This window comes from Lithobates pipiens, unplaced genomic scaffold (genome assembly GCF_037356315.1).
Source record: "Lithobates pipiens isolate NorthernLeopardFrog02 unplaced genomic scaffold, aLitPip1_a1.2 Scaffold_18, whole genome shotgun sequence".
Classification (NCBI taxonomy): Eukaryota; Metazoa; Chordata; class Amphibia; order Anura; family Ranidae; genus Lithobates; species Lithobates pipiens.
In genome coordinates, this window is record NW_027507758.1 from 15,671,423 (window position 1) to 15,815,601 (window position 144,179).

The window sequence follows — 144,179 nt, forward strand, 5'->3', positions numbered from 1 at the left end:
GGCAAACGTCCAAGGAAATGACCAGGTGTCACGATGGTCAGGGGTGTCACGATGGTCAGGGGTGTCACGATGGCCAGGGGTGTACAGATACTGAAAGTTGGGAAACAGCAACAGTAAACTTCAATGAAGGGGGCCAATTTTATTTATTCAAAGTAGCAGACTCCTAAACATCACACCCCAAGTGTAATAGTGCAAAAAAACAACCGGGTAAAGACACATGCAAATACATAATAAAAAGAAAAATATATATACAAAGTTCCAGAAGTGGCTAAAGGTGAAAGTATAAAGTCTAGACAATATGAGCGGAATGGGGCACTTTCCCAGAAGGGGCGTCAGGGGGGGATTGTGCATGTAGACCCTACCCCTTTGCTCATTAGTACCCTGCGGGTGCTGCAGCTGATTGGTAATTAGGAGACCACTCCTATTAGACTCCCTTTCCTACATGGACACAGACAAACACACAGGGATTTCTTTCGAATAACAAAAGGAATCCGCAGCACAGTTTGTTTAAATCCTTGCAATGTACATAGATCACCCAGAGGGGAATGTTGTTTTTCTCAACAAAAATGGAGTTACGCTTTAAATTTCACAACTGGAAAGATAGAAATACAAATCCTTTGGCAGATAAAACAGCTCCCATAAGTGCTTTTCATCTGTATATTTAGCAGTTTGCCTGGAGAACAGCTTTAATATGACATGACTCTACAATAAAAAAAAAACATAAATGCACATCACTTAAGAAGACTTATTGCTGAGCTTCCTTTGCAATCATATGCTGAGGATATCCATGCAGGGGGTATTGTGAAGACGGACTCAGCAGGGTACATAGTGCACTGGGGTTTTGTGCATTCTATAAGTCGGTGATATTGCTGGTTCATTGACAAGTCCTGTTGGTTGGGACAAGTGTACCTGCCCAGGTTGGGTTCATGGAAGGACAGGATAAGTGGCTGTATATGATGGGGCACAAGTGGCTGCATATGATGGACACAAGTGGCTGCATTTGATTGGCACAAGTGGCTGCATATGATGGGCATAAGTGGCTGCATATGTTGGGCATAAGTGGCTGCATATGATGGGCACAGGTGGCTGCGTATGATGGGCACAAGTGGCTGTGTCTGATGGGCACAGTGGCTACATTTGATGGGCACAGTGAGGCTGCAATTGATGGGGGGGTCCGTATTTTTCAGTTTGTTGACGTCCCCCCAAAAATTTTGAGCACCGGCCGCCACCGCTCCCCATAGTGATCAAGCCTGAGCAGCACATTAAACAAACCATGGGACCCAGGGCCGGGACAAGGGGTGGGCAGAAAGGGGCGGCTGCCCTGGGCACTGTGGTATGTGAGGTGGCGGTGGGGGGGTCACAACGAGGACATGGGAGGTGGATTTGTGTTGGGAGGGGGAAGTTGGAAGGTGGCAGAGGATAAAAATTGTTTTAGGAGGGGAAAATAAGAGGGCTGCCAGGAATGGTGGTTGGGGGATTGTGTTGGGAGGGGGAATGGGGGAGGAAAATGTGTGCTAGGAGAAGGGATTTTAGGGGAAGGGGGGTTTGTGCCAGAAGAGGTGATAGAGGAGAAGGGTGGGAGTGGCCGGCTCAGGCTCTCAGCAGGTCGATGAGAGGCTGAGCTGGGTGCCGGTCCAGGCATTTGGGCAGATCCCGACCATATGGTTGCGATCTTTCCCGAGCCTGGGCCGGCTCTATGACCTCAGCCGACAGTGGGCTTCAGAACGAGCTTCATTCCTGTGATCTGCAGGAGAAGTACAGCCAAACGAGCTTTCCCTGTACTTCCTCTTTAACTCATCACTAGTCTTGACCATGTTTGGTCATTGACATCAGCTGAGATCCTTTCTACATTACCGCAGTGCCGGAAGTTTTGGCGGGCTATTGGCCACAATAGTTTGAGCACACCTCCCAACATTATAAGATGGGTATGAGGGACACCTACAAGCAAACGTATGTAGGCATAGGACACGCCCCCCTGTCACACCCCCTTAAAGGGGAAATAACAAAAAAAAGGTTAATTAAATCCACAAGTGCTTTTTTAGCACTACTATTCCTTTATATTGGCTTTTAACATTGAAAAATACAGCAATTTAGAATTTGAATGAAAGGTTTAGCGCTGGGAAAAACTTTTTGAAAGACAAAAAGTGCATTTTATATACAACTACCGTATTTATCGGCGTATAACACGCACTTTTTTCCCCTTAAAATCGGGGGAAAATCATGGGTGCGTGTTATACACCGATCCCCCCGCCGATCTGCGCTGTCTGTGGAGCACCGCCGACATTTACCGAGCTGAGCCGAGTGTACTGTGTACTCGGCTCCGCTGTCAGTCACGTCCAGTCCTGCCTCCTAGCCTTTACGTCCCGCCATTGACCCGGTGTTGTGTCCATCACAGGAGCCAGGACAAGGGGCGAGATGGGGGCGTTACTGCGAGCAGAAGCCGAGTAGCCGAGTACCCTCGACTCGGCTCGGTCTATGTCGGCGGCGGGAGGAGCCGAAGATCTCGATGGTGGTGGTGGCGGGAGGAGCCGAAGATGGCGGCGGGAGGAGCCGAAGATGGCGGCGGTAAATTTAAAACTAACCATACTGCAATTTTGTGGAAGGCTGCAGGGGGGCAGTGTAGGGCTGCAGGGGGACAGTGTAGGGCTGCAGGGGGACAGTGTAGGGCTGCAGGGGGACGGTGGAAGGCTGCAGGGGGACAGTGTAGGGCTGCAGGGGGACGGTGGAAGGCTGCAGGAGAACAGTGTAGGGCTGCAGGGGGACAGTATAGGGCTGCAGGGGGACAGTGTAGGGCTGCAGGGGGACAGTGGAAGGCTGCAGGGGGACAGTGTAGGGCTGCAGGGGGACAGTGTAGGGCTGCAGGGGGACAGTGGAAGGCTGCAGGGGGACAGTGGAAGGCTGCAGGGGGACAGTGTAGGGCTGCAGGGGGACAGTGTAGGGCTGCAGGGGGACAGTGGAAGGCTGCAGGGGGACAGTGTAGGGCTGCAGGGGGACAGTGTAGGGCTGCAGGGGGACAGTGGAAGGCTGCAGGGGGACAGTGGAAGGCTGCAGGGGGACAGTGGAAGGCTGCAGGGGGACAGTGTAGGGCTGCAGGAGAACAGTGTAGGGCTGCAGGGGGACAGTGGAAGGCTGCAGGGGGACAGTGTAGGGCGGCAGGGGGACAGTGGAAGGCTGCAGGGGGACAGTGTAGGGCTGCAGGGGGACAGTGGAAGGCTGCAGGGGGACAGTGGAAGGCTGCAGGGGGACAGTGGAAGGCTGCAGGGGGACAGTGTAGGGCGGCAGGGGGACAGTGGAAGGCTGCAGGGGGACAGTGTAGGGCTGCAGGGGGACAGTGGAAGGCTGCAGGGGGACAGTGGAAGGCTGCAGGGGGACAGTGTAGGGCTGCAGGGGGACAGTGGAAGGCTGCAGGGGGACAGTGGAAGGCTGCAGGGGGACAGTGTAGGGCTGCACGAGAACAGTGTAGGGCTGCAGGGGGACAGTGGAAGGCTACATTGATGGGCATTTAAAATGTAAGGTTTTTTTCCTTAAACTTGCCTCCTAAAAGTTTTTTTCCTTACACTTCCCTCCTAAACTTGGAGTGCGTGTTATACGCCGATAAATACGGTATATGGATCAGACCAAAATGAGGGACAAATGAGGAGGAATGAGGGACAGAGGGACATTGCTCCAAATCAGGGACAGTCCCTGGAAATCAGGGACAGTCCCTGGAAATCAGGGACAGTTGGGAGGTATGGACAATACCTATAAGTGTTATTGAAAAAAGTGCATTTTATATACAACTATATAGATCTGACCAAAATGAGGGTCAAATGAGGAGGAATGAGGGACAGCGGGACATTGCCCAAATTCAGGGACAGTCCCTCAAAATCAGGGACAGTTGGGAGGTATGGTTTGAGAGGCCTGCGAACAGCGAATGGGCTCCAAACCGAACCTGAATCTCATGTGGTGGTGTCATCTCCAGCAGTATAATGTCCCAGATCGCGGTGAGAAGTTTTCCCGGCAGACTCTTGCCTACTTCCCGGCATTCCCCAGGAAAGAATTACAATCTTCAGACGTTTCTGTCTTTATTTAGCCCATTTGTTATGTTTGTGTTTCCTCTGACAGTCTCCATCACTCAGTGGGTTCTTTGCGCTCCTCCGTTGAAGGTTTTGCTTATTGTCAAGGCCGCAGCGTATCAATCATATCTTTGAGGCCGTTTTTGGTGGGGCGGGCAGAGCAAGAGCCTCATGCGGGGAGAAGTGCCCATGGCACCGGCAAGATGAAGATGTCAGATGGAGACCGGGAGAGAGAAGCGGGGCCACCAGAAGATATTATTAGACTAATATTTCCTCGTCCATGGCACATCGCAGTGTTCCGATACCACGCCTGGGGGTGGCTGACTGCAGTTTTCAGCTGGCGATAAAAGGTGGACGCCGGTGATGTGGTTTGTTTAACGTAGAAGCCTCTGTAAATCTGTATCTCATTTCATCAGCTTAACCACTTAAGGACCGAGATCCTTTTTGAGATTTGTTGTTTAAGTTAAAAACTGTTTTTTTTTTTGCTAGAAAATTACTAACACTCTGGAGAATAAAATGGTGGTCGTCACACCGTATTTGCGCAGCAGTCTTACAAGCGCACTGTTTTTGAAAAAAAAACAAAAACACTTTTTTGAATTAAAAAATAAGACAACAGTAAAGTTAGCCCAATTTTTTTTTTAAATTGTGAAAGATAATGTTACGTCGAGTAAATCGATACCCAACATGTCACGCTTCAAAATTGCGCCCGCTCTTGGAATGGCGACAAACTTTTACCCTTAAAAATCTCCATAGGCGACGTTTAAAAAAATTCTACAGTTTGTTTTGAGGTACAGAGGAGGTCTAGGGCTAGAATTATTGCTCTCGCTCTACCGATTGCGGCGATACCTCACATGTGTGGTTTGACCGCCGTTTTCATATGCGGGAGCGCTACTCATGTGTGCGTTCGCTTCTGCATGCGAGCTCGCCAGGACGGGGCGCTTTTAAAACTTTTTTTTTTTTTGCTTATTTATTTTGCCTTTTATTTATTTTTTTTACAGTGTTCTTTAAAAAAAATAAATAAAATTGTGTCACTTTTATTACAAGGATACCTTGTAATAGAAAAAAAAGCATGACAGGACCTCATAAATATGAGATCTGGGGGGTCAAAAAGACGTCACATCTCATATTTACACTAAAATCCAATAAAAAAACAAATAATAATTTGTCATTTAAATATTTTTTTTTTTAAATGGCCCTTTAAGAGCTATGGGCGGAAGTGACGTTGCTTCCGCCATGCAATGTTATGGAGATGGGTGGGGGGGGGCCATCTTCTCCTCACTTGTCTCCATACCCAGCAAGGAGCAACATCCGTTCGCCTCCGCAGCTGCAGAGGGCTCTGGTAAGCGGCGGAAGGGCACCGGAGCGCGGCGGGAGGGGAGCCCTCTTCCGCTACTAATAAAAGTGATCTCGCAGCGAATCAGCCACAGAGACCACTCTTATCAGAAAGCGGACTGCCGGCCGATGAAGAGGATACTGGGGTTATGGCAGCTAGCTGCTGCCATAACAACGATATTCCTCTTCAAATTAGGACGTATATCGGCGTGCGGCGGTCCCTAAGTGGTTAAAGGGAAACTCAATCCCCTTCTAGTCAGCTGTATGCTAGGATTATGAATATCCTTTAAACCGCACATCGAAGCAAGCCCACTCTTGATGGTATATGGCTCCCACCAGGCCACACTGCCAATGCACTTCACTCCGCCCCTCGGAGCTTAAAGTAGAACTATAGGCAAAACTTTTTTTATTTTTTCATTTTGGAAAGAGTAAGGGGGGTTATAACCCCTGTCAGATTATTATTATTTTTTGTGCCATCTGTGTCCAATTGCAGAGATTTTCCTTCACTTCCTGTCCTATAGCCCAACAGGAAGTGAGAGGAAAACCCTGCAAATTAAGGTAATCCCTCGGAGACCACCCCAGGTCACCAGAACTAGTGTCCCCATTGGATGATTTCCCTTGTATTACTTTTCTGGGGACTTTCAGCTAAGAACAGGAAACTGAGGCTACAGTTGGCACAGGATCACCAAAATTGGACAATAGAAGATCGGAAAAACGTTGCCTGGTCTGATGAGTCTGGATTTCAGCTACGGCATTCAGATGGTAGGGTAAAGCCCCATACACACTATCAGATTTTCTGCTGATTTTTTCCTTCAGATTTACCAAAACCATATAATATGAGGTCAAACCTTAGGACCTTTCAATTTGTATGCAATCAGGCAGGCCCTTCCACTACATGGTTTTGGTAAATCTGAAGACAAAAATCAGCAGAAAATCTGATAATGTGTATGGGGCTTAACTATCCCTTTAATTACATTTCTATTCTGTTTTGCTCTATTATATTATATTCTTTTATTTTCTATTCTATTCTATTATCTTTGGAAATTCAAATTGGTGTAAACAATATGAAAGCATGGATCCATCCTTCCTTGTATCACCGGTTCAGGCTGGTGGTGGGGGGTGTAATGGTGTGGAGGGGATGGGCACACTTTGGGCCTCTTAGTACCAATTGAGCATGGTTTAATCACCACGGCCTACCTGAGTATTGTTGCTGACCATGTCCATCCCTATATGACTACAGTGTCCCCATCTTCTGATGGCTCCTTCCAGCAGGATAATGCACCATGTCACAAAGCTTCAATCATCGCACCACTGGACAATGAGGTCCCTGTCCTCCAATGGTCTCCATACTCACCAGATCTCACCACTGGACAATGAGGTCCCTGTCCTCCAATGGTCTACACCAGGCATGTCCAAAGTCCGGCCCGCGGGCCAATTGCGGCCCGCGGTCCGGTTTTGAACGGCCCGCCTGGTTGTTTAAACATATATATCTTTTGTGGCCCCCGGCGATCTCCCAGCGCCGGGGCCACAAAAGATGTATAGTCCAGCTGCCTCAGAGGGAGGAGGCGGGACGAGTGCCGTGCACACAGGAGGAGAACTTCCTGTTTACACGGCAGCTGTAATAGGAAGTCCCGTCTCTGCCATTGGACGACTGTGCTGTCCATCAAAGGAGGCGGGACTTTCTCTTAAAGAGGCCGTTGTGTAAACAGGAGATTCTCCTGTAAGATGTCTTTGGCGCTCGTCCTGCCCTCCATGGCTGCACTGATGGTAATGGTGGCTGCATTCCTGGCCATTGCAATAGTGGAGCTGCATTCCTGGCAATGGTGAGTGAATTACTAGCAATGGTGGCTGCATTCCTGGCAATGGTGGGTGAAATTCCTGGCAATGGTGGGTGAAATTCCTGGCAATGGTGGCTGCATTCCTGGCAATGGTGGGTGAAATTCCTGGCAATGGTGGGTGAAATTCCTGGCAATGGTGGCTGCATTCCTAGCAATGGTGGCTGCATTTCTGGCATTGGTGGATGCATTCCTGGCAATGGTGGCAGCATTCCCGGCAATGGTGGCAGCATTCCCGGCAATGGTGGCAGCATTCCCGGCAATGGTGAGTGAATTCCTGGCATTGGCGGGTGAATCCCTGGCAATGGTGGGTGCATTCCTGGCAATGGTGGGTGCATTCCTATCAATGGTGGGTGCATTCCTGGCAATAGTGCCTGCATTCCTGGCAATGGTGGCTGCATTCCCGGCAATGGTGAGTGAATCCCTGGCAATGGCGGGTGAATCCCTGGCAATGGCGGGTGCATTCCTGGCAATGGTGGGTGCATTCCTGGCAATGGTGGGTGCATTCCTGGCAATGGTGGCTGCATTCCCGGCAATGGTGGCTGCATTCCCGGCAATGGTGGCTGCATTCCCGGCAATGGTGGCTGCATTCCCGGCAATGGTGGCTGCATTCCCGGCAATGGTGAGTGAATCCCTGGCAATAGCGGGTGAATCCCTGGCAATGGTGGCTGCATTCCCGGCAATGGTGGCTGCATTCCCGGCAATAGTGAGTGAATTCTCTGGCAATGGTGGCTGCATTCCTGGCAATGGTGGCTGCATTCCCGGCATTGGTGGCTGCATTCCCGGCAATGGTGAGTGAATCCCTGGCAATGGCGGGTGAATCCCTGGCAATGGTGGCTGCATTCCTGGCAATGGTGGCAGCATTCCCTGCAATGGTGAGTGAATTCCCGGCAATGGTGAGTGAATTCCCGGCAATGGTGAGTGAATTCCCGGCAATGGTGGGTGAATTCCCTGGCAATGGTGGGTGCATCCCTGGCAATGGTGGCCGCTGCATTCCTAGCAATGGTGAGCGCTGCATTCCTAGCAATTGTGGGTCTGCAGATAGACACTGATCCTTGTTTTGCTTCACAGTTCTTTATTTAAAATGTTAAGTTTTTTTTCCTGAAGTTTTCTTAAAGTGAAGGTGCGTGTTAAACGTCAATAAATATGGTGTATCCAAATAATACACTTGAGCTCATCTATTCACCACACTCAGCCACAAATCAAGAGAATTCTTGTGGGGAAGTGTATTAGTGCTCGGATGGACACACTTAGACCGAATTTTAATGGTTCAAAGAATGTCAGGCAAAATGGTCGGCCCTCGCGCATGTTCAGTTCATCAAATCTGGCCCTCTTTGAAAAAAGTTTGGACATCCCTGGTCTACACACTCACCAGATCTCACCGCTGGACAATGAGGTCACTGTACTCCAATGGCCTCCACACTCACCAGATCTCATCCAATAGAGGACCTTTGGGATGTGGTGGAACAGGATATTGGCATCATGGATGTGCAGCCGACAAATCTGCAGCAAATGTGTGATGTTATCAGGTCACTATGGAGCAAAATCTCTGAGAAACTTTTCCAACACCTTGTTGGATCTATGCCACCAAGAATAAAGGCCAAAGGGGGTCCAACCAGGGACTAGCAAGGTGGCCCTAATAAAGTGGCAAGTGAGTGTATATACATATACACACACACATATTCTTGAGCTTTTGGGGTGCACACCCTATTGCAATGGGCTGCGCACACCTATCTGCTTTAGATTGCTGGATAGATGTGAACCTTATAAAGGGGTCCTTTGGACCTCTTACCAGTCTGGTCCCTTTCCATAACCCCCAGTTTATCTCACTTTCTCTGACTTCACAAAGTGCCAGAGGCAAGCTTATTTTATGCCAACAATGCCCATTCCTACATCATTGCCCAGGTCTTCCTTTGAGCGAAATTAAGAGGAAGCCATTTCAGTCCAGGACAGGAGCCGGTACATCTGTGCAAGACTGAAGGCCAGCTTCAATGGAAAGCTTTATCTGTCTTTGATATTCCGTCATTGCATTTAATTTAATGTTTTTAAGTGTAAAAAGAAATCATCAGTATTAGGCACCCAGAGAGGTTCTCATCGAATTCTTCTGTCCGCAGAACAATGGAAATGGTGACAATGCACTCCGGGAATTTGGCAGACATAAAACAAATGGAGTCATCTGGCAGGTTCAGTTCCCTCCCCGAATATATTCTCCTTATTCACAGTGCGTTGTTCCCGTCCTCTTCTGATTGTCACGGAGACCTTGTGTTTTCCAATAGCGCCGCGTCCTAATACGGTTTATAATCTTCCCATCTTCCATTCACAATACAATTCTGACACCTCGGCTTTGTTCAGAGGGGATGAAAGAGAAACACCATTAAAACCCGAACATTTCGCTCTTTGCAGAAATCTCTGTTCTGCTTCAGCTACATCTCTGACATATGTGCAGCAAAATAAGCGCTCGGCGCCCTTCCCGGCACACAGCGGCAGCTGCTCGGAGCATTCCGGCACATGGAATACTGTCCCAGAGTGTATCCGGAATGGAAGAAAAATGCTAAATTCATTCCACCCTGTTCTGTGTAATGATATTATTCTAAGACATAAATCAGAGGCTGAAAAGGGTTAACAGGCGGACATATGTTATAATAGGGAGAGATTCACTGTCTTGGCTGCAGAATTCATAATAGAGAGAGTCAGAAAGAGAGACCGAGAGAGAAAGAGAGAGACCGAAAGAGAGAGAAAGAAAGAGAGAGAGAGAGAGAGAGAGAGAGAGAGACTGAGAGACCAAAAGAGAGAGAGAGAGAGATAAAAGAAGAAAGAGAAAGAAAGAAAGAAAAAAAGAGAGATGGGGAGAGGGAGAGAGAGAAAGAGAACAAGAGAGAGAGAGGGGGAGAGAGAAAGAAAGAGAGAGAAAGAGAGAGAAGGAAAGAGAGGGGGGGGAGAGAGAGAGAGAGAGAAAGGAAGAAAGAAAGAAAGAAAGAAAGAAAGAAAGAAAGAAAGAAAGAAAGAAAGAAAGAAAGAAAGAAAGAAAGAAAGAAAGAAAGAAAAAGAGAGAGATGGGGAGAGAAAGAGAGTGAGAGAGAGAAAGAGAGAGAGGGAGGGAGGGAGGGAGGGAGGGAGAGAGAAAGAGAGGGGGGGAGGGAGAGAGAGAGAGAGAAAGAAAGAAAGAAAGAAAGAAAGAAAGAAAGAAAGAAAGAAAGAAAGAAAGAAAGAAAGAAAGAGACAGAGACCAAAAGAGAGAGAGGGAGAAAGAGAGCGAGAGAGACTGAAAGAAAGAAGGGAATAGAGAAATAAAGAAGAGAGAGGGGGGGTAGAGAGTAATACACAGAGAGAGAGAGAGAAAGAGTGAAAGAAAGAGAGAGAAAAAAGGAGAGACAGAGAGAAGGAGAGATAGAGAGAAAGAAAGAGAGAGAGAGACTGAAAGAGAGAGAGAGAGATAAAGAAAGAGAGAGCGAGAAGGAAAGAGAGAGAGATAAAGAAAGAGAGAGAGAGATAAAGAAAGAGAGAGAGAAGGAAAGAGAGAGAGAGGATGGAAGAAAGAGAGAGCGAGAGAGAGGGGGAGAGGTGGGAGAGAGAGAGGGGGGAGAGAAAGAGAGAAGGGGAAAGAGAGAGAGAGGGGGGAGAGAGAAAGAGAGAGAATAAGAAAGAGAGAAACCAGCCTAAATATTGAGCAGGGCCTAGCCAATCCCTGGGAAGATGTGCCCAGATGGTGACTGGGGAGTTTTTTAAATAGTTTGGAGACCTGAGGAGATCCTTCTCCCTTCTGTGGGAATGGATCAGTCAGCTGGAAGGAGGAGGGGGCTGCTTGCCCCTGGCAACCCTGGGACTGGAGGCTGAACTATTTAAAAGAGGTTGCACCTATAGACTGATCCTTTTCCAGAATTCTGTAAGTAAAGCCTCCTATCTGTTCTACAAGCTACTTAATGATCCCCAGCCATGAACCTATAGACTGTTCTAGTCTAGCCTATACCTTCTACAAGCTCCTTCATGGTCCCCAGCCATGAACCTATAGACCATTCCAGTCTAGCCTATATGTTCTGCAACTTACATCATGGTCCCCAGCCGTGAACCTATAGACTGTTCAAGTCTAGCCTATATGTTCTGCAAGTTACTTCATGGTCCCCAGCTGTGAACCTATAGACTGTTCCAGTCTAGCCTATATGTTCTACAAGCTCCTTCATGGTCCCCAGCCATGAACCTATATAGACTGCCTCTGTCTAGTCCAGCCTTTCTCAACCTTTTCAATACAGAGGAACCATTGAAATAGTTCTCTGGTCTCAGGGGAAGGAACCTCTTCTAAAAATTAGAAATCTACAACTCATGATACATTAGGGTGATGGTCAGTGGGATGAATGGTCCTTACACTTGTGGTCATTGGGAAGAAGTACCTCCTTACAGGTAGCTAAAAAGATCAATGGTGTGAGTTGGAACTTATCTGAGAGGAAGGAACCCCTACAACCTCTGGAGGAACCCTGGTTGAGAATCACTGGTCTAGCCTATATGTTCTACAAGTTACTTCATGGTCTTTAGCCATGAATCTAAAGACTGCTACAAAATATCACACAGTCCCCATCTGTGAGTGAAAAGAAACGGTGCTGTTGCTGTTTAGAGAATTGTCCTCTGAAGATTTATGTCCAAGCACTTCAGTGTATTCCACACCACCCCAAATCTCCTCCCCAGTTCCTTTAAGCAATAAAATACAGAAAAAGACCCCTAGACCGATCAATGAGCCGGAATGAATGGACTGTTGTTCGGTGCCTGGTTGCCTTTGCACTGTAGTGGGAAAGAACCCGTCACATCTAAGTGGCCTTTGCAGGGGTAGTGCTACATGTAGAGATAAATCTCCGAAGTGTGGCTGTTCTAACACAAATTTGGCACGTGTGACGCGGTTGGTGTGAAGAAACAAAACTTTTTTGGTCTAAGATTGCTAGATGCACAAGTATAATTCACATCCCTAAGGGCCCTAGAACTTTCTGGTTCTTGTTGCATAAGAATTGTACTGATGGTTCTTCTTAATTATTTATTAATAGACCAACTTTAACCACTTGCCGACCGCCGCACGACGATATACGTCGGCAGAATGGCACGGGCAGGCATATGGGCGTATATATAAGTCCCTGCCTGCCCGCGGGTGGGGGGCCCGATCGGGCCCCCCCCCCGGTGCCTGCGGCGGTCGGCATTCCTTCGAGAGCGATCCGGGATGAGGGGGCGGCCATTCATTCATGGCCACCCCCTCGCGATCGCTCTCGACGAATGGAAATCCTCCGTGACATCACTTCCTCTCCTGTAATGTAAACACAGGAGAGGAAGTGATGTAATCTCTCCTCCGTGTCGGTATTTTTCGTTCCGGCACCGAGGAGAGAGGTTCGGTGAGTTGCACCAACACACCACACATACAGTAGAACATGCCAGGCACACTCACACCCCCCCTTTACCCCCCGATCACCCCCCCAATTACCCCTGCCCCCCCAGTCACAGTGACACCAATTGCTTTTTCTTTTTTTTTTTTTGCATTGGTGTCATTTGTGACTGTAATAACTGTTAGGGCAGTTAGGGTTAGCCCCCTTTAGTTCTAATGTACCCCCCTAACCCCCCCAATAAAGGTTTAACCCCGTGATCACCCCCGTCGCCAGTGTCACTAAGGCTGGGTTCACATTGCAGCGGTTTGAGAACGGATGTGATTCGCACCGCACTGCAGTGCAAATCACATCCGATCTCTGTGCGAATCGAGTTCAGCCATACAGATAGTATGGCTGAATTCGTGTCGCACCCACCGCACCCGCCGCAAACTCGCACGGGACCCTTTTTTTGGTCCGCAGCAGAATCGGATCGCATGGGTGTTCACACCATGCGATCCGAGTTTGCAGATCGCACTGCGATATGGGAACTGATCTGGGGGTGTCATTATTTCACTGACACTCCCAGCAGTTCGCATAGGGCAGTGTGAACTGCCGCCGGGAGGCATGCGATGCGGGAACCCGCCGCGGATTCGTGGCGTTCCCGCATCGCTCCAGTGTGAACCCAGCCTAATAAGCGATCATTTTTCTGATCGCTGTATTAGTGTCACAGGTGACGCTAGTTAGGCAGGTAGGTATTTAGGTTCGCCGCAACTTTTTATAGCGCCAGGGACCCCCATATACTACCGCATAAAGCCCCCTGATTGCCCCCTAGTTAACCCTTTCACCAGTGATCACCATATAACTGTTACAGGTGACGCTGGTTGGTTAGTTATTTTTTTATAGTTTCAGGGCACCCGCCATTTATTACCTAATAAAGGTTTAACCCCCTGATCACCCGGCGGGTGTCATTTGTGACTGTAATAACTGTTAGGGCAGTTAGGGTTAGCCTCCTTTAGTTCTAAGGTACCCCTCTAACCCCCCTAATAAAGGTTTAACCCCGTGATCACCCCCCGTCGCCAGTGTCACTAAGGCTGGGTTCACATTGCAGCGGTTTATGAGAACGGATGTGATTCGCACCGCACTGCAGTGCAAATCACATCCGATCTCTGTGCCATTCGAGTTCAGCCATACAGATAGTATGGCTGAATTCGTGTCGCACCCGCCGCACCCGCCGCAAACTCGCACGGGACCCTTTTTTTGGTCCGCAGCAGAATCGGATCGCATGGGTGTTCACACCATGCGATCCGAGTTTGCAGATCGCACTGCGATATGCGAACTGATCTGGGGGTGTCATTAACATTTCACTGACACTCCCAGCAGTTCGCATAGGGCAGTGTGAACTGCCGCCGGGAGGCATGTGATGCGGGAACCCGCCGCGCATTCGTGGCGTTCCCACATCGCTCCAGTGTGAACCCAGCCTAATAAGCGATCGTTTTTCTGATCGCTGTATTAGTGTCACAGGTGACGCTAGTTAGGCAGGTAGGTATTTAGGTTCGCCGCAGCTTTTTATAGCGCCAGGGACCCCCATATACTACCGCATAAAGCCCCCTGATTGCCCCCTAGTTAACCCTTTCACCAGTGATCACCATATAACTGTTACAGGTGACGCTGGTTGGTTAGTTATTTTTTTTATAGTTTCAGGGCACCCGCCATTTATTACCTAGTCTCACTAGTGTACCCCTAAATTTAGGGGTGTCTACTTTCCAAAATGGGGTCATTTGGGGGGGGGGTTTGTGCCATCTTGGCATTTTATGGCCTTCAAAACTGTAACGCCCTTAGAAAGCCTGAAGGCGGTGCTTGGCTTTCGGGGCCCCGTACGCGGCTAGGCTCCCAAAAAGTCCCACATATGTGGTATCCCCGTACTCAGGAGAAGCAGCAGAATTTATTTTGGGGTGTCATTTCACATATGCCCATGGCATGCGTGAGCAATATATCATTTAGTGACAACTTTGTGAAAAAAAAAAAAAAAAAAAAAAAGTTTGTAATTTTCCCGCAACTTGTGGCAAAATATAAAATATTCCATGGACTCAACATGCCTCTCAGCAAATAGCTTGGGGTGTCTACTTTCTAAAATGGGGTCATTTGTGGGGGTTTTGTGCCATCTTGGCATTTTATGGCCTTCAAAACTGTAATAGGTAGTGAGGAGTGAAGTCAAATATTTACGCCCTTAGAAAACCTGAAGGCGGTGCTTGGTTTTCGGGGCCCCGTACGCGGCTAGGCTCCCAAAAAGTCCCACATATGTGGTATCCCCGTACTCAGGAGAAGCAGCAGAATTTATTTTGGGGTGTCATTTCACATATGCCCATAGCATGTGTGAGCAATATATCATTTAGTGACAACTTTGTGTAAAAAAAAAATAAAAAATATTTTTTTATCATTATTCAATCGCTTTAGCAAAAAAATAAAATATTCGATGGGCTCAACATGCCACTTATCAATTTCCTTAGGGGGTCTACTTTCCAAAATGGGGTCATTTGGGGGGGTTTTGTACTGCCCTGCCATTTTAGCACCTCAAGAAATGAGATAGGCAGTCGTAAACTAAAAGCTGCGTAAATTCCAGAAAACGTACCTTAGTTTGTAGATGTGACAACTTTTGCGCAAACCAATAAATATACAATTATTGACTTTTTTTTTACCAAAGACATGTGGCTGAATACATTTTGGCCTAAATGTATGACTAAAATTGAATTTATTGGATTTTTCTAATAACAAAAAGTAGAAAATATCATTTTTTTTCTAAATTTGCGGTCTTTTTCCATTTATATCGCAAAAAATAAAAATCGCAGAGGCAATCAAATACCATCAAAAGAAAGCTCTATTTGTGGGAAGAAAAAGACGCAAATTTTGTTTGGGTACAACATTGCATGACCGCGCAATTACCAGTTAAAGCAGCGCAGTGCCAAATTGTAAAAAGACCTCTGGTCATTTACCAGCAAAATGGTCCGGTCTGAAAGTGGTTAATAAATTATACATTAATTATACTTTCTTCCTTCTACACAGGAAGGTCAAACATTGTTTAACCCCTTCCCGCCGAGCGTATGCAGATGTGCGTACTCGGCTTCCAGGGGTTATATCGGGATGATGCCCGCACCTGTAGGCATCATCCCAGTACCCTTTTTTACAGCGGGCGATTGGCTATCCAGCCATAACAACCGAAGCGGCTAAAAGCCGCTCGGCTGTTATGCCAGAGGAGCGGGAGGGGACACCCCCCCCTCCCGCCGCTGTTACCGGTGCTCCCGCTCAATCGGGAGCACCGATTCACGATCCAATGCCTCTGGCTGCTGGGGAGGAACTGGAATGAAGCTGTAATCGGCTTCATTCCAGCCTCCTAATAGTAAACACGGAAGTGACGTCATGACGTCACTTCCCATTTACTCGGCTGCCAATGGCGCCGGTTTAAAAAAAAATATACAGTATTCAGAATCACCGTTTTCGGCGATCTGAATACTTTGAAGTGTAAAGGAGGGATCGGGGGGGTCTTTTAGACCCCCCGATCCCTCCATAAAGAGTACCTGTCACCACCTATTACTGTCACAAGGGATGTTTACATTCCTTGTGCCAGCAATAAAAGTGATCAAATTTTTTTTTTTTTTAAAACAATTTATTCATTTTAAAATAAATGAAAAAAAATGTTTAAAGCGCCCGCCGTCCCCACGAGCTCGCGAAGTGAAGAAGATGCATACGGAAGTCACGCCCGCATATGTAAACGGTGATCAAATCACACATGTGAGGTATCGATCGTCAGAGCGAGAGCAATAATTCTAACACTAGACCTCCTCTGTAACGTTAACCTGGTACCCGTAAAAATTTTTTAAAGCGTCGCCTATTGAGATTTTTAGGTACCGTACTTTGTCGTCATTCCACGAGTGCGTGCAATTATAAAGTGTGACATGTTTGGTATCTATTTACTCGGCGAAACATCATCTTTCACATTATGCAAAAAAATTGGGCTAATTTTACTGTTTTTTTTTTTTTTAATTCATGAAAGTGTCCCTTTTCCCAAAAAGTTGCGTTTAAAACACCGCTGCGCAAATACCGTGTGACATAAAATATTGCAACAATCGCTGTTTTATTCTCGAGTCTCTGCTAAAATATATATATATATATATATATATATATATATATATAAAATGTTTGGGGGTTCCAAGTAATTTTCTAGCAAAAAATATGGATTTTAACTTGTTAACACCAAATGCCAAAAATAGGCTTAGTCATGAAAGGGTTTTAATAGAACTTTTTCAATATTGAACATATTTATCTAAGTCAGGGTAATGCCGCGTACACACGATCGAATTGTATGACGTACTTAGTCTGTTGAAACGCATTTCAACGGACAATCCGCTCGTGTGTGGGCTTCAGCGGACCTTTTCAGCGTGAAGTCCGGAGTACTAAGAAGGTCGGTTTGCACACCAATCTTCCCGTCGTACTTTGGTTTCAGCGGACAATACGGTCGTCAGTATGCTAGTCCGACCGACTAAGGCCGCGTACACACGCGGGGACTGTTCGCCCAACTTTGTCCGCTGAACAGTGTTTCGGCAAACAGTCCGCTCGTGTGTGGGCTTTCAGCGGACAGTTTCAGCGAACAGTCCGCTGAACAAGGTTTTTCGGAAATTCCGAAAAACTGTCCGCTGAAACCTTGTTTCAGCGAACAGTCCCCTCGTGTGTAGGCTTGTTCGTCAAACTAAGATCCGCGCATGCTCAGAAAGGATTTACACGCCGAAAGTTATAATGCAGTGTATAGGACGTCGTATTTTTCGTCCCGTCGTACGTGCCGTTCACGTCATCGTGCACGGTTTCAGCAAACTGTTCGTTCGTCGTGTGTGGGCAAGTCCGTCCATGCTAATTTTGAGCGGACTGTTTGCTGAAACTGTTTGACGGACAAAGTTGGGCGAACAGTCCGCGCATGTGTACGCGGCCTAAGAATGGCGCATGCCCAGAAAGGATTTACAGGGCGGAAGCGCTCTGTCTTGTAAAACTAGTGTTCGTATTGAAGCTAGCATATTCGTCATGCTGCTAATTTTGTGATCTTTTAATATAGCACATTCTTTTCTTCTTCATAATGCGAGAAAAGTGAAGTTGCTTTGCTGCTTATATTCACACAGAGTTATCACAAATGTCTTTATTCATCCTCATCCTATGAATAATATTCCAATTCGAGAATAAAAAAATAAAAAAAATAACGGACGAATTAAGCTGAAGTCTGAAAAGCGCGAATCGTCTCTAACCAAACTTCCACTAACGCAAAGTCAGCAGAAGGAGCCCAAAGGTTGCATTGCTGTGTATTGGACTTCCTATTTCTAGTCCCGTCGTACGTGCTGTACACGTCATCGCGCAAGCTTTCATCGGAATTCTTTGTGTATCCGTGTGTGGTCAAGTCCGTTCGGTAGAAAGTCCGCCGGATTGTCCGCCGGATTGTATGACGGACTAAGTACGTCATACAATTCGATCGTGTGTACGCGGCATTAGGCAACCTCGGCCCTCCAGCTGTGGTGAAACTACAAGTCCCATGAGACATTGCAAGATCCTGACAATCACAGACATGACTCCTAGAGGCAGAGGCATGATGGGATTTGTAGTTTCACCACAGCTGGAGGGCCGAAGATGCCTACCCTGGATCTAAGTAATAATTATAATTATACAGGATTTACCGTATTTATCGGCGTATAACACACACATTCATTTTAAGAGGGAAGTTTCAGGAAAAAAAACTTAAATTTTAAATAAGGAACTTTCGAAGCAAAAGAAGGGTCAGTGCCCACCTGCAGCCTCACCATTGCCATCATTGCAGCCTTATCCATCCACATCAATGCAGCAGCCTCACCATTGCCATCAATGCAGCAGCCTGACAATTGCCATCAATGCAGCAGCCTGACAATTGCCATCAATGCAGCACCCTGACCATTGTCATCAATGCAGCAGCCTCACCATTGCCATCATTGCAGCCTCATCAGTCCACATCAATGTAGCAGCCTCACCATTGCCATCAATGCAGCAGCCTGACAATTGCCATCAATGCAGCAGCCTGACAATTGCCATCAATGCAGCAGCCTGACAATTGCCATCAATGCAGCAGCCTCACCATTGCCATCATTGCAGCCTCATCAGTCCACATCAATGTAGCAGCGTCACCATTGCCATCAATGCAGCAGCCTGACAATTGCCATCAATGCAGCAGCCTGACAATTGCCATCAATGCAGCAGCCTGACAATTGCCATCAATGCAGCAGCCTGACAATTGCCATCAATGCAGCAGCCTGACAATTGCCATCAATGCAGCAGCCTGACAATTGCCATCAATGCAGCAGCCTCACCATTGCCATCATTGCAGCCTCATCAGTCCACATCAATGTAGCAGCGTCACCATTGCCATCAATGCAGCAGCCTGACAATTGCCATCAATGCAGCAGCCTGACAATTGCCATCAATGCAGCAGCCTCACCTTTGCCATCAATGCTGCCTGATCAATTCCCATCTGCAACCTAGAGGGGACAGGGAGGGGGCGGGACGAGCACCGACAGATTACATACAGTGAGAATCTCCTATGATAGACAGAACAGTGGCCAATGGTGGCCCAGGATACGGGACTTACTATTACAGAGACCACCAAGTAAACAGGTGATTCTCACTGTATGTAATCTGATGGCGTTCGTCCCTCCCTGTCCCGTCCGAGGCAGCTAAAATTGAAGTATTGGCGTATAACACACACATGCTATTTGCACCCAATTTTCATGGTTAAAAACTAAGTAATATATGCCAATAAATACAGTATATAGTGCCAACAGTTTGCACAAAGCTTCAAAATATAGGGGTTAGACAGTAAAAGTTAAAATACAGGTCACAACAAGAGGGTTTGGAGAGCCCTGTTAATGAGAGCTTACAATTTAGATGTGGTGGAAGCGATATATAAAGGTAATAATAAAGGAGGTAAATGCTCATTTTTAGGTGGAGGAGGGATAAGCTTCTAGGTAGGTGCAGTCTATTTTCTCCATTGTAGGTGGCACTCAACCGCAGCAGCATTGCAAATGGAGGGGAAGTCATGGTTCCTCTATGGTTTCCCGGGTCACTGGGAAAGCTATCCGATTGGATGGTGCCACCCCATGTGACTCTGGCAGCCATCTTGGGTCAGGTAGAGCCTATTTAAGGCACTGGCTCCCAGGCTTGGCACGCATTTCGCCTGTGGGTAGTGTAGGGACAAGTCAGCCATCTGACAGGGACAGTGATTAGTGGCAGGGAGAGGTTGCAGATGAGTAAGGAAAGTATAGGGACACGTCATCCTTCCTGGTGACCTCCCCATTTGGGTACGGACCGGCCATGCCACATTCCAACCCTCAAGACAAATGCTGTTGTCACATCCAAAACCAGCTCTACTACACATTGCTGTTGTATTCTGTGGGTCTTCCTGATTGGGGTGCATTCCCATCTGGCTAGTTGTGAACTAACAAATTTTAACCCTTTCACTACCAGAGCTGGTTTTTTTTTGTTTTTTGTTTTTTTTTGTACACATGATTAAAAAATCATTTTAGGCCTGAAGATTACACAAAACCCCTGAACATTATATATTTTCTGAAAGCAGACACCCTAGAGAGTAAATTAGTTGTAGTTCCAATTTTTTATGCCACATGATATTACCGCAAAGGTCTAGGAAACGCAAAATTTCTGTAAAAAAACACACTTCAGTGAGTTTTAGGGCACTCAAACGCAATAAACTGCCCACATTTTTTAGTGAAATATAATAGACAAGTTTGCACCAAGTAAATAGATACCCAACATGTCAAACCTTAGATGTGTGTGCGCCTGTGAAATGGCGACAAAATTCATTACAATATATTTTCTATAGGCAACGCTTCAAAAGCCCCCTATAGGTCATCAATTTAGTGTTACGGAGGAGGCATACGCCACAACATGTAACATGTGTATCGCTATGGACTTTTTCACGCGTAGGCGCCCCGGACGTACTCATTTACGCTTGTATGCGTGTATATATGTAGGGGTGCGGGTCTCAAAATAATTTGCAGGGGGATTTTGGAGGTAAATAGAAGCAAGCAGATAGATCCTGAGATGTTCAGAATGGTGAGGTCCTATTAGTATGAGTATAGGGTAGTGTAGTATGTAGTATGGGGCCATTGGCCATTGGTTTTAGCAGTTAGTAAGTGGTCAGTGAGCTTTAGAAGGGCAGTTTTAGTTGAGTGTTGTGGGCGGAAGCAGATTGTATTTGGTTGAGAAGGTTGTTATCAGTGAGGTAGCAGCTCAGTTGGCTGTAGACTATGCATACTAAAAGCTTGGAGGTAAATGGGAGCAAAGAGATGGAATTTGGGTTGTTCAGAATGGTGAGGTCCATCTATTAGTATGAGTATAGGGTAGTGACCATTGGTTTTAGCAGTTAGAAAGTTTTCAGTGTGTTTTAGAAGTGCAGTCTCAGTGGAGTGTTGTGGGCGCAAGCAGATTTTTAATTGATTGAGAAAGTTGTTATCAGTGAGGTAGCAGCAGTGGTGTTGCTAGGGGGTGTGTGGGGGGCCGCCAGAGGGGTGACACTGGAGCCGCCGCTAAACTTGCCCAATACCACCCCAGACTGCCCTGTGCCACTCCAACTTGCCCTATGCCACACTAACTTGCCCAATACCACCCCAACCTGCCCTGTGCCATGCTAACTTTCCCTGTGCCACCCTAACCTGCCCTACACCACCTCAACCTGCCTTGTGCCACCCCAGCCTGCTCTGTACCACCCCAACCTGCCCTATACCACCCCAACCTTCCCTGTGCCACCCCTACCTGTCCTATGGCACCCTAACTTGCTCTATACCACCCCAACCTGCCACTATACCACCCTATACTAACCCGCCACTATACCACCATTTACAGGGGACGGTTTGGGGTGCACCCCATGATTGTACAATGCCTGCAGGGTGCTGGGCAGCCTAGACAGGAGAGGGGTGACACCATGTTTTACCACACCAGGTGACATCACTGGGTAGCAGCTCAGTTGGCTGTAGGCTAGGCATTCTAGGAGTTTGGAGGTAAGCAGGAGCAAGGAGATGGATCTTTGGTTGTTCATAATACTGAGGTCCATTGTGGGTTTTTTTTTAAGTGTGGGGATTATAAGAGCATGGTTTAGAAGAAGTGGAGATACCAGTAGAGAGGGAGATATTAAAGATATGGCTTATACAGCATAGAACAGAGCAAGGAGATGGGTCTTAGGTTGTTCAGAATGGTGAGGTCACATAGTTACATAGTTAGTAAGGTTGAATAAAGACATCAGTCCATCCAGTTCAACCTGAGTGAGTGTCTACAATTGTCCCTATCCCTGTACATTGTACACTCACATTGGTCCCTACCCTCAAGGAGCCCACAATCCAAGGTCCCCATTCATATACTAGGAAACCGGAGTACCCAGAGGAAACCCACGCAGGCACAGGGAGAACATGCAAACTCCATGCAGGTAGTGGCATGGTTGGGATTCGAACCACTACACCACTGTGCCGTCCATCTATTATCATGAGTTTAGGGTAGTGGCCATTGGTTTAAGCATTTAGAAAGTTGGTAGTGAGTTTCAGAAAGGCAGTTTTAGTGGAGTGTTGTGGGCGGCAGCAGATTGTAAGGGATCTAGAAGATGGCTACCAGTAAGGTAGCAGCTCAGTTGGTTGTAGGATGGCTGCACTAGAATTTTGCAGGGAGTGTTGTGAGAATTAGTTGTTATTATCAATGAGGTAGCATCTCAGTTGGTTGTAGGCTAGATGTTCTAGAAGTTTGAAGGTAAGCAGGAACAAGGAAATGGATCGTAGGTTGTTCAGAATGGTGAGGTTCAACTAGTAGTATGAGTGTCTGGTAGTGGCCATTGGTTTTGTTAGTTAGAAAGTTGTTAGTGAATTTTAGAAGGGGAGTTCTATAAGATGGATCTTAGGTTCTTCAGAATGGTGACATCCATCTATTAGTATGAGTATTGAGTAGTGGCCATTGGTTTTAGCATTTAAAAAGTTTCAGTGACCCTGACCCCGCCCCTCTGACGCTGGAGAGGGAAGCCAGGGGTTCCCCAGTGACGTGTGGGTGACCCCGCCCCCTCTGATGTAACGCAGGTTTCCGTTACATCAGAGGTCACTGGGGAACCCCTGGCTCCCTTCACCAGCGTCAGAGGGGCGGGGTCAGGTGACGGGTGGCCCCGCCCTCCTAATATAAGAAACGTCAGCGCTGGGCTCTCTGCAGTGTCTCCGGAGTGGAGACAGAAGAAGGATGTATGGACAGCGCTGGACTGAGAGATCCCCCGTCGCTGGATATGATCATCCATCGCTGGACCCCGGAGATCCGTCGCTGGATAGCAAGAGTGGATTACCACTGCTGGAATCTTTTTTTTATTTTTTTCATTTTTAATAAAGGAATTTTTCAAAAGTGTGTTTGTCTTATTTAACCATTTTGACACTTTCTTTGTGAAATGGTAGGGGTACTTTTGTACCCCCTTACCATTTCAAACAGGGGGGGGGGCAGGATCTGGGGGTCCCCTTGTTAAAGGGGGCTTCCAGATTCTGATAAGCCCCCCGCCCGCAGACCCTCACAACCAACGGCCAGGGTTGTGAGGATGAGGCCCTTGTCCTTATCAACATGGGGACAAGGTGCTTTGAGGGGTCACAGACCCCCAAAGCATCCTCCCAATGTTGAGGGTATGTGGCCTGGTACGGTTCAGGAGGGAGGGGGGGGGCGCTCTCTCGTCCCCCCCCTCTTTTCCTGCGGCCTGCCAGGTTGCGTGCTCGGATAAAGGGTCTGATATGGATTTTTAGGGGGACCCCCACGTCAATTTTTTTTTTAAATTTGATGCGGGGTTCCCTTAATATCCATATCAGACCTGAAGGGTCTGGTATGGATATTTAGGGGGACCCCCACGTCATTTTTTTTAAAATTTAACACGGGGTTCCCCTTAATATCCATGTCAGACCTGAAGGGCCTGGTAATTGAATTTAGGGGAACCCCCACGCTTTTTTTTTTTTTTTTTTATCAATGAATGAATGAATTGTCGGCTAATACAGAGAACACTCATTGAGTGTTCTCTGTATTACGGGGAGCCGACAATTTAGCCGCAAGTGATTTTAAAAGACTTTTTTTCCTGCACAAATGACACTTTGTGCAGGGACAGTTCTAAGCCCCAGAAACATGCGCCCCTTTACAGGCATACTATAGATACCCCCCAGCTACGAAATTTAAAGGAATATTACACTTTTATTGTTTCACTTTAATCATTATTAAAATCACTGCTCCTGAAAAAACTGCAGTTTTTAAAACTTCTTTTTGCATTGATCCATGTCCCCTGGGGCAGGACCCGGGTCCCCAAACACTTTTTAGGATAGTAACCTGCATATTACCCTTTAAAATTAGCACTTTAGATTGTGAACGTTCGAGTCCCATAGACTTTAATAGGGTTCTAAAGTTCACACGAAGTTTAGGTCTGTTTGCAGGTTCTGGTGCGAACCGAACAGGGGGGTGTTCGGCTCATCCCTAGTTGTAATCTAGGCGTGCTAGAAGTTTGCAGGAAAGCGGGAGCAAAGAGATGGATCTTAGGTTCTTCAGAATAGTAGGTTCCTTTGTGGGTCTTTTAAGTGTGGGGTTGCAAGAGGGTGGTTTATAGAGGAAGTAAAAATGCCAGTAGAGAGGGAGACATTAAAGATATGATATAGACTAGAGCAAGAAGGTAGTTGCAGGAGAACGAGGTCCAGGAAGCAGGTGGTAACATAGATGTTAGTGTAGCCATGCCCCCGTAGGGGTTGCTGATTAATGTGGTTTACCTGACACCCTGCCCAGCCAGACATCCATCTCTCAATCACTCAGAGACATAGAACAATCCACAAGCTTTGTTTTTTTGTTTTTTATTGAGGGGATTGAAGTTGGAGGGGTAAAGGATAGTTATGGGATGCCCGGAATGATTCAGCACAACTTGTTTGGGACTTCTATATACACTCCTGTCTTCTCTCCAGCACAAACACTTGCCTAAGTCCTCCTTTCCTTCACTCCTCCAGCACTTCCCTTGCTGCAGACCGTTACTCCTCCAGACTAGCTAGCACCGCATGATTAGCTCTGATACTAACTCAGCCAAGCCTTAGTAGATTGCCTTTTGCGGGCAGAGGCATCAAGCCTCTATGGTGTAGAAATAGTTCAGGTGCTAACTGTCCTCTATTCAGGTACCACTCCCAGAGAGTTCTCTTTTGGCCCTGCCAGCCAGCCTGGGTGCAATGACCTCTCTCCACTGCCCTTTCCACAGTCCTCTCTTCTGGTTTTGTACCCATCTCACAAACTGCAAACTCACAGTTCTCTCAGGCATGCCTCCCCAGTCCTCCTGACCGTGCCTCACTAACCACTGTAACCAGCACTTCACTTGCTACGACCAGTTGTCCTCCCTGGGGTCTCTGAGCAGTGTTCTCTCCCGCTGTCCTCTCCTTGCTCTTTCACGTTACTCTCCTTCCCAGACCTCTTCTCTCCTCCTGGATGCTCCTGAGCCCCAGCCCAAGGTCAACCTCCACCCCAAACTGGGGAGCTCCCTGTGAGGCCCGACAGCCTCTGCACACTTTTACTTCAACTCTTCCATACGACAACGCCTCCCTAGCTGGGCTGACCCCGGGTATTTGAGGCTTGCCCCCTGCCAATCCAGATTGGGGATTGGTCAAGGCTCCCCAAGATACCCCAGACAGCTCCACCTCTCCTCTTCTCCTCTCTTTCCATATCTTTCTAGCAGACTCTAGAAAGAAGAGGGAGATCCCAGTGATGCTTCCAGTGAGTCACCAGCTGTTACCCTGAGCCACTCTCAGCCCACCAGCTAGGCCTGCCTAAATTTCCCTACTCTTCCTCCAGAAAATCCTCACTCTAGCACCTACCTAACTAGAAGGTGCTACACTAGATGAAAGTTTATCAACCTCCTCTATAGTAGCAGGGTTTTGGGGTTTTCTACCTGGTCTTCCCATTTACTTGTTCATACTTCATATTGTTCTGGCTTTATTTGGAATCTTAAGCCGCGTACACACGGGCGGACTGTATGGCCTACTTAGTCCGTCATACAATCCGACGGACAGTTCGTCATACTTTCGAATGAACGGACTTGACCACACACGGCACTTTTTGAGCGGACTAATACGGCGTACTAAGTCCGCCATACTATCCGCCCTACTTTTGAAATGAACGGACTCGCCCACACACGCGGAGGAAAGTCCGCTCATTTCGAGCGCGTCTCCAGGTAGGCGGGGCCCGCGAAGGAGACGTTACTGACCCCGCCGCCTGGTATGGACTTAAAGGGGAACCCCAACGCCGAAAAAAAATCGGCGTGGGGGTCCCCCCCAAGTCCACAACAGACCCTTGTCCGAGCACGCTACCCGGCCGGCCAGGAAAGGGGGGCGAGCGAGCGCTCCCCCTCCTAAACCGTACCAGGCCGCGTGCCCTCAACATGGGGGGGTGCCTTGGGGAAGGGGGGGCCGCGCGGCCCCCCCACCCCAAAGCACCTTGTCCCCATGTTGATGAGGACAAGGGCCTCTTCCCGACAACCCTGGCCGTTGGTTGTCGGGGTCTGCGGGCGGGGGGCTTATCGGAATCCGGGAGCCCCCTTTAATAAGGGGGCCCCCGGATACCGGCCCCCCACCCTATGTGAATGAGTATGGGTATGAGTATGAGTACGTCGAGGCAACATCTGCTGGAGAAGAAGAAGAAGAAGAAGAAGAACGGAAGGCGGCGGCGGCGGCGGCGACAGAAGACCGGGCCACCGCCTGTAAAAGAGCTATAAGAAGGCGCGGGGGCCCGGCAGAAGAACCGAAGAGGGGGACAAGACCCCCGAAGTCAGGAGAAGAGGCGAGGAAGAAAGCCGGACTCCTCCGCTAGCAAAAGAGCAACAAGAAGATAGCGGAGGAGTCCGGCGAGAAGACCCCCGAAGACGGAAGACCCCCGGAGCTGTGCAATAAAGTATTTTATCTCGTGTGTTGTGTTTTTTTTTGTACTTTTATTTTACAGGTGAATGGGTAGGGGTACATTGTACCTCATACTCATTCACATAGGGTGGGGGGCCGGTATCCGGGGGCCCCCTTATTAAAGGGGGCTCCCGGATTCCGATAAGCCCCCCGCCCGCAGACCCCGACAACCAACGGCCAGGGTTGTCGAGAAGAGGCCCTTGTCCTCATCAACATGGGGACAAGGTGCTTTGGGGTAGGGAGGCCGCATGGCCCCCCCTTACCCAAGGCACCCCCCCATGTTGAGGGCACGCGGCCTGGTACGGCTCAGGAGGGGGGGCGCTCGCTCGCCCCCCTTTCCTGGCCGGCCGGGTAGCGTGCTCGGACAAGGGTCTGTTGTGGACTTGGGGGGGACCCCCACGCCGATTTTTTTCGGGCGTTGGGGTTCCCCTTTAAGTCCATACCAGGCGGCGGGGCCAGCGACGTCTCCTTCGCGGGCCCCGCCTACCTGAATACCCGCTTGAAATGAGCAGACTTTTCTCCGGGCGGGAAAAGTCCGCTCATTTCAAAAGTACGGCGGACTGGCATACACACGGGCGGATTGTCCGCCGAAATGCGAGTACGACGGACAGTATTTCGAAAAATCCGAAATACTTAGTACGCCGGACTGCACACTGAAAAAGTCCGCTGAAGCCCACACACAAGCGGACTGTCCGCTGAAATGTGTTTCGGCAGACTAAGTAGGCCATACAGTCCGCCCGTGTGTACGCGGCATTACAATGCTTCTCATTATAGGATGTTTCTTTCTTAGCCCGTGCGTGGGCAGAATTGGTGCTCATTTTGTCCTGTTTGGAAAACCCAATAAAAATGATTTAACCAAAGAAGAGGAAAGACTTGAATGTGGTGCTTGGTGGAGGCAATGGGGGGATGAAGTTGAAAGTTAACAGTTACATAGTTACATAGTAGGTGAGGTTGAAAAAAGACACAAGTCCATCAAGTCAAACCTATGTGTCTGATTATATGGCAGTATTACATTGTATTACATTGTATATCCCTGTATGTTGCGGTCATTCAGGTGCTTATCTAATCGTATTTTTGAAAGTACTGTGGAAGGAAATTCCACATCCTTGCCGATCTTACAGTAAAGAACATTCTACGTAGTTTAAGGATAAACCTCTTTGCTTCTAATTTTAATGAGTGGCCACGAGTCTTGTTAAACTCCCTTCCGCAAAAAAGTTTTCTCCCTATTGTGGGGTCACCAATACAGTATTTATAAATTTAAATCATATCCCCTCTCAAGCGTCTCTTCTCCAGAGAGAATAAGTTCAGAGCTCACAACCTTTCCTCATCACTAATATCCTCCGGACCCTTTATTAGCTTTGTTGCCCTTCTTTGTAGTCACTCCATTTCCAATACATCCTTCCTGAGGACTGGTGCCCAGAACTGGACAGTATACTCCAGTTGCGGCCGGACCAGAGTCTTGTAAAGCAGGAGAATTATCATTTCATCTCTGGAGTTGATCTCCTTTTTAATGCCAATATTCTGTTTGCTTTGTTAGCATCAGCTTGGCATTGCATGAGCCTATCATCTACTAGGACCCCCAGGTCCTTTTCCATCCTAGATTCCCCCAGAGGTTCTCCCCCCAGTCTATAGATTGCATTCAGATTTTTGCCACCCAAATGCATTATTTTACATGTTTCTACATTGAACCTCATTTGCCATGTAGTTGCCCACCCCATTCATTTGTTCAGATCTTCTTGCAAGGTTTCCACATCCTGCAGAGGAGTTATTGTCCTGCTTAGCTTAGTATTGCCCGCAAATACAGAGATTGAACCTTTTGACCCATCCTCCAGGTCGTTTATGAACAAATTAAATTAACAGTGGAAAATAGTTAACAGGGACTGGGTGAGGGTGTTAATGAGAGTTATGTAATAGGTTTGGAAGAAACGGAGGCAGGAGGTATATTTTAGGAGGGCAGATTTGTATAGGGAGAAGTCTTGCCGGGATTTCGTTTTACGCCTCACATGATGCAGTTGCTTGTAAGACATCAGCTTTCAATCACACAGCAGGGAGATGGTTTCCGAAGCTTTAAAAGCAGATCACCTGTGAAGCTGAGAGGAGCTGATGATGGTGATGATGAGAGGATGAATGCATTATCTAACTGCCATGTTAAACTGCCATAATACTCGTCCCCTGGCCTGTAATGAGTCCTTTACTGACAATGTCCTCTTTATGGATCGCTGGAAACCCTTCCCGAGTTCTAGGCTTGTGATACATTACCAGAAAACATTGAAATTGAAGCACCCTTTTCCTAATATTAGTTTATCCTTAGATTATATTTTGTTGGCTGACATTAATTTATATTCTGCAGTTGTTGTTTTTTTTTCTTTCTTATTATTTATTACAATTGACATACAAAGTGATTAGATTTTTCTTATATGCAGTGAAATATTGTACCTTTTGTTTCTATTTTGTACTGTTCTTTCATACCTTGCTTGCAGGGTTCCTATTTTTCCGTATTTTGTCTGCTTTATTGTATTCTTTTAATTTAATTTCTGTATTTTTCATTTCTAAAACCCAACAAAAAATGTTTTATATGGAAGAGCAAGTTGCTAAACCACAAGACTCCAATATATTCATGTAAACGTGAGAAAGAAATTACATTAGTGAAGTGACTCTGTTACTAAAATACATATGCAAAACAAACTGTTCCCTGCAAAAGAGCAATTGAATAGTCCAGGGGTAAGTAGGCAACCTTAACCACTTCAGCCCCAGAAGATTTCCCCCCTTAAAGCAGAGGTCTGCCCACCGCTGAAAAAATGAAAAGCCAGCAGCTACACATACTGCAGCTGCTGGCTGTCAGGTCACCTTGAGGCGAGGTGACAGATGCACACCGTAGGGATCAGGAGTGCACCGCAAGGTTGTGGACCCTACGGCTGACTGCTGCGGACGGGGGATCCCTCCGGGGTTAGAGCGTAAGATTCCCTGGGGCGCGGAGTCTAAGAGCCAGCAGGTGTTCACCAGAGCCTCTAGAGGTGAGGATGGACTGGGCTGCAACTGGCTCCAGGACGCGACCCCCAGGGTCCCCCAGCATGCACCCACAGTAGGCAACAGGAGGATAGGGATAGTGAGGGATAAAGCCAAGGTCGGGACCACAAGCAGACAAGAATAGTCAGGGACATGCCAATAGGTCAGGATCACAGGCAAACAGGGATAGTCAAGGACACGCCAAAGTCGGTAACGGAACAACAGAAGAGCACATGGCAGGTAACAGGAAGCTAACACACAAAGGTTGATCAGCAGGGTTGGCCTGCAGTGCACAGGTTAATATAGAGCTCTCTGATAGGAGCTAGGGTGGAGACATGCCAGAGGATGGATTACAAAAGCAGTCAGGTGAGGGTCGGCTGGTCTCTAGAGGTGAACACATGGAAATAGGTAAGCAAACTATTGCAAAACCATGACACTGGCTTTTAATAATAGGACACTTACCGTATATACTCGAATAACAATTGCGGCGTCGTACTGTTTAGCCGCTCCGTCGAATCTTCTTAGAACATTTGACAGACACCATAAGCCTTCAATGACGGATTCGACCTTACTAATTTCGGATTTTCGGACGAATGCATTTTTTAACGGAACAAAATAAGTAAAAACGAATTTCGGGAGTAACTAAATAAATGTATTTTTTGGACAAAAACAAAATTCCGAAGTGAAATATCTCAGTGTGCGCATGTCTACTAATTCTACCACAAAAAAATGGAAAACGTATTGACCCGAGTATAAGCCTAGGGTGGGAAATACAGCATACAAATTCAGCTTGGTCCAAAGTAAGGAAGACCCAGATATCTATAGTAAATTACCCGGAGAGTTAGTATAAAACTAAGATAATTTTTACTTGACTTACATGGACAAACCTCATATTTTTGCCACTGGGCCATCTAGAGATACCTTGTAAATACGGTCCCTTGCCATCTAGAGATACCTTGTCCGTTGCCATCTAGAGATACTTTGTAAATACGGTCCCTTGCAATCTAGAGATACCTTGTCCCTTGCCATCTAGAGGTACTTTGTAAATACGGTCCCTTGCCATCTAGAGATACCTTGTCCCTTGCCATCTAGAGATACCTTGTAAATACGGTCCCTTGCCATCTAGAGATACCTGGTCCGTTGCCATCTAGAGATACCTTGTAAATACGGTCCCTTGCCATCTAGAGATACTTTGTAAATACAGTCCCTTGCCATCTAGAGATACCTTGTCCCTTGCCATCTAGAGATACTTTGTAAATACATTCCCTTGCCATCTAGAGATACCTTGTCCCTTGCCATCTAGAGATACTTTGTAAATATGGTCCCTTGCCATCTAGAGATACCTTGTCCGTTGCCATCTAGAGATACCTTGTAGATACGGTCCCTTGCCATCTAGAGATACTTTGTAAATACGGTCCCTTGCCATCTAGAGATACCTTGTCCGTTGCCATCTAGAGATACTTTGTAAATACGGTCCCTTGCAATCTAGAGATACCTTGTCCCTTGCCATCTAGAGGTACTTTGTAAATACGGTCCCTTGCCATCTAGAGATACCTTGTCCCTTGCCATCTAGAGATACCTTGTAAATACGGTCCCTTGCCATCTAGAGATACCTTGTCCGTTGCCATCTAGAGATACCTTGTAAATACGGTCCCTTGCCATCTAGAGATACTTTGTAAATACAGTCCCTTGCCATCTAGAGATACCTTGTCCCTTGCCATCTAGAGATACTTTGTAAATACATTCCCTTGCCATCTAGAGATACCTTGTCCCTTGCCATCTAGAGATACTTTGTAAATATGGTCCCTTGCCATCTAGAGATACCTTGTCCGTTGCCATCTAGAGATACCTTGTAGATACGGTCCCTTGCCATCTAGAGATACTTTGTAAATACGGTCCCTTGCAATCTAGAGATACCTTGTCCCTTGCCATCTAGAGGTACTTTGTAAATACGGTCCCTTGCCATCTAGAGATACCTTGTCCGTTGCCATCTAGAGATACCTTGTAAATACGGTCCCTTGCCATTTGGAGATCCCTTGTCCTTTGCCATCTAGAGATACCTTGTCCCTTGCCATCTAGAGATACTTTGTAAATACGGTCCCTTGCCATCTAGAGATACCTTGTAAAGATTTATTCTTTTTTCTTACCAGGAAGTGGAACTGTGTGTCGATTAATGTCCCGCTGTGTCAGATCCCCGTGCAGCCGCGGTAGCGATGTTACGCCTCCTATGACACACGGCACGGGGATTCCTAGCATTGGATCACTGTGCCATCTGTTACAAGAGAAGGCGGGACATCGTTATGCGGCTGGCTGCACAGAGATCTGACACAGAATGGGAGAGAGTGGAAACTCACAGGGGTGCCGGGCCGATTCACGAGTGTCACCCAGCGGCACAGCCCCGCCACTTTTTCTCCTCCATTTCGGTCACTCGAGTATGAGCCGAGGCGGGTTTTTTCAGCCAAAAAAACGGGCTGAAAAACTCGGCTTATACTGGTATATATGGTACCTGTCCTGGGGGGGAGACAAATCAGCAGAAGTTCCACTTTTGGGTGGAACTCCAATTTAATTACCAGGCCATTTTATTGCGATACGGCGCTGTGTTACTTTAACTAAAAATTGCGCGGTCGTGCAATGTTTTACCCATGCAAAATTGATGCCCTTTTTTCCCCCACAAATAGAGCTTTCTTTTGGTGGTTTTTGATCACCTCTGCGGCTTTTATTTTTTGCGCTATAAACAAATAAATGAGCGACAATTTTGAAAAGAAAACAATATTTTTTACTTTTTTCTATAATAAACATGCCAAAAAAAAATGTAAAAAAAACGAATTTCTTCATCAATTTAGGCCAATATGTATTCTTCTACATATTTTTTGGTACAAAAATTGCAATAAGTGTATATTGATTGGTTTGCGCAAGTTATAGCATCTACAAAATAGGGGATAGATTTATGGCATTTTTATTATTATTATTTTTTTTACTAGTAATGGCAGTGATCTGGGATTTTTAGCGGGACTGTGACATTGCGGCAGACAGATCGGACACTTTTGACACCAGTGACATTTATACAGTGATCAGTGCTATAAAATGCACTGATTACTGTATAAATGACACTGGCAGGGAAGGGGTTAACACTAGGGGGCGATCAAGGGGTTAAATGTGTTCCCTCATGAGTGTTTCTAACTGTGGGGGGGAGGGGACTGACTGGAGGAGGAGAGAGATTGCTGTTCCTGATCACTAGGAACATCAGATCTCTACTCGCCTGTAACGGGGATCTGTGTGTTTACTCTGTGGAGCGATCGTGGGTAGCCAGCATGCATTGCGGCCTCTGGCCACGCTCATCAGCTCCCATGGCGTACAGTGGCCGCGCCTGCTGCAGCTCTTAAAGCCGATATACCGGTACGGCGATTCGCCTCAGTATAATGACTGCGGCTGGTCAGCAAGCGATTAAACAGGTGGAGATCTACCTGAACGACATGGGAGAGGTCAGAGATCACCGGGCACAGTGTCACCTTCTTACACCTGATTTAAAGAGGTTGTAAACCTCCCTATAGGTAAGCCTAGAATAATGTGATTGGTCACAGCGATCACATGGTACTGGCAGCAGGCCGGTACGGTATCAGTCATCAGCTGTGTCTGGTGGACACAGCCGGTGATGGATTGTGCCTCTGCATGGCCCCGTGGCCACGCAAGAGCTGTGTTCTTGGACATCATCATATGTCGTCCTGCCAGAACAACAGTGCTCTCGCCCGGCCATCACTGAACTATAGGCCAGATGAAGGTGTTAAACTGGTCTATCATTATGAGCAGTTACTGAATGGCCTTCAGCTTGCTCCTGTGTTCCCGACACCTGATCCACTGTACTTACATATCTGTATATGACCTGGCTTTCCTTTGGACTGCACTTCTGCTACTGTCTCAGCTCTGTTCACCTGATTATTCTGACCCTGTTTACTGGACTTGTCTTCACCTGCTGATTCGGTACTGCTTTGCCCGGCTGTTACTGACCTTGACCTGCCTCTTGGACTTGCTCTGCCTGACGATTTGGTCCCTCGCTGGCTGGTTGTTGCTGCCCATGCCAGTCTTCTGTTCCTATATCCATCTTTTGCTCTGGTACCAAGCTGCTCTTGCATCCTGTTCCGAGGACTATGACTACCAGCTCTACCCACTTACAGAGTGGACCTCACCAGCCAGCTACTCCGGCACTTGTGCCACTCCTTGACTTTACATTCTCTGTCTCCACCTTCAGGAGAGTTGGGCAGGAAGTGCAAGAGAGGCCTCCACAACATTCCAGTCATCACCGGGTATGGGATTGTTTTGATTCTGCAGAATTGCCAGCCAGAATTTTCTCTTTACTTTTTCAAGGATCCTCAGCATGGAAAGTGAGAAAGGCCACTAGTCAGTTTCTCCTTTGCATTGAACAGTTTAATTAAATATTTATTTTAGCAACAGAGTTGCTCTTTAAAGTCCTTGAAAGGAACCAAGACCCCAAAACTTCCATGAAGAGCCTTTACTGAGTTTGAGAAGTGAACAATGCCCTGGTTTTCCGCAGTGCTGGGTTGTGTACTCATTGATCATTTTGCTTTGTCAATGCAGAACTGAAGCATATAAAGGCTTGAATTCCACCTGAGCAGCAAATTAGCCAGTGAGAAGAACCCGTAATGTATCCAGAACGTAATAGGTTCTCCGCAAGATTTCTCTAGACCATGTCTAGGAAAAAGCTTGTTGAGATCTTAAAAAGACTGGTATCCTTAGTGGGGAAGTGCTGGAATCCTTTGGTGAGATGAGCCGTGTCTTGATCTGGATCAGAAGTCTCCAAACTTTTTAAACCAGAGGCCAGTTTGCTGTCCTTCAGACTTTAAGGGTGCTGGACTGTGGTCTGTACCGATCACTCACTGTGTTCATTCATAACTGAAGCATTTGCTGTATGGGGCCCCGTGTCAGGTTTTCTGTATGGGACCTGTGACAGACCATCTAGCGCCCAGCTTGGGTGCCGCCGTCAAGATATACAGCTTCCTCCAGCCTGGAACCATGTATTATAGCTGAATATTGCACCCAAGAACTAGACAACACTAACTTAGGTGCAAGCTGGAAATCACTTTATTGTAAACTCACACAGAATATATATACCACACAAAATCAGATAAGAGCTTAATCACATTATGGAAACAGTAAGTTAATTAACATAGCTAAGGAACAGCCAACATAAACAGTATCTAATTAAACAGTAAGCTAACAAGTCACCTAGACAAGCCTAGGTGACTCAGTGCCCACCCAGACTTTTCCGCCCCCGGTCCCCAGTAAGAAGACCTAGGGATGTCCAAAATTCTAAAGGATTAGCAGACAGAAACAATAGGTGACTCAATTCACACCTAGGACACAATGTACAGGCACAATGGGGAAATGATATCATGGGAGAAAGGCACCTTAATAAACAGATTATGGCAGGAGACCCCAGAATCAAGTTGTTTTGAGCTGATTATATTAACATCTGCTCTGAGTCTCACAGTCTACAGCAGTGATTGCTGGTTTTGGCAAAAAGGCTCAAAATCTGTATCCAGGTCCTAGGTTCCCAGAGTCTGTGTGTTTCGGGGAGATATGGACCCGAATCGGAAGCAGGACCTCTCCAGAAGTCCCCAAGGCATGCACTTCCCAAGAATAAAGCCCCCTCAACAGCCAGTAGGCAAGAGCAATTGCTGGTTTGGGCAAAAAGGCCCAAAATCTGTATCCAGGTCCTAGGTTCCCAGAGTCTATGTGTTTCGGGGAGACATGGACCCGAATTGGAAACAGGACCTCTTCAGGAGTCACCCAGGCATGCACTTCCCAAGAATAAAGCCCCCTCAAAATCCAGTAGGCAAGCAGCTACCCTGCGGTCTCCTCCAAAAGCCCCTGTCCTGGTTGGGTCTGTCACGGGACCCAGTGGTTTCTAACAGGAGCCCTGAATGCAGATCTTTCTCCTGAAAGGTCCACTGTTTGCTCTTTCGGCCCACCTTCTTTTTTGTTAGCTGGAAATACCTGTCCAAATGAGCTGTGAAAACTACATTTTGCTCATGGCTAAGGCTGCTGCTTCATATGCGAGCTGAGATGTGAAACCCAGTGCTCAGCGGGAAATATTGAAGTAATTTTCAGTAGTTCTTTGCTAGAACACGTTTTATGGTCTTTAACCACTTCCCACCCGGACAATGTACATATACGGCCGGGTGGGAGCTCTCTACTTCTGAGAGGACGTTCAGGAACGTCCTTCAGAAGGAGGGGGATCGCCCGCGCAGCGGCGCGATCCCGATGTGCTCGTGTCATCCGGACACGGCCCATCTCGGATCGGCAGGAGGGCTCTGTGATTGGCCCTCCTGATCACATGACGGCCGTGTCCAATCACGGCCGTCATGTGATGTAAACAAACAGCCGGTTGCTAGGCAATCGGCTCCTCCTCTCCTCACACAGAAGTCATCGCTGAGGAGAGGAGAGCAGATCGCTGCAGCCGGCTGGTGATCAGTAAGTAGGAGCTGTTTTTACAGCTTTTTACTCACCGATCACCAGTCTAGTGTAAACCCACATCACCACACAGTGTAAACACACATGTCACCACAATACACATGTCCCCAAATAATAAAAAGACATGTCCCCAAATAAAAAAACACATGTCCCCCACATATGTCCCACTAAAATCACATGTCCCAATGATTATCTGCACACATATGTACGTGATCACCTGCACACATATGTACATGATCATTTGCGTACATATGTCCGTGATCACACAAACCAATTATTATACACTTAACGGAATTTTTTTTACCAAAAACATGTAGCAGAATACATTTTGGCTTAAATTTATGACAAAATTAGATTTTATTGGATTTCTTTTAAAATAGAAAAAAGAAAATATTGTTTTTTTTTTCCAAATTTCCGGTTTTTTTTGCGCTTATATCGCAAAAAAAATAAAACGGAGTCGTGAATAAATACCAACAAAATAAAGCTCTATTTGTGCGAACAAAATGATAAAAATTTCATTTGGGTACAGTGTAGCATGACCGCGCAATTGTCACTGAAAGCGCGAGAACGATGAAAGCTGAAAATTGGGCTGGGAAGGAAGGGGGCGAAAGTGCCCGGTATTGTAGTGGTTAAAGAGTGCAAAAAACCGCCAGAGTAGCTTGACCCTCCCAGGGAATCGGTCTGCAGGCTGACGCCATGCAAGAAAGTATAAACCAGGGTTTTACCTTTTTAACCAGATGACCATAGAAACCTTTTGCAGCCAGGCGATGCACAGGCCCGGCTGAGATCAATGCAAAGTCAACCACCTAAATACAGAACCTCCAACTGACTCCTGTGTTGAGTAGTGCCATGGAATAGCTTGAAACAAGGAACCTCGCTGATTAGAGCCAGCGGTTATATTCCTATTATTTCATTTTTAGTGTATGATAAGATGCAGGATGCAAGCCTTTCAGACAACGCTGAGCCGTTGCCGGAATCGGGAAAACACTTGAGAGACGATGGGCTTTGGTTTTAGAGGGACCGGATTACATTATGATCAGAGAAACACACTAAAAGCCTCTTCTTCTCCTCAAGTACATTACACTGCAAAGGCAGTTTTTGGTGCTTTTGAGTTTGTCTCCGCTTGTAAAACAATATAAAAGGGATAACAAAAACCCGAGACGGACAAAGAGAGCATTGTAAGCGGAGATGTGGGATAATGAGGGCTGCAAAGTTAAAGGATGGAAGAGTCTGCCTGGAACCTTTTTAGGATGAGTAGACTCCAGATCAGATCACATGTAGATTTCTGTTTACATGTTTTAATCACTGATCATCCATAGCATTATGACCGACCCACCAGGACCGGGGCGAGGGGTGGGCAAAAGGGGGCAGCTCCCCCAGGCACAGAGATGCAAGGGGGTAAAAAATAGACACAGGGTGGTACACCCATTAACCATAGCTCCCAACTGTCCCTGATTTGGAGCAATGTCCCTCTTTCCTCCTCATTTGTCGCTCATTTCGGTCTGATCTATATAGTTGTATATAAAATGCACTTTTTTTTTATCAAAAAAGTGTTTTCCACCTTTCATCTGATTTAGAAAATTGCTGTATTTGTAAATTCCAAAAGCCAATATAAAGGAATAGTAGGGATTAAAAATAAGCATTTGTGCATTTAACAAATCTTGTTTTTTTGTACAATTCTCCTTTAAGGGGGCGTGGCAAGGGGGGTGTGTTCTATGCCTGCATACTTTTTCTGATAGGTGTCCCTCATTCTCATCTCAAAAATTTGGGAGGTAAGCAATAACAGTGTGTGTGTGTGTGTGTGGGGGGGGGGGTACAGATTTGGATCCTTGCCCTTGGCGCTGGATGGCCCTGTCCCAGTACTGCCACCCACCATAACATAATGACCACTCACCTAATATTGAGTAGGTCCCCGTTTTGCCACCAAAACAGCCCTAACCTGTCGAGGCATGGACTCCGCTAGACCTCTGAAGATATGCTGTGGTATCTGCCTCCACCAGCTTTCTTTCTACCCATATTACATCTTGGTGCCATCTCTTCCCCAGGTAAGTGACACACACACACACGCACCCAGCCATCCACATGGTCTAAAAGAAAATGTGATTCATCCAACCAGGCCACCCCTATTGCTACGTGGTCTGGTACGGATGCTCATGAGCCCATTGCAGGCACTTTCGTCTGTGGACAGGGGTCAGCATGGGCACCCTGACCAGTCTGCGGCTATACACAACAAACCGCGATTCTCTGTGTAATTTTGCACCTTTCTATCAGAACCGGCATTATCTTGCTTTGCTTGCTTTGGGGTGCAGCCCATCCATTAGGGGTGCAGGGACGCCGACCCCCTACTCCATGCGCCCCCAGCCCCTAATCTCCATGAAGGGCGTCGGATGCATGGATTTCAATTATTTTATTTTTTTAAGTACGTAATTAGACCTGGAGGCTCTAGCTGGCTTCAAAAGCGTGGATTCGGAGCGCACATACTTGTGTAACATCGGCAAAAGAATAATCACTAATGTCTTCATGCTTCTTCTCCTGGACAATCAGGAAGCGGTTCCTGAGACACCAGTGTCTTCTAGCAGCCCCGGATTCAGCAGAGCATCCCCACTTCGCCTTCCTGCCCGCACCTCCTCCGCAGTAAGTGAGAGAGGATCCCGGTCTATCGAGCGGCGAGGGGAGTCAGTGAGAGAGGATCACTTTGATCTATCAAGAGCCACCAGCCGCCACTGCCCCTCACCCCAAAGCACCCTGGGTGATGGTTATGGGGGTCTGCGGGCAGGGGGGCTTATCGGAATTTGGAAGCCCCCTTTAACAAGGGGGGCCCCAGATTCTGCCCCCCCATGTGAATGAGTATGATGATCAGTGCCCTAATTATCAGTGTAAACAATGTACTGAGAGCCTTTATGGTTATCGGCTCTCCTTTCCTCACACAAAGACAGCGCGTGAGGAAAGGAATGCAGATAACCGGCAAGTCTGTGTACACGTGACCAGTTGTGATTGGACACAGCTGATCACATGGTAAACCCTGATCTGGGATCAGCTGTGTCTGAAGGACACAGCAATCACCAGTGGCGTCGCTAGGGGGTGGCTTTTGGGGCTATAGCCCAGAATCTGGGGCCCATAGCCCCCGAGACTCTGCAGGGGTTCCCAAGGGGAGGGGAGACTCTCTGGAGACCCTGATGTAAGTGGGGGGCTCTCTGGGGACCCTGATGTAAGTGGGGGGCTCTCTGGGGACCCTGATATAAGGGGAGGCTCTCTGGGGACTCTAATGTAAGGGGGGCTCTCTGGGAACCTAATGTAAGTGGGGGGCTGTCTGGGGACCCTGATGCAAGGGGGACTCTCTGGGAACTCTAATGTAAGGAGGAGGCTCTCTGGGTACCCTTATATAAGGGAGGGCTCTCTGGGGACCCTGATGTAAGAGGGGTCCCTGGGGAGCCTGATATAAGGGGGGGCTCTCTGGGGACCCTGATGTAAGGGGGGTCCCTGGGGACCCTGATGTAAGCGAGGGCTCTCTAGGGACCCTGATGTAAGTGGGGGGCTCTCTGGGTACCCTGATATAAGGGGTGTCCCAGGGGACCCTGATGTAAGGGGGGCTCTCTAGGGACCCTTATGTAAGTGGGGGGCTCTCTGGGGATATATACACACACACACACACACGTATATTACTGTATATACATGTGTATGCCCACCCAAGCATATGACTTTCTTTACTACGCTGCTATGGGCTCTAGCCCCAGATCTTTTGTAGACCTAGCAACGCCCCTGGCAATCACAGAGCGCACCCAATGCGTGGCCCAGAACTATAGTCTTGTGCTGTAGCCATCTTTTGGCTATAATGCGGCACTAAAGTGGTTAAAGCCCAAATTAACTGCAAATCAGGTAAATACATTCCAAGTACATCAAAAACATTTCATTCAATGTCTTATAGTTTGTTTTCTTTAGCCGCTTGCCGACCAGCCACCGTCATTTTATGGCAGCAGGTTGGCACGATCCCGTGAGCCGTCATAGCTATACATCGGCTCCTTTAAGCAGGATAGCAGGTGCGCACGGGGGTCCAGAGGATCGTGGTCAACAGTCGTGATGACCGCTGTCCACGAGCGATTGTGGGCACGAGAGGCAGAACAGGGAACACACAAATCCCTGTTCTGTGAGGAGAGAGAGATTGTGAGCTCCTAGGAATCACGATCTGTCCTTTCCTCTAGGTCAGTCCCCTCCCCCCACAGTTAAAAACACACACAGGGAACACAATTAACCCCTTGATTGCCCCCTGGTGTTAACCCCTTCCCTGCCAGTGACCTACACAGTAATCAGTAACCACTGATCGCTGTATAAATGACAATGGTCCCACAAATGTGCCAAAAGTGTCCGATGTGTCCGCCGTAATGTCGCAGTCACGATAAAAATCACAGATCGCCACCATTACTATTAAAAAAATAATAACAATAAAAATGCTATAGCATTTGTGCATTGATATGCATTGAGTTGAAAAACCTCTAGCAGTGCAGCAGCCCCCCCGGTGCTACTTAACTGAACCCTCTATTTTTCACGCCGGGGACTAGCACACCAGCTCTAGCTGGTGTCTCATGTCCTGATTGGCTATATTGATAGCAGCGCAGCCATTGGCTCCCGCTGCTATCAATCAAATCCAATGACGCGGCCGCCGGGGGTCGGGGCCAAGTCATACATTTGGCGGCTATGGGTGACAAATGCTGGACTCGGGAGTGCGCCCACAAGGTGACCAAGGTGCGCCCGCAAGGTGACTCTGGGAAAGCGCTTCTCCTAGGGCGTTATCTGATGTGGGGAGGAGCCGTGAGAGCTGCCGGGGGACCCCAGAAAAGCAGGTTTGGGCCCACTCTGTGCAAAACGAGCTGCACAGTGGAGGAATAACATGTTTGTTATTTAAAAAAAAAAATCATCCTTTACAATCACTTTAAAACTGACTTAATCTGCAGATCGACATTCATCCCTTTGATCTGTAGATGTATAAACAGAAAGATACAAAAAGAAAAAATATTTCTTTTTACCTTTTTGTTTCATCGGCTCAGCAATGTTGTTGATAAACATGGCTGCTTTTTTTTTTTGGACTTGGTTTACACTTTAGCTGTCAACAAGGGAACCCTACAGACAGCTGAATGAGTCATCAGTTGTTAAGGACAAGGCGGCCCCCCGCTCCTTAACAACCAATAATTTCCACCCCTGATTGGTGTACAGCTGTGCCCTGGGAAGTGATAAGTCAAAGCCCAATCTCTATCCTTTTACAGACCACCGTTTCCATACAGAGAGAGGGGCCTTCTCTGCAGCATGCTGGCAGTAGACAGGATTTTCTACTCAGGCTGTGGCTGCTTTCTTAAAAAAAAAAAAGAGAAATTTAAAAACAAAAAAAAAGAATCATTAAAGGCACCCAGATACAATCTCAATAAATTCCCCTCATTGGTGAAAAATGGAAATGTACTTTGTGGATTTGGCAGACATAAAACAAATGGAGATCTCGCGGCTTCCCAAATAAATTCTTTTTATTCAGATTGTGCTTTATTGTCCTCCTCTAATTGTCAGAGAGGCCTTGAAGTTAATTTAGTAAAGAAGCAGAAAATATTTACTTTGCAAACTGAATGGCCACTTACCTTACTTAATAGACTAACGGAAGCTGCGTTGCTTTTGAATACCCAATTATTTGGTGGCGGCAAAAATTGTGTTTGTGAATTTCCTTTCCGAGCCTGCGTTGATTAAGCCACATAAAAGTTTAATTCAGCTTCACTTTATTCACAAAGCTAAGTGAATTTTGCACAGTGAAAAGCGTCCACTCCTTTAGTAAATCAATCCCCTTGTATTTTCTGTTTTCCTGCCACTTGGGTGATTTTTGGACCTCACGCTACCTGGGAACACCTCAGTGATGGCATTTGTGACCTTTTGTAAATCTCCACCCATGGAGTGAATATGTTAGTGAACTGCAGACAGGCATGTACTGGCCATCTGGACTACCGGGAGTTTCCCGGTGGGCCGATGGCTCAGTGGGCCACTCTGATGTAAGGGGGCTGCTGATGGGACACTCTGATGTAAGGGGGCTGCTGATGGGACACTCTGATGTAAGAGGGCTGCTGATGGGGCATTCTGATGTAAGGGGGATGCTGATGGGGCACTCTGATGTAAGGGGGTGCTGATGGGGCACTCTGATGTAAGGGGGAGCTAATGGGGCACTCTGATGTAAGGGGGCTGCTGATGGGGCACTCTGATGTAAAGGGGCTGCTGATGGGGCACTCTGATGTAAGGGGGTGCTGATGGGGCACTCTGATGTAAGGGGGCTGCTCATGGGACACTCTGATGTAAGGGGGTGCTGATGGGGCACTCTGATGTAAGGGGGCTGCTCATGGGACACTCTGATGTAAGGGGGCTGCTGATGGGGCACTCTGATGTAAGGGGATGCTGATGGGGTACTCTGATGTAAGGGGGTGCTGATGGGGTACTCTGATGTAAGGGGGCTGCTCATGGCACACTCTGACGTAAGAGGGTGCTGATGGGACACTCTGATGTAAGGGGGCTGCTGATGGGACACTCTGATGTAAGGGGGTGCTGATGGGGTACTCTGATGTAAGGGGGCTGCTCATGGCACACTCTGACGTAAGAGGGTGCTGATGGGACACTCTGATGTAAGGGGGCTGCTCATGGGACACTCTGACGTAAGAGGGAGCTAATGGGACACTCTGATGTAAGGGGGTGCTGATGGGACACTCTGATGTGAGGGAGTGCTGATGGGACACTCAAAATGTAAGTGGGCTGGTCTGGATGAAGTCCAGGGCCAAATTTCTGTCCCAGTCCAGCCCTGACTACAGAAACCGTCAGATATTTGGAGAAACAATAAGCAAAGCTTCCAACTGTTATGCCCTGTACACACGGTCGGAAATTCCGACAGAAAAAGTCAGATCGGATTATATTGACGGAAAATCCTGATCGTGTGTGGGCTCTATCAGACCTTTTCCGTCGGAAATTCAGACGGACAAGGATCTAAAATTTTCCGACAAAAAAATCCAATCTGACTTTTTCCGATCGTTTGTAGAGAATTCCGACGGGCAAAGTGCCACGCATGCTCAGATTAAATTACGAGACCAAAACTATTGGTTACTAGCCTCTACGTAGTCCCGTCGTACGCAACGAACATCACCTCGTTCTGAACAATCAGATTTTGTCCGACCGTGTGCATGCAACACCTGTTTCGGACAAAATCCGTCTGAAAAAATCTGAGGTCGGAATGTCCTACTGTGTGCACAGGGCATTAGACATGTGCACTGCTGAAAAGTGTGTTCATTTTCATTTTGGTTTTATTGCGATTTTTTTTTTCATTTCATTTAATTTTTTTTTTCGTTTTTCGGAACATTCGTTATGATCACTACTTGCAAATTCGAAAATTTGAAAATAAGAAAGAAAATCAAAAAATTCTAAAGAATAACTAACTTACTAATAATAACTAACTATTAACTTAGAGGTATTGGAATTTCTTTTAAAATTTTCATTTTATTGGGTTGGGTTTTTTTTTCCATTTCATTCCGTTTTATTTTTTTTTGTTTTTTTTTCAGGTCATTCGTTATGATCACAATTCATGAAATTGTAAATTCGAAAATTTGAAAATTCAAAAATAAGAAAAAAAATCTGAAAATTCTAAAGAATAACTAACTAACTTACTAATAACCATTAAATTATAGGTATTTTCATTTTATTGGGTTGTCTTTTTTTCATTTCTTTCTGTTTTTTTTTTTCCGGGTCATTCATTATGATTGCAAGTTGTAAAATCGTAAATTGAAAAAAATCTGAAAATAAAAAAGATAATCTGAAAATTCTAAAGAATAACTAGATAACTTACTAATAATAACTAACTATTAAATTATAGGTATTGGAATTTATTTTCACTTTATTGGATTGTTTTTTTTTCATTTCATTCCATTTAGTTTTTTTTGTTTTGTTTTTCGGGTCATTCGTTATGATTGCAATTTGTAAATTTGAAAATTTGTAAATTCAAAAATCCAAAAATAATAAAGAAAATCCAAAAATTCTAAAGAATAACTAACTTACTAATAATAATAATAACTAACTATTAAATTATAGGTATTGGAATTTCTTTTCAAATTTTCATTTTATTGGGTTTTTTTTTTTTTATTTCATTCTGTTTTTGTTTTTCAAGTCATTCGTTATGATCGCAATTCGTAAAATCGTAAATTCGAAAATCTGAAAAAAGGAAAGAAAATCCAAAAATGCTAAAGAATAACTAACTAACTTACTAATAATAATAACTAACTATTAAATTATAGGTATTTGAATTTCTTTTCAAACTTTCATTTTATTGGGTTGTTTTTTTTTTTATTCATTTCATTGTTTTTTTTTTTTGTTTGTTTTTTTTCGATTCATTCGTTATGATCACAATTCATGAATTTGAAAATTCATAAATTCAAAAATTTGTAAATTCGAAAATTTGTAAATTCGAAAATTTGTAAATTCGAAAATCCAAAAATAAGAAAGAAAATCTGAAAATTCTAAAGAATAACTAACTAACTTACTAATAATAACTAACTATTCAATTATAGGTATTGGAATTTCTTTTCAAATTTTCATTTTATTAGGTTGGTTTTTTTTTCATTTCATTGCATTTTTTTTTTTGTTTTTCGGGTCATTTGTTATGATCGCAATTCGTAAATTTGTAAAATCGTAAATTCTAAAATCCAAAACTAAGAAAGAAAATCCGAAAATTCTAAAGAATAACTGGTTAACTTATTAATAACTAACTATTAAATTATAGGGACTAGAATTTCTTTTCAAATTTGGCTGTATTCCTTACGTTAGTGAACGTAAGGAATACAAATTTATCAGAAATTAAAAATTATCTGAAATAACGAATGCTGCATCTAAACAAATTGAGTGGAACAAATTAATAATAAATAATAATAACATGTTTTTATTATTATTATTGTTATTTATTATTATTAATTCATTACATTACATTCGTTTAGATAAAGCATTTGTTATTTCGGATACTACGTAACTGCAGATAAATTCGTATTCGTTACATTCACTAACAGCCACATTTGAAAAGAAATTCCAATACCTATAATTTAATAGTTAAGTTATTATTATGCCGCGTACACACGACCGGACTTTCTTGCAGACTAGGTCCGACGGTCTTCCTGACTGACTTTCGGCAGAGTTCTGACGGACTTTCCGAATGAACAGACTTGGCCACACAGAAACGGACTAAGCCCATGTATACGAATGCTGAAGGAGAGGAGTACAGTGCCATAATGGCCTTCTGGATTGGACCCATTATACTAAATTTCTCCAGGACCTTAGCTAAATAGCCCCAATGCACTCTATCAAAAGCCTTCTCTGCGTCTGGACCCGGTGATTTATTGTGCGGCATGCTTCTAATTCATTTTTCGATTTCAGGGACCGTAAATGGTAATTTAAGTGATGATAGCTCCTTTTGGGAAAGTTTTGGAAGGTGTTTTGAAGTAAGAAAGTCCATTATCATGTCGTTAGAGGGTTGGTGGGTGTCTGGGTCATCCTTAAGATTATGCAAAGATTCGTAGTAGTCGATGAAAGCATCTGCAATTTCTTTAGGGTTTGACATTGATTTCCCTGTTTTAGGGTTTTTCATATGTTGGATTTTTTGTTTGATCATTTTATCTTTCAGCTGATTCGCCAGCAATTTGCCCGCTTTATTACCGCAAAGGTAGGTATCGCTTTTATTGTATGAAAGTGGTTCTCTTGCTGAGAAATCAGATGTGTACATAATTCCTGTCTACCATAGAATAAAGAATAAAGAAAGAGACCACCGCTCCAGGATAGCCCTCCAGGGCGGATGCTCTTCTTCCTATCAAGGAGCCCCAGGTGCTGGCTGATACATACACAATAGGCAGGCAATAGAAGGAAAGAAACTCTGGATAGCCGCACACCGGAAAAAGACTTAAAATCCTGTGTTTTTATAATTAAAAGTCGAGGGTCACATCACATCAAATAATCCACAGCAAAGGAAAAGGGTACAAACCTGACGCGTTTCGCACTGAAATCAGTGCTTACTCATAGCCGATCTTTTTTTCCTGCTATTGCCTGCCTATAGAATAAAGAATCTCTAGTTTTTTGTGTGGTATTTTGTTTGTTGATAGTTTCTAGATTTTTGATTTTGTTTAACAAGTCATTGAGCCGCTTTGTCCGCAGCCTCCTGAGCTTACTGCTCATTTGTATTAGTAACCCTCTAATATAGACCTTATGCGTGTTCCAGAGTATGAAGGGATCTTCCACCGATTGAGCATTTTTAATACGTTTCGAGTTTTCAGGTTGGGACAGAGTAAATATATAATTCCTCCATCTATTTGCCCTTGTTTCGGTGCCTTGATCCCCCACACTAATGGAAATTGGCGCATGATCAGACCAGGATATGACATGTATATCAGACTTTACAATCTTTTGTAACATAAATTTACCCACCAGAAACAAATCTATGCGTGAATATGTGTGATGCGTGTTGGAAAAAAAAAGTAAAGTCTCTTTCCGAAGAGTGTTGGCATCTCCATACGTAGAATAGATCAGAAGAAGCAAGAAACTGGGCTAAGGTTGCCCTTCTGAGTTGGGATCGCATGGGGTTGGAGAGGTCTAGTCTAGTCCTTTATTTGGTATTGCATTAAAGTCCCCGGTCAAGATAACATGACCTTGTTTTATGGACTCCACTCTTTTCCAGGACGTTTTTAGAAAACCTATTTGGTTTGTATTTCGTAGATACAAGTTAGCCAACCTATAGTTGGTTTTAAAGATCTCACACACAAGAATAATTTATCTTCCTGATGCATCTAGGTGCGCTTCAAGTTGGGTGAAGCGAATGGAATCTCTGATGGCTATAGTGACTCCTCCTTTCTTTTTGGGACCGTTTGCCAGATACACATGAGGGTATTTTTGGTGGTTAAAGGGAGGTGGCTTGTGTGAGACAAAGTGAGTCTTTTGAAAGCAGATAATGTCACTCTAGAGCCTAATCACTTCCTTCCAGGCCATTTGCCTTTTGTGAGGGCTATTCAAGCCTTTCACATTAAATGAAGTGATGTTCAGTGCCATCTTGAAGGAGTGGTGGGGAAATGTACCTATCGTGCTGTAGTGGTAATTGGGACTGTGTGGACTTGTGTTACCTGATGGCGGTTCTTTTGCTCTTGTTACGGTAAAAGAGTGAGGCAGAAAGTCATTAGCTGAGACTCTGTAGACCTGATTGATCGCCTATTATAGTCTGTTGGTGTAGATCCTGTGGGAGGAAGAACGTTAAGGGAAGACAAGAAAAAGAAATAGTCAAAGATGTAAAAACAACCGATTCCATTGGAATCTGTGCGGAAAAACAACTGCTTTAACTTGGGGGGAAGACAAAAATAAAACTGTGTGGCATTCTCCTGGGCTGTCAGGGTAATTTTATGAGGCATTAAAGACGAGTCAGGATTTCAGCCTGTTTCAGCGCCCGAGCTAGTTTGAGTGGACGGTGGTGAATGCTGCGTGATCTCTGCCATGTTTTTTGGTTCCAGAATTTACCATTCTTTCATGAGTCAGAAAGGCCTTCTTTTATACTAGTAATCATGTAAGAAGTGCTGTCTTAGGTGACCAGTATTTTGGCTGGGTGTAGCCATCTGTATGGAATATGATGGTTGTTCAACAGCTTGGTGATAGTGGCCAGTTGCCTGCGTTGCTGCATGGTGTATGCAGAAGTATCTGCAAAGAAGGATAAATCCTGCATTTCAGGTGGTAGATCATCTTGGCGTCTTGCTACAATCATGAATTGATCTTTTATGTGGTATAAATGCACTTGGACTATAGTGTCTCTGGGTAGATGAGAGGGGATATTTTTAGGCCTTGGCAGCCTATGAATGCGGTTGATGACAAGGTCCTCTAACGGGGCATCTGGAAGCGCCGCTTTCAGGATATTGACAAAATAATTTTTCAGGTCAGGGGTTTTGATGGATTCAGAGATCCTCTGGATTTTAACGTTGTTACGTCTGGATCTGTCTTCCAAATCTGCCAATTTGGTTTTAGTTTGCGCAATCTCGTCATCTCTGTCAATCTGGGCATGAACTATGTCTTTGAATGTGGGTGTTATCTCTCCCATGTTGGATTCAATGTGAGTGACTCTGTCGGACACAGCATTTACCTCTGACTTAAATTGTTGTGCAATAGCAAGTATATCAACGTGCAGAGTGGTGTGCAGGGATACCAGCATGTCCTTGAGGGTTGTGTCCATGACTGGTTTAATGTGTGGAAATCAGTAATGGAGTCTTGTAACTCCCTGGTGTCATCTAGCGAAGAGTTAAATCTGCTTACCTCCTCAGTATCTGCAAGCGCTATAGATGTTCTTCTTTGTCTGCTCTTTGCTGGGCTGGACGAAGCTGATGGAGGCGGGGAATAGCAATCTTACCCCTGGTTGATATCGTTGTTGCTGCAGCTTCTGTTTGGCTTTGGAACCATTCCATGCTGCTTGAAAGGGCCACGTGTGTCATCTCTCCGGCCGCCGGTGCCATCTTGGCTGTATAGATGGTGCGTCAGTGCAAAGAAATCTGTCATCTTCCCCGGGATAGCACACCCTTTCCTCTTGCGGGATGGCATCAGGGAGTATGTCCGCTCAAGTTGTGTAATTTGTGAGCAAAAACTAGGCTTGTAGTCACTGTGGATCCCCTCTGTGGCCCGGTATAAGGCGGAGCTCTTTCAATGTGCTGGCATCTGCGCCATCAGCTAGACACTCCCCCCGCATTTGTGCATTTAAAAAGCCAATATAAAGGAAGAGTATTGATAAAAAAAGCACATGTGGGTTTAACTAATTTTTTATTTTTTTTGTATATTTCTCCTTTAAGGGGGCGTGGCAAGGGATGTATCCCATGCCTACATACCGTACTTTTGCTAATAGGTGCCCCTCATTTCCATGTCAAAAAAGTCGGGAGATAACCTTAGCAGTACAATGTCTTTACCCTCTTCCCCATATTCATCCCCTGTATTACTTTCTCCTACATCACCCTTAAATACCCTACAGGCCCTCCCCCTATACATCCCCTTCACCCCTTCCCTCTACATACCTTTCACCCCTTTAACCCTACAATCACTTACCCCTACATCCCTTCCTTGTTTCATCTACTGTACTCCCCTACATTTCCTCTACATTCCCTGCACCTCCTCTACATTTCCTGCACCCCCTCCCCCTACAGCCCTGCACCCCTTCGGTCTATATCTCCTGCACCACCTTAAGCCTATACCTCCCCCCTCTTTCACCCCCTGCACTCCCTTTCCCCTACACCCCCCTACATGTTCTGCAACCTCCTTCCTCCCACAGCCCTTCACCCCTTCACTCTACATCCATTGCATCCCTCTTCATCCTACAATTTTTTCCCCAGTTTGCCCCTACATCCCCTCCCTCTTTCAACCCATGTACCCCCCTTCCCCTACATCCCCCTAAACCCTACAATCTTTTACCTCTTCCACCCCCTTTCCCTATAACCCAGTACCCCTTCCTTCTCTATCCCCATACAGTCTTCCCCCAACTTTTCCTGTACCTTCATATTCCTATATCCAATTCACCCCCTTCCACCTATCTCCTCTTTCATACCTTTCCCCCTTCATTCCCCTTACTCTTCATCCCCTACACACTTTCCCCCTCTCATCCATTTTACACCCTTCTCCTACATCCCCATGTCCCCCTTTTCCTCTATTTCCTCTTATTCCTACATCCCCTGCACCCACTTTCTCCTACATCCCTTTATTCCTACAGCCCCTTTTCCTCTACATCCCCTTACTCCCATATCCCCTGCTCCCCTTTTCCTCTACATCCCCTTACTCCCATATCCTCTGCACCCCTTTTTCTCTTCATCCCCTTACTTTCATATCCCCTGCACCTCTTTTCCTGTACATCTCCTTACTGCCATATCCCCTGCACCCCTTTTCCTCTACATCCCTTTATTTCCATATCCCCTGCACCCCTTTTCCTTACATCCCCATAATGCCATATCCCCTGAACCCTTTTCCTCTACATTCCCTTACTCCCATATCCCCTGCACCCCTTTTCCTCTACATCTCCTTACTGCCATATCCCCTGCACCCCTTTTCCTCTACATTCCCTAACTTCCATATCCCCTGCACCCCTTTTTCTCTACATCCCCTTACTCCCATATAACCTGCACCCCTTTTCCTCTACATCCCCCTTACTCCCATATCCCCTGCACCCCTTTTCCTCTACATCCCCTTACTCCTATATCCACCGTACCCCTTTTCCTCTACATCCCCTTACTGCCATATCCCCTGTACCCCTTTTCCACTACATCTCCTTACTGCCATATCCCCTGCACCGCTTTTCCTCTACATCCCCTTACTCTTATATCCCCTGCACCACCTTTCTTCTTCATCCCCTTACTCCTATATCCCCTGCAGTTAAAGAGAGGTTATAGTGGGGGGTGGGTGGGGGGGTTTAACTTAAAGAATTGCTCTCTGTTCTGAAAACTACCAGCTACAAACTCTCAGGATGGAAGCTGGTCTATTGTCTATATCAGTTCTATAATACATTTTTAGAAAGTATAAAGAAGAAGAAAAGAGCGGAGATAAAAGGATGGAAATTTGGGCTCCTTCAGGTCTTTGCCTCCAATTTCTACATTAAAGAAAATCCTATTAAACGGAGACAAATCGTTTCCATAAATTCCTGCCTTTATTGAGCATCTCCTCTTTATCGCACTCTGTAATAGGCTGGTTAATTCCCTGTTAACCCAGATCCAATTAATTTGTCTCGTTATGTGGTCAGAAACACTAGAAGGCCTATTTCAAGATGTTCCCATCATTATTTTAGCTGCTTGTGTTAAAAGATTGTCAATAGAACCACCTGCTTTCCAGTTTAGGTCTTTATTTTGGAGGATGAGGATGGCCAGTTAACAGCCCCTTCCCCATCAGAAGGGAGTATATTACATGCACAGCACCTTGGACCTTAGGGTTTATGAAGGGGGGACGTTAAGAAAATATACCCTATATTGTCAAAAGTATTGGGACACCTGCCTTTACACACACATGAACTTTAATGGCATCCCAGTCTTAGTCCGTAGGGTTCAATATTGAGTTGGCCCACCCTTTGCAGCTGCAACAGCTTCAACTCTTCCGGGAAGGCCATCCACAAGGTTTAGGAGTGTGTCTAATGGGAATGTTTAACCATTCCTCCAGAAGCGCATTTGTGTGGTCAGGCATTGATATTGGACAAGAAGGCCTGGCTCGCAGTCTCCACTCTAAAGCCTCGTACGCACGATCGGATCTTTGGAAGACAAAACCTTGGACTTTTGTCCAAAGGCATGTGCCTGGATTTTGTCTTGCATACAAACAGGAAGGAATTGTCGGCCAACAAACACGAATATAGTGACGTACTATGTGTTTTTTCAGCTCTTTAGCACCACCCTTTGGGCTCCTTTTGCTAATTTCTTGTTAGTAGAAGTTTGGTGAGTGTTGATTCGCGCTTTTCAGTTCGCGCTTTTCATTTCTTGCTTTTCGGTTTGTTTCTGAATGGCCGTTCGTCAACCAGACATGTTGCGGAATCGGAGGAGATAACGTGTTATTTATTATTGGCCTTGGAGTTATTGCTTTGACCCAAGTCCAGTCCAGGAACAGGAGGAGGAGGATTTCTTGGACCAAAAATTGGTTGTTTTATTAATCGTGACCAATTCTGTAATATGCCTTTGCTGTGGGAGCTCCAGAAGAATAATCCGGATGATTTTCGGAATTATCTCCGGATGACGGACCCCTGCTTTCACCAGCTCTTGGAATTGCTATTAAGAAGCAGGACACATGCATGGGGCTTTTATTTTATTTTTTGGTTGAATAATGATGATTTGATTTGTTATATTTTTGGATGCATAGAATGCACTTTTTGGTTAAGTTCTGTTGGCAGATAGCATGTCTAATTTCTTTTGTTTTCTTTTTTTTTTTTAATGCATAATAAAGAAAATGTGTAGAATAATACTTGGCTATGTGTTTTACTTCCAATGACAGTTTGGGAATAGGCAGCTACATTTAAAAAAATTCAATGTAACATTAACAAGGGACACCAACATAGCTGTATCTTTGATCTTAAAAACTACGAGATAATGGTGTTGTGGTAACTTGACCAAATACAAAAAAGTATAAGAATATTATTCTTCATATCTGTCAGGAAGGGCATGCCAGCACCCAAGATGGCTGCCGAAGAAGACGACCTGTTACCTCTTCATGTCAGGAAGGGCATGCCAGCACCCAAGATGGCTGCAGAAGAAGATGACCTTTTACCTCTGCCCCTGTCAGGATGCCATTGGTGCGCACGCACCATGTGACAGCTTTTGCCGCCCAAACAGGCTATTAAAACTCAGCCAGTTTCCAGGCTCATTGCTGTCTGCTCTACAGCGTTCCCTGTGTAACCTGAAATTACTTACCTGCCTTCTGTTCCTGTTGTGACCCGGCTGGCTTCCTGACGTTCCTGTTTCCTGCCTGCATCCGACCCCGGCTTGTCCCCCACTCCGCACCTGCCTGCTCCTTCTGCCACTCCTGTAATCTGATTCCGCTTCTGCTTCAGCCCCTTTTCCTGACGTGCCCGTTGTGTATGACCCGGCCTGCCTGTACCTGCCTTCTCTTCAGCCTTGAGGGTGCCACCATCCCTTCTGCTGCATCTGTACTCCTGCCTCTGGGGACCGGTTGTCTACTTGTTCCAGCTACCTGCCTACCACTGCTCTGGGATTCCTACAGACACCTCTACAGCCCGGCCGAGTGCTCCGAGCCAGCTCCAGGTTCAGCGATCCCGCCAGGCACTCGTGCGACTCTGCATCTCGGTGCTTCCTGTCAGCTCTATCAGGGGCTCCAAGTCAGAGTTGTAAGAGAGGCCATCCTCTGCATATCAGGCTCCATCACCAGGTACGTGACAATATCACTAGAAAAAAAAAAAACCTTTGAAAATTAGTTTGCAATAACTCCATCAGTATCACCAGCAAAGCAGCTTCATTATTATCCCATTAAAGAAGAAGAGAATTGTGCGCTGCATTTCGCAATTTCATCATTTGCCGCTTCACGAATGTTAATTCTCCATTACGAACGCTCGTTTACAAGACCGACCGCTTCCGGCTCGTCCTTGCTTCTGAGCATGCGTGTTTGTACTTTGGACTTTTTTGTCCGATGGACTTGTGTACACACGCTTGGAAAATTCGACAACACACATTTGTCCATGGAACATTTTTTAAAGCCTGCCATCCAACATTTGTCAGCGGAAAATCCGACAATGATTGTCCGATGGAGCCTACAAGCGGTCAGATTTTCCACCAACAGTCTGTCATCACACAATTCCCGTTGGAAAATCCAATCTTGTGTATGAGGCTTAATTCATCCCAAAGCTATTCTATCGGGTTGAGGTCAGGACTCTGTGCAGGCCAGTCAAGTTCCTCCACCCCAAACTCGCTCATCCATGTCTTTATAGACCTTGTTTTGTGCACTGATCCAAATCATTTGGTGGAGGGGGGATTATGGTGTGGGGGGGGGAGGGGGGATTATGGCGTAGGGGTTGTTTTTCAGGGGTTGGGTTTGGCCCCCTAGTTCCAGTGAAGGCGTCAGCATACCAAGACATTTTGGACAATTTCGTGCTCCTAACTTTGTGGGAACAGTTTGGGGATGGCCCTTTCCTGTTCCAACTTGACTTTGCACCAGTGCACAAAGCAAGGTCCATAAAGACATGGAGGAGCCTTCTCCTCCAAACTCAGTGCCTGACCTCACAAATGATCTTCTGGAAGAATGGTCAAACATTCCCATAGACACATTTCCTAAACCTTGTGGACGGCCTTCCCAGAAGAGTTGAAGCTGTTTTAGCTGCAAAGGGTGGGCCAACTCCATATTGAACCCTACGGACTAAGAATGAAATGCCATTAAAGTTCATTGGTCATATATTTAACTGGCAACAGAGATGAACTTCTAAGCTACCCGGGATATGTAAATCCCAGGACTATCCTCATACCTGGTGTTTGGATGCTGACACTTTGCATGTGCCGATGTTGGCTCATCAGGACTGGACTTCTCAAATCTGGAAAGGACTGCTCCAAGTATACACACCTCCCTTAAGAAATGTAAGTAAGAACTCAAATAATGAATATGCTCTTTTTAGTATAGACTTTTTGATGTAGGATATGTGGCATATATATATATATGTAGCTCCAGTGGCGTAACTAGATCCTTCAGGGTCCCGGTACAATAAACCATGAAGGGCTTCCTTGACCCCATCCTGGGGCCCTTTCCATCAGTCCTGGGGACCCTTGCCACTGGTACACTGGTCCCAGGACCCTTCCCTCCAAGCCTGAGGACACCATGACTAGGCTTGTGCAATTCGTTTCGTAACGAATCGAAATTCGGCCGAATTTTGCATCTTTCGGACATTCGGATGCATCCGAATGTCCGAATAAAAAAATAACAAATTACAACGAATCCGAAAGAAATATAACGAAATTCGAAATTCGAAATTATTTCAACCGCATTCGAAATTATTTCAACCGCATTCGAAATTATTTCAACCGCATTCGAAATTATTTCAACTGCATTCGACATTATTTCAACCACATTCGAAAATATTTTGTAACCCGACTTTAGGGCCATGTATCTCGGGGTCACTTGGTGCTAGACACTTCAAATTTGGATATGTTGTAGTGCTAGTACTATTTGGGGTTTCTAGCTATAAGTGACCCCGAGATATGTGGCCCCAAAATCGGGTCGCAAAATGTCATTCTCTGCTCTAATAACTAATAACATTTTGCGACCCGATTTTGGGGCCACATATCTCGGGGTCACTTATAGCTAGAAACCCCAAATTTGGTATGCAAACACAATAGTACGAGCACTATAACATATCCAAATTTGGAGTTTCTAGCACCAAGTGACCCCGAGATACATGGCCCTAAAGTCCGGTCACAAAATATTTTCGAATGTGGTTGAAATAATGTCGAATGTGGACGATTTTTCGAATTCGGTAGAAAACTAAACAAAATCCGAAAACTAATTTAAGGAAGTTAACGAATATAACTAAACGAAATTAATGAATTAACGAATTAAAACGAAACGAAACTAAACGAATTTTTTCCTTTTGCACATGTCTAACCATGATCCCAATCATTCAATGGCATGGGGACATCATGACCACAATCAAACAGCATGACATTACCACAATCCCAATCAATAAATGACATGGGGGGGCACCATGATCCCTAATCAGTAATTTACATGGGTACACCATTATCCCATAATTATATTGGAGACACCACATTCACAATCAATAAATGGAATGGTGACACCAATCAATGGCATGGCACCATCAACCTGACATGGGCACATTGTGCTCCCCATCCCTTGAACTCTGTCATGCACACACTATGGCAGAGATGTCCCCTCCTGCTTGTCACCTGGTCCTGTGGCTCTGTGCTGTCCCTGGCTGTTCTATGACACCCTACGGTCCATGTCACCAGGATTGGATAAGCCATCCACATGTCCCTGCTCAGCAGGCAGGATGACAGCCCTCCTCCTCCCTTCCTTGTCTTAGATAGCAACAAGCCCCTGACACAGACTATCCAAGTCCCTCCCTCCCCCTCACTCTATTCTGCCATCACCTTAGCAGGTCCTGCAGGGTCCCTGCTCCATCACTGTCCGTGTCTCCGCCCGCCGCTGCCTCGTGCCTGCAGAACTATGGCAGTAGTAGTGCCGGAACCGAGGGTAATCCAGCTTTGACTTCCTCCATCTTCAGCACAGGGTCAGAAAAATGGGTCAAGCAGCCAGCCTTCCCCAGACACAAGGCCGTCTTAGGCCCCTCCCACAGGGGCGGAATACCAGGGTCGGGTCGCAAGTGGGACCTTTGTGACCCTGGTAGTTATGCCACTGTGTAGCACCTTCTCAGATGGGTTGTTAGGATGGTTAGGTCATATTCGTTTTTGGCTCCTCTATAATCAGTGGAGCAGCTTGTGATTGCTTTGGGCTGTTCTGGGCTCTATTAGTTGCAGGTTTGATTGTTTCCCCCTGCCTTCTTGAGGATTCTAGTTTGTAGTGGGTTGGAAAGGCAAATCAGAAAGCTATGTATTTGTGTTGTCACAGCCAATCCCTGGGGGGGGGGGGGGGTGCCCAGAAGGTGGCTGGTAAAGTGCATACATAGTTTGGGGTCTGGCGTAGACATGTGCAATTTGTTTAGTTCCAAATGAGTTTTTTTTAAAGAATTTTGACAAATTCTTTCATTCGTAAACATCTGAATTGACGAAAACCCGTTTAACTAATTTTTCAGAATATTTGTAAATTTGTATATTTGAAAACTCGTAAATTAGAAAATTCGTAAAACTAGAAAATTCATAAATTTAAAAATGAGAAAATTTGTAAATTTGAATTTTGTAAATCTGAAAATCTGAAAATTTCGAAAATCTGAAATAATAACTAACTATTAAATGATAGGTATCGAAATTTCCTGTTAGTGAACCTAACGAATAGGAATTTATCCAAAGTTACGAATTATCCAAAATAAGGAACGCTGTATCTAAACGAATGGAACGTAACGAATTAATAATAATAAATAACAATAATAATAATAAAAACTTTTTATTAATTCATGAATTAATTAATAATTAATCCATTCCATTTGTTTAGATGTGGCATTCATTATTTCAAATAATTTGTAACTTCAGATAAATTCATATTCGTTATGTTGACTAACAGCCAAATTTGAAAGGAGATTCCAATAAATATAATTTAATAGTTAGTTATTATTAGTTATTATTTAGAATTTTCTGATTTTCTTTCTTATTTTAGAATTTTCGAATTTACGAATTTTCAAATTGACGAATTTCATACATAAGAATGACCTGAAAAACAAAAAATAAAAACAAAACAAAACCAATGAAACAAAAACAAACACATTTTTTGGCAGTGCCCATGTCTAGTCTGGAGCTGCCCGGTTCTTATCCAGGAGGAGAAGCTTTCAGCCTGAAGGGCTGCAGCCCAGCTGAAAGTCTACTTATGCTTATTGTGGTTCCAGTTAGGCTAATGCCGCGTACACATGACGGGACTTTCCGGCAGACTAGGTCCGACGGTCTTCCCGGCAGACTTTCGGCGGAGTTCCGACGGACTTTCGGAATGAACGGACTTGATCACACACAAGCACCCCAAAGTCCCACGGATTCGACTGTGATGACGTACGACCGGACTAGAATAAGGAAGTTCATAGCCGGTAGCCAATAGCTGCCCTCGCAACGGTTTTTCGTCCGTCGGACTAGCATACAGACAAACAAATTTTTCGACCATCCATAGTAAAATATTTGAAACATGTTCTAAATCTAAAGTCCGTCTGATTTTTAGACAGCAGAGGTCCGATGAAGCCCACACACGGTCGAATTGTCCGACGGATTCGTTCTGTCGGACCTTTGCTGTTCGAAAAAGTCCAGCCGTGTGTACACGGCAAAAAGCTGTACGCTGAAAGTCTCTGGAAGTAATCAAGGGATTTTGCTGAGGTCTGGAGCGTTCACTGAAGAAAAGTCTGTTTGATACTGGAAGGAGGCAACCGAGTGTCCAGGGACATTGGCAGCCAGGGGTTTGCACAGGCAGGGATTGCGTTGGCAACTATCATCTTGGATAAAGTATTCATATTGGATTAAATATTTCACTTCGGCTCAGCACTAACACAATTCTTCTCTACCCCTCCACAGGTATGTGTCAGCTCAACCCCATCTTCCACCTTTAATTGAAACTGGGATCTGCTTGCTAATTCTGTGTATGTGCTGTTGGTGTTCTATTCTGCCTTCAGATTCTTTACCTCTGCTCATATCACTGTGATGTTTATTTTACTTTCTTATTGTCTATACCTAAATTATGAGCTGTTGTTATCTTTATGACTGCGACCCGTTTGCTCTCTTGCTGTGTCTTGTAGTGAGCCTTGGTGTGAGAAGTTCATTCTATGCAATCCTGACTAATTAACCCAAACTCAGTATAAATGTAGGCCTCCTCTAGGGGATGCACAGGCAGGGATTGCATTGGCAGCTATCATCTTGGATAAAGTATTCGTATTGGATGAAGTATTACACTTCAGCTCAGCACTTCAGCGAATGCACAAAGCGCAAATCCACAACAGACTTCTGCAGAACACTAAACAGACTACAGGTGACCTGATTCTCCATCAAACGTTTTCATCTCTCATAGAGGCCTCCTCTCAGTCTCACCACTCAGGGAGCCCCGTAATGATGCGAACAGAAGGGGAGGGGTAATGGAGGGGCGGGCATGACCGGGTGCCTAGAGACACCTAACCAAGGAACAGGATAGGTGGAGGAGGAGAAAGGTGAAGGGGGAGGAGCTATATTTAAAAGGGGCGGAGCCAGAACGGGACCAGTCACCAGGGGAAAATATCGGAGGAGGCAGCTTTTCCCACCCTCCCTCCCTACTGTATGGCATGTTTTGGTGTGAGGTACTGGTTGCTTGCTGGTGTTGTTGTTGTGTTTTGTTTTTTCTTTCTTTCAGGTGCAGTGGGATGGTCGTCACAACAGTGAAGTCGGCCCCTTTGGAGGGCTGCAGCGTGAGATTTCTGGTGGTCTTTGACGGTGGCGGTAAACAGAGGTGATATAAAAGGGTGGGGGGCTCATTGGTATTATGGGCCCCTCCGGTTTATTCCCGAACGGTGGACGGAATACTGGGAGGTTTTTCACTGCAGGAATTGGTTGTCTCTGAGCGGTCACAGCGTGAGGCCTGGTATGGTAAAAAGGTAAAGCAGTGAGGTTGGTGTTTGGAGTTAAAGTGGGTCACCGTCAGAGATCACCAGACTGGAGTTGATAAAGTTGTTCAAAATGTTTGGTTTACAGTTGTAGATATATATTTATATATTTATATACATATTTTGGAGGGAGTAAAATATTTGGTTATGTTTAATAAAGGCTGTTGTGGCCATTTTACTCCAAAGAGAAGGCGTGGTCTCATTATTATAGATATAAAAGGGCTGGTAAGGGGCATTATTAAGAGGGGGACTGTTGGGCTACGCAGGTCATGTATCCGTATCATGCACTCCCTACTTTTCCTTCTCACGGTTGCATCCTCTCTACTTAAATTCTCTCTCCTTCACCCATCTTCTCCACCCCACAGCTTATATATATATATATATATATATATATATATATATATATATATATATCACCCTCACTCCTGTCTTCACCTTATTACTGCACATATCAGCTCCATATCAGCTCCTGCTAATTCTGAAGCCATATACCAATAAAACCTGCAGGACACTGGGACGTGTCCCCCCACATAAGTCACACTCCCATCAGTGGTGTAGCTTGGGGGGTGCGGGGTCGTGGCACCGGGGCGCAACATTTAAGGGGGGCTAAATCCCATTCCAGGCAGTGTGTGTCACTGCCGGCTCCATCCCCTTAATGTTTACTTCCTGTGTCCCTGCGGTTGGCGCCCTGTGATTCGGTGAATAGGGTCATGTGCGGCGGTCGCGGCGGGGCTGGCCTATCCACGATCACGGCGGCGCTGGCCTATCTGCGATCGCGGTTTCTCCTGGAGTCCCGCCTCTGCCTAGCCTTTGGACCGCTGTAAAATCTTCTCCTCCTCCAGGCTCCCCCTCTCATCCGGACCGTGCTGTCTTTACCTCCTCCAGACTGATGGAAGACACAAGCTGTAGGTGAAGTCATAAGAGTTGGGTAGTGTTGCTGGCCCTGGGGGTTGTGAATACGGTCTGGGGAGAGGGAGCAGCCAGAGAGAGAGATTAGACAAGCAGTTAGAGTCAGTATTGGCCAGTATAGGAATACTGTAGTGGTCAGTGTAGTGGACAGAGCAGTGGTCAGTGTAGTGGTCAGTGTAGTGGACAGAGCAGTGGTCAGTGTAGTGGACAGTATATTGGACAGTATAGTGGACAGAGCAGTGGTCAGTGTAGTGGTCAGTGTAGTGGTCAGTGTAGTGGTCAGTGTAGCGTAGTGGGCAGTGTAGGAATTAGGTAGTGTGGTTGTCAGGGCAGCGGACAGGTAGGTCAGTGTAGTGACCAGTATAGGAAGCAGGTAGGTTAGTGTAGTGGTCAAGTAAGTTAGTGTTGGAATCAGGTAGGTCAGTGCAGTGGTCAGTGTAGGAATCAGGCTGGTCAGTACTATTGTAGGAAGGGAAGGGACTCAGGGAGTGCTAAAAGCCTACGCCACTGACTCCAATATCACCTCTCTCACCCTTCTGCTTCTCCTAACTTCTGGAGATATTTCCCCTAATCCTGGACCGCCATCATTTACCTTCGGCCAACATACCCAGCACTCCCCATCCTCTGATAGCAGTCGCAATCCACACCATCTCATTTCAATTCTTCTTCAGACTAGAACCAGCCTCCCCTTCTCCTGTGCCCTTTGGAATGCCCGCTCTGTTTGTAACAAACTCACCACCGTCCATGACCATTTTATCACAAACTCCTTGAACCTACTTGCAATTACTGAGACCTGGATTCAAGAATCTGACCTTCCTTCACCTGCTGCCCTCCCCTATGGTGGCCTCCTGTGGACTCACTCTCCCAGGCCTAGTGGACGGAAAGGGGGTGGTGTTGGAATCCTCCTATCCCCTCAAAGCACTTTTTAGGTTCCTCATCCATCCCCTTCTCTGTCCCTCTCCTCATTTGAAGCTTGCTGTATTCGTCTATTTTCCCCAGTTTCATTGAGAATTGCTATGATCTATCGGCCCCCTGGACCGGTATCAAACTTCCTTGATGACTTCTCTGCCTGCCTACCCTAATTTTCTCTTCTGAAATTCCAACAATCATTCTTGGTGCCTTCAACATCCCTGTGAATCTTAAGACTCCTGCTACATCTAACCTGTTGAGCCTAACCTCCTCTTTTGACCTAAAAAAAAGGACACACGCTTCTACTCCCTTTTTGTTGGCAACTGCCTTGACCTCATCTTCTCCTACCTACGCATTCCGCACACCCTCTCCAATATTTCTTTTCCTCTCTCTGACCACCACCTTATTAGTTTCACTCTCTCCTTGTCTGCCTCCTCCTTGCCTTCCAACTATCAAACTATTACCCATAGAAACCTTTGCTATCTTAACCCTTCTCTTCTTTTTTCCGCTACAGATTGTCTCTACGACAAAATCTCACCCTTGTCCTGCCCCAACTTGGCTACTTCTGTCTACAATAGTTCACTGTCCTCCACCCTGGATACCTTCACCCCCCCCCTCACTATGCACAGAATCAGGCCCCGACCGCTACAACCATGGCAAATAGACAATACCAGTGTCACAAGAAGTACTTACCGAGGCCGAGCGGTTTGCCCTTGCGACTACGCGCACCCACTCCCCCGGAGGTTGTACAGGGAGCGCGTGGCACGCAGAAGCACGAGCCACCAGCAGGTGTAGTTCCTGAAGAAGTCTGTAGAACTGTACAGGAGGTGAGCTGAGGTTCAGGAACTGGCTGAGGGTCCGGTGCAAGGTTTAGAGGACAATCCGGAACAAAGCAAGGGATCAGGCACAGGAGACAGTAAACAAGTCCGTGAAACAAGCCAGAGGTCAAATCCGTGTAAACAAGTAAGCAAGTCTGTGAAGCAGGCCAGGGGTCAAATCCATATGAGCAGGTAAGCAAGTCTGTTGGGCAGGCCGAGGGTCAAACACGTGTAGGCAGATCGAGCAAAGTCCGTTGATCAAGCCGAGGGTCAGATCGAGGAGAACAGCAGCGTAGTCAAGAACAGTCCGAGTCACAGCAGGTAATCAGATATGGCAGAAACTGGAAGCGGGTACAAACAGGAAGCTGACGACAAACCAGCAACCCGTTTGGACGCCAGAGCCGTCTGAAATAGCCATGCCATAGCGCATGTGCCATGGTGCATACCCGTGCGCCATTGCACGCATCCATGAGCTATCGCGCACACTAGCGAGCCACTGCATGCGCATGTGTGCCATTGGGCCACGCACGTGCGTGCACCGGGGCGCCAATCCGCCACGCATGCGCGTAATAGCATGGCGAGCAAGGGTGGAAAAAGTCCTTCTCTGACAACCAGAAGCCTCAAAAAACGTAGCCACGCTCTTGATCGTCTGTGGCGTAAGACGACGTCACAGCAAGATTTCAGCCAATATAAATCTGCCCTACTTTATCACTCTCATTAACACCCTCTCATGCAGTCCACATCAACTCTTTTCTACCTTTACCACTCTACTTCGTCCTCCATTACCTCCACCCACTAGCTTACTCACTGCCCAGGAGATTGCTAATCACTTAATAAGATTGAGACAATTCGTCTCGAGATCTCCGCTCTACAGATATCTCCCTCACTTTACACTCCTTGTCCTCCAGCACATTCAATACTTCCCACTTTTAACCCGGCTACTATGAGGAAGTCATTAAACTTTTTTCTAATGCCCACCTAACCTCCTGCCTCCTGGACCCTGTTCCTTCTCAAATACTACGGTCACCATCTATCTAACTATCCTACACGCTTTCATTCATATCTTCAATCTCTCACTCTCTACTGGCATCTTGCCCAACCCTCTAAAACATACTGTCCATTTTCTGAGCCATTACTAATGGAGTATCCCACGGCTCCCTATGCTCTATCCAAGTTTGTTCAGCAACATATTTTAAAGAAAAAGGCAACCCCTAGACATCAAGCAAGAAGAGTCACAGTTGCTGAGTGCTGTTGCACAAATCTGGAAGGGGAACCTGCAAATTTGTCAGCCCTTGTGAGGGTGAGCGCATCATATAATTTCTTGTAAAAAAAAAAAAATCGAATATATAATAATAATAATTCCCCCCCCCCCCCCGTGCTCGGGCATAGTGGTGAATGCATACGTAGGTCACGCCCACATATGTAAACAGTGTTCAAACCACACATGTGAGGTATTGCCACGAATGCCAGAGTGAGAGCAATAATTCTAGCGCTAGACCTCCTCTATAACTGTACAACTAGTAACCTGGCGACATTTTAAAAGCGTCGCCTATGGAGATTTTTTTTTATACGTTTGCTGCCATTCCACGAGCGCAATTTTAAAGCATGACATGGGTATCTATTTACTCAGTGATACATTATCTTTCATATTTTACAAAAAATATATAATTATGTATTTTTTTTTTTTTTTTGCTTTTTTTATTAAAGTGTATTTTTTCCCCAATTTTATATATAGAGTTTTTTTTTTTTTTTTTTTCATTATTGTGTATTTTTTACAAAAAAAACTGCATTTAAAAAAATGGTGCACACCATGTGTCATAAAAAAATTGTAATGATTGCCATTTTATTCTCTAGTTTCTCGGCTAAATTTATTTTATATATGTATATGTTTGGGGGTTTTAAGTAATTTTCTAGAAAAAAAAACTGACATGTTGGGTATCTTACTTATTTACTCAGCGTAACATTATCTTTTTTATATTCTACAAAAAAATGTATATATATTGTGTTTTTTTTTTTTTTTTATTCAACGAAGTGTACTTTTCCCCCCAAAATTGGGTTATATATTTTGGTTTTTTTTTTAATTCATTAATGCATATTTTTCCCCGAAAAACTTCTCAAATCCAAAAAAACTGTGTTTGAAAAACTGCTGCACAAATACAAGGTGTCATAAAAACAAATTGCAATGATTACCATTTTATTCTCTAGTTTCTTGGCTAAAATAAAAAAATATTATATATATATATATATATATATATATATATATATATATATATATATATATATATATATATATATATATATATATATTTATTTATTTTTTACTTTTTCCCCAAAAATTGGGTTATATATTTTGTTTTTGTTTTTTTAATTAATTAATGCATATTTTTCCCAAAAAAACTTACGTTTAACAAACCGCTTCGCAAATACCACATGACATAAAAAATTGGGGATGTTTTTCAGCATTCAGGACTGGGAAACTGGTCAGGGTTGAGGGAAAGATGGATGGTGCTAAACACAGGGATATTCTTGAGCAAAACCTGTAGAACTCTGTGTGTGATTTGAGGCCTAGGACGGAGGTTCACCTTCCAGCAGGACAATGACCCCAAACACACTGCTAAAGCAACACTTGAGCGGTTTAAGGGGAAACATGTAAATGTGTTGGAATGGCCTAGTCAAAGACCAGACCTCAATCCAATAGAAAATCTGTGGTCAGACGTAAAGATTGCTGTTCAGAAGTGCAAACCATCCAACTTGAAGGAGCCGGAGCAGTTTTGCGAGGAGGAATGGGCAAAAACCCCAGTGGCAAGCTCATAAAGACTTATCCAAAACATGAAAAATACAATTTTATTGTCTAGTTTCTCAGAAGAAAAAAATAAATAAAAATGTGTGTGTGTGTGTGTGTGTGTATATATATATATATAAAATATATAATTGTTTTTTTTGTTGGATGGTTTGCGCTTGTGAACAGCAATCTTTAAGACTGACCACAGATTTTCTATTGGATTGAGGTTTGGGCTTTGACTATATATATATATATATATATATATATATATATATATATATATATATATATAGCGGTTCTAAGTCATTTTCTAGCAAAAAAACACTGACATATTAGGTCTCTATTTACTCAGTGTAGCATCATCTTTCATATTTTCCAAAAAATTGGTTTAATATTTTTTTTTTTATATCTACGTGTTTAAAAAAAAAAAAAATGTATGTATGTATATATATATATATATATATATATATATATATATATATATGTATATGTGTATATATATATATATATATATATATATATATATATATATATATATATATATATATATATATATATATTTGGAGGTTCGAAGTAATTTTTCCTGACATGTTAGGTATCTATTTACTCAGTGTAGCATCATCTTTCATATTTTACAATATACATTGGGTTAAATATTGTGTTTTTTTTTTGTTTTTTTTAATTCATCTTTGTGTTTTAAAAAAATATATATAAAATGTTTGGGGGTTCTAAGTAATTTTCTAGCAATGATAAAAATAAAAATAAAAAAACACACAGATTTTTGCATACAGTATATGGGAGAAGTGTCGGAATTCGCCTGGTTGGCAAGAGGATAGTCCATTTGCGGAAATGAGCTCCGAGTACCATTATATACACTGTGGAAGAGTAATGATTGAACATGGGAATTATCACTGTTGGAATGAAGGCGCGTTCCCTCAGAAAATCCCAGCAAATAATCCTCGAAGATTCAAGGAACAAGAGGAGGCCTTTACCGTCACTTGTCCCATGGAGCCCCGTCTTATCCTACAGATCGTCTAATGTCTGTCGGATGTAGTAAAACACTTTAATGTGCTCACCAGTGGTTCCCCCCCTTCCCCGCGCCGACACCGAGATAAAAAATAAAAAAATGAAATAAATAAAAGAAGAAAGGAACCCGGCAATCTAAATATAGGACATAGCGCTTCCTCTCAGGCTGCCTTGTCTGATCTCACACATCCCGTATTTGCATAAAATTCCTTTACTGCATTTCATGGGAGGAAAAAAAAAAACTTGTTTAAAAAAGAGAAAAAGCCTGATGTGAAGGGGATAAAATACAGAAAGAGGATTCAACCCACCTTATCACCATGCCATTGTATAAAATGACGGGCAGGTGAACACCCGGTGCTACAATAAAATATCTCCGGACGGCCAGTGCGCTCTTTAAAAGCCTTAAATCAAGCTGTCATTTAATTAAAGGCAAAAATGAACAGGGCCATTCAGAAAGGCTCTGTACCTTGTGATCACTGTGAACCAATCAGAAGTGTAAAACAATGCCTGTGTCTACAAACAGGACCTCCCCATTCGCTCACAAGGGAGGAAGATTCCAGGTGCAGGGCTTTAACCCCCTCCCTCCCCCCCCCCCCCTCCTGTAGTACTTACATCGACGTCCTCGGGTTTCAGTGGTTATACTGGGATGGTGGGTGTACCTACAGGCATCATCCCGGTATCATTCTTTTCAGCTGGTGATTCTGCTTCATGCAGACCTGATGCAAGTGGCTAATTAGCCACTTGATCACTTCTGCGGGTAGCAGAAGGGGGTCCCACCCACCCCACCTCCTGCCGCCGCCGCCTCTCCTGGGTAGACATGTGCAATTTGTTTTGTTCCAAATTTGTTTTTTAACAAATCGACAAATTCAGTAATTCGAAAATATCTGAATTAACGAAAACCAGTTTAACAAATTTTTCCGAACATTTGTAAATTCGAATATTCAGAAATTCGAAAATTCGGAATTCGAAAATCTGAAATAATAAGGAACTAATAAATAACAATAATAATGATAAACTTTTATTATTATTATTTATTATTAATTTGTTACGTTCTATTTGTTTAGATGCGGCATTCGTTATTTCGGATCGTTTGCAACTTTGGATAAATTCGTATTCATTACGTTCACTAACAGCCTCATTTTTAAAGGAAAGTCCAATACCTATAATTTAATAGTTAGTTCTTTCGAATTTTCGGATTTTCTTTCTTATTTTCGGATTTTCTAATCTTCTAATTTACAAATTTACGAATTTTCGAATTTACGATCATAACAAATGACCTGAAAAAAGGAAAAAAACACAGAATAAAAAACGAATAAAACAAACAAATTTTTTGGCAGTGCACAATGAGTCATCATCTGTCAGCGGGGTTTCCGGCTGACAGCTGAATATAAAAAAGAAATGCAGGCAAATAAAAATGAGTGACATAAACAGCGTGGGGTCCCTCCCCAAATCCATACTAGACGCTTTGGGAGTGGGGGGGGTTCTTTGGGGCAGGGGGGGGCTGTGGTTGTCGGGGTCTGCGGGCAGGGGGCAAATCGGAATCTGGAAGCACTCTTTAACCACTTAAGGACTAGGCCTCTTTTTCAGACTTAGTATTTACATGTTTAAAACAGTTTTTTTGCTAGAAAATTACTTAGAACCTCCAAACATTTTATATTGTTTTTTTCTAACACCCTAGAGAATAAAATGGCGGTCATTGAAATACTTTTTTTCACACCGTATTTGCTCAGTGGTCTTACAAGCGCACTTTTTTTGGAAAAAATTCACTTTTTTGAATAAAAAAAATAAGACAACAGTAAAATTAGCCCAATTTTTTTTATATTGTGAAAGATAATGGTACGCAGAGTAAATTGATACCCAACATGTCACGCTTCAAAATTGCGCCCGCTCGTGGAATGACGTCAAACTTTTAGCCTCAAAAATCTCCATAAGCGACATTTAAAAAATTCTACAGGTTGCATTTTTTGCGTTACAGAGGAGGTCTAGGGCTAGAATTATTGCTCTCGCTCTACCGATCGCGGCGATGCCTCACATGTGTGGTTTAACCACCGTTTTCATATGCGGGGGCGCTACTCACGTATGCGCTCGCTTCTGTGCGCAAGCTCGTCGTGACGGGGTGTTTTTAAAAAACTTTTATTTTTTTAATTATTTATTTTAATTGATTTTATTTATTTTTACACTGTTTAAAAAAAAAAAAAAAATAATAATGGATCACTTTTATTCCTATTGCAAGGAATGTAAACATCCCTTGTAATAGAAAAAAAAGCATGACAGGTCCTCTTAAATATGAGATCTGGGGGGTCAAAAAGTCCTCAGATCTCATATTTGGACTAAAATGCAACAAAAAAAAAATAAAAGAAAATATGACATTTAAAAAATATATACCTTTAAGAGGTATGGGCGGAAGTGACGTTTTGACATCGCTTCCGCCCTCCTATGGTATAGAGACGAGTGGGGGTCATCTTATCCTCACTCGTCTCCATACCCAGCTAGGAAGAGGACCCGATCGCCTCCGCCGCTACCGACGGCTCCGGTAAGCGGCGGGAGGGCGGCGGGAGGGGGGGTGGCACCTCTCCCGCCGCCGATAGCGGTGATCTTGCGGTGAAACCGCCGTGGAGACCACCGTTATCGTACAGCCGACCGGCGCCTGAAGAGATGGATATCTCGGTTGTGGCAGCAGCTGCTGCCGTTACCGAGATATCCCTCTTCAAAAATAGGACGTACATCGGCGTGCGGCGGTTGGCAAGTGGTTAATAAGGGGCCCCCAGATTCCCCCCATGTGAATGAGTATGGGGTACAGTGTAACACTGTTTTTGGTGAATGAGTAGGGGTACAATGTACAAGGTACATATATATCCTGAATAATAATAATAATAAAATATATATATATATATATATATATATATATATATATATATATCAGGCATGTACTGGCCATCTGGACTACCGGGAGTTTCCCGGTGGGCCGATGGCTCAGTGGGCCACTCTGATGTAAGGAGGCTGCTGATGGGACACTCTGATGTAAGGGGGCTGCTGATGGGACACTCTGATGTAAGGGGGCTGCTGATGGGACACTCTGATGTAAGGGGGCTGCTGATGGGGCATTCTGATGTAAGGGGGTGCTGATGGGGCACTCTGATGTAAGGGGGTGCTAATGGGGCACTCTGATGTAAGGGGGCTGCTGATGGGGCACTCTGATGTAAAGGGGCTGCTGATGGGGCACTCTGATGTAAGGGGGTGCTGATGGGGCACTCTGATGTAAGGGGGCTGCTCATGGGACACTCTGATGTAAGGGGACTGCTGATGGGGCACTCTGATGTAAGGGGGTGCTGATGGGGTACTCTGATGTAAGGGGGCTGCTCATGGCACACTCTGACGTAAGAGGGTGCTGATGGGACACTCTGATGTAAGGGGGCTGCTCATGGCACACTCTGATGTAAGAGGGAGCTAATGGGACACTCTGATGTAAGGGGGAGCTGATGGGGCACTCTGATGTAAGGAGGTGCTGATGGGACACTCTGATGTAAGGGGGCTGCTCATGGGACACTCTGACGTAAGAGGGAGCTAATGGGACACTCTGATGTAAGGGGGAGCTGATGGGACACTCTGATGTAAGGGGTGCTGATGGGACACTCTGATGTAAGGGGTGCTGATGGGACACTCTGATGTAAGGGGGTGCTGATGGGACACTCTGATGTAAGGGGTGCTGATGGGACACTCTGATGTAAGGGGTGCTGATGGGACACTCTGATGTGAGGAAGTGCTGATGGGACACTCAAAATGTAAGTGGGCTGGTCTGGATGAAGTCCAGGGCCAAATTTCTGTCCCAGTCCAGCCCTGATATATATATATATATATATATATATATATATATATATATATATATATATATATATATATATATATATATATATATATATATATACAGTGGTGTGAAAAAGTGTTTGCCCCCTTCCTCATTTCCTGTTCCTTTGCATGTTTGTCACACTTAAGTGTTTCAGAACATCAAACCAATTTAAACAATAGTCAAGGACAACACAAGTAAACACAAAATGCAATTTGTAAATGAAGGTGTTTATTATTAAAGGTGAAAAAAAATCCAAACCATCATGGCCCTGTGTGAAAAAGTGATTGCCCCCTAAACCTAATAACTGGTTGGGCCACCCTTAGCAGCAACAACTGAAACCAAGCGTTTGCGATAACGTGCAATGAGGCTTTTACAGCGTCCTGGAGGAATTTTGGCCCACTCATCTTTGCAGAATTGTCCTAATTCAGTTACATTAGAGGGTTTTCGAGCATGAACGGCCTTTTTAAGGTCATACCACAACATCTCAATAGGATTCAGGTCAGGACTTTGGCTAGGCCACTCCAAAGTCTTCATTTTGTTTTTCTTCAGCCATTCGGTGGTGGACTTGCTGGTGTGTTTAGGATCATTGTCCTGCTGCAGAACCCAAGTTGGTTTCAGCTTGAGTACACGAACAGATGGTCGGACATTCTCCTTCAGGATCTCTTGGTAGACAGCAGAATTCATAGTTCCTTTTATCACGGCAAGTCTTCCAGGTCCTGAAGCAGCAAAACAGCCCCAGACCATCACACTACCACCACCATATTTTACTGTTGGTATAATGTTCTTTTTATGAAATGCAGTGTTACTTCTACGCCAGATATACTTGGACACACACCTTCCAAAGAGTTCCACTTTTGTCTCATCGGTCCACAGAATGTTGTCCCAAAAGTCTTGGGGATCATCAAGATGTGTTGTGGAGAAATTGAGACGAGCTTTGATGTTCTTTTTGCTCAGCAGTGGTTTTCTCCTTGGAACTCTGCCATGCAGGCCATTTTTGCCCAGTCTTTTCCTGATGGTGGAGGCATGAACGCTGACCTTAACTGAGGCAAGTGAGGCCTGCAGTTCCTTGGACGTTGTTGTGGGGTCTTTTGTGACCTCTTGGATGAGTCGTCGCTGCGCTCTTGGGGTAATTTTGGGCGGCCGGCCACTCCTGGGAAGGTTCACCACTGTTCCATGTCTTCGCCATTGGTGGATAATGGCTCTCACTGTGGTTCGCTGGATTCCCAAAGCTTTGGAAATGGCTTTATAACCCTTTCCAGACTGATAGATCTCAATTACTTTCTTTCTCAATTGTTCCTGAATTTCTTTGGGTCTCGGCATGATGTGTAGCTTTTAAGGATCTTCTGGTGGACCTTACTGTGTCAAGCAGCTCCTATTTAAGTGATGCCTTGATTGTGAACAGGTGTGGCAATAATCAGGCCTGGGTGTGGCTAGAGAAATTGAACTCAGGTATGGACAACCACAGTTATAGTATGTTTTAACAAGGGGGGCGATCACTTTTTCACACAGGGCCATGATGGTTTGGATTTTTTTTCACCTTTAATAATAAACACCTTCATTTACAAATTGCATTTTGTGTTTACTTGTGTTGTCCTTGACTATTGTTTAAATTGGTTTGATGTTCCGAAACACTTAAGTGTGACAAACATGCAAAGGAACAGGAAATGAGGAAGGGGGGCAAACACTTTTTCACACCACTGTATATATATATATATATATATATATATATATATATATATCCTGAATAATATTTATATATATATATATATATATATATATATATATAAATTATTTTTTTAATGTATATATAATATATATTTGTTGTCCTCCTGAGGATTTGGATCTGCCCGGATGCTTCTAGAACCCTGAGAGATGTATTGATTTTCGGGGCCGTCCTCCGGAGCCGAGCGGCGGTATCAGCTGAAGTTTCTGAGTGGCTCGGTAGCGGCGGTTTTATAACTCTGTGCCGCAGCAATCCATTAAGGATCGTTTAAACAATAAAAGGACGGCGGTCTTTCTGCTCTTTCATCTTCATGCTTCACTACTCAAAATTTTCCAGCCCCTCGTCCCGAACGCCGCTCAGCGCTCTGGCGAGATTGTGTTTGGCAGACCCGCTCGCAAAATAAAAAAATAAAAAATAAAAAAAAACACTTTCTATTTTCCTGAATAAAATGCTTGATAACCAGACGATATTAAAATGGAAATTTTTCAGGAGGAAAGAACAAGCTCACTTCTTCGTTGTCTTTTCTGGGCTGTTACACCTTCAAGAACTTCGAGCGAATCCGCAAACCGCCAGATCGTGGAAAAATTTCCGTACAATGTTATATTCAAATGAAATCCTTCTTTGTGTTATAGTCCAATCACACCCTGCACACTGGCTGAGATTTACAATCAGACTGCTTGACCTGGCTGTTGAAGGGGAAGGAAGTGATTGGCTGTCTTGCTGACCTTCCGACTGTCATAGAGGGTGGAGGGCATGTAGCACACGCACCCAACCCCCCCCCCCCCCCCCACGTGCGCGCGCGCATGCAGAATGGAATAGAATAGAAAATCAAAGAATGGAATAGAATACAAAAAAATAGACTAGAAAATAAAATAAACAAATAGAACAGAAAATAATAGAACAGAAAAAAAAACAATAGAATAGAAAAAAATAGAAAGAATATAAACCATCTGTTTAAAATTTGAATTAGAATAAAATAGATTTGAGTACAATAAAATAGAAAGTAAAAGAAGAGAATAGAAAAAAAAAAGAAAATACAAGAATATAATATAATAAAATAGAATAGAAAAGAAAGGAATAAAATAAACCTATACGGTTTAGGAGATATTTGCTCGAAGACAGGCACCGCTGTCTACGGCGCATGCGCCATAGACAGCGGCACGCGCAGGCGCACTGAGCGCGGCATTTTCAACGACGGAGCTGCCGCGCGTGTCTGCTCCCGTGCGCATGCGCGGGAGTGACGTCATCGCGGCTTTGCCGAATGACAGCGGCGGAGCTGCGAGACCCCACTGAGAAGATGGATGCACCGGACTACAGGGGACAGCAGTGACATCGATGGCTCCTGTGTCAGGTAAGTGACACATAATGGGGTAGTATGCGATGCATAGTAGTCCATTATGCTTTGCCTTTGCAGGGAATGAAAGAGGAAGTAAACTCATCAGGGTTTACTTCCTCTTTAAGTGTATCGTTAGGGATTTGCGGTATGAGTTTTGTTGGTTAGTGGTGTGGTGAAGAAGAAACTGAGCCGGGTTGAAAGGCAAGTCGTGAGACGTGATCAGCAATATTATTCTGTGTACTTCCGTCCAATATAGGCGTGGATGACAGGGCATGACCACCAAATGTGGAACAGTGTGCCACAGTCTCGCTGGCATCGCCAGCAGGTGTCGGGAGTCGCAGGGTTCCATTTACGAAGTAGGGCTGGTGTACGATACCAACGAGACTGTATTTTGTACCCATTTTCCTGGGTTGATACATTCAAAGAGCCCTTATGAATGTTGAGAAAAATGTTTTCCCATTCGTCTGGTGTCAACGTTGTGCCCAAGTCTCTTGCCCATGCATCGCAAGCTTTTGAAGTGTTGGATTTGCATTCCCTAAATAAAAGGGAAGGGGTGTGGGAAATAAGACGGGTTTGGGGTGTTTTTGAGAGGCATAGCTGTTCAAAGGGCGTTAGTTGTCGTGAACAGTCTTTCTGTTTCTCGATCACTTTGATTTAGTGAGATATCTGTTGGAATGTCCAGGCCAGTGTCCCATCATATAAGGTCCCCCCATCAGATAGTGTCCACTGTGTACTGCGCATGCGCAGTACACAGCACACACAGATTCCGAAAATAGCCGAGGATGAACGGCGCCTGCGCCATGAGTCCAGGTTCTAGCCCCACCATCCAAGTGGACAAAGAGTAGGAATAAAAAAGAGCCGAGTGCAGCGAAGCCGAGCCCGAAGCGTGGCGAGCGACGCTCGCCCGCGAGGGGCCCTCTAATTTTCACAACCCTATGTCCGCTTGGATGGTGGGGCTACCACCTCCACTCACGGCGCAGGTGCAGTTCAGCTTCGGAGATTTTCCGAAGCTTCTTCTGCCCCGTACTGCGGGCGCTACATGATGGCAGGACACTATCTGCCAGAACACCAGTATGGGGGGTTTTTGCATTGTTTTAGCTAGTTGTGTAGCAACTTCTTACTTATTATGTAGTATACAGATTGACTCTCGGTTTGGAACTAAAGATGGCGTCTACTCCCTGCTTCCCAGGCATTAGAAGAATGCATACGTGACGACATAACCAGCTTCAATCAATCTTCAAGCATCAGGTTTCTCCATTTCTCTTGTATTTCAACCAATGAGATGTACTAATTAGACTGACATAGCAATGATGTATCTTTGTGTGTGAAATATTAACACCGCCCAGGAATAAATTAGAAGTTTAGAAGTAACCGAGCTGAACGTATCTCAGAGAGTGCTTACTTCTAATATGCATGCGCATTTATACTTTTTAATTAGAAACAGCAGCAGATAACCTTGAACTAGATTGTAGTTCTTATCTATTTCATACTTCTCAGAATTCCCCCCTCCCCCCCCCAGCACATATCCTACTTCTCATAGAGGGGATGATCATGGCATCTGGAACCCTGGGACCCCCGAGAGATGGAGGACATTTGCCCTGGATGCCCACACTAGCTCCTGCTTGGCAAGGTAATGGAGAACTTGTTCCAGCACTGGGCTCCAGGACTCATCCGGACTGATTTGTTCAAATCTCAGGAAAGGTCCATTAAAACTGGGAACGTTGGGAAGTTTGCATTTGTATTAGAAGGTGGGGGGAAGGATTTCTGTTTGTGGGGGAAAAGTTTGTACTGGCAGGGGGGAATTAGGTGGGAAGATATGTGTTGGAACTGGGGAGAGGACTTGTGTAGGAGGGGATTGGAGGAAAGAGGATTTGCGCTGGCGAGGACAAGGGGAGAGGAATTGTCCAAGGATGGGGAGTATGTTGTGCTGGAAGGGGGGGGGTTTGGGGAAGAGAATTTCTACTGGGAGGAGGATTTATGCCTGGGGGATGTTGGGGTCGGGTATTTTGCTGGAAGTGGGATTTCCTTTTTTTATTTTTTTTATTTTTTTTTGGTCCACCCCAAGAACAAAAACTATTTCTCCCCCATAATTTCTATAATACAGTTCAGAGTATATCGTGCAGTCTGTGTAGTATATATATATATATATATATATATATATATATATATATATATATATATATATATATATACAGTTCAGACTATATAGTGCAGTCAGTGTAGTATAGATAATACAGTGCAGGGTATATAGTACAGTGCTAATTGTATAATACAGTGTATTGAAGTGGTTAAGGGGAACCCTATGACAGATTTAAGAATAAAAACGGCGTGGGGTCCCCAACCAAAATCCATACCAGGCCCTTATGGTCTGGCATAGATTGTAAGGGGAACTCCACACCAAAATGTTAAAATAAAATAGCGTGGGCCCCCCCCCCGCCCCAAAATTCATATCAGACCCTCATGCATGCAGACTGGCAGGCCAGGAAAGGGAGGGGATGAGCGACTGCCCCCACCCAAACCATAACAGGCCACTTGCCCTCAACATGAGGAGGGTACTTTGGAGTGCCCCCCCAAAGCACCTTGTCCCCATTTTTATGGGGATAAGGGCCTCATCCTGACAACCCTGGCAATGGTTGTCCGGGTCTGCAGGCGGGGGCGGGGCTTATCAGAATCTGGAAGTCCCCTTTAACAAGGGGGCCCTCAGATCCCGCTCCCCATGTTAAAGGGTATGCCTACCCATTCACTAAAAAAGTGTCAGAAAGTAAAAACCACAACAGAAAGTTTTTGATAATTCCTAAATTCATAAAAAAGAAAAAAAAGTGTCCTGCATTGTCCATCCATCTTCAATCATGACGCCTGATTGTCAGGGCTGGCTTAGCCCTTCCTTCTCTGGGCTGGCCGCTCAGCTGTCGGCTAATTGCCAGCTTTCTTCTCTTTCCACAGTTACCAGCTGTTCCCGATGATGCTCGTCTGACCTGCCTATTTAAAGCCTTCCAGCTCACTCTTTCATTTGCCTTCGCGTTGGTCACATCACAAGGAACCATCTCCTGCTGTTTGTTTCAAGACTGGCTTGCTGACATTCCTCCTGGCTTCTGTCCTGCTTGCAGTTGCTCTCCTTGGATCCCTGACTTCAGGCCGGGCTGATTACCCGATCTGGTTTATGAACTTTGGACTGGCTGACTACCCGATCTGGCTACTGGACTCTGGCTATGCTTGACTACGCTTTTTCCTATTTACCTTTTTATTTTTATTAATAAACAAGTGTGATTTGATTGAACTTCTGTCTCTGTCTGTTTCATGGTTCCTGACAACCATGGACCTGAAAAATAGACATTTTTTAAAAAGCTCTGCCTCCATGGTAGGACTACAGGCGACTGCTGTCTTTTGTCTTTGACAGCTGTTAAATAGGCAAGGGCGGGGCCACCCGGTGATGTAACCGAGTGACCCGCCCCCTTCATGTGACGTCAGAGGGGGGGGGGGACAGAGTCATCCGGTTACATTAGCGGAGCTTTTTTATTTTAATCTAGCAGCGCGATTGATGGTGGATTTACATTGCGGGACACTTTTTTTCTTTTTTAACCGCTTGCCGACCAGCCGTCATTTTACTGTGGCAGATCGGCACGATCCTGCGAACCCGCCGTAGCGGGATGGCGGGGGTGTCGATGCCGATGGCCGCGCGTTCAGAGATGGTATTCTGCATACCTTGGGTGTAACGGTTATTTGAGTTATGCCCTGTACTCACGGTCGGAAATTCAGACGGAAAAGGTCTGATCAGATTATATTGTCGGAAAATCCGATCGTGTGTGGGCTTTATCGGATCTAAAAATTTCCAGACAAAAAAATCCGATCAGACTTTTTCCGATCGTTTGTAGAGAATTCCGACGGACAAAGTACCACGCATGCTCAGATCAAATTACGAGACCAAAGCTATTGGCTACTGGCCTCTACGTTGTCCCGTCGTACGCAACTAACGTCACCACGTTCCGACAACTTTGTCCGACCGTGTGTATGCAACACAAGTTTCGGACAAAATCCGTCGGAAAAAATCTGACGGATTTTGTGGTCGTAATGTCCGACCGTGTGTTCAAGGCATTACTGTTGCCTTTCTATCATCTGGAACCAGTCTGCCCATTCTACTCTGACCTCTGACATCAAGGCATTTTCCTCCACACACTGGCCACTCACTGGATATTTTCCCTTTTCCCCACCATTCTCTGTAAACCCCGAGAGATGGTTGTGTGTGAAAATCCCAGAATTACTCAGACCAGCCCGTCTGGCACCAACAACCATGCCACGTTCAAAGTTACCTAAATCCCCTTTCTTCCCCATTCTGATGCTCGGTTTGGACTTCAGCAAGTCATCTTCACCACGTCTAGATGCCTAAATGCATTAAGTTTCTGCCATGTGATTGGCTGATTAGCAATTTGTGTTACCAACCAATTGGACAGGTGTATCTAATAAAGCGGCTGTTGAGTGTATAGATTTTGCAGATTTAGGACAATTTTTGGACCTGAAAACGCTAAATTCCCATCACCCCCTACCTTCAAATGAAACTTTCTGATAGGTTGGTCATGTAAATGTATAGTAGATTGTATAGCGGAGCGTCGGTTGTGCGCTGTAGCACTGATACTCTGCTCATCGCTTAAACGGTTCCCGACCGGCTCCTGTACTTATACGTCGGCAGAATGGCAAGGCTGGCCGCGAGCTCCACGACTGTGCCCGCGGGTCCCACGGACTCGATCGCCGCGGGGATACCCGCGATCGTGTCACGGGGCTCAGAAATGGGGAGATGCTAATGTAACCAGCATCTCCTCGTTCTCCCTAATGACAGCCCACTGATCGTCTGTTCCCTGTCATCAGGAGCAACGATCAGTGTGATGTCACACACAGCCACGCCCCCAGACAGTTAGAAACACGCCCCTAGGATACACTTAACCCCTCCCTGCCCCCTAGTGGTTATCCCCCTTCACTGCCAGTGACATTTTTACAGAAACCAATGCAATTTTATAGCACCGATTGCTGTATAAATGACAATGGTCCCAAAAATGTGTCAAAATTGTCCAATGTGTCCGCCATAATGTCGCAGTCATGATAAAAATTTGCTGATCGCCGCCATTACTAGTAAAAAAATATATATTAATAAAAATGCCATAAAACTATCCCCTATTTTGTAGATGCTATAACTCAATCAATAATCGCTTATTGCAATTTTTTTTACCAAAAATATGTAGAAGAATACGTATCGGCCTAAACTGAGGGAAACATTTTTTTTTTATATATTTTTGGGGGATATTTATTATAGAAAAAAGTAAAAAATATTGCGTTTTTTTCAAAATTGTCGCTCTTTTTTTGTTTATAGCGCAAAAAATAAAAAACGCAGAGGCGATCAAATACCACCAAAAGAAAGTTCTGTTTGTGGGGGAAAAAAAGACGTCAATTTTGTGTGGGAGCCACGTCACATGACCGCGCAAACTGGTCAGGAAGGGAAGGGGGTAAATCCTTCCGGGGCTGAAGTGGTTAACAAAGGAGATGAGTTTAGTGAAATGAGCAGAGATGACGGTTTTAGGGAAGACGGAGATTTTGGGGGAAAGTTCTGTAGCAGAATGCTCTCCCCGCTCCCCATCTTGTCCTTTGTCCCTATGGCCTGAACTTTTTTGGAGACAATGGGGGTTGATTTACTTAAACTGGAGAGTGCAAAATCTGGTGCAGCTCTGCATGGTAGCCAATCAGCTTCCAACATCAGCTTGTTCAATTAAGCTTTGACGATAAAACCTGCAAGCTGATTGGTCTTTACGCAGAGCTGCACCAGATTTTGCATGCTCCAGTTTTAGTAAATCAGCAGTAAAGTGTTATCCGGCAGCCAAAAACTTTCATTCAATATTTACCAGAGCTGTTCTTGCGAGGCTCGCTTCGGTTCAGCGCAGAAACCTGGTGATCCCGCCCTCCTCTGACGCACCGGGACTTCCCTATGGCTTTCCCAGTGATGTCAGAGGGGGGGGCGTGGTCCCCCGTTTACGTAAACGGGTGACCCCGCTCCCCTCTGACAACACAGGGAAAGCCATAGGGAAGTCCCCGTGTGTCATAGGAGGGTGGGGTCACCAGGTGGCCCCGCCCCTCTATATATAAGAAGTGTCAGAAGAATCGAAGCGTCACTCGGCTGAAGACTCCCGCAGAGGCGGATCGTGCGGACGGCGCGGAGAAGAAGCCGGAGCAAGATGCGGGACGAGAAGAGCGGAGGAAGAAGAAAATAAAGAAGAAGATGGAGAAGAAGTTGCAGGAACAAGAAGAACACTGAAGGAAGACAAGAAGATGGAAGAAGAAGCGGAAAGAAGAAGAAATTAATAAAGGACTTGTCAAAAACCGTCTCTTGTGTTTTTTAACCTTTTTGTCACTTTTTTGGGGTGAAATGGTAGAGGTACATTTGTACCCCATTACCAATTCACACGAGGAGGGGGGGATCTGGGGGTCCCCTTGTTAAAGGAAGCTTCCAGATTCTGATAAGCCCCCCCACACGCAGACCCCCACAACCACCGGACAAGGGTTGTGGGGATGAGGCCCTTCTCCCCATCAACATGGTGACAAGGTGCTTTGAGGGGCAACCCCAAAGCACCCTCCCATTGTTGAGGGCATGTGGCCTGGTACGGTTCAGGAGGGGAGGGCTGCTCTCTGATCCCCATCCTCTTTTCCTGCCAGGTTGCGTGCTCAGATAAGGGTCTGGTATGTATTTTTGGGGGACCCCACGCCTTTTTTTTTTTCGATTTTAGCGCAGGGTCCCCCTTAATATACATACCAGACCTGAAGGGCCTGGTATGGTATTTAGGGGGACCCCCACGCATTTTTATAAAATTTGGGTTCGTGGTTCCCCTGTGGGGAAATCCCCATGCCGTTTTTATCAATGAACTTTTATGTGTATTGCCGGACCGACAATTCATTATAACAGGGAGTAGTTTTAAATGACCTTTTTTCCTTTAGAAATGTCCTTTTGCTGTCAGACGGTTCTAAACATGAGAAACATGCTCCCCTTTACAGGCATACTATAGACACCCCCCAGGTACGAAATTTAAAGGAATTTTACACTTTTATTGTTTCACTTTAAGCATTATTAAAATCACTGCTCCCGAAAAAACTGCCATTTTTTTTTGCATTTATACATGTCCCCTGGGGCAGAACCCGGGTCCCCATACACTTTTTATGACAATAACCTGCATATAAGCCTTTAAAATGATCACTTTTGACTATTCATATTTGAATCCCATAGACTTTAACGGTGTTCGCGGGTTCAAACAAATTTTTTGCCTGTTAGCATGTTCTGCTGCGAGCCGAACAGGGGGGGGGGCGGGGGGGGTTGGGTGTTCGGCTCATCCCTAATCACCACCTTCTGGACACCACACCTAATTTTTGTGGTCTATGAACCTCAAGTCAAATCCAAGTTGGACCAAAGTATTGCAGGGACTACTTTGAAGTCGCCGTGACTTGAAGTCGCACAGCTATGAATGCTACTCATTGTAAAATCATGGGGGGGGGTACGACATGTCATGCGACTTTGCAGTCCCAAGTCTCAGGACAAGTCGCACAAGTGTGAAAAGGGCCTAAGTGTTCCTGAACTGCGGCAGACTACAATGCGGTCCCTTGCCCTGCCAGGCAGGGCTGTGCTGTGTGACAGAGCTGTGTAAATCTCAGGACTGGATGGGAAGAAATGCAAATCCTTTGGCAGGTCAAATCCCTTCTGTATAGGTAAGTTATCTGTGGAACCTACAAGAGAGACGTTGCTTTCCCTTTAAATATAAGCCTGTTTAATGGAAGACAGACATGGGAGAGGGGGGGGGGGAGGGGAGAGCACAATCCATTGAATATAATAGAGTTCGCTCGGCTATAATAAATTCTTTTGGAGATCCTATCGAGATTTCTGCTGATTTATAACATAATGGACCCGGCAGGGAGAATTAATACGGAGTAACATTAACTGCAAATTTACTCTCCAATTGTTCTCATTAAATATTTACGCCGATGCGGTCGCTGTGTCTGCGCCGGGCGGCGCGCCGGGGGAAAAGTACGGCGGATTGTAACTTTTGACTTTTATACCGACTCACACTTATTAAAACTGGCTGAAAATCTTCTCTCCCCTCCGTTAATTATTTATCTGTCGCGGCATGAAGGAGGAATAATAATAATGTGTTTACCGTCCAATCATTAAATCGGAGATGGTGGTCTCAAGAAATGAATACTTTGTTTTTGTTTTTTTATGTGCAACAATGTAACTTACAGGAAATAATTTTAGAGATTTGTTGTTTTAAGTTAAAAACTGTTTTGTTTTGTTTTTGCTAGAAAATTACTTAGAACCCGCAAACATTATACTTTTTTTTTTTTTTTAACACCCTAGAGAATAAAATGGCGGTCATTGCAATACTTTCTGTCACACCGTATTTGCGCAGCGGTCTTACAAACGCACTTTAAAAAAAAATAAAAAATACACTTTTTTGAATTAAAAAAAATGAGACAATAAAGTTAGCCCAATTTTTTTGTATATTGCGAAAGATAATGTTACGCCGAGTAAATTGATACCCAACATGTCACACTTCAAAATTGCGCCCACTCATGGAATGGCGACAAATTTTTACCCTTTAAAAATCCCCATGTTTAATAAAATTCTACGGGTTGCATGTTTTGAGTTGCAGAGGGGGTCTAGGGCTACAATTATTGCTCTCACTCTATCGATCGCAGTGATGAGTCACATGTGTGGTTTGAACAACCTTTTCATATGTGGGCGCTACTCACGTATGCGTTCGCTTCTGCACGCCAGCTCGGTGGGACGGGGCGCGTTTACAATTTTTTATTTTTTTACTTATTTATTTTACCTTTTTATTTTCTATTTTTACACTGTTCTTTTAAAAAAAAATGCTGTCACTTTTATTAGCTCGGCGGGATGGGGCTAGTTTACATTTTTTTATTTACTTATTTATTTTACCTTTTTATTTTTTTTATTTTTACACTGTTCTTTTAAAAGAAAAAAAAAAAATCTGTCACTTTTATTCCTATTACAAGGAATGTAAACATCCCCTGTAATAGAAAAAAAAAGCATGACAGGACCTCTTAAATATGAGATCTGGGGGTAAAAAAACAACAACAATTTTGTCATTTAAAAAATGGTGTGCAGTCATGTTGGAACAGGAAGGGGCCATCCCCAAACTGTTCCCACAAAGTTGGGAGCATGAAATTGTACAATTGGTGTCAGTGGGAGGAATAGTGCCCCATCATTGGTGTCAGTGGGAGGAATAGTGCCCCATCATTGGTGTCAGTGGGAGGAATAGTGCCCCATCATTGGTGTCAGTGGGAGGAATAGTGCCCCATCATTGGTGTCAGTGGGAGGAATAGTGCCCCATCATTGGTATCAGTGGGAGGAATAGTGCCCCATCATTGGTCCCATCATTGGTGTCAGTGGGGGGGAATAGTGCCCCATCATTGGTGTCAGTGGGAGGAATAGTGCCCCATCATTGGTGTCAGTGGGAGGAATAGTGCCCCATCATTGGTGTCAGTGGGAGGAATAGTGCCCCATCATTGGTATCAGTGGGAGGAATAGTGCCCCTTCATTGGTGTCAGTGGGAAGAATAGTGCCCCATCATTGGTATCAGTGGGAGGAATAGTGCCCCATCATTGGTCCCATCATTGGTGTCAGTGGGGGGGAATAGTGCCCCATCATTGGTGTCAGTGGGAGGAATAGTGCCCCATAATTGGTATCAGTGGGAGGAATAGTGCTCCATCATCGGTGTCAGTGGGAGTAATAGTGCCCCATCAATGGTATGAGTGGGAGGAATAGTGCCCCATCATTGGTATCAGTGGGAGGAATAGTGTCCCATCATTGGTGTCAGTGGGAGGAATAGTGCCCCATCATTGGTCCCATCATTGGTGTCAGTGGGGGGGAATAGTGCCCCATCATTGGTATCAGTGGGAGGAATAGTGCCCCATCATTGGCCCCATCATTGGTGTCAGTGGGAGGAATAGTGCCCCATCATTGGTATCAGTGGGAGAAATAGTGCCCCATCATTGGTGTCAGTGGGAGGAATGGTGCCCCATCATTGGTATCAGTGGGAGGAATAGTGCCCCATCATTGGTATCAGTGGGAGGAATAGTGCCCCATCATTGGTCCCATCATTGGTGTCAGTGGGGGGGAATAGTGCCCCATCATTGGTATCAGTGGGAGGAATAGTGCCCCATCATTGGCCCCATCATTGGTGTCAGTGGGAGGAATAGTGCCCCATCATTGGTATCAGTGGGAGGAATAGTGCCCCATCATTGGTGTCAGTGGGAAGAATAGTGCCCCATCATTGGTATCAGTGGGAGGAATAGTGCCCCATCATTGGTATCAGTGGGAGGAATAGTGCCCCATCATTGGTATCAGTGGGAGGAATAGTGCCCCATCATTGGTGTCAGTGGGAGGAATAGGGCCCCGTCGTTGGTGTCAGTTGGAGAAATGGGGCCCCATTGTTGGTGTTAGTAGGAAGAATAAGACTCCATCATTGGTGTTAGTGGGAGGAATAGTGCCCCATCATTGGTGTCAGTGGGAGGAATAGGGCCCCGTCGTTGGTGTCAGTTGGAGAAATGGGGCCCCATTGTTGGTGTTAGTAGGAAGAATAAGACTCCATCGTTGGTGTTAGTGGGAGGAATAGTTCCCCATCATTGGTAGTAGTGGGAGGAATAGTGCCCCATCATTGGTATCAGTGGGAGGAATAGTGTCCCATCATTGGTGTCAGTGGGAGGAATAGTGCCCCATCATTGGTCCCATCATTGGTGTCAGTGGGGGGGAATAGTGCCCCATCATTGGTATCAGTGGGAGGAATAGTGCCCCATCATTGGCCCCATCATTGGTGTCAGTGGGAGGAATAGTGCTCCATCATCGGTGTCAGTGGGAGTAATAGTGCCCCATCAATGGTATGAGTGGGAGGAATAGTGCCCCATCATTGGTATCAGTGGGAGGAATAGTGCCCCATCATTGGTCCCATCATTGGTGTCAGTGGGGGGGAATAGTGCCCCATCATTGGTATCAGTGGGAGGAATAGTGCCCCATCATTGGCCCCATCATTGGTGTCAGTGGGAGGAATAGTGCCCCATCATTGGTATCAGTGGGAGAAATAGTGCCCCATCATTGGTGTCAGTGGGAGGAATGGTGCCCCATCATTGGTATCAGTGGGAGGAATAGTGCCCCATCATTGGTATCAGTGGGAGGAATAGTGCCCCATCATTGGTCCCATCATTGGTGTCAGTGGGGGGGAATAGTGCCCCATCATTGGTATCAGTGGGAGGAATAGTGCCCCATCATTGGTGTCAGTGGGAGGAATAGTGCCCCATCATTGGTATCAGTGGGAGGAATAGTGCCCCATCATTGGTGTCAGTGGGAAGAATAGTGCCCCATCATTGGTATCAGTGGGAGGAATAGTGCCCCATCATTGGTGTCAGTGGGAGGAATAGGGCCCCGTCGTTGGTGTCAGTTGGAGAAATGGGGCCCCATTGTTGGTGTTAGTAGGAAGAATAAGACTCCATCGTTGGTGTTAGTGGGAGGAATAGTGCCCCATCATTGGTGTCAGTGGGAGGAATAGGGCCCCGTCGTTGGTGTCAGTTGGAGAAATGGGGCCCCATTGTTGGTGTTAGTAGGAAGAATAAGACTCCATCGTTGGTGTTAGTGGGAGGAATAGTGCCCCATCATTGGTAGTAGTGGGAGGAATAGTGCCCCATCATTGGTGTCAGTGGAAGGAATAGAGCCCCATCATTGGTGTCAGTGGAAGGAATAGAGCCCCAGGGGCCAGGTAAGGGCTAAGTAGAGGGCCGCAGTTTGAGCACTCCTGCTGTAAGGTATGATGAATATGATATCAATCACAATGTGCACTTAGGATTCTTCATTGCACAGGACGCAGCTCTGGCCCGGGGTTAAGCAAGAAGCAGGGGTGAGGGGCAAGTTGTTTTAAAGGGGGTCCTTCAGAACCTGATTGGTTACAGATTCCCTTTCTTTGCTCTATCATTATGACTTCACTGCTGGATTCTCTGGCCCTCCATCAGCCCTTTGGGACCCTTTGCTGCCTTTACCGCAAAGGTTTTGGCGATCGCTGTGCAGTGCTGATCGGTGGGTCGTTTCATGCTTGGACGAGGTCCATCACACTCCGCATCAGTTTATTCATCCACTTACAAGAGCGTGGAGGAGAAAAACCGAGAAAACCGCCGGAGCATGAAAAACAGTCCGCCGGTCTCTACGGTTACCGTACGCCCGGAGAATAATAAGACGGCCAATGTCGGGTCACAACACGTCTGTATGAACCTCATGGTGTCCAATTCATTGGGTTTGATTTAACCAATGGGGATGAGAGAATCTGCTGGGGTTTGGATTCACCGCTGAGTTTGGTGAACTTGAACCTGGTGGTGAGACCTACTGAGGTCCAAAGGAGGGACTCTTGTTAGTAAGGTCTGGTCATTACTAGGGCTATTAGGCAGGTGGAGCTACGCACTGCCATGGCGGGACATCGACTCGCCATCAATCACCGACTGACTGAGAAGAAAATATACAACAAGAGGAAGGGAAATTATTATTTTTTTAACTTTAGATCTTAGTTTCCTTAACCGCTTCAGCCCCGGATGATTTTACCCCCTTCCCGACCAGAGCACTTTTTGCGATTCGGCACTGCAACGCTTTAACTGACAATTGCGCGGTCGTGCGGCGTTACACCCAAACAAAATTGACGTCCTTTTTTACCCCACAAATAGAGCTTTCTTTTGGGGGCATTTGATCACCTCTGCAGTTTTAATTCTTTGCGCTATAAACAAAAAAATGGCTACAATTTAGAAAAAAACTAAAAAATTTTTACTTTTTGCCATAATATATATCCCCATTTTTATTTGAAAAAAAAAGCAATTTTTTTCTCAGTTTAGGCCGATATGTATTTTTCTACATATTTTTGGTAAACAAATATGCAATAAGCGTATATTCATTGGTTTGGGCAAAAGTTACGGCATCTACAAAATATGGGATAGATTTATAGAATTTTTATAAAAAAATGTTTATTAGTAATGGCGGCGATCTGTGATTCTTATTTTGACTGCGACGTTATGGGGGACGCATTGGACACTTTTGACACTATTTTTGACACTATTTTGAGACCATTGTCATTTATACAGCAATCAGCGCTATAAAAATGCACTGATTACTGTGTAAATGACACTGGCAGGGAAGGGGTTAAACACTAGGGGGCGATCAAGGGGCTAAGTGTGTCCTAGGAAGTGATTCTAACTATGGGGGGGGGGGTGGGCTACCTAGGACATGACAGTGATCACTGCTCCCGATAACAAGGAGCAGTAGATCTCTGTCATGTCACTAGGCAGAACGGGGAAATGCCTTGTTTACATAGGCACCTCCCCCGTTCTGCGGCTCCGTGACACGATCGCGGGACACATCATGTCCACCCGTGGGCACGGTCACGATGTGCGCGGCGGGCGCGTGCGTGCACTCACTAGTCCCACCAATTAAAGGTGGACCTACCGATACGCCCATTTGCCCAATGCTGCCATTGTGCCGATGTATATCGGTGAGCAGCGGTCGGCAAGTGATTAATTTCATCCCACCTATAAAAAAATAAAAAAAATTTAGGAAAATAACGGGATTTTATTTGCTGAACTTGCAGCAATTTTCTAGCCACTTGCCGACCGCCTAACAGGCAATTTACGCCATGGCTTTGGCATTAAATACCAAGGTTTTGGCTGCAGCTAGATGCCATAACCCCAGTATCGTTTATTTCCCCTCCGGCAGCCGGCTTTCCGATATATGTTATCCCAGTGGCGGATTCGCTACAGATCTACAGCCCGGGGTATGCATGCTTACCCCTAAGCATAAATCCCCCCTCCTCTCAGTACAAATCAGCCCCCTGCTGAATCCTCCCCCATATCCCCCTTGCCCAAATACCACCCCCCCTAAAAAAAAAAAACCCTGCCCAACACAAATCCTCTACCCCCTAAATGACTTCCACCCACCCCCAGTGGAGGCTGGTGCTCAAAATTTTGGGGCGAGACAAACTAACAGCACCCCCCTCCCCCCACGGCGGGAGACGGACGGCGGCGATCAGTGCTCTGCACCCCGAGCTCATCCTTTTTTGGAATCCATGTGTTTCGTACCCTACATGTAGATCAGGGGGTGGACATGTGGATGGGGGGCGGTCACCACTGTCCACCCCCCCACTTCAATTCCCCCTCCTAGCACAAATTCTCCCCAAATCCCCTTAAATTACCACACTTAGCACTCCCCCCCCCATTTCCCCTTCTAGAATAATACTTACCCCCTGCCACCCCCCCAAATTCCCCCTTGCAACACAAATCCCCCCCAAATCTCCTTGTGCCCCCCCCCCCATCTCACATGACACCACAGTGCCCATGGTAGCTGACCCTCCTGCCCACCCCTTGTCCAGGCCCTGCGCTGCAAATTTCACTTTTAGAAGCAGCGGAAGAGGTGCCCCCCACTGCTTCCCGGTGGCTCCCAAGCTAACATTACGAATCACTGAGAACTATCCGGCATCGGCAGGATTTTCCCATAGAGACAAGCGATGGCAAGATGGCCGCCGCTCATCTCTATACCTTTGGAGGACCGGAGCAACGTCAACCTCACTTCCGGTTCTGGGGCCATGTAAACATGATTTTTCTTTTTTTTTTCTTAAAGCAAAAGATCAATTTTTTAAATTCTTTTGCTTTTAAGTAAAAAGGAGAGATTTGGGATGTTTTAGACCCCAGATCTCACCATAAAGAGGACCTGTCCTGCTGTATTGTCATCACAAGGGATGTTTACATTCCTTGCGATAGCAATAAAAGTGATCACATTTTTATTTTTTTAAAGGGACAGTGTGAACATTAAAAATATATAATAAAATAAAAAAAATGAAAAAAATGTGAAAGCGTCCCCCTCCCTGTGTTCAGTAGTGAACGCACACATATGCCACGCCCACATATGCAAACGGCGTTGGCACCACACACATGAGGTATCGACACAAACGTCTGAGCAAGAGCAATAATTCTAGCACTAGATCTCCTCTGTAACTCTAAACTGGTAACTGTAGAAATTTTTAAAGCGTCGCCCATGGAGATTTTTATGTACTGTATTTTGGCGCCATTCCACGAGGTTGCGCATTTTTAAAGCGTGACATGTTAGGCATTTATTTACTCGACGTAACATCATCTTCCAAACCATACAAAAAAAAAAATAGGGGTGTATATTATGGTATGTGTATTTTTTTCTCCCAAACAAATTGTGTGCGAAAAACCGCTGTGTTAAAAAAAAACAAAAAAAAAAAAAAAACTGTGACATAAAACATTTCTGTTGTGAAAAATGCTGTGAGTTAGGGCTGTTGTGATGTACTTGTTTCTGTTTTTCATTTCATGACAATGTTAAAAATATTTTAAAAAATAAATAAATAAAAACATTTCAAGGACAGTCATTTTATTTTCTAGGGTCTCTGCTAAAAATATATATATATATATTTTTGTAAAATCTGTATTTTTTGCTAGACAATTACTTAGAACCCCCAAACATTCTATCTATCTATCTATCTATCTATCTATCTATCTATCTATCTATCTATCTATCTATCTATCTATCTATCTATCTATCTATCTCTATATATATATATATATATATATATATACAGTGGGGATCGAAAGTTTGGGCACCCCAGGTAAAAATGTGTATTAATGTGCATAACGAAGCCAAGGAAAGATGGAAAAATCTCCAAATGGCATCAAATTACAGATTAGACATTCTTATAATATGTAAAAAAAAAGTTAGATTTTATTTCCATCATTTACACTTTCAAAATTACAGAAAACAAAAAAATGGCGTCTGCAAAAGTTTGGGCACCCTGCAGAGTTAATATCTTGTACTGCCCCCTTTAGCAAGTATCACAGCTTGTAAACGCTTTTTGTAGCCAGCCAAGAGTCTTTCAATTCTTGTTTGAGGTATCTTTGCCCATTCTTCCTAACAAAAGTGTTTCAGTTCTTTGAGATTTCTGGGCTGTCTGTCACGCACTGCTCTTTTAAGGTCTATCCATAGATTTTCAATAATGTTGAGGTCAGGAGATTGTGAAGGCCATGGCAAAACCTTTATTTTACACCTCTTGATGTAATCCCCCGTGGATTTTGAGGTGTGTTTAGGATCATTATCCATTTGTAGAAGCCATCCTCTCTTTAACTTCAGCTTTTTCACAGATGGCATCAAGTTACCATCCAAAATTTGCTGAAATTTTATTGAATCCATTTTTCCTTCTACTCGTGAAATGTTCCCTGTGCCACTGGCTGCAATACAACCCCAAATCATGATTGATCCACCCCCATGCTTAACAGTTGGACAGAGGTTCTTTTCATTAAATTCTGTGCCCTTTCTTCTCCAAACGTACCTTTGCTCATTCTGGCCAAAAAGTTCTATTTTAACCTCATCGGTCCACAGAACTTGTTTCCAAAATGCCTCAGGCTTGTCTATATGTTCATTTGCAAAGTTCAAACGCTGATTTTTTGCGGTGAGGACGTAGAAGAGGTTTTCTTCTGATGACTCTTCCATGAAGACCATATTTGTACAAGTATCTCTTTATAGTGGAATAGTGTACCACAACTCCAGTGTCTGCCAGATCTTTCTGGAGGGATCGTGCAGTCAAACGTGGGTTTTGAATTGCTTTTCTCACAATCCTGCGAGCTGTTCTGTCTGATATTTTTCTTGGTCTTCCAGACCTTGCTTTAACTTCCACTGTTCCTGATGACTGCCATTTCTTAATTACATTCCGAACAGAGGATATTGACATCTGAAAACACTTTGCTATCTTCTTATAGCCTTCTCCAGCTTTGTGAGCGTCAACTATTTTCAGTTTCAGTTTTCTAGACAACTGCTTAGAAGAACCCATGGTGTTGATTGTTGGGGCAAGGTCAGATGAGTCTGGCCATTAAAAACCTTTGAGATTTACATCACCTGGTCTTCCCAGACGATGATTGAGAACAATCCATGACACTGGCAGGTCTCAGCTTTGCAAAGGGGGCAGTGCATGCTATAAATTCTACAGGGTGCCTAAACTTTTGCAGACGCCATTTTTTTGTTTTCTGACATTTTGAAAGTGTAAGGCCCCTTTCACACATGCTGACAGTATGTCCGTATTTCATCCATCTGTTTGCGGATGAAATACGGACATACATGCATTCCTATGGGATAAACATCCGCAGACACCCGCTATCGTCCGCCTCCGCAATTGTCCAATTCTGCAGACGGAGGAAAATCCTATTTTTCTATCCGTCTGCAGAGCGGATCGGATGAACACGGACAGAGGGTCCGTGTTCATCCGATCCCCCATAGAGGAGGGTGGAGAGCTGATAGGGCGGTCCCTGCACAGTGTTATCCGCCGGCTCAGAGGGGACAACGGAGCGATCCCCGCTGAGCAAGCGGATCATCACGGGGCGGATCATTACTGATCCGTCCCGTGTGAAAGGGGCCTAAATGATGGAAATAAAATCTAACTTTTTTTGACATATTATAAGAATGTCTAATCTGTAATTTGATGCCATTTGGAGATTTTTCCATCTTTCCTTGGCTTCGTTATGCACATTAATACACATTTTTACCTGGGGTGCCCAAACTTTCGATCCCCACTGTATATATCTATATATACAGTGGGGATCTAAGTAATTATCTAAGTAATTATTTTTATATTTATCTAAAAATATTTTATATTTATTATATAATACTTTGGGGGGTCTAAGTAATTATTTTTATATTTATATAAAAATATATTATATTTTATATAATATATATATATATATATATATATATATATATATATATATATATATATATTATATAAAATATAATATATGTGTGTGTGTGTAGGTATATGTAGATATATGTACATAGATAGATAGATATATATATATATCTACATATATATATACATCTACATATATATATATTTATTTATATATATAGATAGAGATAGATAGATAGATATAATCTATTACTTAAATATAATTAGAAATATGGGGCGTGGCCTGGACGGTGATGGAGTAGGTCGCACGTGAGTTGTGCTCCGCTCTCGGTCTATCCTGCATACCTATCCTGTGCATCGGCGACAGCTAAATACCGACGGGAATCGTTGGATTGAGACCCCAGCATCAAGTTTGCCATGTCTCCTTCCAAAAAGAACAGCACGGCGATGGCCTCCCTGGACAAATACCGCAGACAGGATCGGGAGGCAGCTCAAGATGGCGCCTCCTCGGCATCTTCCCCTCCGCCGGCGACGAACGACACTGAGAAGGTACTGGAGGCTATCTCGGCTTGCCAGTCCTCCCTTACTACTAAAATCGAGGAGATTCGGGTGGACGTATCCCTCATCAGACAGGACATGTCCAAGCTTAAGGATCGTGTGAAGGAGACGGAGGACAGGATTAGCCAGGCGGAGGACGTGCTCCATCCGCTACAACACTCCCATGAAGAGCTGAGGCGCCAATTTCATCTTCTCTCTCAGAAGCATGACGATCTCGAGAATCGATCCCGCAGGTCGAACCTTCGTTTCATAGGCCTTCCGGAGGGAGCGGAGGGCTCTGATCCACCTGCCTTTCTCGAGAACCTCCTGGCCCAGACTTACGGTAGGGAAGCTTTCTCTACTACCTTTGTCGTGGAGCGGGCACATCGTATGCCGGCGAGGCGCCCACCGGAGGGTGCACTGCCCCGAACACTTATTGCCAAACTGTTGAACTTTAGAGATCGTGATGCAGTCTTGCGCCTGAGCAGGGAGAAGGGTAATATCCCTTACCGTGCAGGACACGTTATGGCCTTCCCGGACTTCTCCGCGGAGGTCCAGAAGCAACGGGCTCGCTTTATTGAGGTCAAACGGAGGCTGAGGGCTAATCACTTGAAGTATGCCATGATGTATCCGGCGAAGCTGCGTGTTTTGGGAGAGGACCGCGCTCATTTCTTTGATGACCCGGCGCAGGCGATGGAGTGGCTGGACCGGCAAGAGGCTGACCGGAATCGTCGGGCCTAGTGTGCGGCCTGGAGTGGGCTCTCTGTGGTACTACACCGGATTACTGTTTCTGCTTGGACCGCAATTTATTGGCTGTTTGCATGAGGCCCGGGACCTGTGTTCTTTCTTGCCCTGACTATTACTCACTGTAGTGGCTTTGTCTGCTGTGAACTGCTGGTCCCTAAATTCCCTGCCTGCTTTATTCTGAAGATACTTTCTGGGGGGCTGGTACCGCCCGCTTTGTCCCTGTGTGCCGGGTGTCACGGTGTTGACCTGTCTGCCCACCTTTTTGCCTTTTGGCCCTGACTGGGCCCACCCTGGCATGTATGGTTCTGTCCCTGTTAGCCTTCCTCCCCTGTGACGGCGGACTCCAGCCCTCTTGTATGCTGATCTCCCCTTACTGCGGTGTACCTTGCTGGGACGAATGCTCCTGACTTCTGTTAATTTTATTGCCATTTTTCTAGTAATTTCCAGATTTTTTCTTTCTCCCCCTTTTTGTTTTTTTTTTGTTTTTTTTACTGCTGTCTCTATTGCTGCTCGCAGATGCTTGTTTACCTGTTTTCATGGAACCGGGGGCGGGGACCACGACTCTGGTTTTTGCGGCTGCTCCTGGGGCCTGATACAACGAGTGTTCGCCTTGTGTGTAGCGCCATGTTATGTCTGCCCTCCTGGAGAGATAGCTGATCCAGGCGGCAGAGGGAGGCTGCACTGGACACTGTTGCTGCAGGGGGTGCGGACATCTGCATGGCTAGTTGGGGGTGAATGCTCCGGCAAAGTTGGGGGTGCCGAGAGCTGGGTGGGGGGCGGGTGGTTTGGGAGGGAATTTGAGTTTGAGTTCTGTTGTAGGATTTTGATTATTGAGCTTATGGTACAACAAAAAATGTCACTACATGCATTGCTGAGAACGCACTTATTATTGTGGGGGGGGGGCGTGGGGTGAGACCGCTTTTGGTGCTTAGCCTGCCCCTCCCAGTGAATAGACTGTTCCTTGTTGCTGTATGGCTCCAGTTAAATTCTTGACTTGGAACGTCAGGGGACTCCGGGATAAGCTTAAACGCACGGCAGTTTTCACTTGTCTCAAGACATATAGGGCCGACATAATAGCGCTGATAGAAACACATGTTACTGGCCAGCTTCAGTTGGCTCTTAGGCGACCCTGGGTTGGATGGGTGTATCACGCAACCCACACTCCTTACTCCCGGGGGGTGTCCCTGCTGATTGCCAAAACACTGCAATTTCACCTGATTGATATGCATACTGATCCCCAGGGGAGATTTATTTTTTTGCATTGTACTGTGCATGGTAGGCGCCACCTTATCCTAGCCCTGTATATACCGCCTCCGTACTCTGCTGGCCTGGTGTCTGAGGGATTAGCTTTTATGGCCCAATACCCGGGCACCCCTGCCATTTGGCTTGGGGACTTTAACCTTGCCCTTGACCCAAGTATAGACAGGCTTCATGGTGGTACTGCCCCTGCGGCCCAGATGGGATCTAGGCTGAGTCGCACCCTTGGGGACTTCTCGCTGTCTGACGTGTGGCGACATAAATACCCCACGGCCCGGGCCTTTACATGTTTCTCGGCCACACATTCCACTATGTCCCGCATCGACTACATCCTTGCGTCGGACGTTCTCCTTCCCCAGCTGGAGGATGCGGGGTTTCACGCAAGATCTCTCTCAGATCATGCTCCATGCTGGGCAACCTTTTCTGTGTCCCAGCAGGTAGTACCTCGCGCCTGGCGCCTCAACCCCTTTTGGCTAAAGGCACTGGGGGAGCAGGATGACTTAGCGGAGGAATGGCGTCGCTTTTTTGCTGTGAACAAAGGGACAGCGTCGGGTGGTAACGTATGGGAGACCTTTAAGATATACGCGCGCTCCATTTTGATTCGGCGGATCAATAAATTAAAGGCTCCAGACTAAGGTCCTGGATCATTTGCGCTTCGAACAGGCCAGACGCAAACATTTTTTCTCGCGGCAGCGCATATTTGAACAGGGGGAGAGGGCGGGCAAACTGTTGGCGTTCCTCGCCCATCAGGATGCGAGGCCGCCGGTGGTGGTGTCCTTAATGGACGAGAGTGGGGCACTTATTTCTGACCCAGAGACGGTAGCCGAAATGTTTAGGTCCTACTATGAGGATGTTTATGCTTCTCGGGTGGAGGTCACCCCACAGGAGACCCAGACGTTCTTACAAGAGGTCCTCTTCCCGCACCTTTCTGTGTCACAGGTTGCTGACTTGGAGGCCCCGTTCACTCTTGAGGAGGTTGAGTTGGCGCTCTCCTCCCTGGCCGCGTCCAAGGCCCCCGGGACAGGGTGGTCTACCCCTGGATTTTTACCACACGTACTCCGATATGCTAGCCCCCGAACTGTTAAATTTGTATACTTTCCCTTTTTGACTCTGCCACTCTCCCAGACACTCTACGCCAGGCGACGATAGTGGTTATTCCGAAACCGGGTAAAAACCCACACCGCCCTGATTCTTACCGCCCGATCTCGTTGCTTCAGGCGGATGTCAAAATTTTAGCCAAGATGTTAGCAACCCGATTGAACTCGCACATTTTGTCCCTTATCCATCCGGATCAGACGGGATTCATGCCCGGCAAGAACACGGCAATGAATATCCGCAGGCTTCATATGAATCTGCAGGCTTCCCATGAGCGTGTGGGTACTAGGGCTGTGGTGGCGTTGGATGCGGCCAAGGCCTTTGACTCGGTGGAGTGGGAGTATTTGTGGGAGTGCCTTCGACGATTCGGGTTTGGACCTAATTTTTTGAAGTGGGTTAAAATTTTATACTGTTCCCCGGAGGCGCGGGTGGCGGTGAATGGGTGGCTGTCGGGTCCCCTTCCTTTGAGGCGGGGGACCAGGCAGGGATGCCCGCTGTCCCCGCTCCTCTATGCCCTGGCGGTGGAGCCGCTGGCTATATCCCTTAGAACCAATGTCCATATCAGGGGCCTTAGGATGGGTACGTTAGTGGAAACAGTTAGCTTATACGCTGATGACATGCTCCTATACCTTGAGGATGAGGGACCATCGCTGAGGGCGGCACTTTGTACCATCGAGGAATTTGGCAAACATTCAGGGCTTACTATTAACTGGGCTAAGTCGCAGATCCTCCCTATTGATGCGTCTCCTCCGATGCACGACGCGGCCTCCCTCCCGCTGAGCAGAGTATCCTCTATTCAGTACTTGGGAATCCAGATCACGAGGGAGCCCTCCGACTATATAGCCCATAATATTGAACCCCTGATTTCATATTTGAAGAGTAAAACCCAATCCTGGGCAAGGCTCCCCCTTGGGGTGATGGGCAGGATTAATCTAATTAAAATGATTCTGCTACCCAAATTTTTATACAAATTCTGGCACTCCTCCGTTTTAATCCCTCTTAAGTATTTTAAAACCTTGGATACTATCCTTAATTCCTTCGTCTGGGGCTCTGGACGACACAAATTAGCCTGGAATACATTGAAAAACCCAACTAACCTGGGGGGAGCCGCACTGCCTGACTTCCATGCATACTATATTGCTGCCCAACTCTCCCATTTCTTCCACCTTCATAAAACGGATGCCCCCAGATATAGTGCTTTGATTTGCAGAGTGCCACATGGCCATGCTCACTCCCCCCTGCAGGTTCTGTTTCGGGGTAAAGAGACTACTAGGCGTGTGGGGGGTGGCGCCCCACTGCTTCTCCAGCATCGGCGGGTGTGGGGGATTGCCCTTAGGATGGTGGGGGCGGATTGGGTACATTCCCACACGCCCTTGTGGCGTAATCCCTGCCTTGGGGAGCTTCGGGACTTACCCGGGGCGGGTCTCTGGGCCGCCAGGGGGGTGGTGTACCTGTACCAGGTCGTCACCCCGCGGGGGGTGCGCAGTTTTCAGGCATTGCAGGGGGAGTTTGGGATCCCTTCGCATATGGTGTTTCGATATGCGCAGTTGTCTCACGCCCTCGGGGCCCAGTTTGGGGAGGGTTTCCCTGCTCCTCAGGAACTGTCATTGGTGGGCATTATTACTAGTGAGGAGTCTTCCAAACTGATCTCCACTTTATACAGTTCACTTATACAGTTCACTTCCACGCCGCTCTGAGTCCAGGCTTGCTGAGGTAGCTAAACACAGGTGGGAAGAGGAACTGGGCCCGCTCGAGACCGAGGAATGGGAGGAGGTGTTGGATAATGTTAAACTGACTTCCCCCAAGATATCTGACTCAATTGTACATTGTGCACAAATCCTATCTTACTCCCGTGCGTATCTGCAGATATAAACCTACTCAAGACCCGGGGTGCCCGCGATGTGGGAACGTCCCATGCTCCTTCTATCACTTGCTGTGGTCCTGCCCACATGTTCAGACTTTCTTGCAGCAGGTTATTCAATTCCTTCATGATCGTATGGGTTCCCCGCTACAGGTAGACCCTAAAACTTGCATCCTTGGTTTGATGCTAGCCCCTATGACCGACCCTTCCCATGCGGTTTTTGTACAGGAAACGCTATTCAGCGCTAGAAAGGTAATTGCCAGGCGTTGGATGCGGTCCGAGGCCCCGACGTTTGGGGCTTGGGTAGCTGAGGTAAATTCAACATTGCCTATGAAAAAAGTCATTTACGCGCATAGGGGGTGCCCAAACAAATTTAATAAGGTATGGGATCGCTGGCTTACTAACCCAGACACCTGTGTGGACTAACCCCCCCCCCCTGGGCGGGGTGGTGCGGGGAGAGGTGTGTTCTGTTGGCCTGGTTCAGGGGACTGGTTGAGGTGCTCATCATCGTCGCAGCAGATACTGGGTATGACTAAGATGGGATACTGGAGGAGCCTACTACCCTATTGGTATTGAGCGGACTGACTCTATGCGGTCTATCTCACGATTAGCACCAGGGATGGGTGGGTACTCTGGATGTGTTCTTATGAGTTACAGTCTTATTGATACGATACGCCATACAGTGTAAGTGCGCTTTTATTCTGCTGCTGTTCTACTGGATCTGAAATGTATTTCTATACATCAATGTACTGATTTTGCAGATTGTTGTCCTACTTTGTTGGATGTACCAATGATGTTTAAATTTTTTCCTTCTTTTTTCCTGTCTACTGGCTTGTATACCAATAAACTCGTTGTTTAAAAAAATATAATTAGAAATATAAAAATAAATATATAAACTATAACATATATTTTTATATACAAATAATTACTTAGAACCCCCAAACATTATATATATATATATATATATATATATATATATATATATATATATATATATATATACACATAATGTGGGGTTCTAAGTAATTGTCTAGCAAAAAATACAGATTTTACGAATGTCAGAAGAAGGCGGGGTCCTTAAGTGGCTAGACAATATCTGAACGCTCGCAGACAGCGACGCTTCCCCTTTAATTATGCAAATTCACATCTGCGCCTGCATCGCGAGCAGCAAATGTGATCCTTAAATACCCCGGTTAGGGAGGATACAGGAAAACGGAATAAAATATTCATTTGGATTACAAGGTAAAAACTAAAACATAAAAACATTTCCAATTTTCAGAAGTAACAATGATTTGCACATTGCAGTGTCCATAGAAATGTGACCTGATCTGATACATTGTATTTATCTTCACAATTTGGAATAATAAATGGGGAAATGTTGTTTCTGGTGTTTCCTGGATCATTGTGCACTTCTATAGAGGAACATTACACTGATCTCTCTCAATCAACGTTAAAGAACATGTTACCCCAACATTTCATATTCCTGATATTCTCCGGCTGTAACTTGTACTTGTGCTAAAAAGTCTCCTGTTCTCTTTGAATTGCTTCCCTTGTGTGAAATCTCTGGTGATCCTGCCAGTCCTGCCCTGTTTTATCATGCGAGGTGGAGGGGGAGGCACAAGGAGATTAGGGGGGTATTTGAGTTGAGAAGGGGGATTTGGAGATCCTCAGGGGGTAAGAATCCTTTTTTTGGGGTGATTTTGGGGGATTAGTGTTGGGGGGTGGGGGGTGGAGGAAGATAATGTGTGCTAGGAGGGGGGATTTGAGGGGTCTGTGCTATAAAAGTAATATGGTAGAGGGGAGTTTTTTTGCGGGGGGGAATTTGTGTTGGGAGGGGGGATGGAGGAAGTTGATTTGTGCTAGGAGGGGGGATTTGAGGGGTTTGTACTATAAAAGTAATATGGTAGAGGGGAGATTTAGTTGTGGGGGTGATTTGTGTTGGGAGGGGGGATGGAGGAAGATGATTTGTGCTAGGATGGGGGATTTGAGGGGTTTGTACTATAAAAGTAATATGGTAGAGGGGAGATTCTTTTTTTTTGGGGGGGGGGGGGGGGGTTGTGTGCGGAGGGGTGATGGAGGAATATGATTTGTGTTAGGAGGGGGGATTTGAGGGGTTTGGTGTTATAAAGTAATATGGTAGAGGGGAGATTTTTTTGGTGGGGGGGTTGTGTTGGGAGGGGGGATGGAGGAAGATGATTTGTACTATGAGGGGGGATTTGGGGGGTTTGGTGCTATAAAAGTAATATGGTAGAGGGGAGATTTTTTTGTGGGGGGTGATTTTGTATTGGGAGGGGGGATGGAGGAAGATGATTTGTGCTAGGAGGGGGGATTTGAGGGGTTTGTACTATACAAGTAATATGGTAGAGGGGAGATTATTTTGTAGAGGGGGGGATTTGTCTTAGTAGAAAAATTGGAGGGGGGGTATTTTGCTATGAGGGAAAATTTGTGGGGGATATGTGCTAGGATGGGGGATTGGGGAGGGGGATTTGTGTTAGAAGGGGGGATTTGTAGTTGGGGAGGGGATTTGCTTGGAGAGGAAATTTGAGCGGAAGAGAATGTGTGAAAGGAGAGGGATTTTTTTTTGTCTTGCGGGGGGGCATATATAGAGAGATATGTGTTGGGAGGGGGGATTTTAGCAGGGAGAAGATTTGTAGTAGGAGATTTTCACTGATGCACAATACTCATACAGTGGTGTGAAAAAATGTTTGCCCCCTTCCTCATTTCCTGTTCCTTTGCATGTTTGTCACACTTAAGTGTTTCGGAACATCAAACCAATTTAAACAATAGTCAAGGACAACACAAGTAAACACAAAATGCAATTTGTAAATGAAGGTGTTTATTATTAAAGGTGAAAAAAAATCCAAACCATCATGGCCCTGTGTGAAAAAGTGATTGCCCCCTAAACCTAATAACTGGTTGGGCCACCCTTAGTAGCAACAACTGCAACCAAGCGTTTGCGATAACGTGCAATGAGGCTTTTACAGCGTCCTGGAGGAATTTTGGCCCACTCATCTTTGCAGAATTGTCCTAATTCAGTTACATTAAAGGGTTTTCGAGCATGAACGGCCTTTTTAAGGTCATACCACAACATCTCAATAGGATTCAGGTCAGGACTTTGGCTAGGCCACTCCAAAGTCTTCATTTTGTTTTTCTTCAGCCATTCGGTGGTGGACTTGCTGGTGTGTTTAGGATCATTGTCCTGCTGCAGAACCCAAGTTGGTTTCAGCTTGAGTACACGAACAGATGGTCGGACATTCTCCTTCAGGATCTCTTGGTAGACAGCAGAATTCATAGTTCCTTTTATCACGGCAAGTCTTCCAGGTCCTGAAGCAGCAAAACAGCCCCAGACCATCACACTACCACCACCATATTTTACTGTTGGTATAATGTTCTTTTTATGAAATGCAGTGTTCCTTCTACGCCAGATATACTTGGACACACACCTTCCAAAGAGTTCCACTTTTGTCTCATCGGTCCACAGAATGTTGTCCCAAAAGTCTTGGGGATCATCAAGATGTGTTGTGGAGAAATTGAGACGAGCTTTGATGTTCTTTTTGCTCAGCAGTGGTTTTCTCCTTGGAACTCTGCCATGCAGGCCATTTTTGCCCAGTCTTTTCCTGATGGTGGAGGCATAAACGCTGACCTTAACTGAGGCAAGTGAGGCCTGCAGTTCCTTGGACGTTGTTGTGGGGTCTTTTGTGACCTCTTGGATGAGTCGTCGCTGCGCTCTTGGGGTAATTTTGGGCGGCCGGCCACTCCTGGGAAGGTTCACCACTGTTCCATGTCTTCGCCATTTGTGGATAATGGCTCTCACTGTGGTTCGCTGGATTCCCAAAGCTTTGGAAATGGCTTTATAACCCTTTCCAGACTGATAGATCTCAATTACTTTCTTTCTCAATTGTTCCTGAATTTCTTTGGGTCTCGGCATGATGTGTAGCTTTTAAGGATCTTCTGGTGGACCTTACTGTGTCAAGCACCTCCTATTTAAGTGATGCCTTGATTGTGAACAGGTGTGGCAATAATCAGGCCTGGGTGTGGCTAGAGAAATTGAACTCAGGTGTGGACAACCACAGTTATAGTATGTTTTAACAAGGGGGCAATCACTTTTTCACACAGGGCCATGATGGTTTGGATTTTTTTTCACCTTTAATAATAAACACCTTCATTTACAAATTGCATTTTGTGTTTACTTGTGTTGTCCTTGACTATTGTTTAAATTGGTTTGATGTTCCGAAACACTTAAGTGTGACAAACATGCAAAGGAACAGGAAATGAGGAAGGGGGCAAACACTTTTTCACACCACTGTACATCTTGGGAAAGGGGGGGGGCAATTTGTCATGTTCGCCCTGGGCTCTAGGTGACCTTGTCCCAGCACTGCCGCCCGCTTTCCTATTTCAAACTGACCACACTGGGCATGAGAGCACATCCAGCCCAGTGTGGTCAGCTTTCTGGCAGCACAGCCTGCCTCTCCTCCAATGGCCAAAACTTGTGCTGACACTCCCCCGGAGTCAATACTTTGTAGAACCCCCTTTCGCTGCAATTACAGCTGCAAGTCTTTTTGGGGATGTCTCTACCAGCTTTGCACATCTAGAGAGGACATTTCTGCCCATTCTTCTTCTTTGCAAAATATCTCAAGTTCTGTCAGATTGGATGGAGAGCGTCTGTGAGCAGCAATTTTCAAGTATTGCCACAGATTTTCAATTGGATTTAGGTCTGGACTGTGACAGGGCCATTCTAACACATGAATATGCTAGACATATGCGCCGTCAATAAATTTGTTTGGTTTTGTTCTGTTCCGTTTTGTATTAGCCGTTAATTCGTATTTGAATTATCGTTAGGTTCGTTAACTTTTCGTAAAAATGACGAACGTTTATTATGAGAATTTAAAAAAGCAAAAAATACCTTTCTCAATATGGCAGTCGTCGACTTATTATGCTCATGAGGGGCTCCCACCGTCCCTGTGCTGTGCTCATTATGAGGGGCTCCCACCATCCCTGTTCTGTGAACATTATGAGGGGCTCCCACCATCCCTGTGCTGTGCTCATTATGAGGGGCTCCCACCATCCCTGTTCTGTGCCCATTATGAGGGGCTTCCACCATCCCTGTGCTGTGCTCATTATGAGGGGCTCCCACCATCCCTGTTCTGTGCCCATTATGAGGGGCTCCCACCATCCCTGTTCTGTGCTCATTATGAGGGGCTCCCCCAATCCCTGTGCTGTGCTCATTATGAGGGGCTCCCCCCCATCCTTGTGGTGAGCCTATTAAGAGGGGCTCCCACCATCCATGTGCTGTGCCCGTTATGAGGGGCTCCCACAGTCCCTGTGCTGTGCCCATTATGAGGGGCTCCCCCATCCCTGTGCTGTGCCCATTATGAGGGGCTTCCCCCATCCCTGTGCTGTGCCCATTATGAGGGGCTCCCCCCATCCCTGTGCTGTGCCCATTATGAGGAGCTCCCCCCATCCCTGTGCTGTGCCCATTATGAGGGGCTCCCACCATCCCTGTGCTGTGCCCATTATGGGGGGCTCCCACCATCCCTGTGCTGTGCCCATTATGAGGGGCTCCCACCATCCCTGTGCTGTGCTCATTATGAGGGGCTCCCACCATCCCTGTGCTGTGCCCATTATGAGGGGCTCCCACCATCCCTGTGCTGTGCCCATTATGAGGGGCTCCCGCCATCCCTGTGCTGTGCCCATTATGAGGGGCTCCCACCGTCCCTGTGCTGTGCCCATTAGGAGGGGCTCCCATCGTCCCTGTGCTGTGCTCATTATGAGGGGCTCCCATCGTCCCTGTGCTGTGCTCATTATGAGGGGCTCCCAACATCCCTGTGCTGTGCTCATTATGAGGGGCTCCCCCCATCCCTGTGCTGTGCCCATTATGAGGGGCTCCCCCCATCCCTGTGCTGTGCTCATTATGAGGGGCTTCCCCCATCCCTGTGCTGTGCCCATTATGAGGGGCTCCCCCATCCCTGTGCTGTGCCCATTATGAGAGGCTCCCACCATCCCTGTGCTGTGCTCATTATGAGGGGCTCCCCCCATCCCTGTGCTGTGCCCATTATGAGGGGCTCCCACCATCCCTGTGCTGTTCCCATTATGAGGGGCTCCCACCATCCCTGTGCTGTGCCCATTATGAGGGGCTCCCCCCATCCCTGTGCTGTGCCCATTATGAGAGGCTCCCACCATCCCTGTGCTGTGCTCATTATGAGGGGCTCCCCCCATCCCTGTGCTGTGCCCATTATGAGGGGCTCCCACCATCCCTGTGCTGTTCCCATTATGAGGGGCTCCCACCATCCCTGTGCTGTGCCCATTATGAGGGGCTCCCCCCATCCCTGTGCTGTGCCCATTATGAGAGGCTCCCACCATCCCTGTGCTGTGCTCATTATGAGGGGCTCCCAACATCCCTGTGCTGTGCTCATTATGAGGGGCTCCCCCCATCCCTGTGCTGTGCCCATTATGAGGGGCTCCCCCCATCCCTGTGCTGTGCTCATTATGAGGGGCTTCCCCCATCCCTGTGCTGTGCCCATTATGAGGGGCTCCCCCCATCCCTGTGCTGTGCCCATTATGAGAGGCTCCCACCATCCCTGTGCTGTGCTCATTATGAGGGGCTCCCCCCATCCCTGTGCTGTGCCCATTATGAGGGGCTCCCCCCATCCCTGTGCTGTTCCCATTATGAGGGGCTCCCACCATCCCTGTGCTGTGCCCATTATGAGGGGCTCCCCCCATCCCTGTGCTGTGCCCATTATGAGAGGCTCCCACCATCCCTGTGCTGTGCTCATTATGAGGGGCTCCCCCCATCCCTGTGCTGTGCCCATTATGAGGGGCTCCCCCCATCCCTGTGCTGTGCCCATTATGAGGGGCTCCCCCCATCCCTGTGCTGTGCCCATTATGAGGGGCTCCCACCATCCCTGTGCTGTTCCCATTATGAGGGGGCTCCCACCATCCCTGTGCTGTGCCCATTATGAGGGGCTCCCCCCATCCCTGTGCTGTGCCCATTATGAGGGGCTCCCACCATCCCTGTGCTGTGCTCATTATGAGGGGCGCCCACCATCCCTGTGCTGTGCCCATTATGAGGGGCTCCCACCATCCCTGTGCTGTGCCCATTATGAGGGGCTCCCACCATCCCTGTGCTGTGCCCATTATGAGGGGCTCCCCCCATCCCTGTGCTGTGCCCATTATGAGGGGCTCCCACCATCCCTGTGCTGTGCCCAATATGAGGGGCTCCCCCCATCCCTGTGCTGTGCCCTTTATGAGGGGCTCCCACCATCCCTGTGCTGTGCTCATTATGAGGGGCTCCCACCATCCCTGTGCTGTGCCCATTATGAGGGGCTCCCACCATCCCTGTGCTGTGCTCATTATGAGGGGCTCCCCCCATCCCTGTGCTGTGCTGACTTCCTGGGTGTTAAACTTCATCATAATGAATAAACGTAATTAATATGACAATAATGAAATGAAAACATTCCTATTCTGTCCGATTCTGAATCTCCCATCGACTACCAGTCTCTCCCACTGCCATATTAAAAAAAAGGTAATTTTCCCAACCCCCACTCAGCAGCAGAAGAAAACCTCTGATTGGTCAACAAAACACCAGTCACGTTTCCGTTGTAATGGAATTTGGGTCCAAAATTCATCAACGAAATTTTGTATACAATTTGGAAGCATAGAAATTCGTATTTCGGGCTTGAATATTAAATACATCTTTTTGAATGTGGTTCAGCAGTCAACATGTTATTGGAATCCCCTAAATTCTGGGATTTCCCTATCAGATGCTTCCGAATTTTCGATTCGTAGGAAACAAGCTGCACATGTCTAGAATATGCTTTGATATAAACCATTCCATTGTAGCTCTGGCTGGATGTTTCGGGTCGCTGTCCTGCTGGAAGGTGAACCTTCGCCCCGGTCTCAAGTCCTTTGCAGACTCTAATGCCGCGTACACACGTTCAGACTATATCCGGTGACTACCAGACTATCAGTTTAGGTGGACGGCCGTGTCTTGGTAGGTTTGCAGTTGTGCCCATACTCTTTCAATTTTCCGATGATGGATTGAGCAGAGCTCCGTGAGATCTTCAAAGCTTGGGAATTTTTTTTTAGAACCTAACCCTGCTTTATACTTCTCCATAACATTATCCCTGACCTGTCTGGTGTGTTCCTTGGCCTTCATGATGCTGTTTGTTCACTAAGAATCTCTAACAAAGCTCTGAGGGCTTCACAGGACAGCTGCATTTCTACTGAGATTAAATTACACACAGATGGACTCTATTTACTAATTCGCCGACTCCTGAAGGCAATTGGTTCCACTATAGCTGTCATTCGACTACTGTATAGCGCAGTCGCCAAGTGGTTAAAATTCACGAAAGTGTAAATTACGTAACTACAGTGTGAAAGTTGATTTTTTTTTTTTTTTTTTTTTTTTTTTACATGCAGGAGAGAAGTGTCAGAATAGGCCTTGGGGCTGAAGTGGTTAAATGAAATGAAATTAAAATTGAAAATTACTTTTAAAATTGACATTAACATGTTAAATATTACATGAGATTTCAATGATTGGGTTTCCGTCGTCTACTTTAACTTCAGCAAATCACTTACCGCCAATCACAGATTGGTGTTGATGCAAATGATGCAGAATCAGTAGCAAAAAAATAAATAAAATGTAGCGATGTGTCATTTTAAGTGTTTAAATCACTTTTCTCTTGATACGAAAAAAATAAAAATAAAATAAAAGGGTGTTTATTTGCCGAAGTGGCGGCGCTTTTCCTAAACAAAATCAGAACGCTCGCCGACCGGCGACGCTTCCCCTTTAATTATGCAAAATCCACATCTGCGCCTGCATCGCGATTAGCAAAATGTGAAACCTTAAATACCCCGGTTAAGGGAAGATCCAGGAAAAAATTGAATAAAATATTCATTTAGATTACTTTACAGCCATCATACGGCTTTATTACACGCAGGTCGATGCATTAAGGCTGTTAGCGAGATCGCCCGGCCGCGAAGGTCTCGTTTCACGACGCGCACAGGAAAAAAAAAAGGCGAATGGCTGCAGTAAATGACTTCAAATTTATCTGAAAGCGCCAGGCCTTTATCACCGCGCTCCTCCGCCGTTCCATTTATTTTACTGTTTCTGTTGCCGGAAGACCTTCTCCTCCGCAGAGTCCCGGCAGCCCCATCCCCCTCCAAACGGGGAAATATTATCAATATGGCAACCGGGCGCAGATCGACCTTTTTTACTTTTCACTAATTGAATAAGAAAGGATATTTGTTGCAGCAAATAATCTGCATCAGCATGATGGAGGGCCCATATTGCGGCGCTGGAGGTGCTGGACTCTACAGGAAGACCCTGCTGGAGAATTCTGTACTGGGGAGGGGGGAGCTTTGGGGGAAAAGGGGGGGGGGGGTCATTTTTGGTTTAAAGTGGCCAGTGAGATATGCAGTCCTGAACCCTGCCATCTGCACATAGCGCACTTCTGAACTTTGCACTCTGTACATAGCGCACTCCTAAACTCTGTCTTCTGTAAATAGCACACTCCTGAACCCTGCCTTCTGTACATAGCACACTCCTGAACTCTGCCTTCTGTACATAGCACACTCCTGAACCCTGCCTTCTGTACATAGCACACTCCTGAACTCTGCCTTCTGTACATAGCGCACTCCTGAACCCTGCCTTCTGTACATAGCACACTCCTGAAGTCTGCCTTCTGTACATAGCGCACTCCTGAACTCTGCCTTCTGTACATAGCGCACTCCTGAACTCTGCCTTCTGTACATAGCGCACTCCTGAACCCTGCCTTCTGTACATAGCACACTCCTGAAGTCTGCCTTCTGTACATAGCGCACTCCTGAACTCTGCCTTCTGTACATAGCGCACTCCTGAACTCTGCCTTCTGTACATAGCGCACTCCTGAACCCTGCCTTCTGTACATAGCACACTCCTGAACTCTGCCTTCTGTACATAGCACACTCCTGAAGTCTGCCTTCTGTACATAGCACACTCCTGAACACTGCCTTCTGTACATAGCGCACTCCTCAACCCTGCCTTCTGTACATAGCACACTCCTGAACTCTGCCTTCTGTACATAGCACACTCCTGAAGTCTGCCTTCTGTACATAGCGCACTCCTGAACTCTGCCTTCTGTACATAGCGCACTCCTGAACCCTGCCTTCTGTACATAGCACACTCCTGAACTCTGCCTTCTGTACATAGCACACTCCTGAAGTCTGCCTTCTGTACATAGCACACTCCTGAACCCTGCCTTCTGTACATAGCACACTCCTGAACCCTGCCTTCTGTACATAGCACACTCCTGAACTCTGCCTTCTGTACATAGCGCACTCCTGAACCCTGCCTTCTGTACATAGCACACTCCTGAACTCTGCGTTCTGTACATAGCGCACTCCTGAAGTCTGCCTTCTGTACATAGCACACTCCTGAAGGCTGCCTTCTGTACATAGCACACTCCTGAACCCTGCCTTCTGTACATAGCACACTCCTGAACTCTGCCTTCTGTACATAGCACACTCCTGAAGTCTGCCTTCTGTACATAGCACGCTCCTGAACCCTGCCTTCTGTACATAGCGCACTCCTGAACCCTGCCTTCTGTACATAGCGCACTCCTGAAGGCTGCCTTCTGTACATAGCACACTCCTGAAGTCTGCCTTCTGTACATAGCGCACTCCTAAACTCTGTCTTCTGTAAATAGCACACTCCTGAACCCTGCCTTCTGTACATAGCACACTCCTGAAGGCTGCCTTCTGTACATAGCGCACTCCTGAACCCTGCCTTCTGTACATAGCACACTCCTGAAGTCTGCCTTCTGTACATAGCGCACTCCTGAACTCTGCCTTCTGTACATAGCGCACTCCTGAACCCTGCCTTCTGTACATAGCACACTCCTGAAGGCTGCCTTCTGTACATAGCGCACTCCTGAACCCTGCCTTCTGTACATAGAACACTCCTGAACCCTGCCTTCTGTACATAGCACACTCCTGAACCATGCCTTCTGTACATAGCACACTCCTGAACCCTGCCTTCTGTACATAGCACACTCCTGAAGGCTGCCTTCTGTACATAGCGCACTCCTGAACCCTGCCTTCTGTACATAGCACACTCCTGAAGTCTGCCTTCTGTACATAGCGCACTCCTGAACTCTGCCTTCTGTACATAGCGCACTCCTGAACCCTGCCTTCTGTACATAGCACACTCCTGAAGGCTGCCTTCTGTACATAGCGCACTCCTGAACTCTGCCTTCTGTACATAGCGCACTCCTGAACTCTGCCTACTGTACATAGCGCACTCCTGAACTCTGCCTTCTGTATATAGCGCACTCCTGAACTCTGCCTTCTGTACATAGCACTCTCCTGAACTCTGCCTTCTGTACATAGCGCACTCCTGAACTCTGCCTTCTGTACATAGCGCACTCCTGAACCCTGCCTTCTGTACATAGCACACTCCTGAACTCTGCGTTCTGTACATAGCGCACTCCTGAAGTCTGCCTTCTGTACATAGCACACTCCTGAAGTCTGCCTTCTGTACATAGCACACTCCTGAACTCTGCCTTCTGTACATAGCACACTCCTGAAGTCTGCCTTCTGTACATAGCACGCTCCTGAACCCTGCCTTCTGTACATAGCGCACTCCTGAACCCTGCCTTCTGTACATAGCGCACTCCTGAAGGCTGCCTTCTGTACATAGCACACTCCTGAACTCTGCCTTCTGTACATAGCGCACTCCTGAACCCTGCCTTCTGTACATAGCACACTCCTGAACTTTGCCTTCTGTACATAGCACACTCCTGAAGTCTGCCTTCTGTACATAGCGCACTCCTGAACTCTGCCTTCTGTACATAGCGCACTCCTGAACTCTGCCTTCTGTACATAGCGCACTCCTGAACTCTGCCTTCTGTACATAGCGCACTCCTGAACTCTGCCTTCTGTACATAGCACACTCCTGAACTCTGCCTTCTGTACATAGCACACTCCTGAACTCTGCCTTCTGTACATAGCACACTCCTGAACTCTGCCTTCTGTACATAGCACACCCCTGAAATCTGCAGCTTGTTTGTATTTCACTCCTGAACTTTGCACTCTGTACATAGAGTACTCCTGAACTTTGCACTCTGTACGTAGCACATTCCTGAACTCTGCACAAGAGCACTTCTGAACTTTGTACTCTGTACATAGAGCACTCCTGAACCCTGCACTCTGTACGTAGCACAGTCCTGAACTCTGTACATAGAGTACACCTGAACCTTGCACTTTGTAGGTAGCACACTTCTGAACTCTGAACTCAGTCCTGAATCTAGCTTTCTGTACATAGCACACTCCTCAACCCTGCACACTGTACATAGCACATTCCTGAACTCTGGACCTGGACATAGTGTCCATCTGAACCCTGCACTCTGTACACAGCACACTTCTAAATGCGGCACTCTGTACATAGCATATTCCTAAACCCTGCACTCTGTAGGTAGTGCACTCCTAAACCCTGCACCCTGTATGTAGCACACTCCTGAACTCTGCACTCTGTACGTAGCACACTCCTGAACTCTGCATGTAGTACACTCTTGAACTATGTACTCTGTACGTAGTTCACTTCTGGACCCTACTCTATGTACATATTGCAAACCTGAATTCTGCCTTCTGTACATAGCACACTCCTGAACTCTGCATTCTGTACATAGAGCACTCCTGAAACCTCCACACTGTACGTAGCACATTCCTGAACCCTGCACTCTGTACATATTGTACACCTGAACTCTGCATTCTGTTCATAGAGCACTCCTGAATTCTGCACTCTGTACATAGCACACCCCTGAATCCTGCACCCTGTACGTAGCACACTCCTGAACCCTACATATTACACACCTGAATTCTGCATTCTGTACATAGAGAACTCTTGAACCCTACACTCTGTATGCAGCACACCCCTGAACCCTGCACCCTGTATGTAGCATAATCCTGAACTCTGCACTCTGTATGTAGAACACTCCTGGTATTTAAGACCCTCCCAACTTTAGTGCAATTTGTCCACGATTTGCTGTGGTGCGCTTCTTCGCCCGGGGAAAAGAGGGTGGTGTGGCTGAGTTCCTGTGTGTGTGTGTGTGTGTATGTGTGTATATATATATATATATATATATATATATATATATATATATATATACACAGTATCTCACTAACGTGAGTACACCCCTCACATTTTCTTCTATCTTTTCATGTGACAAGACTGAAGAAATGACACTTGTCTATAATGTAAAGTAGTGAGTGTACAGCTTGTATAACAGTGTAAATTTGCCGTCCCCTCAAAATAACTCAACACACAGCCATTAATCTCTAAACCGCTGGCAGCAAAAGTGAGTACACCCCTAAGTGAAAATGTCCAAATTGGGCCCAATTAGCCATTACACTGTACACTCACTAATTTACATTGTAGCAAGGTGTCATTTCTTCAGTGTTGTCACATGGAAAGATACAATAAAATATTTACAAAAATGCGAGGGGTGTACTCACTTTTGTGAGATTATGTGTGTGTGTGTGTGTGTGTGTGTGTCTATATATATATATATATATATATATATATATATATAATATACACACACAGCTTTGGGGTGCACTCCCTAATGCAATTGGCTGTGCACATTAAACATAAACTCGTGTAGCTCCAGCTGGGTGCCTTATTTTTCAGTTTGCAGACAAACTCCATGCAGATCTTAAGCTGGCCATAGATGTTCATGATCAACCTCCCAATAACAGGCATAGGATGGCCTCATTTAAGCCAACACGGCAGGGAGTCAGGCACCAAGGATAACAATACTAAGCCGATCAATCCTTCTACTCATTTAAGGTCGGGATGCATTGGCCGTAGTCTTTGGGTTTTCTTAGATCTCGTTTTCTATTTATACCCCTTATTCTTTGTCTTCCTGGCAAACTCCGTGCTGCTTTTAGCTGTCTGCTTTATTCTTCAGCTTCAAGACACACTCCATGCTGCTTTTTGCGGTTCACTTTACTCTTCAGCTTCCAGACACGCATCACGCTGCTCCTAGCCGCCTACTTTAGTATGCTGTTTCCAGACACACTCCATGCCGCTTCTTGCTTTATGCTTTATTCTGCAACTTCCAGACAAACTCCATGCTGCTCATAGCTAGCTAATTAATTCTGCAGCCTGCAGACATTTTCCATGCTGCTCATAGTTGCCTGTATAAGATGATTTCATCAGTCTGCTGCAGACAGGAGGAAGCATTTCCTCAGCCCCCCCCCCCCCCCCCCCAATAATCAGACTGCAACATTGTAACTTTTTTGCAGCAAGTCACAAGGTGAGAGGCTGCAGCAGGGGGCTGATCTGTGTCAGACATTTGTGAACACAAGAAAAGCTAGTGTCCTCTCCAAGCCGGCATCTCAGTCCAGGTAGTAGATTATGACGCTGGATGATGGCTGAACAAACATGGCGCCGCCCTTCTAGCGAGAGAGGCATTGTCTGGGGTAGTCCTGGGATCTCTGTGAGAGGTTATAAATCAGATTGCTCCCCATAAATACAGAGAGAACTTTTTTATGGAGTGTGTAAAGTGCCCTTTCTCAACCTTTTCAACACAGAGGAACCCTTGAAATAGTCCTTCGGTCTCAGGGAACCCGCTGCTAAAAATGAGAAATCTACAACTCATGATACATTAGTGTGATGGTCAGTGGGAAGAATGGTCCTTACACTTGTGGTCATTGGGAAGAATTACCTCCTTACAGATAGAATGATCAATGGTGTCAGTGGGAACTTATCTGAGAGGTAGAAATTGCCCAATGCTGAAGGAACCCCTACAACCTCTGGAGGAACCTTAGGGTTCCACAGAACCCTGGTTGAGAATCCCTAGTGTAAAGTATCTGCTAACAGGCAGGGGGCGGACTGACCATTCGGCCACTCGGGCAGTGCCCGAGGGCCCCCGGGCCACTAGGGGGCCCCATCAGGGTTGCCAGCCTCAGTAAAACCAGGGACAGTATGTAAAGATCCTCTTCAGTACCTTCTCAGCTAATAGAAACATGTCTGTGCATACTATGTGTACATGTATGTGTATACTGTGTGATTGTATACTGTGTGTGTGTGTGTGTTTTTGTATACTGTGTGGCCCCATAATCTCTGATTGCCTGGGGGCCCTATAATCTCCTATTGCCCGGGGGGCCCCATGAGTTGTCAGTCCGCCCCTGCTATCAGGTGAATTCCTCCACCATATAAGGAGATATATGGGATAATAATGTGGAGATGACATCCAGATGGTCACATATAAAGTTTATTATCTGATATTAGAAGGCCGTCCTCTCCTCCTCCTCGCCTCCCATATAGATTGCCATCTAATTATCCGAGCCTGACATTTTCCTAATTGAGCGGAACTCCTCGGAGGATTTGGGGGAGGAAAATGCCTGAACACACAAGGCGGGAGCAGATAATGGTCCCCGGGGGGGGGCCCCCTCAATAAGTGATGAGCTCACTGACCCACCAAGCTGCAAATCTCATTGATCAGTCGTCAATATCTATTAAGTCGGCTTGAAGCTGAACATTGCAGAATAATGGGCTAGAGAGGCCTCCCCGGACTCTATCGTTTGGTCACTTCGACCACTGAACACGTTTACGGTGGGGGAATAATGATTTGATTCCCTGCAGATTTTGTAGGCTTGCCCACTTCCAAAGCAATGGAGGGTCTATCATTTTTATCATAGGGGTGTTTTATATGATCAGCCTAAAATCCAGAAAAAAACACAAGATACAAATGTTATAAATTGATCCCCCAAGAAAAACGTGACTTAGTAGTTGGTGGAGGAACCCGGGTTGGCGAGCACAGAGGTCAGACATTTCTTGTAGTTGGTGACCAGGGTTGCACACATCTCAGGAGGGATTTTGGTCCTCTCTTCTTTACAGATCTTCTCTAAATCCTTAAGGTTTCTTGGCTGTTTCTTGGCAACTCGAAGTTTCAGCTCCCTCCTTAAATTTTTTTTTTCTATAGGATTAAGGTCTGGAGTCTGGCTAAACCAGTCCTTGACCTTAATGTGCTTCCTCCTGAGCCACTCCTTTGTTTGCCTTGGCGGGTATGTTTTGGGGTCATTGTCATGCTGGAAGGCCCATCCACGACCCATCTTCAGTGTTTTTGCTGAGGGAAGAAGGTTCTCCTCAAAGATTTTACAATACATGGCCCCCGTCCGTTGGACCCTCAATGCAGCAAAGTCGGCCTGTACCTTTAGCAGAGAAACGGCCCTAAAGCATCATGTTTCCACCTCCGTGCTTGACTTGTAGGGATGGAGTGCATAGGGTCATAGTCACCATTTTTTTCCCCTCCAAACACAGCGAGTTGAGTTAATGCCAAAGAGCGCAATTTTGGTCTCGTCTGACCACAGCACTTTCTCCCAATCCTTCTCTGAATCATTTAGATGTTCATTGGCAAGCTACAGGTGGGCCTGTACATGTGTCTTCTTCAGGAGGGGGACCTGTACATGTGTCTTCTTCAGGAGGGGGGCCTTGCGAGCTCTGCAGGATTTCAATCCATGGCGGCGTATTTTGTTACCAATGGTTTGGTGACTGTGGTCCCAACTGCTTTGAGATCATTGACAAGCTCCTCCCGTGTAGTTCTGGGCTGATCCCTCACTTTTCTCATGACCATCCTCACCCCATGAGGAGAAATCTTGCATGGACCTCCAGTCCGAGGGTGATTGATGGTTATTTTGTATTTCTTCTATTTGTGAATATTTGCCCCTACAGTTGTCTCCTTCTCACCAAGCTTCGTGATGATGGACTTGTAGCCCATTCCAGCCTTGTGCAGGTCTACAATCTTGTCCCTGATGTCCTTTGACAGCTCTTTGGTCTTGTCCATAATGGTGAGGATTGAATGAAAGAAAGAGATTCTGTGGACAGCAGTCTTTTATACACATAACGAGTTGTCATGAGGAGCGCCTTCTTACATTGGCAGGACTAATCTGTGTATCACATGAGCACCTACTGTAGCCAGTCTGTTGGGGGGCGGAATTATTGTTGGTTGGTAGGGGCTCAAATACTTATTGTACTCACTGAACTCCAACTCAATTTATAACATTTGCATTGTGTGTTTTTTTTTTCTGGATTTTAGGTTGATATTACGTCTCTGTCATATAAAATACACCTATGATAAAATTATAGACCCTTCATTTCTTTGTAAGCGGGCAAATTTACACAATTTGCCGGGGATCAAATCATTATTTTCGCCACTGTATGCATATCCCTTAAAGGGGTTCGAGAAAGATTAGCCTCAAAAAAAGTATAATAAAGGTATAGGTAACATCATCCTGAAGTTCAAATACTTGGAAAAGGGGGTGAGTAGATGTAACAAGGGCTTCTCCAAACCCTGTTAAACCTTTAATCACCCAAGAGGCCATAGGACTATACCGGTACCCAATATTACAACAAAATCATAAATAAAAGAAAAAAATATCATTTATTAGAAAATATACCAAAAAATTTAATGATTCACAAAACAAATATCAAGACAGTGCTTTACAATACAGATACATTAAAATGACTGGGTAGTGCTTCCCATAAATAAATGGTGGTGTGATGTTGGTATAAACGTAACCTTGACTAGTTTCGCGGCTCTTGCCGCTTCCTCAGGAGGCGTCAACCTACAAACATCTGAGAAAGATACAGTACAGAATTATAGTAACACAAAATTTCACAATTTACATTAAAGCGGGAGTCCGCCGTTTTTTTTTTTTTTTAAAAGCCAGCAGCTACAAATACTGCAGCTGCTGACTTTTAAAATAATGACAGTTACCCGCCCAGCGCGCCCGCGATGTCGCCACCCGAAGCCGATCTCTCGATCGTCTCTCGGGTGCTGCCGCCGCCATCTTGGGTATGGGAATCAGGAAGTGGAGCCTTTCGGCTTCATTTCCCGGTTCCCTACTGCGCATGTGCGAGTTGCGCTGCGCAACAAGGATGGTCCCCGCTGTTCCTGGGATCCGTGTGTTTCCCAGCAGGGAGCGGGGGACTTTCGGAAAGGGGCGTACCTTCTGCAGAATCTACGCCGGAAGTGGGTGCAGATACCTGTACTGTACAGGTACCTGCACCCCCCTCCCCCCTGAAAGGTGCCAATTGTGGCGCCGGAGGGGGGGGGAGGATTCCAATGAGCGGAAGGTCCATTTTAGGGTGGACCTCCGCTTTAAGATCATAACAAAGATTTTTTGGAGTATTTTATTGATATTTATGCGACTCACCGACAAGCCCAAGAAGAGTAACAGACGGCAAAACGGAGACACCCATAAATGGGTGTTCCCCCTGGGGAGGGCACGGGGGGTGTGAGAAGGTAAGAAAGATTCTAAAAATAGATAAAATAAATGAGCATATCATGGGGGGTCCGTTGGAAAGCTTGTACGTGAAGCAAATGATAGGAGAGGAAAAAGAAAAGGGGGGGGAGGGAGAACAAAAAAAAAGGGGGGGGAGAAAAGGAAAGGAGAGGGGGAAGGAAGAAAGGCAAGGGGAGGGGGAGGGAGAAGGGAAGAGGGGATAGAGGTGGTAAATCCACGTGTTTTTTCACCTTAATGTATCCTATGCATTAAGGTGAAAAGAAAACCTTGCAGTCACCGGCCCCCTAGCCCCCACGTTTTACTTACCTAAGCCCCAAATTTCCATTGGCGCATCCCCAGCGTCCCTCTTTCCACGAGTACCCAGCTCTTGATTGGATAGATTGATAGCAGCGCAGCCATTGGCTCCCGCTGCTGTCAATCAAATCCAATGACGCGGGGGGCGGGGCCGAGTCCTGCATTCTGCCTCTATGGACGCCGAATGCTGGACTCGGGAGCGCGCCCGCAAGGTAACCCCCTCGGGAGAGCGATTCTCCAAGGGGGTTATGTAATGCAGGGAGGAGCCGCGAGGGCCGCCGAGGGAACCCAGAAATGGAGGTTCGGGGGCCACTCTGTGCAAAACGAGCTGCACAGTGGAGGCAAGTATGACATGTTTGTTATTTTAAAAAAAAAACGATTATTTAGTATCACTTTAATTTGTGGATTCTATAACTTTCCTACAAACTAAATAATATACACTGATTTGGGTTATTTTCACCCCCCAAAAATGGAGCAGAATACAGTTTGGCCTAAATTTATGAAGAAAGATTATTTATTTGCAAAATTGTATAACAGAAACAAAGAAAAACGCATTTTGTTTTCAAAAAGTTTGGTCTTTTTTTTTTTTAATGAAATCTCCAGTGGTGATCAAATACCAACAAAAGAAATTTGTGTGAAAAAAAATGATAAAAAATGTCATATGGGTACAGTGTAGCATGACCGCGCAATTGTCATTCAAAGTGCGATGGCACTGTAAGCTGAAATATGGTCCTGGGCAAGAAAGGGGGTGCTCCGGGCTGAAGCGGTGCTTTAACTGCAGCAGAGAAAAGTCAGGTCTCAAGCCTTGTACACACGATCGGATTTCCCGCGAACAAAACCGTGACCTTTTGTCCGAAGGGCATTGTCCCAAACTTGTCTTGCGTACACACGGCCACACAATTGTTGGCCAACAATCCCGAACGTAGTGACGTACTACGTGGTTCTTCAGCTCTTTAGCGCCACCCTTTGGGCTCCTTCTGCTAATTTCGTGTTAGTAGAAGTTTGGTGAGTGTTGATTCGCGCTTTTTTCGCTTCGTGGCTTTTCATTTCGCGCTTTTTAGTTTGTTTCTGAACGGCCGTTCGTCAACCAGACATGTTGTGGAATCGGAGGAGATAACGTGTTATTTATTATTGGCCTTGGAGTTATTGCTTTGACCCAAGTCCAGTCCAGGAACAGGAGGAGGAGGATTTCTTGGACTAAAAATTGGTTGCTTTATTAATGGTGACCAATTCTGTCATATGCCTTTGCTGCGGGAGCTCCAGGAGAATAATCCGGATGATTTTCGGAATTATCTCCAGATGACGGACCCCTGCTTTCCCCAACTCTTGGCATTGCTGACCCCCTATATTAAGAAGCAGGACATGTGCATGGGGCTTTTATTTTATTTTTTGGTTGAATATTAATGATTTGTTTTGTTATATTTTCTATGTTTTTGGATGCATAGAATGCACTTTTTGGTTAAGTTCTATTGGCAGATATCATGTCTAATTTTATTTGTTTTCTTTTTTTAATGCACAATAAAAAAAATTGTGGAGAATAATACTTGGCTGTGTGTTTTACTTCAAATGACAGTTTGGGAGTGGCAGTTACATTTAGAAAAAATACAATGTAAAATTGACAAGGGACACCAACATAGTTGTTTCTTTGATCTTAAAACCTACGGGATAATGGTGTTGTGTTAACATAGTAATATTATTCTTGATATCACTAGAAAGAAAAAGCCTTTGGAAATTCGTTTGCAATAACTCCATCAGTATCACCAGCAAAGCAGCTTCATTATTATCCCATTATAGAAGAAGAGAATTGTGCGCTGCATTTCCAGATTTCATAATTTGCCGCGTCACGAATGTTAATTCTCCATTACGAGCGCGAGTTTATAAGACCGACCGCTTCCGGCTCGTCCTTGCTTCCGAGCATGCGTGTTTGTACTTTGGACTTTTGTCCGACGGGCTTGTGTACATACGCTCGGAAAATCCGACAACAGACATTTGCCCGCGGAAAATTTTAAAACCTGCCATCCAACATTTGTCCGCGGAAAATCCGACAACAGTTTTCCGATGGAGCGCACAAAGTGACCGCTTCCGGCTCGTCCTTGCTTCCGAGCATGCGTGTTTCTACTTCTGACTTTTGTCCGACGGACTTGTGTACATACGCTCGGAAAATCCGACAACAGACATTTACCCGTGGAAAATTTTAAAACCTGCCATCCAACATTTGTCCGCGGAAAATCCGACAACAGTTTTCCGATGGAGCGCAGAAAACGACCGTTTCCCGGGTCGTCCTTGCTTCCGAGCATGCGTGTTCGTACTTCGGACTTTTGTCCCACAGACTTGTGTACACACGTTCGGAAAATCCAACAACAGACATTTGTCCGTGGAAAATTTTAAAACCTGCCAACCAACATTTTGTCCGCGGAAAATCCGACAACAGTTTTCCGATGGAGCCAACGGCCTGTCATCGACCATTTCCCGTCGGAAAATCCGATCGTGCGTACGCGGCTTCGGGGGCTGTGTTACGTGACAGAGTTTTATAAATCTCAGGACTGGATGGACAGAAAACGGCTCCCGTCTACGTATTTTCATTTTGCGTATTTATCTGTTTGCCTGGAGCTCAGCTTTAATAAGGATCTTAGGAGGTAAATCCAGGGTGTATCCATTAACCAACAGCCCGCTGTCTTCCTCCTACAATCATCTCGGTGCGGGGGGCGCCGCCGTCACTGCGGGTTAAATTAATTTCAAACAGAAGCGAAAAATAAATAAAATAATAAAAAACGATGGGGGAAAAAAAATGAGTGCGATATTCGAGGCACGCAGATTACTAAAATCCCGCATCCGGCAGTCTATTACCTTATTATTAAAAAGCATCTTACAGAGAGAGAACACGAAATTAAATTGCCGCGGCTCGTTCCTCGCCATCCTACACTGTCTAAGTCTTAACGGCACTTTGCATTTAGAAAAGCACCCACCTGTTTAAATAAAGCCTTGGGCATCTGTTACCGGTGACATTTCTATCATGTTGTAACAACAGTGCACCGCGCGCCTTTTTAATATATTTGGTCCCAGGGAAATCAGTTATTGCTTTGAAACCGCTTGTCTGTCAAAACCGCTTAAAGTGAGTCGAATGATCTGCAGTACCGTGGCGGTGCGCTCCAACGGCGGCGCGGCTCTGTACCGGGGAAAGTCGGGGGGGGGGGGGGGTGTCAGTGCTGTATGCACTTCACAGACAGACGATGGGGAGGCCTAAAATGTAGTTTGTACTCATGATATGTGTGTATATATATGTGTGTATATATATATATATATATATATATATACAGCATTGAGACCACACCTGAGCATTTCATTAACGCGCGCAAAATTTTGCTTTTTACGTTTTAGCACCACATGCAAAGGGGAGCACATTCATTTCAACAGGCTACCTTATGCATAACAAACAATTATTTAATCGCTCATTTTTCTCACTCGTCTTTTGCACAACAAATACACTTTATTTTTTATTTATTTTTTACGCGTTGGGGTGCCATGAACAAAGATGGCACTTGGTTGAGGTGCAATTCCAATGGGTGAGGAATCAAAAAACTCTTGCACAATCACCACTCCAATACCAAAATCGTTATATATATATATATATTCTCGGTGATGATGTCACTGGCTCCGCCCTGCCACGTTGCGTCACTCCCACAGTACCCTCTAAAGTAGTAACGTGAGAGTGCTGGAACGCGCCCGGGGCGGAGCCGGTGACATTACCACATTCGGAGAAAAGGAACACCTATTGTATAGGAGAAATAAAAGTGATATTAACCTCCCTGGCGGTATGATTATTTCAGATTTTAGGTGCTGAAAGCGGTGCAATTATTTTGCATGGAAATTTGGCGTTTTATATTGTAGGCCTGTAATTCTTAGAAATAATTCACTTAAATCTGGCCAAATCAGAGTCTAATAGACATCCCGGGTATGATAAAATTTGAAATATGAAATCATAAATTTATATATATATATATATATATATATATATATATATATATATATATAAATAACTATAAATAATTATAAAAAATAATAATATAATAATGCTAAAAATGATTCAATAATGTAATCAAATCAAAAACACTGAAATATGCTGAGTTGCAGAATTGTCGCTGTCATTACTTTTAGTGTTTGATGACGAATTTCCCCACAAATTACTATCGCTCAATTCTGCGAGTGATTCTAATTTATTATCGCTGTTTTCTAGCTGGTCTATAAGCACTTTTGATGTAAAGGGATATTTTTTGGTTGCTATGGACAATCTCCAGTTTCCTGGGATAAAGAACAGTATTTATAATATAAAACTGCATGCAGGGCACTGGGCAGACCACTAGGGACAAAGGGGATGTGTAATTATTTGATACAGTACTGTAATCTGTAAGATTACAGTATACTGTATATATTCTGTGTATTTTACTTTTTAAATTTGGCGCCGAAGCTCCGTCCCCGTGCGTCGCAACACTTGCAGGGAACGGAGCCCGGCGATGTGACAGATCGAGCGGAGGACGGCTCGCAGGTCACAGTACGGGGAGACATCGCTGGATCCAGAGGACAAGGTAAGCAAACCCCTCCATGGATCCAGCGATGCGATCCCGAGTCTGGCTCAGGAATACCGCTTATGGTATTTAAATCTTACCCCGAGCCAGACTCGGGAATACCGCCAGGGAGTTTAAAGGCAATATTTTTCTTTAACCACTTGAGATCCGGGCCATAGCTGAATGACGGCTACAGCACAGACCTCAATTTCCGGGAGGCCATCGTAGGACTTCCTCCCCTGTGCACCCTCCCTGCGCGCTCCCTACAGGGCGCGTGGGGAGCGCGCTGTGATCACCAAGTCACTGAGACTCGGGTGATCACCGATCCGAGTAAGGGGCCAGTCCCCAGGAAACCAGGCACCTCATCTGTGCCAATCAGTAACCCCTTACAGTGCCACCTGTTATTGCCACCTGCTAGTGCCCACATTGCCCACCAGTGCCACCTATCAATGCCCACAAGTGCCACCTATCAGTGTAAGCAATCAGTGCCCATTATTGCCACCCATCAGTGCCCATCACTGCCGCCTCATCAGCGTACATCAATGAAGGAGAAAAATTACCTGTTTGCAAAATTTTATGACAAAATAGAATTTTTTTTTTTTAATTCAGGCTTTTTACATTTTTAAAAAATAAATAAAAACCGCCAAAAGAAAGCTCTATTTGTGGGGAAAAAATGATAAAAATTTCATTTGGGTACAGTGTTGTATGACCGCAATTGTCATTCAAAATACGACAGTGCCGAAAGCTGAAAATTGGTCTGGGCAGGAGGGGGGTTTAAGTGCCCAGTAAGCAAGTGGTTAACCACTTACAGACTGGACCATTTTGCTGGTCAAAGACCAGACCACTTTTCGCGATTCGGCACTGCGTCGATTTAACTGACAATTGCGCAGTCGTGCGATGTGGCTCCCAAACAAAATTGACGTCCTTTTTTTCCCACAAATAGAGCTTTCTTTTGGTGGTATTTGATCACCCCTGCGGTTTTTATTTTTTGCGCTATAAACAAAAATAGAGCGACAATTTTGAAAAAAACGCATTATTTTTTACTTTTTTTTATAATAAATATCCCCCAAAAATATATAAAAAAACATTTTTTTCCCTCAGTTTAGGCCGATACGTATTCTTCTACATATTTTTGGTAAAAAAAATCGCAATAAGCGATTATTGATTGCTTTGCGCAAAAGTTATAGCGTTTACAAAATAGGGATAGTTTTATGGCATTTTTATTAATAATTTTTTATTATTTTTTTTTACTAGTAATGGCGGCGATCAGCGATTTTTATTGTGACTGCGACATTGTGGCGGACACATCGAACATTTTTGACACATTTTTGGGTCCATTGTCATTTATACAGTAATCACTGCTATATAAATGCAGTGATTCCTGTGTAAATGACACTGGCAGTGAAGGGGTTAACCAGTGGGTGGCAGTGTAGGGGGTTAAGTGTTCCTAGGGGTGTGTTACTAACTGTGGGGGGTTGGGCTTTAATTTAGTGAACACTGATCTCTGCTCCAATCACATGGAGCAGAGATCAGCGTCACTAGTTGCTAGGCAGAATGGAAAAATGCTGTTTACAACGGCATTTCTTCATTCGGCCGCTCCGTGAGACGATCGCGGGTATGCCCGCGGCGATCGAGTCCGCGGGTCCCGCGACCGGACTCACGGGGGTCCCGATCAGCGCGGGAGCGTGCCGGCGGCGGCGCGCTTCCCGATGGCAGGGCGTCAAATTTAAAGGGACGTACAGGTACGCCCATTTGCCTGCCCGTGCCATTCTGCCGATTTACATCAGTGTGCGCTGGTCGGCAAGTGGTTAAATAACCAACATGCCATACTTACATCCTCTGTGTAACGGTTTTGCACAGAGCGGCCCAGATCCTCGTCATCTCGGGTCCCCCGCCGGTGCTCCTGGCTTCTCCCTCATGACCAGTGCCCCCCCCCCCCCCCCCCATAGCAAGATTCTTGCTATGGAGGCACTGGTGTGTGCTGGCTCCCGTGCCTTGCTCTATGCGTCCATAAGACACATAAAGCCATGGCTCAGGCCCACCCCCCTTATTGGCTCACTAGCTGTGATTGACAGTGTGGGAGTCCTGTGACAGCTGATGCTCTTGTGCACATCGCTGGATCAAGAGGGAGCTCAGCTGAGTATTAGGGGGGCGGTGGGAGAACACGGAAGTTTTTTTTTACCTTCATGCTAAAAAAATTTCATCCATTACATGAGCAGCTGCTAATGTGGGAGACGGATGGATGGATGGAGAGCGGGGGGGAGGGGGGTTGCTCCATGCAGCTGCTGGGGCTGGCTCTCCCCCTCCCCTTCCTGCCGGTTGCAGTTACTGCAAGTGCAGGAGATCACAGTACTGATCGCTTCTATATTCATTAATCACTGACACAGTAAGTCCGTTTGTGAATATAGTGAACTCTGTTTAGTAGATTTAATTTAATGAATGAATAGGAGTCTATTTACAAACTCCTATTCAGTCATCCACAGTGCAGCTCAGGCTGCAGAGAAAGGAATTGTCTTCAGCCCCTTTCTCTGCCTCAGAAAAAAGTCATTAGAGACCTTTGTTTTCTCTCGAAAAAATAATAATAATAATAAAAAAAAAAAAATTGCTCATGTACAAATTAAAAAAAATATTGTAAAATAAAAAAAAAAACATAGTAAGAGCCCTTTCACACGGGCAGGCTCTGTAAAGCGGATCCGCCTGCTCAGCAATGCGAAGCGGACACGGGCATAGCCGGCTCTCTTCTACAGGGTGGTTGGATGGATGTGGACCACCTGTCCATTTCCATCAGACTGCCACCCAATCCGCCAGATAGATGGGGAATAGATCTCCCGTCCGTTTGTTTTTGGTGGACAGGATCGGATCGGATGGTGGCAGGTCAATGGAAAGGAAGGGGTGGGAATAATTTAGATTGGGGGGGTGCCCGATTTTAATCTTGTGCGCCCTAAGCTGGCGCCTGTAAATGATGCTGTCAGCGCTGAAACCTGTACTGTTAAGGATGGGGGTGACACCAGGGCCATCTTTAATAGTGATTGGACCCTGGGCATTTTCTTGGGAACAAATGCCTCCCCCCTCTCCTCCATGCAATTTGGCTCTGCACTGAAACATCCCAAAAAAAAAACAGACACACACATAGACTTAACTCAAATGTTAAAAATGTAAACATAATGAACTGGTCCACATTCACTAATTGCAGGTATACCCCGCTTTACATACCCTCGCTTGACTTACACTCCCATGTATGAATACATTGGCATCTATTTGAAATCTTGGCCAGCTTGACATGGCACTGCTCCCGGTCTTTAACATTGGCGTCTATGGGAAATCTTGGTCAGCTTGACAAGGCACTGCTCCCTGTTTTTAACATTGGCGTCTATGCAAAATCTTGGCCAGCTTGACAAGGCACTGCTCCAGCCTTTTAACATTGGCGTCTATAGAAAATCTTGGCCAGCATGACATGGCACTGCTCAATGCTTTTAACATTGGCGTCTATGGGAAATCATGGCCAGCTTGACATGGCACTGCTCCCAGGTTTTTAACATTGGCGTCTATGGGAAATCTTGGTCAGCTTGACATGGCACTGCTCAATGCTTTTAACATTGGTGTCTATGGGAAATCATGGCCAGCTTGACATGGCACTGCTCCCGGTCTTTAACATTGGCGTCTATGGGAAATCTTGGTCAGCTTCACATGGCACTGCTCCCGATATTTAACATTGGCGTCTATGGGAAATCATAGTCAGCTTAACATGGCACTGCTCCCGGTCTTTAACATTGGCATCTATGGGAAATCTTGGTCAGTTTGACATGGCACTGCTCCCAAAGCATAAGTGACAGGGACACCAAATTTGGGGAGCACCGGGAGGGAACCCAGGACTAAAACATATCCAATTAGGGTCAGCCAGCTTGCCTAGGTAATCAGTTATGCCTGTAAATTACTATTGCTATGTAGTACATGCTTTGAGAAGTAAAAAAAGGTATTACTTCGCTTTAAGTACATTTTTGTTTTACATACATGCTCTGGTCCCATTTTGTACTTAAAAGTGGTGTATGCCTGTAGTCCAGGTTCTCCGATTGCTTGCTAGAGCTTACTGTACATCCTTACCACTCACCCATTGGTTACTAGAGGTCACTGCACATCATTACCATTTACCGATTTGTTGCTAGAAGTTACTACACATTACCACTCTCTGGTTGCTAGAGGTTACTACACATTACTGCTCACTGATTGATTGTTTGCTAGAGGTTACCACACATTACCATGGCTCACCGTTTGGTTGCTAGAGGTTACTACACATTACCACAGCTCACCGTGTGGTTGCTAGTAGTTTGGCATTGACACCATTGCTGTCACATATCTGGTGGAGATTGAGCTGGAGAGAGGGCTTCTCTTGCACCTCCTGTCCGACACCCCTGATAGTGATAACAGGGAGTGATGTACACAGAGTGGCACGAGGGCCGATGTAGTGGATAGTGCTGGCCGTTCCTTGGACAGGAACCAGAAGGCTGAAGAGCACTGGGCAGGCTCTGAGGATCTGAGCTCCGTATCGCTGGGTCAGCAGATGGAGGCGTAGCTGGGACAAAAGCCAGGAGGTCATCAACAGCCGGACAGAGCAGGTAGCAAGACGAGAGGCAGAAGCAGAGGCAAATACGGGACACAGGCCGGGTTTGGTACACAGACGGGCAGCAAAGTACAGGAGCATCAGGCAGTAGCAGAGCAAACACAAGCCGGGATCAGGTAGGCGGGCAGAGGTCAAAGAGAAGGTTCAAGTGAAGCCGGGTCAAGACACTGGAAACTGGAACAGGTCGTATAAACAAGCACTAGCTGAAAGACCACTCAGCAAAGCTCATGTTTAAGTGCTCAGTTTAAAAGGGCTACTTGGCGCCCATACGTGCGCGCGTGCGCCTGTGCGCGCACGCGCATGCGCCAATACAAGTCCTTCTTTACAGGTGCACGTCTGTTAGCCAGACTTCTCTTACATTTGCACATTAACTAAAATACAGCGTGTTTCTCTGCGTTCCGGGGAAACGCGTCATTTTGTGTGCATTCCGAACATGCAAAGGTCTGTGCCTAGCCTTAAGTAAATAATATTTTTGTATTCTGACTGCTGTTTTTTTACACTTTGTGAACTCATTCTGTGTGAACGCTATGCTCAGCTCACAGCACAGATGATAAAAAAAAAGAAAAAAAAAAAGAATTGAAAATAGAATGGGGCTTCTCTATTTTTAGTAACATATCTACAAAACAAGCGGCACGATCTGTCAGAGTTCAGCGAGAAAACAACGGAATCCGAATCTGATAATTACTGTGAATTAAACTCAAGACAACGGCGGCTTGCCGAATACTGACTTACGGCGCATTCATTCCGAACAGCAGAAGAGACCACGAATCAGGGTACAAGCCCGAGCCGTGCGGAGGTTCTGAACGTTCATAAACTAGATACACCCTTAGAAAACAAGAGGCAGAGATTTTGAGGCAACTATGGACTCTCATGGTACAGTAAGGACATACACAATCATATCAAAAAGTATAAATTTATTTAAGACAAGAACATGATTAAAAAGGTCCTATAAAGAGAGGGTATACAATAAACATGGATTTGATACTCTGAAAAGGAACTGAACAATTAGACGTGCATTCATCCACGAAGGAGGACTCAAAGTCTCGTCCTAGGTCAGTCGACATGTTTCGACATGTTTCGCGGTACAACTGCTTCTTCAGGAGTATACTTCAGGAAATTTTATGTGGAGATATCTCTATAGAGGAAAAACAATATATAATCAAGCTTCAAAACATAAAAAAAAAAACATATGTACAATAATGATTGCATCAATTTGACCATACAAGGGCCCAACTCAAATCTGCCATAGAGGTGAGCCAGTTCAAAATCTAGCAGTCAGTTAAGATAGTATATAACATATAATTCAACCCTGCAAATGCATCCCCGTACAGAACGGACATGTGGAGCTTACCGAGACTGGACCGAACCAGACCAAAAGGACATCTATAGGCCCCTAGGGGCAAATTCGTGGGCGAGTGTGGGAACCAGGTCACATTGTAGAAATTGGACAATAACTGTCAAAGAGAAATAGGATGAGGAAAGAGAATGCAAGAATAACAGAACAGGAAAGATTGCTGATACATTGCGCCTACAATTGGCATAGTAGCTATGGCAAGTAGGCCATATTTAGATAAAGTATATATAGTGTACACATATATTTCGCAGGTAGTAAGCACCTGTTAGATGCCTATCACGGAGTATACAGCAATGAGGTTTGAAGGGGTGGTAGTTTCAATGATGGAGCTAATCAAATTGATAATGAGGTAGGCTTGTGCAATTCGTTTCGTAACGAATCGAAATTCGGCCGAATTTTGCATCTTTCGGACATTCGGATGCATCCGAATGTCCGAATAAAAAAATAACAAATTACAACGAATACGAAAGAAATATAACGAATGAATTCAAATGAATTCGACATGATTCGAAATTATTTCAACCACATTCGAAAATTATTTCAACATGATTCGACATTATTTCAACCGCATTCAAAAATATTTTGTGACCCGACTTTAGGGCCATGTATCTCGGGTCACTTGGTGCTAGACACTTCAAATTTGCATATGTTGTAGTGCTAGTATTATTGTGTTTGCATACCAAATTTGGGGTTTCTAGCTATAAGTGACCCCGAGATATGTGGCCCCAAAATCGGGTCGCAAAATGTTATTAGTTATTAGAGCAGAGAATGACATTTTGCGACCCGATTTTGGGGCCACATATCTCGGGGTCACTTATAGCTAGAAACCCCAAATTTGGTATGCAAACACAATAGTTCTAGCACTACAACATATCCAAATTTGGAGTTTCTAGCACCAAGTGACCCCGAGATACATGGCCCTAAAGTCGGGTCATGTTGAAATCATTTCGAATCCGGTAGAAATATTTTCGAATGTGGCCGATTTTTCAAATTCGGTAGAAAACTACCGTATATACTCGAGTATAGGCCGACCCGAATATAAGCCGAGGCCCCCAATTTACCCCAAAAAAACTGGCAAAATGATTGACTCGTGTATAAGCCGAGGGTGAGACATGCCTGTCCATCCCTGTGTGTCCGTCCATCCCTGTGTCTGTGTCCATCCATCCCTGTGTCCGTATCCATCCCTGTGTCCATCCATATCCCTGTGTCCATCCATATCCCTGTGTCCATCCATATCCCTGTGTCCATCCATATCCCTGTGTCCATCCATATCCCTGTGTCCATCCATATCCCTGTGTCCATCCATATCCCTGTGTCCATCCATATCCCTGTGTCCGTCCATATCCCTGTGTCCGTCCATATCCCTGTGTCCGTCCATATCCCTGTGTCCGTCCATATCCCTGTGTCCGTCCATATCCCTGTGTCCGTCCATCCCTGTGTCCGTCCATCCCTGTGTCTGTGTCCATCCCTGTGTCTGTGTCCATCCCTGTGTCTGTGTCCATCCCTGTGTCTGTGTCCATCCCTGTGTCCGTGTCCATCCCTGTGTCCATCCATCCCTGTGTGTGTGTACGTGTAGCCTTGTGTGTGTGTGTGTGTGTGTGTGTGTGTGTGCAGCCTTGTGTGTCCAGCCTACCTGTGTCCCGAGCCTCCGTCCCGTCCTGTCCCGAGCCGAGCCGCCGAGCCTCCGTCCCGTCCTGTCCCGAGCCGAGCCGCCGAGCCTCCGTCCTTCTGCTCTTCGTCGGCATCCTCGGCGGCCATTCGAGCGTTCAAAATCCGCGCCGCCGTCTGTGATAGGCGGAACACTCACTTTCCCAGCAGTCTGTGTTCCGCCTATCACGGACATCCTCTCATCCTCGTCCGTAGTATGAGGATGAGCGGACGTCCGTGATAGGCGGACCACTGGCTGCTGGGAAATTGAGTGTTCCGCCGTGATAGGCGGAACACTCAATTTCCCAGCAGCCAGTGGTCCGCCTATCACGGACGTCCGCTCATCCTCATACTACGGACGAGGATGAGAGGATGTCCGTGATAGGCGGAACACAGACTGCAGGGAAAGTGAGTGTTCCGCCTATCACAGACGGCGGCGCGGATTTTGAACGCTCGAATGGCCGCCGTCTGTCTGCTCGACACGCTGATCGGGCAGACAGACGGCGATGACTCGAGTATAAGCCGAGGGGGGCACTTTCAGCCTCAAAAAAGAGGCTGAAAATCTCGGCTTATACTCGAGTATATACGGTAAACAAAATCCGAAAACGAATTTAAGGAAGTTAACGAATATAACTAAACGAAATTAATGAATTAACGAATTAAAACGAAACAAAACTAAACAAATTTTTTCCTTTTTTTTCCCTTTTGCACATGTCTATAATGAGGAATAACTATGGGAGAAATACTATATATATATACATATATATATATATATATATATATATATATATATATATGTAGCGCCCTGCTCCTAATTAGCAGACGCTATTGTTTTGTAAATTTAAGTTTGTCTGAAGCTGCAGTTTGGCTCAGACTGATTATGTCAAAGTTCTGGTTTCTGTACCAGTTCAGCTGGGTTGTGTTAGTTTCCACTTGGCCGTGGATGTCACTGTCACCACCAGTAAGTGTTGGAAATTCAACAGGCTGAATGCATTGGGTACCCCTTTTACTCAGAAATAGCCCAGTGGGAGTGGTTCACCAGCTGTGCATTCTGGGTAAGGGTACTTAAGGTACAGGCGCCATATTTTTAGGGCTTTGTTATTCCGACCTCGTGGCCCTCCTGGCCTGAGGTGTGTGCTGCCTGTCTCTATGTCGCTGGCCCGAGGCTTTGTAACTGAAAGGGTGGGCCCAAAAGTCTTGGGGCCTACTGATCCAGGGGTGGTCCTGTGCTGTCTTGCCTGCGGGGAGAGGCCAAGCGACTGGAGGATCCAGGGGAGGACTTTTTCAGGAGAGGACTTAGCGACAAGGCCGGTATCTCTGGAAGAGCCTGGAGACTCAGTTGGAGGACGCATCCCGGGTCACCTACCACACAGTACCGCCGGACTGGCTGAAAGAAACTGGTACTGTGTGACAGTTCTTTAATTTCTCAACAAGCTTGTGCTTTCCTGTGGCAGAGGATTGCACAACGATTCCATTATACTGATAAGTCTGTGGCAGAGACTTTGAGCATCTCACCGGCTTCTAGGTCAGTGAGAGAGGCCTATCCGGTGATTGCCGGATCCAGCCTGTGGAAGCCATTTGTCCTCTGGATCAAGGAAATACCTCTAGCCCGCAATTATAAGGTACCTGAACTCCCCTTAACCCCTCTATCCCTCTATTGCAAAACTTCATGTTCTTTCAAATAAATCTTTGGAAAAAAGGACTAAGTGTCGGAGCTAACATTCCTTAATCCACTCTACAACGGGACCCCTAAAGCCCCGTACACACGAGAGGACTTATGTCCGACAGACTTCCGAAGGAGTTCTGCCGGAGTTCCGACAGAGTTCTGACGGACTTTTCGACTGAGCGGACTTGGCCACACACAATCACACCAAACCCCGACGGATTCGAACGTGATGACGTACGACTGGACTCGAATAAGGAAGTTCATAGCCAGTAGCCAATAGTTCCCTTAGCGTCGGTTTTAGTCCGTCGGAATAGCACACACACAAGCGAATTTTTCGGAGGGACCGGGTCCGGCGGAGTTCCGTCGGAAAAATTTGAAGCATGTTCCATTTCTAAAGTCCGTCGGACTTTTGCGAATCAAAAGTCCGTTGTAGCCCACACACGATCGAATAGTCTGACGGAATCATTCCGTCGGACTTTGGCTGTTAAAGTCCGCTCGTGTGTACGCGGCATAAGACAGACACAGTGAGCAGGTGAGGCAACGGTAAGCCCAAAGAAAACCAGCAGCTCCTTCGGGGGTCAGTGCTACATATATATATATATATATATATATATATATATATATATATATATGTATAGCAACTGGTATTCAAAAGGCATTAAATAAACAAAAACAGCTACTACGTGGTCACTTACCCTATTAAGGTGGTTAGGGTGCACAGGATATTTCATCATTTGAGCCAGGGATCAAAAAGGTCCCATATAGGATGGATTGGAATAATATGGGTTTAATCATGGCCACAGCATCCTAAAATGAATAGGGAGTTAAAGTTGGAAGATTCTCCCCCTTGACAAACCACCACGGGCATGGCGCTTGAATCCGTTCTGGCTAACGATGATGAACTCACAACTGAGTGGAGATGGTACTTTGCAGAGAAAGACCACTCTGCCTCCCCTCCGGGACTCCTTCAAGCGACGTGCCCTTGCGTCTCTAACCTCGCACATTAATAAGATCAAGGCAGACTCTGAGGGTGCCTTTGATAAGGCAGAGGCGGAGCTCTCCCCTACAGAACAAGATTATGCAACCGACCCATCCAGGGCAGGACTTAGGGTGTTGGGGGCCCCTGGGCTTGAGTCACTTTCGGGCCCTACCTTCTATACGTTACCATATTTATTGGCGTATAACACGCGCCGGTGTATAACACGCACCCCCAGTTGAGGAGGGACGTTTAAGGAAAAAAACTTACATTTAAATGCCCATCAATGCAGCCTTATCAGTGTCCATCTGCAGCCTTGCCCATCCATCTGCAGCCTTGCCCCAGTGTCATGTGCAGCCTTGTCATTGTAGTCCTGAAGTTTAAAAATGGTGCAGCCAAGATACAGAGTCCTGGGTCCTCTCGGCGGCTCTTGGGTCCTCTCGGCAGCTTACAGCAGCTCTCAGGTCCTCTCACAGTCCCAAGCGGAGCCAAGAGTACTCGGCTCAGCTCACAGTCATGCCCAATCCCTGTGTTATGTCCATCATAGGGTGAAACTGGGCGGGACTTGGCGTGACTGTGAGCGGAGCCGAGTACACTCGGCTATGTATCTCAGTGGGGATTGTGGGGCCCCCTATTGGGAGGGGCCCATGGTCTTGAGCCCAGTCAAGCCCAATGGTAAGTCCAGCCCTGGACCCATTCAAGGCGCATGCCAACTTGCTCAAACTCCAGACCAGAGTGGTGACTCAGTTGCAGTATGAGGAAACTAGACAGAAACTATTTTTCACCAAACAGAAGCAGTTCAAGCATGGGGAAAAGGCAGGCAAACTACTGGCATACCTAGTACATAGCGAGGACAGGCCCCCAGTTGTTATCACTTTACATGGTCCTGGGGGGCAAATAAATCACAGACTCCCCCCCCCCCCCCCCCAGTGTGACTTCCAGGTTCAGGGATTTCTTTGCGGAACTGTACACATCAACGGTTCCTGATGATATATAGAGCCCATGAACCTCTTCTTAGAGAGCATCTCATTCCTCCAATTAACTGAAGATCGGGCCCACCTCCTCGATACACCTCTTACCACTGACGAAATATCCATTGCTATTGCAAGTTTTGCCAGATCCAAAGCCCCAGGCTCAGATGGCCTGTCTATAGAGTTCTACTCCCACTTCAATGAGATAATTCCCCCTAAAGTATTGGCCCTTTACAATGACCCTTTTGAGACCCTTACACTACCACCATCTATGAGGGAGGCCACAATAGTCCTCATACCCAAACCGGATATCCAGAGCCCTATCACCCCATTTACTTATTACAAGTCGGCATTAGAATACTAGCCGAAGTACTGTCCATTCGCCTTAATCAAGTAATACTCTACTTGAGTATTACTTGAGTGACTTGTAGTAATGCCTAATACACACGGATCAGGCAGGTTTTATGCCTGGCCGCAATACCTCATTCTACCTTTGGAAACTCTTTATTAATCTACAGGTCATACATGACAACGTTGGAACACGGGTGGTGGTTAACGCTGGATACAGCAAAGGCGTTTTACTCGGTGGAGTGGAGATATCTCTGGAGATGCTTGGAGGGCTAGGGCTTTGGACCTAAGTTTATCAGATGGGTCCAATTACTATATCAAGACCCAACAGCTAAGGTGGTGGCAAATGGATGGCCGCCTCCAGTGTTTGACCTCAGTAGAGGCACGAGACAAGGCTGCCCGCTCTCCCCACTACTATATGCATTGGCTGCAGAACCCCTAGCCATGTCTATCCAGAGATCAGAGGACTGAGACTGGGCCCCCTAACGGAAAAAATTACGTTATATCTAGCTGACTCCGGTCCCTCCCTACGCAATGCCCGCCTAACAATTGAACAATTCGGGATGTTCTCTGGACTTAAGATCAATTGCGGAAAGTCCCAGATCTTACTAATTGATAGTTTCTCACCCTCTGAGTCCCAAACCAACATGCCGCTAAAGAGAGTCAATATTATTCAATACCTAGGGAGAGACATCTCCAGAGCCCCGGCGAATTATATCGCTTTATATATTGAGCCCTTACTCTCCCTAGTCAAATCTAAAATACACACCAGGGCCCGTCTGCCACTAGGGGTATAGGGCCGCATTAACCTAATAAAAATGGTTCTTTTACCCAAAGTGCTATTCGTTCTCTGACATACCCCAAACTACCTACCCCTAAAATACTTTAAGTCTCTCAAAGCCCTCCTTAAACCCCTTGTATGGGGGAATAACAGACACAAACTCTCTTGTTAATTCCTTCTATTCCTTTATTTTCTATTCTATTTTGTTCTGTTTTACTTTGTTCTTTTATTTTCTATGCTATCCCTTTTTTCTATTCTATTTTTTCTATTTTATTTTCTATTCTGATCTGTTTTACTCTATTATATTCTATTATTTTGATTTCTATTCTATGTTTTTATTTTCTATTCCTTTGTTTTCTATTCTATTTTTTTTTCTTTTCGGAAATTCAAATTCTATTTTCTATTATTTTGATTTCTATTCTATTTTTTTATTTTCTATTCCTTTGTTTTCTATTCTATTTTTCTCTATTTTACTTTGTATTCTGATCTGCTTTACTCTATTATATTCTATTATTTTGATTTCTATTCTATTTTTTTTTTTTATTCCTTTGTTTTAGATGCAATTTTTTTTATATTTTATTTTGTATTCTGATCTGTTTTACTCTATTATATTCTATTTATTTGATTTCTAGTCTATTTTTTTATTTTCTATTCCTTTGTTTTCTATTATATTTTTCTCTATTTTATTTTGTATTCTGATCTGTTTTACTCTATTATAGTCTATTATTTTGATTTCTCTTCTATTCCGTCATTTTCTATTCTATTTTTTTCTCTTCAGAAATTCGAATTTTATTTTCTATTCTTTTGTTTTCTATTCTATTTTTCTAAATTTTATTTTGTATTCTGATCTGTTTTACTCTATTATAATTCTATTCTTTTGATTTATATTCTATTTTTTTTATTTTCTATTCCTTTGTTTTCTATTCTATTTTTTTTCTGTTTGGAAATTCGAATTTGATTTTCTATTCTTTTGGTTTCTATTCTATTTTTTTTATAAATGTTGTTTTATATTCTGATCTGCTTTACTATATTATATTATATTATTTTTATTTCTATTCTATTTTTTTATTTTCTATTCCTTTGTTTTCTATTCTATTTTCCTCTATTTTATTTTGTATTCTGATCTGCTTTACTATATTATATTCTATTATTTCGATTTCTATTCTATTTTTTTTATATTCTATTCCTTTTTTTTCAATTCATTTTTTTTTCATATTTTATTTTGTACTCTGATTTGCTTTACTCTATTATATTCTATTATTTTGATTTCTATTACATTTTTTTTATTTTCTATTCCTTTGTTTTCTATTACATTTTTTTTCTCTTTGGAAATTCAAATTCGATTTTCTATTATTTTGATTTCTAGTCTTTTTTTTATTTTCTATTCCTTTCTTTTCTATTTTATTTTTTTCTGTTTGGAAATTCGAATTTGATTTTCTATTCTTTTGGTTTCTATTCTATTTTTTTATAAATGTTATTTTATATTCTGATCTGCTTTACTATATTATATTATTTTTATTTCTATTCTATTTTTTTATTTTCTATTCCTTTGTTTTCTATTCTATTTTCCTCTATTTTATTTTGTATTCTGATCTGCTTTACTATATTATATTCTATTATTTCGATTTCTATTCTATTTTTTTTATATTCTATTCCTTTTTTTTCAATTCATTTTTTTCATATTTTATTTTGTACTCTGATTTGCTTTACTCTATTATATTCTATTATTTTGATTTCTATTACATTTTTTTTATTTTCCATTCCTTTTTTTTTCAATTTTATTTTGTATTCTGATCTGCTTTACTCTATTATATTCTATTATTTTGATTTCTAGTCTATTTTTTTATTTTCTATTCCTCTGTTTTCTATTCTATTTTATTTTCTATTTTATTTTGTATTCTGATTTGTTTTACTCTGTTTGTTTTTTTTCTGTTATTTTGATTTCGATTCTATTTTTTTTTTCTATTCCTTTGTTTTTTTTTACTTTTTTATATTTTATTTTGTATTCTGATCTGCTTTACTCTATCATATTCTATTATTTTGATTTCTATTACATGTTTTTTTTATTTTCTATTCCTTTGTTTTCTATTCAATTTTTTTTCTCTTTGGAAATTCAAATTCGATTTTCTATTATTTTGATTTCTAGTCTTTTTTTTATTTTTTATTCCTTTCTTTTCTATTCTATTTTCTCTATTTTATTTTGTATTCTGATCTGCTTTACTCTATTATATTCTATTATTTTGATTTCTATTCTATTTTATTTTCTATTCCTTTGTTTTCTATTCTATTAGTCTCTATTTTTTTTTTTTGTATTCTGATCTTCTTTACTCTATTATATTCTATTATTTTGATTTCTATTCTATTTTTTTTCTATTCCTTTGGTTTTTTTTTTCTATTTTTTTCTATTTTATTTTGCACTCTGATGTGTTTTACTCTATTATAATTCTATTATTTTTATTTCTATTCTATTTTTTTTATTTTCTATTCCTTTGTTTCTATTCTAGATTTTTTTTTTCTATTCCTCTGTTTTTTATTTTTCTCTATTCAATTTTTTTATTTTCGATTCCTTTGTTTTAGATTCTATTTTTTTATATTTTATTTTGTATTCTGATCTGTTTTACTCTATTATATTCTATTATTTTGATTTCTAGCCTATTTTTTTATTTTCTATTCCTTTGTTTTCTATTCTATTTTTCTCTATTTTATTTTGTATTCTGATCTGCTTTACTCTATAATATTCTATTATTTTGATTTCTATTCTATTTTATTTTTATTTTTTATTCCTTTGTTTTCTATTCTATTTTTCTCTATTTTATTTTGTATTCTGATCTGTTTTACTCTATTATAGTCTATTATTTTGATTTCCCTTCTATTCCTTTGTTTTCTATTCTATTTTTTTTCTCTTCAGAAATTCGAATTTGATTTTCTATTCTTTTGTTCTCTATTCTATTTTTCTCTATTTTATTTTGTATTCTAATCTGTTTTACTCTATTATAGTCTATTATTTTGATTTCCATTCTATTTTTTTTTATTTTCTATTCCTTTGTTTCTATTATATTTTTTATTTTTTTTTCGATTTGATTTGAAAACTATTCGACATCGATTCGAAAACCATTTGAATTTGATTAAAAAAATAATTCAAATTGGTATTTCATCCAAATTTTTGGTTCGTAATGTCAGATTTGTTTTTAATATCGTTTCGTAATTCGTAATTAGTCATTTCGAAAACAAAAAACAAAAAATGTTGTCAGAATTTCAGTTTGGTACGAAACGAACCGCACACGTCCTAGCCCTTGTAGACACGGTCGGACATTCCGACAACAAAATCCGTCGGATTTTGTCCGACGGATTTTGTCCAACGGATTTTGTCCGAAACCGGTGTTGCACACACACGGTTGGACAAAGTTGTCGGAAAATCCGATCGCATTATTTCGTTACGACGGGACTACGTTCAGGCTAGTAGCCAATAGCTTTGGTCTAGGAATTTGATCTGAGCATGCGTGGCTAGTGATGGCCGAACGGTTCGCCCGGCGGTCGTTTCGCGGCGAATTTCCGACATTCGCGGTCCGCACGTTCGAACGCCTTTTTCCGTCGTTCGCCGCGGCGGACTTACGTGTTTAATGTATACAAGAACTTTAACCTTTGGTGACACGTTTATCATGTGATACAGGACAGCCAATTGAGACATGACAGCACATGGACACTTGTACATTCCCCCTAACCTATAAATACACCCGATCCGGTGGCCATTTTACATTCTTTCTTCTGTTAAGATAGGGACAGGTTCCTGTGTGGAGTAGGGAGAGATAAACCACTAGCTATTTGGTACACAAAAGTTCTTTTCAGGACTGGTATAGGTGTTAGGTGTTGATAGGTTTGCTGTGCTGCTGATTCTTGCAGCAGCCTGAGTGTCTTTTGTTAGTTTAGAGAAAGGGAAAGGACGGTGTATGCTACAGGGACAGCCAGATTAGTCTTTCATCATCATCATCATCATCATCATCATTAGCTGTTACTATCAAGGTCCACAAAAGAGCTGTTCCAGTAACCACTAATCGTTCTCTTTTTTTGCCAATTTGTATAGGGACAGGAAGGAAGCAGTGTTGTCAGGCAGTGAGGGTAATTTTAAAGACTTGCTGTTATTATTAGTTCCACAAAGGTTCTTTTCAGGACTGGTATCAGTGGTACAGTAATAGGCTTGTACATGTATAATATTCTTTCTTCCAAATATAGAAAGGATATTATACTTGACTGCTGCCCTTCTGCTGCAGTCTGCTAAACATTCACAACTCACTTGTTCCACAAAAGTTCTTATAAGGACTGGTAACTTGGTATAGGGTGCTACGGTACATAGGCTTGAGTGCGGTACAGTCTGCTGTTCTGTAAGGACCGCTATCGGTCCACAATAGATAGGGTTGACGTGCACCACTGCTGACCGCTGCCCTATACTGCAGCAGTCCTTCAGCGGTATAGGGACTGACGTACAGTCTGCTAATCACTAACACACAACCTGCTTGTTCCACAAAAGTTCTTATAAGGACTGGTAACTTGGTATAGGGTGCTACGGTACATAGGCTTGAGTGCGGTACAGTCTGCTGTTCTGTAAGGACCGCTATCGGTCCACAATAGATAGGGTTGACGTGCACCACTGCTGACCGCTGCCCTATACTGCAGCAGTCCTTCAGCGGTATAGGGACTGACGTACAGTCTGCTAAACACTAATACACAACCTGCTTGGTCCACAAAAGTTCTTATAAGGACTGGTAACTTGGTATAGGGTGCTACGGTACATAGGCTTGAGTGCGGTACAGTCTGCTGTTCTGTAAGGACCGCTATCGGTCCACAATAGATAGGGTTGACGTGCACCACTGCTGACCGCTGCCCTATACTGCAGCAGTCCTTCAGCGGTATAGGGACTGACGTACAGTCTGCTAAACACTAATACACAACCTGCTTGGTCCACAAAAGTTCTTATAAGGACTGGTAACTTGGTATAGGGTGCTACGGTACATAGGCTTGAGTGCGGTACAGTCTGCTGTTCTGTAAGGACCGCTATCGGTCCACAATAGATAGGGTTGACGTGCACCACTGCTGACCGCTGCCCTATACTGCAGCAGTCCTTCAGCGGTATAGGGACTGACGTACAGTCTGCTAAACACTAATACACAACCTGCTTGGTCCACAAAAGTTCTTATAAGGACTGGTAACTTGGTATAGGGTGCTACGGTACATAGGCTTGAGTGCGGTACAGTCTGCTGTTCTGTAAGGACCGCTATCGGTCCACAATAGATAGGGTTGACGTGCACCACTGCTGACCGCTCACCTATACTGCAGCAGTCCTTCAGCGGTATAGGGACTGACGTACAGTCTGCTAATCACTAACACACAACCTGCTTGTTCCACAAAAGTTCTTATAAGGACTGGTAACTTGGTATAGGGTGCTACGGTACATAGGCTTGAGTGCGGTACAGTCTGCTGTTCTGTAAGGACCGCTATCGGTCCACAATAGATAGGGTTGACGTGCACCACTGCTGACCGCTGCCCTATACTGCAGCAGTCCTTCAGCGGTATAGGGACTGACGTACAGTCTGCTAATCACTAACACACAACCTGCTTGTTCCACAAAAGTTCTTATAAGGACTGGTAACTTGGTATAGGGTGCTACGGTACATAGGCTTGAGTGCGGTACAGTCTGCTGTTCTGTAAGGACCGCTATCGGTCCACAATAGATAGGGTTGACGTGCACCACTGCTGACCGCTCACCTATACTGCAGCAGTCCTTCAGCGGTATAGGGACTGACGTACAGTCTGCTAATCACTAACACACAACCTGCTTGTTCCACAAAAGTTCTTATAAGGACTGGTAACTTGGTATAGGGTGCTACGGTACATAGGCTTGAGTGCGGTACAGTCTGCTGTTCTGTAAGGACCGCTATCGGTCCACAATAGATAGGGTTGACGTGCACCACTGCTGACCGCTGCCCTATACTGCAGCAGTCCTTCAGCGGTATAGGGACTGACGTACAGTCTGCTAAACACTAATACACAACCTGCTTGGTCCACAAAAGTTCTTATAAGGACTGGTAACTTGGTATAGGGTGCTACGGTACATAGGCTTGAGTGCGGTACAGTCTGCTGTTCTGTAAGGACCGCTATCGGTCCACAATAGATAGGGTTGACGTGCACCACTGCTGACCGCTGCCCTATACTGCAGCAGTCCTTCAGCGGTATAGGGACTGACGTACAGTCTGCTAAACACTAATACACAACCTGCTTGGTCCACAAAAGTTCTTATAAGGACTGGTAACTTGGTATAGGGTGCTACGGTACATAGGCTTGAGTGCGGTACAGTCTGCTGTTCTGTAAGGACCGCTATAGGTCCACAATAGATAGGGTTGACGTGCACCACTGCTGACCGCTCACCTATACTGCAGCAGTCCTTCAGCGGTATAGGGACTAAGAGTTTTGTCACAGGGTCATTTAAAAAATGACATGCAGAGGAAGAGGCAGGCCCTTCCGCAGGGGTGGTAGGGGTAGGGCAGGAGCAACAGGCTTGAGCCAAAGTGGGAAGTTGCAGAAGGTGCGTTCAATTACTTTAAAGGATGCACCAGACTTGGTTGAGTGGCTCGCTCAGCCTTACTCTTCTGCACCCTCCTCATCCTCTCGATCTGCACCCTCTTCTTCACTCTCTGCTATGTGCACCCCCAAAGACACTACCACCAACAACACGACCACCACCACCACCACCACATACCTTCCGCTTGAGTCACTGGAATTATTTTCCGATCCATATCAAGAGGACATTTCTGATGCGCAGCCACTCTTGGTATTGGATCAGGAAGAGGAGGTAGCAACAAGCGCTACTCAGCAGTCTGACGCCAGTACCCAGATCAGCCCAAGGAGGAGGTTGGTCCCCGGTGTTGCTGCCTACTCTACTTATAGCGGTGGGGAAGGTGACGTTGATGATGACGTGTCTAGTGATGTCACGTGGGTGCCCACAAGAGAGGAAGAGGAGGGGAGTTCAGAGGGAGATATGGACCAGCAGATAGGGAGGAGAAGCAGCAATGACTTACATTGCACAGCAGGGACAAAGCAGACTGCAAATGTATCAGGAGCGAGTCATCGACCATGTACGGTCACATCTGGCGCTCCCAGGACACCGGCACATGGCTCCGCAGTGTGGGCTTTTTTTAACGTGTCCGCTGCTGACAATAGCGTTGCCATCTGCAATCTTTGCAGTCAACGCGTTAGTCGCGGTAAGCCCAATACTCACCTAGGGACGACCGCCTTAAGAAGGCACATGAGCAGCCATCACCGAGCCCAGTGGGAGCAACGGAACACACAAAGCCACACTGCAGGCTCTCACCGTCCAGCCTCGTCTTCTACTTCTCCTTCTCCTCTCTCCTCACAATTGTCCTCCACTCCACCTTCCATCACGCCAAGCTCACATTTTTCTGCAAAAAGGCAGGCTTCCGTGGGCCTAATGTTTGAGCGTAAAAAAATGATGACGCCGGATAACCCTCTTGCCCAACGGTTGGCGGCTGGCTTGTCAGAACTCATAGCCCGCCAACTACTGCCATATAAACTGGTGGACTCGGAGGCCTTTCGCAAATTTGTGGCCATTGGAACACCACAATGGAAGGTCCCAGGAAGGAAGTATTTCTCAGAGAAGGGCATCCCAGAGCTATATGGCCATGTTCAGCGGCAAGTGAATGTATCTCTGGCACACAGTGTCGGTGCCAAGATACATCTGACCACAGACACGTGGTCTAGCAAACACGGGCAGGGAAGGTATATCAGTTTTACTGCCCACTGGGTGAACCTTCTGACGGCCGTCAAGCATGTAACCCGTGGCACCCGTGTAGATTTGGTTTTACCGCCACGGATTGCATGCAGGCCTGACTCTTCTTCTCCTCCTCCTACTCCATCCTCCTCCCTCTCCTCCTCAGCTGCCTCCTCCTTTTCCGCTGCTAGCGTCTCTTCCACTGCACCGCCCAAGCTCCCCAGAACCTATTCCACATGCCAGGTGAGACGTTGCCATGCCGTGCTGCGTCTGTTGTGCCTGGAAGCAAAGAGCCACACTGGCCCGGCACTCCTTTCAGCTTTGCGTTCACAGGCAGATGAGTGGCTAACACCGCTCAATTTGACAGTTGGTAAAGTGGTGTGTGACAACGGTGCCAATCTGCTTAGCGCATTGAAACAGGGCAAAATCACGCACGTGCCGTGCATGGCACACGTCTTAAACTTGGTCGTGCAGCGATTCCTTGTCAAATACCCTGGGGTCCAGGACATCTTGCGGCAGGCAAGGAAAATCTCGGCCCATTTCAGAAGATCTTACACGGCCATGGCTCGCCTTGCTGACATTCAGCGGCGACACCATCTGCCGGTCAGACGTCTTATTTGCGATTGCCCGACGCGATGGAACTCAACCTTCTATATGCTTGATAGGCTGCTCCAGCAGAAACGTGCAGTTAACGTCTACCTGTATGAACTCTGCGAAAGAAACGGTTCTGGGGAGCTGGGTTTTTTTTCACCGCGCCAGTGGCTGCTCATGCGCGACACATGCAGACTTCTGCGGCCATTTGAGGAGATCACCAAACTGGTCAGTCGCAGCCATGGCGCCATCAGTGACATGGTACCTTATGCCTTCTTTCTGGAGCGTGCATTGCGTCGTGTCATTGATCAGGCTGTGGAGGAGCAGGAGCGGGAAGATGAGGAAGTCGCAATGCTGGATGAATTCCCAGGGGGGGCTACTCTATCTGAGACAAGTCAACAACAGGAGTCTGATGAGGAGTCAGAGGAGGATGGTGCCGGGGCGGATGAGCAGGAGCAAGAAGAGCATGCTTTAAACCTTTCTGGGATCCCTGTTGTGCGAGGATGGGGAGAGGAGAATGAAGAGGACGACATTATCCTGGATGATGAGCAGGAGCCAGGCCACCACACCGCTTCCACTTTAGTGCAAATGGGGGCCTTCATGCTCCAGTGTTTTAATAGGGACCCCCGTATAAAAAGCATGAGGGTCAAGGACCAGTACTGGGTGGCAACGTACTTAGACCCCCGGTACAAACACAAAATGGCGGAAATGTTACCGCCGTCGCAGAGGGCTGTCAGAATGCAGCACTTCCAGGCCTTGCTTCGAGAAATGCTGCATTCTGCTTTTGCGTGCGCTGGCAGAGGAGCAATTCCCACTCCCAGAGAAGGATTTGCGGGTACCAATCCAACAGCGCCTGCAAGAAGAGGCCGGTTTGAAGATGTGTTGGTGACTTCGGATATGAGGTCATTCTTTCAGCCGACCCATCGACAGGTGTCATCCGGATCCAGCATCAGGGAACGCCTAGACCGTCAGGTGTCCGACTACATTGGGTTAACGGCCGATGTGGACGCTCTGAGGAGTGATGAACCCCTAGACTACTGGGTGGGCAGGCTTGACCTCTGGCCAGAGCTTGCCCAATTTGCAATCGAACTGTTGGCTTGCCCCTCATCCAGTGTCCTGTCCGAAAGGACGTTCAGCGCAGCAGGGGGGATTGTGACCGATAAGCGTACTCGCCTAGCTCACCACAGTGTTAACTACCTCACATTTCTAAAAATGAATGAGGCATGGATCTCGGAGGAATTCAACACATGTGATCAGTAGACCATGTATATGTCTATAAACAATTTTTGGAATCAAGCACACAGACCTTCTTAATTCATTTGGCTCACTTCCCTGACCCAAAAAAGCACACCGTACTATATGCCCCTACCCTCCTCTTTGAAGAGGTTGAGCGGTGTCATATTTCTACTGGGGCTGCTTATTATGAGGGGTTCCCACCATCCCTGTGCTGTGCTGACTTCCTCCTGGGTGTTCTTATTATGAGGGGCTCCCACCATCCCTGTGCTGTGCTGACTTCCTCCTGGGGGTTCTTATTATGAGGGGATCACACCATCCCTGTGCTGTGCTGACTTCCTCCTGGGGCTGCTTACGGTGCTGCTGTCAGCGCTGTATGTCACGGAGCTGCTGTCAGCGCTGTATGTCACGGAGCTGCTGTCAGCGCTGTATGTCACGGAGCTGCTGTCAGCGCTGTATGTCACGGAGCTGCTGTCAGCGCTGTATGTCACGGAGCTGCTGTCAGCGCTGTATGTCACGGAGCTGCTGTCAGCGCTGTATGTCACGGAGCTGCTGTCAGCGCTGTATGTCACGGAGCTGCTGTCAGCGCTGTATGTCACGGAGCTGCTGTCAGCGCTGTATGTCACGGAGCTGCTGTCAGCGCTGTATGTCACGGTGCTGCTGTCAGCGCTGTATGTCACGGAGCTGCTGTCAGCGCTGTATGTCACGGAGCTGCTGTCAGTGCTGTATGTCACGGAGCTGCTGTCAGCGCTGTATGTCACGGAGCTGCTGTCAGCGCTGTATGTCACGGAGCTGCTGTCAGCGCTGTATGTCACGGTGCTGCTGTCAGCGCTGTATGTCACGGAGCTGCTGTCAGCGCTGTATGTCACGGAGCTGCTGTCAGCGCTGTATGTCACGGAGCTGCTGTCAGCGCTGTATGTCACGGAGCTGCTGTCAGCGCTGTATGTCACGGAGCTGCTGTCAGCGCTGTATGTCACGGTGCTGATGTCAGTGCTCTGTATTACGGTGCTGCTGTCAGTGCTCTGTATCTCCTGCACCCTCTTGTTTGCCTACCCTGGTCCCTGACCTTCCCTCTCCTCCATTGCCTTCATTAGCTCCATAGTCCTGAATTGTCAGAACAATTTCCCAAATAAAAAAAAAATGCTTGTAGTTATCGATCCCAAATTCACCTCATACATGTATTATGCTATTGTCCAGGTGGTGGGACTACGTGCTACCCCCTAATAATTACCCCGTGGCCGCAAATTCGACCTAAAGGTTTGCGAAATTCGCCTCCCATTGAAGTCAATGGAGCCCGCGGCGAACGGTCGTTTTCGCGAACGTTTGTGTCCGTTCGCGTTTCGCGTTCGCGAAACGTCCCGTCGGAAGTTCGTCCATCACTATGCGTGGCACTTTGTCCGATCGGAATTCTCTACAAACGATCGGAAAAAGTCGGAAAATTTTATAGCCCAGCTCTAAAACTTGGTCGGTCGGATATTCTGACGGAAATAGTTCGACGGAGCCCACACACGGTCGAATTATCCGACAACACGGTCCGATCGGACATTTTCCCGTCGGAATGTCCGACCGTGTGTACAAGGGCTAAAACAAATTTGCGTTCCGTCCCTCTCCTTATTCTTCAGTTTTACCGCTCCCCAGCTAAGTCCTATTATAGGCGCTGGACGGGGGCCGTACGCATGCTGCAGAAAATCTGACTTGCTTCTTCAGAGTTTGGCATTAATGGGGATTAGAATCACGCCACAAGGAATGGAGGAACGGAAGGACTGGCTGGGAATTGTAGTTCCTCGTAGGCTGGAAAGCTACGTCCTTACTCATTGTTACAATGTATAATTTCCACGCTGCGTCCTCCTCCCCGCTGCCTCCATTTATCCTTCATCTGTCTCCACTATAGACCCGCGAGCCAGTTCTGGGGGCCGGTAGGAATGTTCTGTACTCTACTGAGAAATGAGCCTTTAAATTACATCTGAGTCCAATCACTAAAATCTTTTATAACCTTTAATATGGTAATGGAATTTCTAAAGTCATTCTCAGACTTTTTTTTTTATAAATGGTGTGTTCATTAAAACAATCCCTGGTGATCCGGCCATGAAGGTGCTTATTGAGACACTTACTGATACGGGGTGATAACGTTTCCCCCCCCCCCCCAATTGTGATCCTATGCTGTCACCCTGCCAACGCGGGTTTCTGATGGAGACTACAAGCAGCCGTTGCCAACATACACTATATTACCAAAAGTATTGTGACGCCTGCCTTTACACGCACATGAACTTTAATGGCATCCCAGTCTTAGCCCTTGTACACACGGTCGGACATTCTGCCAACCAAATCCGTTGGATTTTGTCCGACGGATTGTGTCCGAAACTGTTGCATACACACGGTCGGACCAAGTTGTCGGAAAATCTGATCGTTCAGAACGTGATGACGTTATTTCGTTACGATGGGACTACGTTCAGGCTAGTAGCCAATAGCTTTGATGTAGGAATTTGATCTGAGCATGAGTGGCACTTTGTCCGATCGGAATTCTCTACACATGATCGGAGTATGTCCGATCGGACCAGTTTGTCGGAAAATATTTCCAACAAGTTGGAAAATTGGGTCCGAAGGATATTCCGACGGAAACAGTCCGATGCATACGACACACAGTCGGAATATCCCACAAAACAGATAGGACACATTCCGTCTGAATCTCCGACCGTGTGTACAAGGGCTTAGTCCGTAGGGTTCAATATTGAGTTGGCTCCGCTCTTTGCAGCTATAACAGCTTTAACTCTTCTGGGAAGGCCGTCCACAAGGTTTAGGAGGGCGTCTATGGGAATGTTTGACCCATTCTTCCAGAAATGCATTTGTGAGGTCAGGCACTGACCTCTCAAAAGGCCTGGCTTGCAGTCTCAGCTCTAATTCATCCCAAAAGTGTTCTCTTGGGTTGAGGTCAGGACTGAGGGCAGGCCAGTCAAGTTCCTCCACCCCAAATTGGCTCATCCATGTCTTTATGGACCTTGCTTTGTGCAGTGGTGTGCAGTCATGTTGGAACAGGAAGGGGCCATCCCCAAACCGTGCCCACAAAGTTGGGAGCATGAAATTGTCCAAAATGTCCTGCCTTAAGAGTTCCCTTTACTGGAACTAAGAGGCCAAGCCCAACCCCTGGAAAACATCCCCCCACACCATAATCCCCCCTCCACCAAGTAATTTGGACCAGTGCACAAAGCAAGGTCCATAAAGACATGGATGAGCGAGTTTGGGGTGGAGGAACGTAACTGGCCTGCACAGAGTCCTGACCTCAAGCCCAGAGAACACCTTTGGGATGCATTAGAATGGAGACTACGAGCCAGGCCTTCTCGTCAAACGTCAGTGCCTCACCTCACAAAAGTGTTTCTGGAAGTATGGTCAAACATTCCCATAGACACATCTCCTAAACCTTGTGGACGGCCTTCCCAGAAGAGGTGAAGCTGTTATAGTTGCAAAGGGTGCGCCAACTCGATATAGAACCCTATGGACTAAGACTGGGATGCCATTAAAGTTCATGTGCGTGTAAAGTCAGGTGTCCCAATACTTCTGGAAATATAGTGTACACTACACAGGCATTGTTCATTGTTGTCACCATCAGGAAACCCCGAAACTGAGAACTACCAAGCAGCCATTGCTGGAGTGCATGTAGATGTGCTTCAAGAGGCTTGAG